This window comes from Pseudochaenichthys georgianus, chromosome 17 (genome assembly GCF_902827115.2).
Source record: "Pseudochaenichthys georgianus chromosome 17, fPseGeo1.2, whole genome shotgun sequence".
Taxonomy (NCBI): Eukaryota; Metazoa; Chordata; class Actinopteri; order Perciformes; family Channichthyidae; genus Pseudochaenichthys; species Pseudochaenichthys georgianus.
In genome coordinates this window covers 41,966,282-42,110,460 of record NC_047519.1, presented here as the reverse complement: position 1 = coordinate 42,110,460, position 144,179 = coordinate 41,966,282, and the positions used below count along the sequence as shown (strand labels likewise).

General features: G+C 40.2%; 5 protein-coding genes across 8 annotated transcripts in view; 3 read left to right on the top strand and 2 right to left on the bottom strand.

Moving 5' to 3' along the window:
• LOC139435632 (protein starmaker-like) overlaps nucleotides 1-30,822 on the bottom strand; it is a 31,515-nt gene extending 693 nt beyond the window's left edge. Inside the window, exons 1-3 of the mRNA XM_071206365.1 lie at nucleotides 30,743-30,822; nucleotides 5,749-5,898; nucleotides 4,129-4,422 (exon numbers count right to left, since the gene is read on the bottom strand). Of these exons, the coding sequence (XP_071062466.1) occupies nucleotides 4,129-4,422; nucleotides 5,749-5,878 (424 nt within the window). The 5' untranslated portion in view covers nucleotides 5,879-5,898; nucleotides 30,743-30,822. The remainder of the gene's footprint in view (nucleotides 1-4,128; nucleotides 4,423-5,748; nucleotides 5,899-30,742) is intronic.
• A 1,608-nt stretch (nucleotides 30,823-32,430) lies between these two features.
• Nucleotides 32,431-44,003, top strand: LOC117461890 (GTPase IMAP family member 9-like). The gene is made up of 2 exons (XM_034103886.1): nucleotides 32,431-32,516; nucleotides 42,522-44,003. Exons 1-2 carry the CDS (start codon nucleotides 32,492-32,494, stop codon nucleotides 43,607-43,609), a joined length of 1,113 nt encoding a protein of 370 aa, XP_033959777.1. The 5' UTR covers nucleotides 32,431-32,491; the 3' UTR covers nucleotides 43,610-44,003.
• Nucleotides 44,004-59,705: 15,702 nt separating this feature from the next.
• On the bottom strand, nucleotides 59,706-91,572 carry retreg1 (reticulophagy regulator 1). Its single transcript, XM_034103885.1, has 9 exons — nucleotides 91,320-91,572; nucleotides 89,366-89,472; nucleotides 87,239-87,269; nucleotides 64,806-64,923; nucleotides 64,242-64,326; nucleotides 63,897-64,019; nucleotides 63,481-63,551; nucleotides 62,443-62,566; nucleotides 59,706-61,754 (listed from the first exon to the last, which is right to left on the bottom strand). Exons 1-9 carry the CDS (start codon nucleotides 91,514-91,516, stop codon nucleotides 61,240-61,242), a joined length of 1,371 nt encoding a protein of 456 aa, XP_033959776.1. The 5' UTR covers nucleotides 91,517-91,572; the 3' UTR covers nucleotides 59,706-61,239.
• Nucleotides 91,573-94,884: 3,312 nt separating this feature from the next.
• rnf182 (ring finger protein 182) lies at nucleotides 94,885-96,103 on the top strand. Its single transcript, XM_034103888.2, has one exon. The coding sequence runs from the start codon at nucleotides 94,986-94,988 to the stop codon at nucleotides 95,859-95,861; it is 876 nt and encodes a 291-aa protein (XP_033959779.1). The 5' UTR covers nucleotides 94,885-94,985; the 3' UTR covers nucleotides 95,862-96,103.
• A 16,092-nt stretch (nucleotides 96,104-112,195) lies between these two features.
• Nucleotides 112,196-143,366, top strand: ranbp9 (RAN binding protein 9). 4 transcript variants are annotated; one of them, XM_034103884.2, is made up of 14 exons: nucleotides 112,196-112,956; nucleotides 119,074-119,185; nucleotides 119,860-119,912; nucleotides 122,209-122,376; nucleotides 124,288-124,310; nucleotides 126,851-127,035; nucleotides 130,373-130,485; nucleotides 130,959-131,067; nucleotides 132,741-132,883; nucleotides 134,758-134,905; nucleotides 136,296-136,411; nucleotides 137,452-137,603; nucleotides 139,284-139,395; nucleotides 139,704-143,366. In XM_034103884.2, exons 1-14 carry the CDS (start codon nucleotides 112,737-112,739, stop codon nucleotides 139,832-139,834), a joined length of 1,785 nt encoding a protein of 594 aa, XP_033959775.1. In that variant the 5' UTR covers nucleotides 112,196-112,736; the 3' UTR covers nucleotides 139,835-143,366. The 4 variants fall into 4 exon arrangements, with proteins under 4 accessions (XP_033959775.1, XP_033959773.1, XP_033959774.1 ...); XM_034103882.2 differs by having other exon boundaries at nucleotides 136,293-136,411; XM_034103883.2 differs by having other exon boundaries at nucleotides 126,848-127,035.
• Nucleotides 143,367-144,179: the final 813 nt, after the last annotated feature.

Below are 144,179 nucleotides of genomic sequence, written 5' to 3'. Positions count from 1 at the left end.
TTGATAAAAAAACATATTGGTGGTAAAAACTGGTGAGAACATTATTTATATTTCATTATTCATTCCAGGTTCAGCTCAAACAGCCATAGTAGATGAGCATTAGAGGTGTGGACATTTATCGATTTATAAAATGCATCGCGATGTACGATTCTGCATCGATGCAGTGACGGAACATCATCGGGAGTTTGGTTTCATATCATCTTAGTGAGAGTCTTACTGCGTTCTGCTGTTCCTCCTCTCTGATCTCTGTTTCAACGAGGGCAGAGCTTTACACTTTGAATGCCGCCTCTCACCTCCGCACACACGGGGTGTCTGTGTGTGCGGAGGTGAGAGGCGGCATTCAAACGATCTGCAGTCCACTAACTTGTTGCTCTCACTACCAATAACAGCTGCTCTGTTATGCCAAATTCACATCAGGCAGCAGCGAAGTGCAGATCGCCACAATGACGACATGTTTCTGAGGCGTGTTCATGTGTTTCAGGCGACAAGAAATTCTTTATAACATAGATCAACATGTCAGGACTCTGTTTACTGATTGGCTGCGGGTACTCTCTGGCTGCGCTTCGCCACTAAAAGTTTAAATATCCCCAACTTTTTGTTTGGTTGCACTTCCTCGCAGAATCAAACGTCCGCTGTGCTCTCATAGATATCCAACCCAGTCTCACGGCATTTCGTGTTCACCAACACGATTTTTAATCTATTGATTCGTGTTCGCCATCACGATTTGCCCCTTTTTTTCGTGTTGCACAGCACGATTTTAAAAGCAATGTATTTCTACTGGTAACGTGTTTCGTGCCTGCAGGCTGCAGCACGTCTTTTTCTCCGGTCGGGTCGTGGAAGACCGGAAGCTGTGTGGTTCATAAAAACATGTTCTTACTCAATATCAAGCCACAATTATTGCTTTTATTTTAAATCGTATAATTTCGGACTTTTGTTGCCGTCTGTGAGGAAAATAAATGGGGCTCAGAGCCTCAGGATACTGAAATCTGTATTTTTAAATATTTGTTATTCTTTTCAAAATAACACACTGTTATTTACTCACCAATAACACACAATTATCCTTGCTTTTATTTATTGGTTTAATTCCATAATCTCGGGCTTTTTTGGTGTCCGTCAGGAACTGAATTTCAAAATAAAAATAACCGGAAACAGACGTAGGCCTGGCTATTGTGTTTCGCAAAATGTTCTATGGGACGTCTCTACTGAACGTTTTCGTGTTTCCCACAATTAGAGGTTGCCATTATTAAACACATTGCTGTTATCAAATGTAAAACATATAATTAATAAATGGGTGAAAATCACTTGTGTCCATAATGCGCAGCATTATATTTATGCCGTATACCCACATGACAGCTCATTGCTACTTTGTAATTCTACTCCACTACAATTCAGAGGTGAACCTGGTATTTTTACTCCACTGCATTTATTTGAGTTACTTTGCAGATTCTGATTAATTATGTGAAATATAAACAACCCTTAAATCAGACTTTAGTTACACCTGAGTAAAATTCAGGTAAGGTGATTGTCAAGTGCCAACAATCAGGAGAGATATTTGATAGTTGGTGCTTGAGAAGACTAAACATGTATCTGCAATTGACATGAATGGAAACAAGTAATAAAGTATATTAATTACTCGTTATTCTCTACTAATAGTTAATTAAAGACTGTATATTATGGCTATTTTGCACATCCCTTTCAAGATTTTCAAAGGTTTATTGACATATCATACACAACTACGGTGTAGTTATGCAATGAATGAAAAACTTGGGTCACAGGTTCCTCAACAGTGCATTACAAGACATCTATCAATATGTGTGTACCTCCACCATTAAACTGTCATATTCTGCACATTTCTTATTCTATCTACATACATAAGAGTATAATTAATGTGTATAATATCAGTTAAAATAAGTGCTTCAACATAGTTAACATTGCAGGAAAGCAATATATTAGACGTTAATTACTTTGTCAGGTTTAATATTTAATATTTAATGTTTAAATCAAGGTTTTTCTGTTTTGCACCTCCTCCTATTAATATCTGTGTACATCCTGCACTAAACTGTTTTATTGTAGAGATCACTTATAGTATCTTCTTGATTTTTTATATTCAATATTTCTATATTTATACTTTCCCCCTATGAAAGTAGTACTCTTAATATTTTTGTAATCAAATATTCACATAAAAACAATAATTCAATAACGTGCTTTAACCACTAGGAGGTGCACACAAGGTGCACACAGCCATAATAACTTTGTATTATTAGTGTGTATGTACAACATCTGAAGATGTATAGTTTTATGCATGCTTTCACATCATTTTACAGCATATTGCTATACTATTTCAGACTCAGTATTTACATTCTTACATTCAAAGAAAATCAGTAATATCTTTGAAAACTACAGTCCTTTTCTATCAGCTGTGCACCGTTATGGTGTAAATATAACCTATCTATGAATTAGATCAAATGTAAAAGTCAGCCGAATTAGTGTTGATACTGCAAGGAGACGTATTGTGTGAAGAGAAATTGAAGATGTTGTTTAATTGTTGATATATTTATGATCCACGTCAAGTATTCAGTTTCGGCGCCATTTCTTCCAGTTTTTCCAAAGGTCTTCTCATCAGGGCGCTATAAATAAAGAACTACGGCAGATCTGTAATATGTAATGCAGCCGAACCGTGTATTACAATGCCGTTATGTGATGACTTTCAAAGAGAAAAGCAAGAGCACTCGGAATTAAGTATTATTTTATACTTTTAAAATGTTTTCCGGATTTCATATAATATAAACACCAAATCCCAGCATGCATTGCGGCTAACACATCCAATCAGCGAGCTTAAAACCATAGCTGAGGATCTTGGGTAATCGCTCGAAATGCCTACGTCTGTTACCGGTTATATTTATTTTGAAATTCAGTTCCTGACGGACGCCAAAAAAGCCCGAGATTATGGAATTAAACCAATAAATAAAAGCAAGGATAACTGTGTGTTATTGGTGAGTAAATAACAGTGTGTTATTTTGAAAAGAATAACAAATTAGAAGGAAAAAAATATTTAAAAAATACAGATTTCAGTATCCTGAGGCTCTGAGCCCCATTTATTTTCCTCACAGACGGCAACAAAAGTCCGAAATTATACGATTTAAAATAAAAGCAATAACTGTGGCTTGATATTGAGTAAGAACATGTTTTTATGAACCACACTGCTTCCGGTCTTCCACGACCTGACCGGAGAAAAAGACGTGCTGCAGCCTGCAGGCACGAAACACGTTACCAGTAGAAATACATTGCTTTTAAAATCATGCTGTGCAACACGAAAAAAAGGCGTGATGGTGAACACGAATCAATAGATTAAAAATCGTGTTGGTGAACACGAAATGCCGTGAGACTGGGTTGAGATATCGCATCGTAGAAGAACTATGAGTACGGGAAGGTCCGTAGCTGCTCGGCAGTGTAAATGCCATCGGCTTTGTGCTGCATTCACATGATGTCGGAATAATCTGAAAAGTTATCTCCCTGCCCATTCGCACCCCCAAAGCAGTCAGCCTAGGGAAACACTGAGCTGCTATGTGAAAAACTTATTTTTGTAGATTACTACACACTTGTAATGCACTGCAGAATTATTTAAGTTTTGTTTTTATTAAGTTTATGTGAGGTGGCTCACACAGATACTGGTATTGAAAAGAAGCTTTTATATTAAAGTCTGTACAGTCAGACCTTTGAAAGCACTTTCTAAATAAAAAAGGAAGTTCAGAATTATCTGACTGCTTGTATTAATTGATAACATGTTTTGCTATGTGCAGTAATATAGAAAATTGAGGATGCAATACATTGAGATGCATCGAGGATCGTTGGGAATTTGAATCGTTGACAGGTGAATCGTATTCAAATCGAATCGTGAGGCCAGTGAAGATTCACACCTCTAGTAAGCATGTGGTGTGTCTCTATTTTAGTTCATTCAACCAAGACCCCAAACACTCCGGCACGAGTACATTGGTGATAAGAGTGATGATGATTGGTCAATGGGATTGTATGCCCCAACCCAAACCCAGTATAAAGCACTAAGCTCACAATAATAACCTAATTACCTAATACCTAAATACATTCAGCAGGTGTCTTAGTTTATTATACCTCGCTCTCCTTTTCCTTTTGACGTCTTCGCCTTTTTGTTTTCCTTCTTCCCTTTTTTGCTTCTCTTCTTGCCATTCTTCTTCTGCTTCTTTTTCTTCTTTCTCTCATCAGAAGAGTCAGAGCTTGAGTCAGAGCTTGAGTCAGAGCTTGAGTCAGAGCTTGAGTCAGAGCTTGAGTCAGAGCTTGAGTCAGAGCTTGAGTCAGAGCTTGAGTCAGAGCTGGAGTCCGTGCTGGAGTCCAACCTCATGGCCTGCGGCTCCTTATCTCCAGTGGCCATTACTTCCAAGTTCCCATCTGTTGATGAACGATGACGAACAGAAATAAACTTTAAGTTGAGTCCCCACAAAGGATTTGCCTAAAGCCCAGAGGAGTCTGCTTTTATCACAATATACAACATTACAGAATTACATTGGTGTGACTGAGCTAGAGCAACTGATAACCCAAGGTGGTTTGAGGTACATGAACTGAATTGCATACTAATTGATGCGGTGGAGGTTAGATTGGGTATGAAGAAACATTGCAGAAGTACAAATAATGTGCACAAAACTTTAGATGGGATGTCTTATGTTTTATATATACAAAAAGGAGTTGTGTATGAGAACATGCATTAGTCTGCTACTTTCAAACTGCATTGTGTAGAATGTTTCTATCACTATTAGTGTATTTCCATGAATTCCAATCAATTAGTGCTCATGTGGTCTAAGCCAATTCATTTTTAAATGGAGAGCCAATATGCTATGACAAGGCAGCAGTCAACAGCCTATACACAAGTGAAGTTAATTAAATTCCTAAAGGAATTCCTTAAAAATGACAACAATAGCTGAAATATTGTAAATAGTATAGCCCAAATAAGATACATGAATTCCCTGGGAATTTTTATTTTCTCTGTTAAATTGTTTTTATATTTTTGTTGAACATTTCAAGAGTTTGATTTATAACGCAAAATACATTTGCAGTACTCTGCCTGAATATCAAGAACAAACTACAAACCCCTTTGTATAACACTGAGCAGAGACCTGTACATGTAGAAAGTACATGTCCAGGGACTACGGATGAAAAATAGCCTCTTGGCTAACTCTGGCATATTTACAGTAATGTTTATCAATGTGCACTGTCCCTGATAAATAAATGAATAAATAAAAAAATAGATGGCTTGGCAGCCATTTTTGTTTGCAATTCAAAAGATGCACATAAAGCAGCAGCCAATAGGAGGCTATACAGTTTTAAATGCAATTGATAGTAGCCCAAATAGGTAAAAGCAAAGGGGCGATGATATGCTGTCAAGATACTGTCATAAAAACAAACCCATGTGCAGTGGTAGCACTTTGATGAAGTGCTCCCAAGCGCCCTGCCAGCAGTTTTCTTTCATTGAAAAACGCTATATGGACACACGCCATTAGTGACCCTACACATTGTCCAGCTAAATATCTACATGCACTAAATGTAAAAATATAAGGCCAAATCAAAAATAGTTACTTGAGAAAAAATAATATTGAAAGGCTGGCAATAATATTCAATAATAGCTGAAATACTGTTGTGGTATACTGCGCCATAAATATTTTTGAAGCCACACAGGTTCTGGAGAGCCCTAATGTAAAACGTTGCTCCACCTGTACAAACCTTGCTCTTGTATAGAGTGCTTGTCCTCCAGCGGCTGCTTGAGTATGCCATTTTCCTCCTCTAGCTCATCCACCCGAGACTGGAGCATCTCAGCCTTCTTTCTCCATGCAATATGCTGCTTGACAGGCATACTACGTTCCACGTTACCAGCTGCAAAATAGGACATGACAAATTAGGAATACATGTCAGAAGGCTAAGGCGATGATTTGGTATGAAAAACGTTTCACGTGTTTGAGTACTTCTGTTCTGGAACTGCTCAGAAACCCCCTTATTGTCAAATATACCTAGGAAAGCTACACATTCTCTAAATGTCTCTAGTTTGTGGTTGAACAGTTTCATGAGGCTGTGATTATCCTAGATGTCACAACATCTCATTTTATACATTGATGTCAAGTTTCAAAACATGGTCTCACTATGAAATGACTACTATGGGGACTAACATCATCATGTGTATGGACAAAATGAAGATATCAAGGCCTCTAGATGTACAGTTGTGTTCTCTCTCCCTCAGCTACCCATGGAGGCAAGATACAATTTAGACAAGTAGCCAGCTAGCTAATGTTACAACATATATATTTCAGTGTATAGTATTAGATAATGACACTGACATGAACTAGGCTTACTTGCATAAACAGCATGGTTTTTACATCAGCTGCTGTTATTTGAATACATTATATAACCAACTTAGTGTGTGTATGTGTGCGTAACACACACATAGAAAATGTTCAGTTTATCATACAATTTGATGTCCTGCAATTTACAGGGAATGCCGACGTAAAAGATGTGGACATTTGAGGAGAAGTGTTAGGACAAAGTCACTTTTCTCACAATCACACTGCAGTTTATTCGCATGGATGAAGTACATCCATAGGTAAGCAATGCAAAGGTATTATCTTATTACAGTATTTGATAGATTGCTGTTATCATAATTTATGGTGGCATGGATTTATGGTCAATCTGAAAGAATATTACAAAAGCATATCCTGTCATATAACCTGCCTTGATTGGCCAGATATGTTACAGTAACAAAAAAACTCTCTGACGTTACTTTTGGCTCTTGCTAATTTCATCATGTTGTAAGTTGACCATATTTAGTTTTTCTGCTCTTAAAGGTGGGGTAGGTAAGTTTGAGAAACCGGCTCGAGATCGCTAGAATTTGAAAATACACAACCGGAGAAAATCTGCCACTTCCTTATAGAGCCCCTCCTCCAACACACACAAACACGCACATGACCAATGAGGGCACGGGATAAGTTTGTGCCCCGATGGAAGGCTGACAGGCAGGTAGGCCGTCCAATCCGTGCCGGCTAAACGGATTGGATGTAGAGCAGGTGGAACCAGGCCTCAGCTACAGCAGCACAGCAGAGCAGAGCAGGTGGAACCAGGCCTCAGCTACAGCAGCACAGCAGAACAGAGCAGGTGGAACCAGGCCTCAGCTACATCAGCACAGCAGAGCAGAGAAGGTGGAACCAGGAAGCCTTTCACAAGTCCAAAGCCCTGTCGCTACCTCCTCACCGAGATATTGACTGTCCCATTGATCTCTTACTGGGAGCCACCATTCCCAAGGGGAGCTCCTCGCTCCTCCGGCAGAAATAAGGCCATTGGGACGCTACTCAAGATGGCGCAGACAAATCAACTTCCGGTGAGACAGAGACCGAGGAGCGAGGAAATTAAAAATAAGAGAAGTGAGAAAGGGCCCTGGGCCAAGCCCCCAGGAAGTGCGCCGGACTCAGATGAAAATATTCGTGGTGGCAAAACGGCAGTACTGCACATCCGTTTGGTTGCCAGGCCCGGAAACACTTTTTCCCATTGACTTACATTGGGAACGAGTGGTCTGTAAATCGTTGGATAATTTTTTTTAAACTTAATTAACTACCCAGTATGAACACTTGTATAGCCCTTATTAAAAACATTCGTTCCTCAAGTTGTACAAATTGCATGTGTTTATCTTTACCCATGGATGCACAACAACGGACCCATATCGTCTTACTGCCATCCCACGGAGCTGTAATAATGAATATATTGCACGTTTGCTGTAATTCATTATCATACTACATGGGCTGTATGATTAAATCTTGTACCGTAAATGTTGTATTAAATAAAGTTAATATTACTTATTATTATAAGTATATATATATATATATATATATATATATATATATGCAGTGCAATAATTATTTCGTGCTAAATGAAGCTCTGTTGGATATCACTAGATTCTGTTACACCGTAATATAAGTACATAACGATTGATGTGCACATTCGCATTATTACTAGCTAGCCGCTAGCTGCTAACTGCCGCCTCGTTAATATCAAATCCATCATAATAACAAATCATTACCATGCTGTCATGAACGTGCGGTGCTGTTACGTGTACGCAAATTGACGTGCTTGATGTGAACGAGCAGTTTGGTTAAAGTTGCGCATGCGATATGAGCGCACATACGGGTACTTCTCAGGCATGCTGGGTAATCTGTGACGTTTCACTCTCTCAAAAGTTGGGCCATTTTATCATCATGTGCTAATGAGCAACTCTCATAAGAATGAATGAGGCCCCGCCTCCCATGCTGTATCCAGTTCTTATTATACATCCATGACCTGGGCTGACGGGAGATGAGGAGAGCACCTCCTTTTGCAATTTCATTTGTACACCACCGCATCTTTTGTGTAATTAAATGCTGTTAACTTTTATAAGCTTCCCTTGACTCTTTTCAGTCTCTCCTGCCTTCAGGGAGGTTTTAGATGGTTTAGAACAAAAAGGAGAATATATTTAAGTGCTAGTTTTAACCGGACTTGAACCGAAACTTTTTACAAGTCCAGTACCGGTTCGATGTACCGGTACGCAGCACTAACCCTGTCCACCTCCCATTTGTCCGAAACCAGGGTTCACTTCTAGCTTAAACCACTCCTCTTCAGACCGACCTCCATCAATCCCTTCATGCCTTCACCACCACCAGTGTCTAGACCCTGGGGAGGGGGATTAATTAAATATATATATTATATCTTATCCTAATTTAACTAGATATATTGGCACAACCCTTGGCGTTGTCCCAATACAAGAAAAAGACTACCAGACTGTTGATCAGTTGGACATATATCATATTAATTGTTCCTGGTCTGATTACATTTTTTGCTGGGTTATTTTATATTCCCAAACGCTGCCTTGAGAATGTTGGGTTATTTTGTTGGGTTGAATCCACACTGATGGGTAGTTTTGATTCTGTCATAAAAAATCTTCCTAAAAAATAGGTCCTCTACATACAGCAGAGGGAGCTAGTTTCTTAAATTAAATAAAGGTGTGTATCTACTTCTGTTTCTAGCAAGTGACAATGTAGAGACAGAAATATTGCTCTATTGTAATACAAATATATAGTAAATTAGTGATGAGTTTTTTCTTTAACGTTAGCTTGTGTTAGCTTGTGACTGTCATTCAACATCCATTAGCTGATGTTAGTTTTTGACTTGACCTAACAGTCAGCTTGTGAGTATCACTTAACGTTCATTAGATACAGTTAGTTCTAGAACAAGCGCTTCAAGATTTGTCTTGGCAGATGAGATGCGATATATAAATTAAATGTATTATTATTAACATTCTACTACAGACGGAGATCAAGCAGTTTTAATGTGATGTGGATTTCTCTGTATTAATACTTGAGGTTGGCCATCATGTATGGACATCTTTATCACAGACACATTATCTTTATGGCAGCATTGTTTTTTAACTGACAGAAAGTCTTACTAGAAACCCTCATAGTTTGGGGTTGGCTGACCAGGCCTTGATATTGGCACAAAATGCATTTGAGAAGGAAGTGTTTAAAACATTCTGTGCCAGCAGCAGAAGGGAAAGACCCATATTTGGTTTTTGTGTCTTTATTTACGTCCTCCTTCCTTCCTTGAGTTGTTTTTGTCATGGTCCTCTGCAGCAGCTCTGCAGGTATGCTGTTTAGCTAAACAAGGCCAACTGTCGTCTGAAGGAAGTCATTTCATTTCATTTCAATCCTTTATTTAACCAGATTGGTCCCATTGAGATCATAGATCTCTTTTTCAAGGGAGACCTGCAGCAGATAGGTTCCACATGAAACATAAAACAATAAAGGACATCACACTTTATATTTACAGGATACATAGTTATAGACATTTACAAGTGCCCATTGTATCAGCAAGCATTTCATTTAGCCTAGCTTTAAAAACATGCAGAGGAATGAGATTGCTCAGTTTCAATTCTTGCTGAAGATTGTTCCAAGCAAGTGGAGCTGCGCACATAAAAGCTGTCGTACCTCAGACAGTCCTTGTCCTTGTCATCTAACAAGACTACATCATGTGACCTCAGACAATAGCTGCTTGCAACTCTCTGTGTTATCAGAGAGCAGATATAATACGGGAGTTTACCCAACAAAGCTTTATAGATAAACGTGTACCAATGACTGAGCCTCCGTACAGAGAGTGATGGTAAACCTGCCTTGGTATACAGGGTACAGTGATGTGTAAGCGCTTTACAATTTGTGACAAATCTCAGAGCACTGTGATACGCAGCATCCAATTTGCTCAGGTAATTGTGTTGAAAGTGTTGAAACTATTCTGTGCCAGCAGCAAAAGAACAAGGTCCTTCTTTGTTTGCTGTAATGTAAACAATTTACGAAGGAACAGAGTTATTCACATCATGCTGTTGTCACAGAAAATATAAACTAAATATATAGCTTAACAAATAAATAAATACATTGAAATAACCTTAATAAAAAAATTCTGTGAGATTACGAATATTTATGAAATATGCTTTATCTACTATTACAGTTGCAATATTGGGGTGGGATTACAAATGCTACATTAATTTTAGAGTGAAGCTATTTATGTAAAACGTATGAATGCTGATCTGTAATATATCTTCTTTGATGATCTGCAGTTTGAGAAGTTACTCGGAAGAAAAAATGATTTAAAAAAAGAACTATGTATTTGTTTCCCAGAAACGGTCTGCATGTCTTTGTTCCAGCTGCATGTGTTTCTGCCTCCCTCTGAAGCAGCTCTGTAGGTATGCTGCATTCCTAACAACGCACGCCTGGTGTAAATTACCTTGTGTCAGCATCAGAAGGGAAAGGCCCTTCTTTGTTTTCTGTCCTTGTTCACTTCCTCCTTCCTTGTTCCTTGAGTTTGTTTTTGACCTTTAATTTAATGTTTAGATAAAATGAGGGAACACGTTAATCTAGTGCATTCACACATTGGTTGGTCAAGTGTAATAAAATTCTCCAACAAACATGAATTTATTCATCAGATTTGCATTATAAGACATTGCAGTGTGGATTTCGATTGCATGGCCTTGGCTCGGATCTGACATACCTGCTCTGCCCCGATCTACTACTAGCTGTTAACTAGCTAGCAACCATATCGTCTAACTTTTTGTGTTCTTATTGAAAGCACCATCCAAGTGCTTAAAGTGCATTGTGCGATACATAACATGGGGAAGCACTGATAAACAGCACCTAATTCTGATTCTTACCACCAATGGTATGTCTGAAAGGCCTGCCAGCTTCACAATCGGCCTCATTGGCTTGATTGTGTTGAAATGTAACTGTAATTCAGAAATAACCAGTCAACCAGTTTTCTGCTTTTTCAGGTTCAGGTGTAGAGTGTATTGCCAGGGCCAGCATGACGTCCAGTCGTCCACTCATCTGTAGGGGGTTCACCGTGTCTAGAACCTCAGCGTTATTGAATTGGAGAACAATTGCGTGCTAATGTCGTCCACTGACATTTGCATGAATGTACAGTAAAGGTGATGCAGCAAGCAGTGGGGACAATTAAGGTGAAGCAGACCTTGCAATAAGTTGCATTAAATACAAAGATTGTTAGGGATTGAAAATATATAATGAAAACACTTCCTCTCCGAGACTCGAACCCGGCCCTCACAGATATTTGACCCACACTTGGATTGTTACTCTACAAGCAGGATATGAACGGATAGAAGTTAAATAATATATCTCTGGACTACTGACATATTCCAGAAGCCGTTGGTACCAACACACTCTCACTCCCTAAGCGTCCAATAGCGACGTTTGGTCAGTGTCCGTGGCGTCCAATTGTGACGCTCCTAGGCTCCTTCAGCGTCATAAAGGGACGCAAATAGCTTTCAACTGATTGCAATGTATTCCCATCTGCGTCGGGATTTGACGCTCATGGAAGCACAGCATTCGTTTATGCCGGCTGCCCTTAAAGGCAATGTGAGCATCCATTCCCATTGGATAACGGAGAATTTTACACCCGGAAGTAAGTACTCCTCTTACTGTCGATTGATTTTACAGTGATATCTGCACTACTCATCGACTAAAAAACACCAGATTATCCTTGTTAATTACACAACTATGATTGGTTTAAATTGTGTGCAATGCTTTTGTATTTTCCCCCTTCGATTCGGAGAAACAAATATGTTTTCTGAGTAAAGGATGGCAGAAGACACTACACTACCCAGAATCCCCAGCTATCGTTTGGCCTACACCATGTGCTCTGTTTGACAAACCCCGTTTTTTTCACCATTCATTCCGATGGCTGGCATCTATGTCACGTGATCTTCAAATTTCTCCCTGCAGAAAAAGAAAACATGGCCGAAATTCGTTTTATTCTCGGTAGAAAATGCCTATTTTAAAGTTAGTTTGGCCATTAAAATGCGTTTGATGTCATTTGATGCGAGAAATATGAGTTGTTATTTCAGATTATGTGTGCAGTGGATGTACATGATCTTTAGTTTGCTAGTTATTACGAAGATTACTTCAGGAAATCGCGACGTTTTCATTGTTACCAAGGTGGTTGCTAGGGACGCTGCTATCGATATTATTTCTGTTATGTTGTGTAACTGTTTAATGGTGTTATCTTTATTGCTACCCCCTTCGCCGTCAATGTATAGTGTTGGTCCACAGCCTAAACATATTAGTTTAACAAAATCCGCATCTAAAGATAGCCTACGTTATTTCCCCCCTGTGCAATTCCAGTCTCACATCTCACAGCACATCGTCATTAACAAATACCGGAAACAGACCAAAATAATAATAATACCTTATTCCGAGTGTGCTTGCTTTTCTCTTTGAAAGTCATCACATAACGGCATTGTAATACACGGTTCGGCTGCATTACATATTACATATCTGCCGTAGTTCTGTATTTATAGAGCCCTGATGAGAAGACAAACATGAGGAACTGAAAACGTGACGTGGATCATAAATATATCAGCCATTAAACAACATCTTACATTTCTTTTCACACAATACGTCTCCTTGCAGTATCAACACTAATTCGGCTCACTTTTATATTTGATCCAATTGGTAGATAGGCTGTATTTACACCATAAAGGTGCACAGCTGATATAAAGGGACACCTGGTGGTTAAAGCATGTTATTGAATTTCAATATTTTTATTATTAGATATTAATACGATCCCTATAAAGTATATTCATTACTCGTTCTCTACTAATTGTTAATTAAAGACTGTATGTAATGACTATTTTGCACATCCCTTTCAAGATTTCAAGATTTTCTAAGGTTTATTGACATATCATATAGGCCTACACAACTGTGGTGTAGTTCTGCACTGAATGAAAAACTTGGGTTGCAGGTTCCTCAATAGTGCATTACAAGACATCTATCAATATGTGTGCATACCTCCAGCAATGTTAACTATGTTGAAGCACTTATTTTAACTGATATTATACATAATGTATTATACTCTTATAAGATGTATGTAGATATTTCATCTCCGGCCTTGTCAGGTATTGAACAATCAATAAATAAAGAACACAGAATTGTTGAATATAAAACACAGAATTTATGTGATTATACTAAATGATTTTCAAATAAACACAACTGCATATTTAACTGTTACACATGCTGATGTAACGCAAATGTTCCAACTTGGGATCAATAAAGTATATTTTATCTTAAGCTGATCGATGGCTACTGCCATATTTGCAAAATGTGCCTCTGAACCTTGACAAGTGCATGTTTCAGGCTTATCAATTAATGTAATGTAATGTTATCTCAGGGGTCACACACATAAGACCAGCTGTTAAATAAAGCTCTTCTGACCTTAGCTGGCATGTGGGTATATATATTAATACTGCCCATAATGGGCACAAGCCATTTTCACCCATTTATTAATTATATGTTTTAAATGTGAGTGTTTCCTGTCCCCTAAACCTCCAGGGATGTACACAGTTTAATACTGGCAACTTCTTATTATGGGAAATACGAAAACGTCTTTTAAAACTACAACTCCCAGTAGAGACGTGCCATAGAGAGCATGTTGCGAAACAGAATAGCCAGCATGTGTAGTTCTGGGGACGGGGTGGGGGAGGGGGGGCGCAGTGGACCCGTTCAAATCCAGTTTTGGACAGTCTGCCGTGGTTCCATCCCATTTAAAGTGCTGTTCGAGAATCGGCTTAACCCTCGGAGCACACTCTCCAATCACAGAGCTTGAGGACTATCACGGGGTTTGTCAAGAGCACATGGTGTAGTCCAAACGATAGCTGGGGATTCTGGGTAGTGTAGTGTCTTCTGCCATCCTTTACTCCTGGGAATGGATGCTCACATTACCTTTAAGGGCAGCCGACATAAACGAATGCCGTGCTTCCATGAGCGTCAAATCCCGACGCAGATGGGAATACATTGCAATCAGTTGAAAGCTATTTGCGTCCCTTTATGACGCAGAAGGAGCCTAGGAGCGTCACAATTGGACGCCACGGACACTGACCAAACGTCGCTATTGGACGCTTAGGGAGTGAGAGTGTGTTGTTGGTACTTCCTTGTGATGTGTTCAAAGGAGATGAAACGATTGTGGTTAAACAAGTTTAGATGCCACTGAGCTGTGTTCGAAACTGTTAAAAAGATTCCAGTTGAAATAAAATTCCTCATGTAGTATATTGCAGAAGATACTCAAAGTTAGATTTTATTGGTCCTGTTTTATCCATAGAGGTCCATGTGTAAATTAGCGTTAGCTAGTAACAGCAAATATGCTCCATACAAGTTAACCGTTGTAATAATTTAACGTTGAGTTGCATACTGAGGGAGATGGAGCCATTTTGCATTAGCATGAAACTCTTTGGAGTTGATGGAGGCATGATCACTTGGAACTATTACTATTATATCCTTGTTCTTGAACCTTTGAGAACGAATTCCACACACGGAAAGCTACAAGGAAACATAACGCTCTAAAATACTGCAGGGTGAAATATGTTCTTTCCTTCATATCTATGTGACAGGTGCTTTATCTGTACTCACACATTTTTTAATGGTGAGTCATGTTGGTTATCAGCACACTATGAATGTCTTTCACTTTTTACTTTCTTCCTCATACTCAGGAACGACCATTACATAATAACCTGTATTGTGAAGGTTTGCATTCAGCTACGTCCTAACGTTGACAGTATTGCCTTTTTCTGACTCTCAAACACAGAGTTGATATTATCTATTAATCTTTAATGTTACAGTAAAAGTATTGGGTGTTATACATATATACACTGGCCCAATCTGAGTGGAAGACGCTCACAGCTCTGGGAATAGCAGGTATGGAGTGCAAAACAGCTGCTCGTAGGTTGGGGGATGCAGCTGTAAGAGCCTCTTGTTGGCTCTGGAACAGGAAGCAAGTATTCTGCTGGAAACCAGGGGAGGATGGGCAGTGACTGGCCATCACTGCCGACCCAATGGCAGTGCATTAAAGTGAACATGTGCATGAAACAAAAGCACTCCATACGGGAGAAATCGCTATAAAATATAACAGTCATGCTCACGTCAGGCATCCGCGACACTCGGACTATGTGTTAAGGAGTATAAAGTTCTAAGTGTCCACCATGTTATAAAACAGGTCCACTCTGCATGAATGGAAGAACAAGCCAACAACCCGAATATTCAGACGCCTGCTGTAGTTTTCAGCCAAATCGAAGCTCTCCGTTAGAGCGCTGACCTTCTTCTCAAGTTCGCCAATCCCAGGTTCTTGCACTGTGGCAGAGTTTTTTACCGCCTGATCCTGGTCTCTGCTTCATCTCGCCGGCTGCTAGCAGACTGGAGCTCCGCAGAATGCTTATTAATACACTCGACCAGAGATCTGAGTTTTCATCAATTACTTTTATAATATCAGCAGTCATCAAGTTTAGGGCTTTAGCGAGGGCTAGAGTTAGTATTTGTTTATTTGTCCAAAATCACTCGACCTGGCAAGAGTAGGTGAGGCTTCCAAACGTCCTAACGTTATCAGCATTGGGTTTTTCTAACTCTCAAACACAGAGTTGATACTGTCTGTTAATCTGTAATGTTTCAGTAAATGCATTGGTTGTAATATATTACGGTGTTATAGTAATGTCATATACTATTGTAGGACATATCAGCTCCCTTCGTTCCTGCAAGGTCTTAACCTACATTCAAATACCTTGAACCACTTGCAAGAAGTTTTAGTTTTGGTTATGTGGTTTACTGGTTTTGAGTTCTTCTAAATCATCTTTAAATGTAAATGATACAGTACCCTTAATGTAGAGCAGGGGTGGGGAACCTCCGGCCTCCGGGCCGTATACGGCCCGCGAGACAATTTGGTACGGCCCTCGAGGTAATTTATAAACACACGCAAAAAATATAAAATGAAAGAAATCTAGATCGCAAAAAAATTAAACATGCGAGTGCCTGTTTTTCCTGGCCAAGGTCAGAGTCCTTGAACACAACACGAGCCTAACGTGTCATCACGTGGTATATGTCTCGACTGACAGGGGTGCAGTTCTGACGGAGAGCACCAGAACACCACTCCAGCACTTCAGAAATTGCAGTACCGATAAGTCCATACACATGCCGCAGTTTCTGCGTGTCTGTGTCTTTAGTTGAAAGCCCAGTGGCGATCTGCTCATCTGTCATACTGATCAGACAGTCAATAACTGTGTTGTTATCATTAGCATCTGGTTAGCTAGCTATGCTAACGAATATAAGAAGCTTTTTCTACAACCAGTGAGGTAAAGGCACATCTTTATATGATCATTATAGTTATAAAAAAAATAAGAGAATAAAGTAAACAGGTATAAAATACTGTATGACAGTTATTAATAAAGAAGAATACAGTTTGAAAGGGGAGTGATTTGTCAAATATCCATAAATTAAAAGAAAATCTGCTTACAGTTGTGTTTGGGTGTTGAGAGATGTGTCCATAGATCTCTTCATGTTGCTCTCAAAGTGCACCAGATTGATGCTTTTAACTTCAACATTTAAAAAAAAATCTTCCCAGGGGAGCATGCCCCCCGGACCCCCGTAGAGGAGGTTAGGTCCCCCCCCCACTTAAATCATCGGAAACTAAATACATTTGCACACATCTTGTGTCCATATCTTTCTGTTTTGGTGGTCACGCCACACCCTGCACGTGCATGCATACGCGAGTCATGGTGAGATATCTGGATTAAGAGGTTGCTTTTTCTTTGCACAGAATGAAATGAATGGGCTGTGATTTTAGTTTTTTTAAGCAGAGCTCAATAACTTGTACGGCCCTCTGAGGATATTGTAAAAATTGAAATGGCCCTTGAGAGGAAAAAGGTTCCCCACCCCTGATGTAGAGGGTTACTCCCTCCAAAATACAATGGAAAAACAGACGTTTCTCCAGATAGCACAGCTTTCTTCTGACAGTTTCTTTTAATTCCTGCTGCAGCCTTCAATGGGGTTGAACCACCGTGTGGTCTTTCAATCAATGGAATGCAATGTTTCACTAAAATATAAGGTCGTAGAATGCAGAGTTCAAGACGTTTTTTATTGTGCCAACCTGTCACAGTTTCTGGAACATTTTCAATTCCCCTGCTTTGATTTATCACCCTGTCTACTGACATATTTCAGAAGCCGTTGGTACTTCCTTGTGATGTGTTCAAAGGAGATGAAACGATTGTGGTTAAACAAGTTTAGATGCCACTGAGCTGTGTTCGAAACTGTTAAAAAGATTCCAGTTGAAATAAAATTCCTCATGTAGTATATTGCAGAAGATACTCAAAGTTAGATTTTATTGGTCCTGTTTTATCCATAGAGGTCCATGTGTAAATTAGCGTTAGCTAGTAACAGCAAATATGCTCCATACAAGTTAACCGTTGTAATAATTTAACGTTGAGTTGCATACTGAGGGAGATGGAGCCATTTTGCATTAGCATGAAACTCTTTGGAGTTGATGGAGGCATGATCACTTGGAACTATTACTATTATATCCTTGTTCTTGAACCTTTGAGAAAGAATTCCACACACAGAAAGCTACAAGGAAACATAACACTCTAAAATACTGCAGGGTGAAATATGTTCTTTCCTTCATATCTATGTGACAGGTGCTTTATCTGTACTCACACATTTTTTAATGGTGAGTCATGTTGGTTATCAGCACACTATGAATGTCTTTCACTTTTTACTTTCTTCCTCATACTCAGGAACGACCATTACATAATAACCTGTATTGTGAAGGTTTGCATTCAGCTACGTCCTAACGTTGACAGTATTGCCTTTTTCTGACTCTCAAACACAGAGTTGATATTATCTATTAATCTTTAATGTTACAGTAAAAGTATTGGGTGTTATACATATATACACTGGCCAAATCTGAGTGGAAGACGCTCACAGCTCTGGGAATAGCAGGTATGGAGTGCAAAACAGCTGCTCGTAGGTTGGGGGATGCAGCTGTAAGAGCCTCTTGTTGGCTCTGGAACAGGAAGCAAGTATTCTGCTGGAAACCAGGGGAGGATGGGCAGTGACTGGCCATCACTGCCGACCCAATGGCAGTGCATTAAAGTGAACATGTGCATGAAACAAAAGCACTCCATACGGGAGAAATCGCTATAAAATATAACAGTCATGCTCACGTCAGGCATCCGCGACACTCGGACTATGTGTTAAGGAGTATAAAGTTCTAAGTGTCCACCATGTTATAAAACAGGTCCACTCTGCATGAATGGAAGAACAAGCCAACAACCCGAATATTCAGACGCCTGCTGTAGTTTTCAGCCAAATCGAAGCTCTCCGTTAGAGCGCTGACCTTCTTCTCAAGTTCGCCAATCCCAGGTTCTTGCACTGTGGCAGAGTTTTTTACCGCCTGATCCTGGTCTCTGCTTCATCTCGCCGGCTGCTAGCAGACTGGAGCTCCGCAGAATGCTTATTAATACACTCGACCAGAGATCTGAGTTTTCATCAATTACTTTTATAATATCAGCAGTCATCAAGTTTAGGGCTTTAGCGAGGGCTAGAGTTAGTATTTGTTTATTTGTCCAAAATCACTCGACCTGGCAAGAGTAGGTGAGGCTTCCAAACGTCCTAACGTTATCAGCATTGGGTTTTTCTAACTCTCAAACACAGAGTTGATACTGTCTGTTAATCTGTAATGTTTCAGTAAATGCATTGGTTGTAATATATTACGGTGTTATAGTAATGTCATATACTATTGTAGGACATATCAGCTCCCTTCGTTCCTGCAAGGTCTTAACCTACATTCAAATACCTTGAACCACTTGCAAGAAGTTTTAGTTTTGGTTATGTGGTTTACTGGTTTTGAGTTCTTCTAAATCATCTTTAAATGTAAATGATACAGTACCCTTAATGTAGAGCAGGGGTGGGGAACCTCCGGCCTCCGGGCCGTATACGGCCCGCGAGACAATTTGGTACGGCCCTCGAGGTAATTTATAAACACACGCAAAAAATATAAAATGAAAGAAATCTAGATCGCAAAAAAATTAAACATGCGAGTGCCTGTTTTTCCTGGCCAAGGTCAGAGTCCTTGAACACAACACGAGCCTAACGTGTCATCACGTGGTATATGTCTCGACTGACAGGGGTGCAGTTCTGACGGAGAGCACCAGAACACCACTCCAGCACTTCAGAAATTGCAGTACCGATAAGTCCATACACATGCCGCAGTTTCTGCGTGTCTGTGTCTTTAGTTGAAAGCCCAGTGGCGATCTGCTCATCTGTCATACTGATCAGACAGTCAATAACTGTGTTGTTATCATTAGCATCTGGTTAGCTAGCTATGCTAACGAATATAAGAAGCTTTTTCTACAACCAGTGAGGTAAAGGCACATCTTTATATGATCATTATAGTTATAAAAAAAATAAGAGAATAAAGTAAACAGGTATAAAATACTGTATGACAGTTATTAATAAAGAAGAATACAGTTTGAAAGGGGAGTGATTTGTCAAATATCCATAAATTAAAAGAAAATCTGCTTACAGTTGTGTTTGGGTGTTGAGAGATGTGTCCATAGATCTCTTCATGTTGCTCTCAAAGTGCACCAGATTGATGCTTTTAACTTCAACATTTAAAAAAAAATCTTCCCAGGGGAGCATGCCCCCCGGACCCCCGTAGAGGAGGTTAGGTCCCCCCCCCACTTAAATCATCGGAAACTAAATACATTTGCACACATCTTGTGTCCATATCTTTCTGTTTTGGTGGTCACGCCACACCCTGCACGTGCATGCATACGCGAGTCATGGTGAGATATCTGGATTAAGAGGTTGCTTTTTCTTTGCACAGAATGAAATGAATGGGCTGTGATTTTAGTTTTTTTAAGCAGAGCTCAATAACTTGTACGGCCCTCTGAGGATATTGTAAAAATTGAAATGGCCCTTGAGAGGAAAAAGGTTCCCCACCCCTGATGTAGAGGGTTACTCCCTCCAAAATACAATGGAAAAACAGACGTTTCTCCAGATAGCACAGCTTTCTTCTGACAGTTTCTTTTAATTCCTGCTGCAGCCTTCAATGGGGTTGAACCACCGTGTGGTCTTTCAATCAATGGAATGCAATGTTTCACTAAAATATAAGGTCGTAGAATGCAGAGTTCAAGACGTTTTTTATTGTGCCAACCTGTCACAGTTTCTGGAACATTTTCAATTCCCCTGCTTTGATTTATCACCCTGTCTACTGACATATTTCAGAAGCCGTTGGTACTTCCTTGTGATGTGTTCAAAGGAGATGAAACGATTGTGGTTAAACAAGTTTAGATGCCACTGAGCTGTGTTCGAAACTGTTAAAAAGATTCCAGTTGAAATAAAATTCCTCATGTAGTATATTGCAGAAGATACTCAAAGTTAGATTTTATTGGTCCTGTTTTATCCATAGAGGTCCATGTGTAAATTAGCGTTAGCTAGTAACAGCAAATATGCTCCATACAAGTTAACCGTTGTAATAATTTAACGTTGAGTTGCATACTGAGGGAGATGGAGCCATTTTGCATTAGCATGAAACTCTTTGGAGTTGATGGAGGCATGATCACTTGGAACTATTACTATTATATCCTTGTTCTTGAACCTTTGAGAAAGAATTCCACACACAGAAAGCTACAAGGAAACATAACACTCTAAAATACTGCAGGGTGAAATATGTTCTTTCCTTCATATCTATGTGACAGGTGCTTTATCTGTACTCACACATTTTTTAATGGTGAGTCATGTTGGTTATCAGCACACTATGAATGTCTTTCACTTTTTACTTTCTTCCTCATACTCAGGAACGACCATTACATAATAACCTGTATTGTGAAGGTTTGCATTCAGCTACGTCCTAACGTTGACAGTATTGCCTTTTTCTGACTCTCAAACACAGAGTTGATATTATCTATTAATCTTTAATGTTACAGTAAAAGTATTGGGTGTTATACATATATACACTGGCCAAATCTGAGTGGAAGACGCTCACAGCTCTGGGAATAGCAGGTATGGAGTGCAAAACAGCTGCTCGTAGGTTGGGGGATGCAGCTGTAAGAGCCTCTTGTTGGCTCTGGAACAGGAAGCAAGTATTCTGCTGGAAACCAGGGGAGGATGGGCAGTGACTGGCCATCACTGCCGACCCAATGGCAGTGCATTAAAGTGAACATGTGCATGAAACAAAAGCACTCCATACGGGAGAAATCGCTATAAAATATAACAGTCATGCTCACGTCAGGCATCCGCGACACTCGGACTATGTGTTAAGGAGTATAAAGTTCTAAGTGTCCACCATGTTATAAAACAGGTCCACTCTGCATGAATGGAAGAACAAGCCAACAACCCGAATATTCAGACGCCTGCTGTAGTTTTCAGCCAAATCGAAGCTCTCCGTTAGAGCGCTGACCTTCTTCTCAAGTTCGCCAATCCCAGGTTCTTGCACTGTGGCAGAGTTTTTTACCGCCTGATCCTGGTCTCTGCTTCATCTCGCCGGCTGCTAGCAGACTGGAGCTCCGCAGAATGCTTATTAATACACTCGACCAGAGATCTGAGTTTTCATCAATTACTTTTATAATATCAGCAGTCATCAAGTTTAGGGCTTTAGCGAGGGCTAGAGTTAGTATTTGTTTATTTGTCCAAAATCACTCGACCTGGCAAGAGTAGGTGAGGCTTCCAAACGTCCTAACGTTATCAGCATTGGGTTTTTCTAACTCTCAAACACAGAGTTGATACTGTCTGTTAATCTGTAATGTTTCAGTAAATGCATTGGTTGTAATATATTACGGTGTTATAGTAATGTCATATACTATTGTAGGACATATCAGCTCCCTTCGTTCCTGCAAGGTCTTAACCTACATTCAAATACCTTGAACCACTTGCAAGAAGTTTTAGTTTTGGTTATGTGGTTTACTGGTTTTGAGTTCTTCTAAATCATCTTTAAATGTAAATGATACAGTACCCTTAATGTAGAGCAGGGGTGGGGAACCTCCGGCCTCCGGGCCGTATACGGCCCGCGAGACAATTTGGTACGGCCCTCGAGGTAATTTATAAACACACGCAAAAAATATAAAATGAAAGAAATCTAGATCGCAAAAAAATTAAACATGCGAGTGCCTGTTTTTCCTGGCCAAGGTCAGAGTCCTTGAACACAACACGAGCCTAACGTGTCATCACGTGGTATATGTCTCGACTGACAGGGGTGCAGTTCTGACGGAGAGCACCAGAACACCACTCCAGCACTTCAGAAATTGCAGTACCGATAAGTCCATACACATGCCGCAGTTTCTGCGTGTCTGTGTCTTTAGTTGAAAGCCCAGTGGCGATCTGCTCATCTGTCATACTGATCAGACAGTCAATAACTGTGTTGTTATCATTAGCATCTGGTTAGCTAGCTATGCTAACGAATATAAGAAGCTTTTTCTACAACCAGTGAGGTAAAGGCACATCTTTATATGATCATTATAGTTATAAAAAAAATAAGAGAATAAAGTAAACAGGTATAAAATACTGTATGACAGTTATTAATAAAGAAGAATACAGTTTGAAAGGGGAGTGATTTGTCAAATATCCATAAATTAAAAGAAAATCTGCTTACAGTTGTGTTTGGGTGTTGAGAGATGTGTCCATAGATCTCTTCATGTTGCTCTCAAAGTGCACCAGATTGATGCTTTTAACTTCAACATTTAAAAAAAAATCTTCCCAGGGGAGCATGCCCCCCGGACCCCCGTAGAGGAGGTTAGGTCCCCCCCCCACTTAAATCATCGGAAACTAAATACATTTGCACACATCTTGTGTCCATATCTTTCTGTTTTGGTGGTCACGCCACACCCTGCACGTGCATGCATACGCGAGTCATGGTGAGATATCTGGATTAAGAGGTTGCTTTTTCTTTGCACAGAATGAAATGAATGGGCTGTGATTTTAGTTTTTTTAAGCAGAGCTCAATAACTTGTACGGCCCTCTGAGGATATTGTAAAAATTGAAATGGCCCTTGAGAGGAAAAAGGTTCCCCACCCCTGATGTAGAGGGTTACTCCCTCCAAAATACAATGGAAAAACAGACGTTTCTCCAGATAGCACAGCTTTCTTCTGACAGTTTCTTTTAATTCCTGCTGCAGCCTTCAATGGGGTTGAACCACCGTGTGGTCTTTCAATCAATGGAATGCAATGTTTCACTAAAATATAAGGTCGTAGAATGCAGAGTTCAAGACGTTTTTTATTGTGCCAACCTGTCACAGTTTCTGGAACATTTTCAATTCCCCTGCTTTGATTTATCACCCTGTCTACTGACATATTTCAGAAGCCGTTGGTACTTCCTTGTGATGTGTTCAAAGGAGATGAAACGATTGTGGTTAAACAAGTTTAGATGCCACTGAGCTGTGTTCGAAACTGTTAAAAAGATTCCAGTTGAAATAAAATTCCTCATGTAGTATATTGCAGAAGATACTCAAAGTTAGATTTTATTGGTCCTGTTTTATCCATAGAGGTCCATGTGTAAATTAGCGTTAGCTAGTAACAGCAAATATGCTCCATACAAGTTAACCGTTGTAATAATTTAACGTTGAGTTGCATACTGAGGGAGATGGAGCCATTTTGCATTAGCATGAAACTCTTTGGAGTTGATGGAGGCATGATCACTTGGAACTATTACTATTATATCCTTGTTCTTGAACCTTTGAGAAAGAATTCCACACACAGAAAGCTACAAGGAAACATAACACTCTAAAATACTGCAGGGTGAAATATGTTATTTCCTTCATATCTATGTATCTATGTGACAGGTGCTTTATCTGTACTCACACATTTTTTAATGGTGAGTCATGTCGGTTATCAGCACACTATGAATGTCTTTCACTTTTTACTTTCTTCCTCATACTCAGGAACGACCATTACATAATAACCTGTACTGTGAAGGTTTGCATTCAGCTACGTCCTAACGTTGACACTATTGCCTTTTTCTGACTCTCAAACAGAGTTGATATTGTCTATTAATCTTTAATGTTACAGTAAGTATTGGGTGTTATATATATATAAAGTGGCCCAATCTGAGTGGAAGACGCTCACAGCTCTGGGAATAGCAGGTATGGAGTGCAAAACAGCTGCTCGTAGGTTGGGGGATGCAGCTGTAAGAGCCTCTTGTTGGCTCTGGAACAGGAAGCAAGTATTCTGCTGGACACCAGGGGAGGATGGGCAGTGACTGGCCATCACTACCGACCAAATGGCAGTGCATTAAAGTGAACATTTGCATGAAACAAAAGCACTCCATACGGGAGAAATCGCTATAAAATATAACAGTAATGCTCACGTCAGGCATCCGCGACACTCGGACTATGTGTTAAGGCTAGATAAATAAAGGTTTGCATTCAGCTACGTCCTAACGTTGACACTATTGCCTTTTTCTGACTCTCAAACACAGAGTTGATATTGTCTATTAATCTTTAATGTTACAGTAAGTATTGGGTGTTATATATATATAAAGTGGCCCAATCTGAGTGGAAGACGCTCACAGCTCTGGGAATAGCAGGTATGGAGTGCAAAACAGCTGCTCGTAGGTTGGGGGATGCAGCTGTAAGAGCCTCTTGTTGGCTCTGGAACAGGAAGCAAGTATTCTGCTGGACACCAGGGGAGGATGGGCAGTGACTGGCCATCACTACCGACCAAATGGCAGTGCATTAAAGTGAACATTTGCATGAAACAAAAGCACTCCATACGGGAGAAATCGCTATAAAATATAACAGTAATGCTCACGTCAGGCATCCGCGACACTCGGACTATGTGTTAAGGCTAGATAAATAAAGGTTTGCATTCAGCTACGTCCTAACATTGACACTATTGCCTTTTTCTGACTCTCAAACACAGAGTTGATATTGTCTATTAATCTTTAATGTTACAGTAAGTATTGGGTGTTATATATATATAAAGTGGCCCAATCTGAGTGGAAGACGCTCACAGCTCTGGGAATAGCAGGTATGGAGTGCAAAACAGCTGCTCGTAGGTTGGGGGATGCAGCTGTAAGAGCCTCTTGTTGGCTCTGGAACAGGAAGCAAGTATTCTGCTGGACACCAGGGGAGGATGGGCAGTGACTGGCCATCACTACCGACCAAATGGCAGTGCATTAAAGTGAACATTTGCATGAAACAAAAGCACTCCATACGGGAGAAATCGCTATAAAATATAACAGTAATGCTCACGTCAGGCATCCGCGACACTCGGACTATGTGTTAAGGCTAGATAAATAAAGGTTTGCATTCAGCTACGTCCTAACGTTGACACTATTGCCTTTTTCTGACTCTCAAACACAGAGTTGATATTGTCTATTAATCTTTAATGTTACAGTAAGTATTGGGTGTTATATATATATAAAGTGGCCCAATCTGAGTGGAAGACGCTCACAGCTCTGGGAATAGCAGGTATGGAGTGCAAAACAGCTGCTCGTAGGTTGGGGGATGCAGCTGTAAGAGCCTCTTGTTGGCTCTGGAACAGGAAGCAAGTATTCTGCTGGACACCAGGGGAGGATGGGCAGTGACTGGCCATCACTACCGACCAAATGGCAGTGCATTAAAGTGAACATTTGCATGAAACAAAAGCACTCCATACGGGAGAAATCGCTATAAAATATAACAGTAATGCTCACGTCAGGCATCCGCGACACTCGGACTATGTGTTAAGGCTAGATAAATAAAGGTTTGCATTCAGCTACGTCCTAACGTTGACACTATTGCCTTTTTCTGACTCTCAAACACAGAGTTGATATTGTCTATTAATCTTTAATGTTACAGTAAGTATTGGGTGTTATATATATATAAAGTGGCCCAATCTGAGTGGAAGACGCTCACAGCTCTGGGAATAGCAGGTATGGAGTGCAAAACAGCTGCTCGTAGGTTGGGGGATGCAGCTGTAAGAGCCTCTTGTTGGCTCTGGAACAGGAAGCAAGTATTCTGCTGGACACCAGGGGAGGATGGGCAGTGACTGGCCATCACTACCGACCAAATGGCAGTGCATTAAAGTGAACATTTGCATGAAACAAAAGCACTCCATACGGGAGAAATCGCTATAAAATATAACAGTAATGCTCACGTCAGGCATCCGCGACACTCGGACTATGTGTTAAGGCTAGATAAATCCATTTTGGCCTCTGACATAAATGGTTACAGTTTATATCGTACTAGATCGTAAAACCTGTATCGTAAAACCTGTGTACCTCTTTGAATTTTACCCAGATTATAGACAGTCCTACTCGCCCAAATATTAAGTCCCCAAATAAATCCTCCTTAATTGACCTAATTTTAACAAATGTTCCACATAAATACTCATCTGTGGGAGTATTTGCTAATTATGTGAGTCCACTGTGTTGTAGCCACAATTAGGGACACTAAGGTCCATAAGGTTAAACCACGTGTCATCACAAAGAGAGACAAAAAACACTTTGTGGAGCAGGGTTTTTTACATGATCTGTTTGATTTTGATTGGGGTAAAATCAATCTGTGTGCTGATGTAGAAACTGCATGGTCTTATTTTTATCTTGGTTTTATGAAAATTATAGATAGACATGCACCTCTGCGTAAATTTAGAGTGAAGGGACGAAACAATCCCTGGTTTTCTGCTGAGCTGTCCAGTCTCCTTCATGAGAGAAATAATGCTTGGACTAAGGCTAGGAAATCAGGCTCAGAGGTAGAATGGCTGCATTTTAGGCAGCTAAGAAATAGCTTCACATCTCAAATAAAAAGTGGTAAATCAAAGTACTATTTGTCGGTTACCACAGAAAACCTGAATAATCCTAGGAAATGTTGGAAAGCCATAAAATCGATTTCCACTGGTGATATCCTAAATGAGCTACCTCCGTGCCTTACCACAGCATCTGGCTCTATATCAGACAGGGCCACTATGCTAAATTGCTTTAATAAGCATTTTGTGTCTTGTGGCTCTCTGTTTGATTCTGTCACTGACTGTACTTCTGCTTCTGTGAACACTCCAATCCTTGACTCTGAATAATGTGGTCTGGAAAACCCTTTCAGTTTTACTCCTTTAACTATTGGTATTGTTCATGAAGCACTATCCAAGTTAGATCCTAGGAAACCGGCTGGCCCGGACAACTAAGAAACTACTTTTATTGTAAAAACAGTCAGCTGATGGGATGCATCTATTTCCACATCTACACATCCACATCTACACTCCATCAGCTGATTATTTCTATTTGCCTCGCTTTATGAGCTTCACATCACTTGTGCCTTGTACCGCAGAGTTTGCAACATCACAAATAAATAAATCTTCAGTCAGATGTGAATGTGTGATCTAACATTTTCAGTAAGAATAATGGACGAAAGGATACAAATACAAATTATTGAAATGTGAACCAAAACTTAATCAAACATGTTTTAAATAAAAAGCACATACAGTATGGACAGAAGGTGTAAACCTATTAAATGTATAAGTAAACACATTTAGTCAAATAAAGTGACAGACTAGGCCTGTGCAGTTGGTATCAGCTTTGCCCAGCATGGGCTCCTCCATCAGACCTGGTCCTCCTCCATCAGGCCTGGTCCTCCTCGCAGAGGAAAGACCCTCAGTCCTCTCCAAACCAACAGACAGGACGTCCATCACACGGAGGTTTCTCCCTGAAGTCTCAGCAGCTCTCTGGACACCACGCTATCTCAATCCGTCCACACTGAATATGAGAGGGGGGAAATGAAAATAATAAATGATTAGACAATAAGAAATATAAAGTTGACTGTTGAGTTGCTCAGTTTTTTTAGATTGTCAATACTATTACTGTATAACTAATATCCCAGGTTAAGAGGCACATTCAAATAAAGATTGGTCTTTAAATACATGTTGTCTTTTGAATTGTTTGTCTAAAGTCAAGGATCTAGAACTGGTACTTAGTTGTAATGATACAGTCTGGTTATTATGCTGTTTGGAGGAGGCCTCACAGGTAAGAGCACTAACTAGCTACCATCATATGTACCTTAGCTTGACTTAAATGTATTAAACGTATAGTTAAGTGATATAAAAATATAAATAACTAATGTCATGCAAACATATTAATATTTGCTTGATTCCAGTGTTGAATTTAGCACAATTGCATAAAACGTTAAGGGATTTTAAGATTCTGAAGTATTATGCTAAAAACTCAATAACTTAGATTATTATTTATAGTTTTGCTGAATAGTTTCATGTCCGCTTACCTTACAAACGTAAAATGCGATGGCAGTGTGCAGATGGGGAGCATGTTAGCTTAGCTTGGTAGCTTCAGCTAGCTCCAGCTCGGTGGCAGGAGGTCCCGCATCTTTGCCCTTATTTGGAGCAGGCGGGAGTTGAACTCTGACGTCACTGTCGAGCCGTTAGTGGCCAACTCCGCCTACTAAGGGCTTCACGGCAACTCTGCAGAATCCTATGGGTGACGTCCATGTATATATACAGTCTATGGTTATAACCTGCTTTAGCTTAGGTAACATTGGACCTTGCTTTACGAAAGGAAAGGAGAAAATGCTGCCCCACAATGCCTTGCGGCCGTAATTTCCCGTGACACAACATTCGGCCGTTCCCGGAAACAACCGATTATGACCGAGAAATGATATCATGAAAGTTACGGTGCTTATTAAGCATTTTAAAAGGTAGGTGGCAACTTGCCAAAGTGCTTTGTTTTGAAAGGTCATCAGTTTTATAATCAAAAAGAGAAATATGAACGTTAGTTTTTACTGAAATGATCAAATAAAGTCAACATTTCACAGTCTTTACTGAGCTTTGTGGGGTTTGTTCAACTTTTAAAACATGTTTAATGGTTATTTACACAGTGATAGATGTTAAGGACTAACGTTTATAATAAATACATTTGTATTTATTTAAAGATCTTTTCATAACATCATACATATTGGGATCATTTGTATTAATGTGGACCAAAGGGTGAGGATGACGAGCCACTTTCCTTTTTTATTTCAATTACAACCTCGTTCATGAAAAATATTTGTCTCTCTGTTGTCCACGTTCATAAAGCATAAAAGAACAGCATCAGAGCACGGTGCAAAGTCTCTAGATGTGTTTACAGTAGTCCGTCGTTCTTATTATACATCCATGTGGTCCGCTGTATGAAAAAAGAGTTTCCCCACAGCAGCAGACGCACATTCATGACGTCCGCTGGCGCATCATAAATACGTCGTATATTGAAAGTGCAGTCGGATTCTCAAAGCACCGCAGTCTCTTCTCCTAAATCGTTTTGAATTCTCCTATCCACTATTCCTTAACCCCGTGACGTTTCACACAGAGGTCAAGGAATAGACGATAGGGGCAGATTTTTTGACTATTTGACTCTAGCCAGCCTTTCCATTTTCTTTTAAAACCACTTTGACAAAGATCAGGCTGTTGTAAAAGTGTGGATCAGTCAATTAAAAGTAGCTTCTGAAATTGCATTAACCTGGAATATGTGTCTGAACATAAATCCTACTTTTGCATTGAAATTTCAAAAATTCCAATTTTTATAAATAGTTTATCTTTTCAACCTTCTCGTCAGATAACAGATACGTAGAATGGTGAAGTGCTCCGGATGTGATGGTGGGGAAGACTGAAGCTAGTAAGAGCTCCACTTGAGCTGCAATTCAAAGTGCTGACTACAGTCTGCACATTTTTGTTGCATTTAGAAGAACAGGGGGCATTTCTTGTAAATGCTGAAGGGAAGGGGGAGCAGGGTTTACTGAGGGCAGTTATCTAAAAGTGAAAGGAAAATACATTCTAATGGGAAATGTAAGGGTGTCAATCATTTGAGTCCCTAAATAAGAGGTTGAATAAAATCATATCACATGAACGTGATAGCCTAGAGGGGAAAGACATCCAAGTACATAAATGAAGATGGTCAGTTTAATCTCAATTATGCTCAGTGGCGTAACTATCGACGGTGCAACGCACCGGAGCCCAGAGACGGCCAGGGGCCCATGCCCCAATGGCATTGACCGGTTCACGCAGTCTTCAAAGTAACCAAGCAACCTAAATTAATTTGTAATTTGTCTGTCCAATGAACTTGCTCCCTTTCATGTCATGTGATACCTTGCGTGACGAGCGAACCGTTTAATCAACCAGTACTGTACTGTAGCTAGCAGCAGCAAGTTCGGCAGCATTATAAAATATTATATTAAATCTAATAGCTTGCATTCATAATGTACAGAAAACCAAAGCACAAGAGCGGCGCTCAAAAGAGAAAGAAAACGAGAGAACAAGGAGATGTAACAGCTAAACAGACAAAATTAGACCGTTTTTTGTGTCATATATCGTCCTCGAAATCGAGCGCTATCATTAGCAATGCTGACGTGCAGCGGCAGCCGGTGCCGGAGGCAAAGGATAGCTCACCTGCCTCACCACCATCATTGCCATCTAGCTCCACAAGTGAAGCTGTATCCGTGGCCGTGGCTGTGCGACCTTCTTCTCCAGCCAGTCAGTAGGAGAGGCTGGATTTGGCTGTACCCGGTGGTGGTCCAACAGTTCCCCCAAGGGCCCCAACCGATAGGGGACTCTATGGCGCTATTGAGACCCCCTGACGTCAAGATCAAAAGCTATATTATAGCAACTGGTCTATGTAGGCCTACCGGCCCATTCCCCAGAGACCAACATCAAGGAAACAGGGGGAATCCTCTTCTTAGTTCGCTGTGCCATTGTCAGTCTGTGGTGGTCTGAGGCCAGGGCAGGCTGTTGTTGATAGCCTACATGTGGTGCTTCTGAGTGGTTGTGTATGTCCGTGCGTGTGTGAGCGCATCAGCGTGCGCTTATATCTGGGGTGATGGGCCCCAAAACAATATTATCACTGGGGCCAATCACAACCTTGTTACGCCACTGATTATGCTATATCCTGAATCAGACTGTGTGTCAGTGTCTGAAAATAAATCCCATTTGTGCATTGACATTTCTAATATCAAAAACAATCATGAGGTGCTCAGGATTGTGATGTAGGGGAAGACTGAAGCTGGGAAGAACTCCACTTGAACCACCATTGCGAGAATGGGGGAAGTTTGTATGAGGATTCAACGGTGTACATTCCAAAGGAAGTGAAACACAACTTGTTTATTTCAAAGCCCTGCTGAAGGTTTTGAAAGTTTCCAAGATTGTGATTGCAGCATAATATGACATTCTGTCATGAACAGAGACTGAAAGCTACAGTTCAAAGTGCTGACTACAGTCTGCAGGTTGTTGTGGGATTTAGAAGAACAGAGGGCATTTATTGTAAATGTTGAAGGGAGGGAGAGCAGGGTTAACTGAGGGCAGTTATCTAAAAGTGAAAGGAAAATACATTCTAATGGGAAATATAACGGTGTCAATCATTTGAGACCCTGAATAAGAAGTGCAATAAAATCATATCACATGAACGTGAAAACCTAACGGGGAAAGAGATGGCAGTTTAAACACATCCATGCCCCTTCCCACCAAACCAGTTCTAGCTCCGTGCTTTTCTGGTTCTGAACTGGTTCTCCTTTTTAGTCCCAGTTGTGTTCCCAGCCGCTCACAACCACAACAATGGCGGACTGCGTCGGGTTGATGCTCGTGTTGCTTTTAATAATATGAAGCCAGATTAGATTAAATCACGATTATGCCGAATGCTGAAGCCAACTGTCCATGTTTCTTTAAAAACACTTTGAGAGCTGCAGACTGTTGGAGGTGCAGTCAAACTGTAAATAAAATGCAGCTCTACATGTCCATGTGACCTTGGGCAAGATACTTAACCACACATTGGTATATCCAACGTGTGTGAGTGTGTGTGGATGTTAGTCTCCCTGAGCACCTTGCATGTCAGCATCTGCCTCTATGAATATGTGTGAATGGCTGAATGTTGATATGTAAAGAGCATTGAGGGCTTACATCTAAAATATATAATCTGTTCAATTTTAAATCTGATACATGAGGCTGTATTTCCCCTTGTTCTGTTTATTAAGGGAAGGATCTTATACTTTTTAATCTATGAATCATCCCACTGTAGCTGAAATCAGACTGTGATGTCAGCAGTGTGTGGGTGTGGTTTGCTGCATGCAGTCTGTATTTAAGGAAGTGTTGTTGCAGACTAACTTCACTTCCTCAGCTCAGCAGCAGACCAGCTCCTCCTAACGAACTATGGCCAGCAAATTTGCCCAAAATGGTAAGTGAATAAACTTCATTGTTAATGATGATTGCAACTTATCTAAATAGATATTCATAGATTGTCACGATCTTGGTGTTTTGTCACGGTTTTAGTTTTGTGTGTCTGGTAATGGGCTTTGTTTTGCTGTTCCTTTCTCCCTGTCTCATGTTTTCCTCTTTGTCTCTTAGCCTCATCCCAATACCCCTCCTCGACTCCTCCTTTCCCTCACTCGCGTCCCTTCCTTGCGTCTTTGCTCCGCCTCCGTAAGATGCGAGCGAGAGACACAAGGAGGTGACGCGAGGACAGAGGAGTCCTCAGGTATTAATTGGGATGTCCTCGTTCACTCAAACGTCACTTTTAAACGATGTCTGTTAATGATGACATGTGCACAGCTGTCTCCCTCTCATCGGGCTTAACTGAATAACCCCTTAGAACCGGCCCATTTCTGGTTAATTATTTATTTAAATGAATGAATCTTTCTCTTGTTAGTCAAGGAATTCAATGTATGGTCCTGCTTTTGTGTTCCATTTTGGTGTAAAATGTAGACTACATTTAAATACAAATATAATGATAGTAATGTGAAAGCCTTTACTCTGAACATGTGTGTCCTGTCGATCCCCACATTCACCACAAACCCACATTCAGGACTGTGAATTTTAAATAATTTAACTCCTGAATATCTTAACACAAAACAATACAAATAATTGTTATTTATCAAGATCTAGCCATTTATGGAATAGCTTTCTTAATAGCTATGTTTTAGTCAGGGTCGGCGTCATGGGGGGGTTATTCGCGGGCCATGCCCCCCCCAAATGAGTCACTATGCTCCCCAATGCAGGGTGGGCAAGCCTTGCCACTTTGTCGTTTTTTTTTAATCATATAAATTAAAATGTTTCCACTAAAAGTTTTTGTGTGAAATAAATCAGAAATAAAGACTATAAATATAAAACACAGCCTGATGTGTGCTCACTGCAGCTCTCTGATTGGTGTGTTGCTTGAACAATGACCCCCAACCTTTGTTTTGTTATCATTACGTGGCTGTGTGTTTAGATGAGAGCCCAGTGGCGATCTGTTCATCTGTTGCACTGATTATACAGTAAAGCCATAAAAAAAAATATGATATACAGTACAGTATAAGTACTTCTGGGTCTCTATGTTTCATTCAAGCTCGGCTCTGTGTGTGTGTGGCACGAGCGCATGTTGTTGTTAGCATCTGATTAGCTAGCTATGCTAACGGATATAAAGAGCTGTTTCTACACTAAGGTATTTGCGAGGAACACCTTTTTATGATCATTATAGTTATTAAAGAATAGATAAAAAACGGCTATGAAATACTATAGGACAGTAACACGAGAATACAGTTTAAAAGGGGAGTGATTAGTAAAATATCCATAAAGAAAAAGTAAATCTGTGTAGGCCTACAGTTCTGTTTCATATGGATGCTGAGAGATATAGGCTAGCTTCATGTTGATCTCAAAGTGCACCAAATTGATGCTTTTAACTTCAATATTTAAAAAAAAATCTTCCCGTGGGAGCATGCCCCCAGACCCCCCTACACTGAAAAAATGGATACTTTGGACTAAGTTGAAAAAATTGCGCTAATTTGTTACAGTTAATTTTTCTTGTTTATTCCAACTTGATTTTTCAACCTAAAAAAATTAAGTTAAGTTAAGTGAAAAATATTGCTTCTGTCTAAGATATATATTTACATTCACACAAAGTAATAAGATGATTCATTCTGAAGACCGCACAACATTTATTACTTTGTTATAACTTAATTTTTCCTTTTGGACTAACCTCATATTTATATTAGATCTAAGTAGAGTTTTTAAGTTTGTGAATTTTTTTTAAAAAAAATACTTCATTTTGTTGCAGGTAATATTTTTTATTTTAGCTTAAAATATTTTCTTTTATTATAAAGCAAACACTTTAATGTACATCAATACAATAGTGTGTTTTGTTTACTGTAAACAAATTACATTTGACTTATAACACTTGTTTAGCTCAGTTCACATAAAGACAGGAATATTCTCTTCAAAAGACCTTAACATTTATTGGGATGTCTTTAAAATATGCATCACCTATTCTGTTTTATAAAATACAATATTTTTTGAATTAAAAATAAATACATCAACACATTAATACAATTGATTGAGTACATTATGCAACCAATTTGCACGTATGTAAAAAATAAATAAAAGTTTTTTTTACAAAACTCTCCTGTAGCCTTAACCAAATACATCACAAATATGCATATGAACATGTTAAACTAGCTTGCATATCTCTCCTTTAAAATGTAAATATGTAATGCGTTTAAACCTGGCTGCCTTTTAATTAAAGACTAGAATGTATGCATGACATCTTGTTTTTCTTTACATTTTTAAACACTTCAACAATATTTTCTGCAGCTCTTAATTACAACTTCAGATAAACATGTATTAGCCATTAAGAAGGGTTTAAGTACCATTACCAGAATCTGTGAAGTCACATTATTTTTTTAACTTCAAATGAAACATACAGAGGCCAAAGCAATTAAGCAACGAAAAATGCAGTTCAATCCCTAGCATTGCAATCTTTGAACAAGGTTGGCCTTTTGTGTCAGTTCAATAATTTCAACCAGATACGAGTTCACAGATGGTAAAGTTGTATTCTTGGACACCATCATCAGGTATTGGGATCATACTTGCCAACCCTCCCGATTTTCGCGGGAGACTCCCGATTTCATAGCCCTCTCCCGGTTTCCTCCCGGGGTCATATTTCTCCCGATTTCTGACAAAATCAGATTTACACACGACTGTTTCCACTCGGACTTTATTACAGCTACACCATTGTTTGGTTTCCATGGAAGCGCGTCTATTTAGTAGCGTGCGCAACTAGATAGTCACAGAAAAACAGAACAAGAATGGACAAGTCAGCATTTTACCACTTCCGGTTCCTTCGACAAAAAAAACAAAACAATTTCTCCATAGGATTTTGGAAAATAGCTGGAAATAAGGTCTGTGGTTGAAACACATTTAAGAGACGGATCACGTTTTGTTCAGCCGGATAATATCCACATGTCTACCCTACTCTGGAATTCCATTAGGCAGAAGTAGCTTCCTGGTGTCATCGGGATTCAGAAGAATTTGTAACTTGGCTGGCGTTTTCACGGTCATGTCAGGCAACCCAAAATAAATTAGAAAAAACAAGAACATAAACAATGATATCAGTAATAGTGCAATGATACACTGACGACTGAATGTCAGTGGATGTCTCACAACAGTGACATGCCTGGAATGACAGAGCAAATGATTGCCACCAGTAGCTCTCAATAAACATACAGAAGTGAGGATTGACTTTACATGCAACAACATTAATGAAGTGCAGTCTTGTATTTTTTATTTACTTGTACAATACATACTTTTTCTCATTTAACTTTAATATTTTAAATTACCTTACTTAACATTTGATTACCTAACTAGATATATTATCACTTGAGATTAGAGTAGAGTAACGCAGCGTCCACACGGCAGCGTGCGTTGAAGCTAAATTCAATCACATCGATCTCCTGCCCGGACACACAAGCACGTGGTTTGATCGGCTAGAGCTGGTACTGGCACATAATTTGATTTGATTTTGATGTCTCAGTGCTCACAGCTCCGTGGGAATTATTATGTGCAATTCATTTCTTAAGGTTATACTAACAATTTAAGTCATGTTTAATGATCTTGAATGTCACTAAAACATAGCTACTAAGAAAGCTATTTCATAAATGGCTAGATCTTGATAAATAACAATTATTTGTATTTTTTTGTGTTAAAATATTCAGGAGTTAAATTATTTAAAATTCATAGTCCTGAATGTGGGTTTGTGGTGAATGTGGGGATCTACAGGACACACATTTTCAGAGTAAAGGCTTTCGCATTACTATCATTATATTTGTATTTAAATCTAGGCTACATTTTACACCAAAACGGAACACAAAAGCAGGACCAACCATCATACTTTGAATTCCTTGACTAACAAGAGAAAGATTCATGCATTTAAATAAATATTTAACATCAAATGGGCCGGTTCTAAGGGGTTCTTCAGTTAAGCCCGACGAGAGGGGATACAGCTGTGCACATGCAACACACTCTCACTCCCTAAGCTTCCAATAGCGACGTTTGGTAAGTGTCCGTGGCGTCCAATTGTGACGCTCCTAGGCTCCTTCAGCGTCATAAAGGGACGCAAATAGCTTTCAACTGATTGCAATGTATTCCCATCTGCGTCGGGATTTGACGCTCATGGAAGCACGGCATTCGTTTATGTCGGCTGCCCTTAAAGGCAATGTGAGCGTCCATTCCCATTGGATAACGGAGAATTGTACACCCGGAAGTAAGTATTCCTCTTACTGTCGATTGATTTTACAGTGATATCTGCACTACTCATCGACTAAAAAACACCAGATTATCCTTGTTAATTACACAACATTGATTGGTTTAAAGAGCCTGTGACACGGTTTTCCCCCATCATCCAAACCCATCAATTTGAGTACATATTGTCCCCTTGAAAACCGTTACTGAACTGATTTTGGATATTTGTACTTTGATAACCATTAATCTGCCTTCAATGTTGACAATTTTCTGGATCTTCTCGCGGATTCTTCAAGTCCCGCCAAATGATGGGTGACGTCATTGCGGGCACAGCGCTCCAGCTGCACCGTCCAGGATCCCAGCATCTGCATGTAAACCTTTATATATATACAGTCAGATGTAAACGCACGACGGCGCACACAGCAGCAAGCTCAGATAGCGATGACAGGTTAATGTTGAACGTGTCTGAGAGCTCATATGAGGCTGAAGGATCGGTTTATGTTGTATCTGTTAGAAGTTTAGGAATGAGGTGCGTCAATATGGGCGATCATATGGTCATGTAGCCAGTGGTGGAATGGGACTACAAATCATCCCGGGACTCTCGACCGGCCCACTTCGGTACCGCTAGTAAATTGTCAACGGGGGGAGTGGGGGATGTCAGGGTGCTGTAGATAGTAAATGTAAATATGTAAATATTTGTGTCACTGCATCCTGGTAAAATACAAATATAATGTATAATGTCTGTGTCTTTGACATTAGCGCTGCTCGCCACCTGTGCCCTGTACTACGAAGCCAGTTCAACAGACCCTGGATATGTTTGAGTAACAAACAAACTAACAACAACAAACTAACAAACGAGATCTCGCTAAGCGGTCCTACGACGCTGGTTATCAACTCGGTAAATCAAGCCAGGGTTTCTCTCTCCAGCTGAGAGCGCGTTCACGTCTAAGACACGCGTGGATCTGACTTTAATTACATTTGTCTCGAGTGTTTCGTCAACATAATGTGTTAAATAATACTTCTGCATCCAGTCTGTGACACTGTGAGTGTTGCACGGCCAGATGAGGCTGGAGAAGCTGACTCAGATAAGGAAATATATGATATATTATGATATTATATGATCGATGATCTGATTGATGATGTAATATGAATGATAAGTGCGACACGTCGGCGTCTTCTTTGCATACGGCAGTTTAAACTGTATTTTCTTTATCCTGTAAAATGACTTGAGAGATTTAAACTCCGCACACTGAGTTGATTTCTTTTCTATAGACGCCGGAGGCGGGCAGCGTCAGGTAAAATAAGTTATTTAGCCTTCTCAAACCTGAGCCTCACGCGCCGCCTATGGGGGATGTGCTAGTTACTTATCCGACCGGCCCACTTCGGTACCGGCCCATCGGGATTCGTCCCGATGGCCAGTGCGCCACTGCACCCAGCCCACGTAAACTGTCAACGGGGGGGCCTCTCTGCGGGGAAACGGTGGACCTAGTGTCCCGATCGGAGTGGGAATAATAATAATAATCCGTGCATTTTATCCATTAATTTCCCCAACATTGTGGTAAAAAAACCACACGTTTAATCCATGTTGTTGGTGTACTACAACTACAAAAAGCATCGGTTTGTTTTCTCATCAGGAAATGCAGACCGGCTCAAACAAACGATTTTTAATCATCATCCTCACTCATCATTTAATGTATCATATGTTCGCCGAATTGACATGAAAGCACTAATAAACTTTATATATATTTATATATATATATAGTTTCATCCACTTGAGTTTACAACCACAAAAATAATCGATTTGTTTTTATATCACATCCGACGGGAGGAAATTCAGCAGCTCTCACTCCCGATTTTTAATCCTAATGTAATCATCATCTTCACCACGATCATTTATGTTTATGTCGCCGAATTGACATGACAGCACTGACAAATATGAATATACTGTAGTCAACTTCATTAAAACGTTATTAACGTGCCTAATCTCAGTAATTCACCATTTCTACGCATGACAACACACTTTGTCCGTGTTTGGCTCTCGAAGCGTTCCCGCATTGACGTCACTTCCGGCTTCCCCCAAAACTTCAAAATGAGTCAAGGAATTTCCCCGCGATGTTCGAAATTATTGATATTTAACGGAACGGTATCGCTTTTTCTTTTTTAAACTGATGGTTCGAGATTACTAGTAGCCCAATATTTCATTGCACAACAGTTGTTGGGATGGTGTCACAGGCTCTTTAAATTGTGTGCAATGCTTTTGTATTTTTCTCCTTCGATTCGGAGAAACACATTTTTTTTCTGAGTAAAGGATGGCAGAAGACACTACACTACCCAGAATCCCCAGCTATCGTTTGGACTACACCATGTGCTCTGTTTGACAAACCCCGTTTTTTTCACCATTCATTCCGATGGCTGGCGTCTATGTCACATGATCTTCAAATTTCTCCCTGCAGAAAAAGAAAACATGGCCGAACTTCGTTTTATTCTCGGTGGAAAATGCCTATTTTAAAGTTAGTTTGGCCATTAAAATGCGTTTTGATGTCATTTGATGCGAGAAATATGAGTTGTTATTTCAGATTATGTGTGCAGTGGATGTACATGATCTTTAGTTTGCTAGTTATTACGAAGATTACTTCAGGAAATCGCGACGTTTTCATTGTTACCAAGGTGGTTGCTAGGGACGCTGCTATCGATATTATTTCTGTTATGTTGTGTAACTGTTTAATGGTGTTATCTTTATTTCTACCCCCTTCCCCGTCAATGTATAGTGTTGGTCCACAGCGCAAACATATTAGTTTAACAAAATCCGCATCTAAAGATACGTTATTTTCCCCTGTGCAATTCCAGTCTCACATCTCAGAGCACATCGTCATTAACAAATACCGGAAACAGACTGAAAACATTTAAAAAGAAAAATAATAATAATACTTTATTCCGAGTGTGCTTGCTTTTCTCTTTGAAAGTCATCACATAACGGCATTGTAATACACGGTTCGGCTGCATTAAATATTACATATCTACCGTAGTTCTGTATTTATAGAGCCCTGATGAGAAGACTTCTAGACAAACATGAGGAACTGAAAACGTGACGTGGATCATAAATATATCAGCCATTAAACAACATCTTACATTTCTTTTCACACAATACGTCTCCTTGCAGTATCAACACTAATTCGGCTCACTTTTATATTTGATCCAATTGGTAGATAGGCTGTATTTACACCATAAAGGTGCACAGCTGATATAAAGGGTGGTTAAAGCATGTTATTGAATTTAATTATTTTTATTATTATATATTAATACGATCCCTATAAAGTATATTCATTACTCGTTATTCTCTACTAATAGTTAATTAAAGACTGTATATAATAACTATTTTGCACATCCCTTCCAAGATTTCAAGATTGTCTAAGGTTTATTGACATATCATATAGGCCTACACAACTATGGTGTAGTTCTGCACTGAATGAAAAACTTGGGTCGCAGGTTCCTCAACAGTGCATTACAAGACATCTATCAATATGTGTGCATACCTCCAGCAATGTTAACTATGTTGAAGCACTTATTTTAACTGATATTATACATAATGTATTATACTCTTATAGATGTATGCAGATATTTCATCTCCGGCCTTGTCAGGTATTGAACAATCAATAAATAAAGAACACAGAATTGTTGAATATAAAACACAGAATTTGTGTGATTATACTAAATGATTTTCAAATAAACACAACTGCATATTTAACTGTTACACATGCTGATGTAACGCAAATGTTCCAACTTGGGATCAATAAAGTATATCTTATCTTAAGCTGATCGATGGCTACTGCCATATTTGCAAAATGTGCCTCTGAACCTTGACAAGTGCATGTTTCAGGCTTATCAATTAATGTAATGTAATGTAATGTTATCACAGGGGTCACAAACATAAGACCAGCTGTTAAATAAAGCTCTTATGACCTTAGCTGGCATGTGGGTATATATATTAATACTGCTCATAATGGGCACAAGCAATTTTCACCCATTTATTAATTATATGTTTTAAATGTGAGTGTTTCCTGTCCCCTACACCTCCAGGGATGTACACAGTTTAATACTGGCAACTTCTTATTATGGGAAATACGAAAACGTCTTTTAAAACTAAAACTCCCAGTAGAGACGTGCCAAAGAGCAGTGCTTCTCAAAGTGTGGTCCGTGGACCACTGGTGGTCCGTGAGCGCCCCCTAGTGGTCCGTGAGTATATTGGTAAAATTTCACATTTGAAATAAATACATTTATTTAAGTTGTTCGCACTCTCGCGGGAATATCTCCGCAATGGAACGAGCTTAAGTTTCACTTTTGATTGCATGATATAGCCCAGATAAGCACCTTCATCACACATATTGCCACTTGTTTGTACAATTTTCAGGCGATTTGTAAAAAACTATGTGTTTTTGGATATTTGTGGAGTTAGGTGGTCCGCGAGTGTTTTTTTATTGGTTAAGTGGTCCTTGGTATGAAAAAGTTTGAGAAACACTGCCATAGAGAACATGTTGCGAAACAGAATAGCCAGCATGTGTAGTTCTGGGGACGGGGTGGGGGAGGGGGGGACGCGGTGGACCCGTTCAAATCCAGTTTTGGACAGTCTGCCGTGGTTCCATCCCATTTCAAGTGCTGTTCGAGAATCGGCTTAACCCTCGGAGCACACTCTCCAATCACAGAGCTTGAGGACTATCACGGGGTTTGTCAAACAGAGCACGTGGTGTAGTCCAAACGATAGCTGGGGATTCTGGGTAGTGTAGTGTCTTCTGCAATCCTTTACTCAGAACAAATATTTGGTTCTCCGAATCGAAGGGGAAAAATACAAAAGCATTGCACACAATTTAAGCCAATCAATGTTGTGTAATTAACAAGGATACTCTGGTGTTTTTTAGTCAATGAGTAGTGCAGATATCACTGTGACATCAATCGACAGTAAGAGGAATACTTACATCCGGGTGTACAATTCTCCGTTATCCAATGGGAATGGACGCTCACATTACCTTTAAGGGCAGCCGACACAAACGAATGCCGTGCTTCCATGAGCGTCAAATCCCGCCGCAGATGGGAATACATTGCAATCAGTTGAAAGCTATTTGCGTCCCTTTATGACGCTGAAGGAGCCTAGGAGCGTCACAATTGGACGCCACGGACACTGACCAAACGTCGCTATTGGACGCTTAGGGAGTGAGAGTGTGTTGGCACATGTCATCATTAACAGACGTTGTTTAAGAGTGACGTTTTTAATGAACGAGGACAACCTGAGGATTAATACCTGAGGACTCCTCTGTCCTCGCGTCACCTCCTCGTGTCTCTCGCTCGCATCTTACGGAGGCGGAGCTAAGACGCAAGGAAGGGACGCGAGTGAGGGAAAGGAGGAGTCGAGGAGGGGTATTGGGATGAGGCTAAGGTATCTTCAGGGTGCATGACTTGACATTGACAGACCCTCTACCTTTTTCACCAAACCTGCCATTCAGCTAATACATGCTTTCGATGTTGCGAATAGCATCTAATAAATGAAAAACATCAATTGAATGACATAGCTTCCACACATGTTCTAGATTATTCAAACCATCTTAAGCCCACCCCCTTCACTGTATACATTGTTCATTTGGTAGTTGAACCATTTTATAAATACCTAGATTGCTAAATATTTCTTCATTTGTTTCAGCCCTCCGATCAGAATCAAACATATACAATAACGAGGAATTCCGGATTGTGATGGTGGGGAAGACCGGAGCTGGGAAGAGCGCCACAGGAAACACCATTCTGGGAAAAGAGTTATTTCCATCAAAGTTCTCTGCTAAATCCATGACTGTAAACTGTGCGAAGGCCTTTGGGGAAGTTGATGGACAAAGAGTTAAGGTTATTGACACTCCTGGTCTGTTTGACACCAAGATTGAAGAAGAGAAGACCAGAAAAAATGTTGGCCAGAGCATTTCGTATGCTTCTCCTGGACCCCATGTCTTCCTGGTCATCATCAAACTGGACAGATTCACAGAGGAAGAAAAGCAGACTGTGCAGAAGATTCAGGAAATCTTTGGAGAGCAAGCAGACAGATACAGCATGGTTCTCTTTACTCACGGTGATCTGCTCAAAGGAACACCTATCGAAGACTTCATCGAGGAAAGTGAAGATCTGACGGAACTTGTGGCCAGATGTAACGGCCAGTACCACGTCTTCAATAATGAGGTGAAGGATCGTTCTCAGGTCAGAGAGCTGCTCGACAAGATCAGAAACATAGCAGAGAAGAACGGAGGAAGCCATTACACCAATGAAATGTTCCAGAAGGCAGAGAGGGAGCTAGAAGAGGAAAAACAGAGAATCCTTAAAGAGAAAGAAGAGGAAATACGCAAACAGGAAGAGGAAATGGAAAAGAGATTAGAGAAAAAGTATGAGGAACAATTTAAGAAAATCAAAGAGGATGGTGAGAGGTTAGCAAGGCAGATAGAAACTCATGAAAGACAAATGGAGGAGGAGATGAGGAGAATGAAAGAAGAGGAGGAAAGGCTAAAATCAGCTGGCAAAAGAGAAATGGAGGAGGGGATGAGAAGAATGAGAGAAGAGCAGGAAAGCCTAAAAGCAGCTGGCAAAAAAGAAATGGAGGAGGAGATGAGGAGAATAAGAGAAGAGGAGAGAAGCCTAAAAGCAGCTGGCAAAAAAGAAATGGAGGAGGAAAGGAGGAGAATAAGAGAAGAGGAGGGAAGGAAGGCCAGACAGGCAGCTGAGAAAAATAAATCTAGCTGTACAATTTTATAGATTCCTTTTTTAGATAATACCTAACAACTGAGATGTGTAGCATGAGAGAGTCTGACCTTCTGACGCTGGACTGCAGCAGATTTACCAAACCTCCTTGCTCATCTTCAGTCCACTTTCTGATGTATTGGTTTGGTGTGATTTATAGTTATATCAGTTATTTCTAGGATTGTGTGTTTTGACCAAAAACTAAACAAATGTCACTCATTGTCCAGAACTAAGATCTCTGATTTGTTCTTTGATTGCTATTGCTTTTACAAGAACAAATCAAAACGTTCAAATCTTTATATGTAATGAATTTTGAAATCAAAAATGAAAAGGTTGGAACACACCTTAATGTGTAAAGACAAACATCAGGTGATCAATAATGTGCCATAATAAAAGACGGTTGACTTCACATTGAGTGTGCTATGTGCTTTTGTTGTTTAATTAAAGAGGGTTTTAAGGGTCTATCTTAATAGAAATCACATTATTATTTACAACTGGATCTAAATAATTTGTTTTCATGTCATTATAGAAAATAAGAAATAATGCCTGAACCCATTAAAAGCAAACATGAATGTGTGCTAAATCTAAGCGTTTTAAATTGTGGTACCTTTAAGGACTTTCCATTATTGACCATTATATCCAGAAAATACCTTAAACTCATTAATAATCTCAATAATAGCTGAACTTTTTAAGTGGTTTGGACAACCAATCACTACAGCTTTGATGAGGAACTTTAAGGAAAATCTGGTTTACATCGTCTAGTATCAAGAATAATTTACCTACTTTTGATAGATTTTGCTAACTTATAACTTAACTTTTGAAGCTGTATATCTCACCTCCAGAGAGAGGCTCAGCTCTTGGTAGGTTGTATTTGTACGTGGCTCTCAGTGGAAAACAATGTGAACTCCCCTGATCAAGATATGACACAATATAATGAGTACTCTACATTACTGTCTCACTAGGCCACAGGAATATATAGGAAGTATACTAGAGACATAGAATGCCAGTGGATTTAATATACATTATAATTATGCAAACTGTTCTGGGTTATAGAATATGATACACTTAATAAGCTCTGGAGCAGGGAGTCCTCGACCAATCAGAGGGAAGGTGTTGATCAATATATATTTATTTTACACAAGATCACATTACAAACCTTTAAAAACAAAATTCTGTAAATGGTGTTGATTTAGTTCAGATAAAATGCATACTTACATTACACAAACATACATACGCTAAAATTATAACAACAAATAGACTTTTGAAGCTAATATTTTAAGACGTTTTAGTGCTGATCAGAAGGAATGCTCGGATATTAAAACATAAGAACATCTTTTATTTTTACGGAGCCCTGGAGGGTTCAAAGAGAGACAAATAAATAAAACGAGGCCACGCTTTATTAACTTGTGCGCACAATATACTTTCTCGTTCGCACAAGATACTTTCTTATGATAAAACTAGGGCCGAGACTTTAAAGAGTTAATTAAGATTAATTAATTACACAAAAATTAACGCGTTAAAAAAATTAACGCATTTTAATCGCACTTTAATCGCACTTATTTTTGCACAGCGGAACGTTTCTGACTGGATGAGTTTCAGGCGTACCGATTATACTGGAGCACCAACTAACGTTCATGACTTCAGCATGGGACTTCAAACAACAACAAACCACAGTGAACAATAGTCAAACATGAACGAACAAGCTGATGAGACCGCTTTGGTCGGCCCCGTGGATGGGAAATGTTGTTTTAAAAAACGGACGGATGGAAGCGTCGATAAGAGCACGGTTGTGTGCAAATTATGCAAAAAAGAATTTGCATATCACCGCAGCACATCAAGCCTAAAGTATCACCTAAATGCAAAGCATGTAGCAGCTAGCGTGGACGTTAGCCCGACTCCGAGTGCAAGGAACCACACCCTGACCCAACCCACACTCAACCAGACGACTGGTTTCAGGGCCAGGATAAGTAAGTCCACGTCTGAGAAAATAACCAGCTCCCTGGCTCACTGGATTGCACTCGACTGTAGACCACTGGGAGTAAAATCCATGTGAAAACTGCTTCTCACTGTTCTCAGGTCAAATATGTATATTTGATTAAAAATGCGATTAATTTCGATTAATTAATTACAAAGCCTCTAATTAATTAGATTAATTTTTTTAATCGAGTCCCGGTTCTAGATAAAACACATCGAACTGCCCGATTATTACACCATATTATTAGTTTTGTGAAGAATATGTCCGGTCGCCAGGGCGTGTGTGTGTGTGTGTGTGTGTGTGTGTGTGTGTGTGTGTGTGTGTGTGTGTGTGTGTGTGTGTGTGTGTGTGTGTGTGTGTGTGTGTGTGTGTGTGTGTGTGTGTGTGTGTGTGTGTGTGTGTGTGTGTGTGTGTGTGTGTGTGTGTGTGTGTGTGTGTGGGCGAGCATTTGTTTATGATAGTATCATTCGTTCCGGTGCACTCCGGCAGGACTATAGCACGCATTGAGATTAATATTAAACGCATTTCTTTCACTTGGGAATACACATATAACTATGGAGAACCAGATTTGTGTAAATTACTGTTCGTGGTAATTTGAAAACAAATGCTGGTGGTGTCGGACACACACAAACACACCGAACACAAAATGATGATGCATACGATCAAGCTTAGAAGCTCTCCTATCTTCTTCTGTACGCAACTGCAGTAAGAAGTCTGAAAAGTCAGGTGGTGTTGCAGAGTTAATTTCTTGCTGTAATGCTAGAAGAAGTGACTGATCCCAACATCCACGACGAAATTGTCTCAACAAGTGTCCGTTTGCTTCTGCATTTAAAATGCCACGTCTCTGTATAGCTGTGTTCAGCAATGCTTGCAGTCGCTGCAGAAACTCAGAGGCTTTCTCTCCTGTGTGCCAAGAAACCTTGCAAAGATCTCTTCCCCATCCTCAACTAACCCATATGCTGAGTCGAGAAGTTTGACATAATCACGGGGAGTTGCATGTGGACCTAGCTGTCTTACTAAGCTAGAAGCGGGTGGAAGCAGGCTCTCCAAGATCTTACGTCGCTGGATATCAACAGTGGGGTTATCATGCATCATAAGCTCCACATGGAGAGACCATGTCTCAAAGTCCACTTCATTTGGGGGCTTAGGATCTCTTCATGAGAAAGGACGAAGCCATTTGGATCCTGGATTTGATGCATTGGGGCCATCATTCTTAATAACATGCTCTACGATGATCCTTTGAATCTCAGGGGGATTGACAATGCTGTTGTCTGATGCTGTTTTGTTGAATGGATGAGCTTGCTGCAATGATGTTGTCCTACCTCTAGCTTTGGAGGCAAGTTCTGGAGAAGCACCTTGAGTAAGCTTGGTGTGTCTGCGTATCAAAGGAGTACTACTGTCATCAGAGTCGGCATCACTCTCAGAGACTGAGCTGTCATTCTGATGCAAGAGTTCTGCACGCACTGTGCATTTGGTTTTCCTAGGGGTCTGTGACGTTTTGTAAGCTCTATCTACACGCCACATAATCTCAGGGTCTGCTATACTTGGGAAACACTGTGGAAGGCTATGTGCTAGGTCTAGAAAAGATTCCTCAGACTCAAATTCCACTAAAGCTTTAACACCACTGCCTCACCCTTAGCACTTTGTTAACAGGCCCAAAGGGTAAATAGAATTCAGCAATCTGGTCATCAGTATCTGTTGCTGTAATACCTTCAATATACACAGACTTCTTAACATCAACACCATATGCTTGCTCAGAAGTCATAGTTAAATGAATTGATAAACAGTTTCTACACAAATGAGAAATTTGAATAACAGATTAAGAAAAGAGAAATGATTGTATGAATTAACATATCTACCAGCAAAAAATGTAAAATGTTTTTCCAATTATTCAATTAAAACTACTCCTCCTGGCTAGCTCGCCAAATAATGTAACACTCCTATGTACTAGGCTGCTTTCAATGAGGAGTAGAAGATTATATAAATAGAAAAAACAATATCAAATTAATATAGCCGGCATTTTATTAAACATTCATACAACACTTTCACAAACCCCTCATCCACCCCAGTGAAACCCAATCTGCTATCATGGACAAAACAACAATAATCCAATCCGGGTAGTCTGTCGTTTCTACCGCGGTGAATTTAGGTTTAGGTTGGATATTCGATGGACATTAGCGGACCCGCCAGCAGCGTCAGTTTCCCCTGCTGCTGGCTGTATTACGACGGGGAGATCCTCTCCGCGAAATGAGGCTTTCACTTAGGGACCAACAAATGACTTTTCAATTACACAAGAAAATGTTTCTTTTTAATAAATCGACAGCTTCCCGATCGAGTGAATGTGAAGCAAATCCACGCTAGAGCATGCATTTGTTAAACAAACCTCTTTTTATTGCATTGTAATACTTTAAATACGTTTTATTATTATTTTTGATGGAAAAATTAGCTTATTTCTTCAATACCTTCCAGGTCATGTGACCGATTCGCTCAAAATCAATGCTGGGTCAAAGAACTACACTGGCAGAATAGGACACACCTCTTTTTATTGCATTTTAATTAGGGCCGGGACTTTAACGCGTTAATTAAGATTAACACGTTAAAAAAATTAACGCATTTTAATCGCACTTTAATCGCACTTATTTTTGCACAGCGGAATGTTTCTCACTGGATGAGTTTCAGGCGTACCGATTATACTGGAGCACCAACTAACGTTTATGACTTCAGCATGGGACTTCAAACAACAACAAACCACGGTGAACAATAGTCAAACATGAACGAACAAGCTGATGAGACCGCTTTGGTCGGCCCCGTGGATGGGAAATTTTGTTTTAAAAAACGGACGGATGGAAGCGTCGATAAGAGCACGGTTGTGTGCAAATTATGCAAAAAAGAATTTGCATATCACCGCAGGACATCAAGCCTAAAGTATCACCTAAATGCAAAGCATGTAGCAGCTAGCGTGGACGTTAGGCCCGACTCCGAGTGCAAGGAACCACACCCTGACCCAACCCACACTCAACCAGATGACTGGTTTCAGGGCCAGGATAAGTAAGTCCACGTCTGAGAAAATAACCAACTCCCTGGCTCACTGGATTGCACTCCACTTGGAGTAAAATCCATGTGAAAATTGCTTCTCACTGTTCTCAGGTCAAATATGCATATTTGATTAAAAATGCGATTAATTTTGATTAATTAATTACAAAGCCTCTAATTAATTAGATTATTTTTTTTAATCGAGTCCCGGCTCTAATTTTAATACTTTAAATATTTTATATTAATAATTTGATGGAAAAATTAGCTTATTTCTTCAATAACTTCCAGGTCATGTGACCTAATCACTCAAAATCAGTGATGGATCAAAGAACTACATTGGCTGCATAGGACATACCTCTTTTTATTGCATATTAACACTCTAAATATTTTATATTAATATTTTGATGGAAAAATGTGCTTATTTCTTCAATACCTTCCAGGTCATGTGACCGATTCACTCAAAATCAATGCTGGGTCAAAGAACTACACTGGCTGAATAGGACACACCTCTTTTTATTGCATTTTAAAACTTGAAATATTTTATATTAATATTTAGATGGAAAAATGTGCCAATTTATTCAATACCTTCCAGGTCATGTGACCTAATCACTCAAAATCAGTGATGGATCAAAGAACTACATTGGCTGCATAGGACATACCTCTTTATATTGCATATTAACACTCTAAATATTTTATATTAATATTTTGATGGAAAAATGAGCCTATTTCTTCAATAACTTCCAGGTCATGTGACCTAATCACTCAAAAGCAGGGCTGGGTCAAATAACTACACTGGCTGAATAGGACACACCTCTTTTTATTGCATATTAACACTCTAAATATTTTATATTAATATTTTGATGGAAGAATTAGCTTATTTCTTCAATAACTTCCAGGTCATGTGATCTAATCACTCAAAATCAGGGCTGGGTCAAATAACTACATTGGCTGCATAGGACTTACCTCCTTTTATTGCATATTAACACTCTAAATATTTTTATATTAATATTTAGATTGAAAAATGAGCCTATTTCTTTAATACCTTCCAGGTCATGTGACCTAATCACTCAAAATCAATGCTGGGTCAAAGAACTACACTGGCTGAATAGGACACACCTCTTTTTATTGCATATTAACACTCTAAATATTTTTATATTAATATTTTGATGGAAGAATTAGCTTATTTCTTCAATAACTTCCAGGTCATGTGACCTAATCACTCAAAATCAGGGCTGGGTCAAAGAACTACACTGGCTGAATAGTACACACCTCTTTTTATTGCATATTAACACTCTAAATATTTTATATTAATATTTTGATGGAAAAATGAGCCTATTTCTTCAATACCTTCCAGGTCATGTGACCTAATCACTCAAAATCAGTGATGGATCAAAGAACTACACTGGCTGAATAGTACACACCTCTTTTTATTGCATTTTAACACTCTAAATATTTTATATTAATATTTTGATGGAAAAATGAGCCTATTTCTTCAATACCTTCCAGGTCATGTGACCTAATCACTCAAAATCAGTGATGGATCAAAGAACTACACTGGCTGCATAGTACACACCTCTTTTTATTGCATATTAACACTCTAAATATTTTATATTAATATTTTGATGGAAGAATTAGCTTATTTCTTCAATACCTTCCAGGTCATGTGACCGATTCGCTCAAAATCAATGTTGGGTTAGGGTTAGGGTTAGGGTTACACAATAAGAGGAACAATACACAAGAAGAGGAACAATTTCCAAAGCCTTAACCAGTGGTGTCAGCAATTATTATTACACTATGTTAAGACAGACACCAGTAGAGGAAATAATGGCTGGTAACATAAGCAGAAGCCTCACCAAAGACGTGTTAAAGAAAATATCCTCTGAAGTGAAGAAAAGTGCAAGGCTCCACGATGACATGATGCTTGAACTCATGTTGAATCAAAAAATAATCAAAGAGAGCAGCAGTCATGCATCATCAAAAGGCTATCTTCAGCACCTACAAATTGATCCGTTTGCTGTACAAGGCACAGCAGAGACTGTTTTTCCTTCCACAAAAACTGCTGGTAAACTTCTATCGGTCGACCATTGAAAGCACCCTGTCCAGCTGAATAACTGTGTGGTACACCAGCTGCACAGCCGCAGAGTGGAAGGACCTGCAACGGGTGGTGAAGGCTGCTCAGCGCATCGTTGGGACTGAGCTGCCCAACCTTGATAACATCTACAAAAGTCAACTGCAGAAGAAAGCCAGCAGTATCATCAGAGACATCACACACCCCGGCCACTCACTGTTCGAACCGCTGCCATCCAGCAGACGGTTCAGGTCAATAAAAGCACACACCAACAGACTGAAGAACAGCTTCTTTCCCAGAGCTGTGGCCTCCATCACTCCCATCCCTGTCCAACCACAAAACGCACTATAACATGCACACATACAAACACACTACTTCCCATCAAAGACTGCAGCCTAAAATACCATGTTATTTATTTGTATATTTATTAAGTATCAACTGATATTTTTTAGTAACTATTTATATTTAAACATTGTAGCTTTATATATTTTAACATTCTGGTAAAGTGCATATGATGACCCTGATTATTATTGCTACTATCTCTGCTTTATCACTGTTTTTATGGATGTGTTCTTATTTATGTTATGTTGCATTGAGAGATGCCAACTGAATTTCGTTGCACTGATGTGTGATGAAAATAAAGATATATTCTATTCTATTCTATTCTATTTATACACAGATGCTGGAATAAAGATATTGACTGAGCACTTGAAAAAGCCAACACCTACCACTCTCTACCTTGATGCCACAAAATAAGCGGGTCTTGTATTATGCTTTGGTTTTGCCCGGAATGGGTAAGGATAAGCCTCCCTTGCCCGTCACAGCACTGATCACCAACAGCCATTCCATTCAATCTATTTCCCATTGGCTCATGGAATTTAAAAGAAAGTTGTCTTACATAACAAAAAGAAAGATAGCACAGGTTGAGACAGATTATAGTTGGGCTCTGATAAACAGTGTGCTTCTGTCTTTTAACAGGGAAAATATGTCAGTGTACCTTGACAGAGCATTTGAGATAGTGTCTGGATAAACTGAACTGATTCCTAACTTCACTGTGCTGCATCTGTGCTCTGCTCATATCATGAAGGCTGTGTCACAAGCATTTGGAAAAAAACTGTAGACAGAGGCACACAGGAATATGCAACATTCTGTTTTGCGTACATCCTGAACTGCACAAGTATGCAGGAAGCCCTTGATGTTTTTTTATCATATGTGTGTGTTTTTTGATGCAGAGGAGTACACTCATTCGGTGAAACAGAGCAAAATGTACCTCGACGAGTGCATTTTGCAAACTCGGGACTTTAAACTGGAGGAAAGTGGACATGTAATGGGAGAGGAGGAAAGCAAAATGGAAACAAATGCTCATAGCATTATTGGAAAGTCCCCTTTTACAGAAGCTTTTCAAGTCAGGCGGGACCAAGCAGAGAGTGACATTCTCTCTGACGATGCTGTTCATGTAAAAAACCACTACCTCTGTCCTGGTGTCATTGATGCACTGTTAAAAAACTACATGGGGATCTTCCCTTTGTGGAGTGGTTTGTTGCTTGGGGATCTGTCGCGACATAGAAAAGGTACCTCTAAAAAGATGGAAGTCATAAAACCAGGGATACCAACTGCCATGTTGAGCTCTGGTTTGGGTTGGTCAAACACTCCATCCTTTTTAAAAAAAAGTACCTGAGACCAGCTGAGTTCGTCTCCAAAATGTATGCCTCAATACAAGGAAGATATATGGAAGATATATCTGCCAATGCATATTCTGGACAAAAACTTTGGACAAACTAGCAGGCCAGATGATGACCACGAGGAACAGTGGAACAAGCGGGAAAGTTCTGCTGGTCACACCAAGTCCAAGTCCAAGTACTTCAATCCACCAAAAACACTACCCAACCCCAAGAGCCCACCTGCCACAAAGGTGAAGAAAAGAAAAGTGGACCAACAGGAAAAAGACGTAGGGGAAATGTGAGTTTCTCCAAGACTTACTATGTTCAAAGTGTGTAAATTGTTCTCCAGCATTTTAATTGTAACAATGGAATAAGTAAATAATATTGTCAGAAAGTAAAGCATGGACTAAATTGGTAAAGAGTGAAGTGAAGGACAAAGGACATGAAGTATTATTACATTACATTACATTACATTACATTACATTGCATTTAGCTGACGCTTTTATCCAAAGCGACTTACAATAAGTACATTCGACCAGGAAGACACAAACTTGAAGAAAACAGAATCATAAAGTATCAGGTTTCAAAGAGCCAATCGTTTCAAGTGCTACTCAACTGGCTTTAGATAAGCCAGTCCTTTATTAGTATATAAGTGCTCTGTTAGCAGTTCTTTGTTAGTCATTCTATCGCTCGAAGTGGAGTCGAAAGAGATGAGTTTTCAGTCTGCGCCGGAAGGTGTGTAAGCTTTCTGCGGTCCTGATTTCAATGGGGAGCTCATTCCACCATTTTGGAGCCAGGATAGCAAACCCACGTGTTTTTGCTGATGGGAACTTGGGTCCCCCTCGCAGCGAGGGTGCAGCGAGTCGTTTGGCTGATGCAGAGCGAAGTGCAAACGATAACCCAAGATGATTAGGTGCATGTTGTAGGGGGAGAATATGAAGATGAAAAATGTAAATACAGCTTGCAAACTTATGACAGAAACTATATTTCCAAATCAGACTTTAAACTGCAATTACAGTTTCTGTTCCTGAGCAGCCTGTTTAATGTCATTTAGTGAAAACTCTAAAAGGGACTGAGGTTAAATGCATAAATGTGTGTAAATATTTAGAGTGTCAAAATGCAATAAAAAGATGTGTGTCCTATGCAGCCAGTGTAGTTATTTGACCCAACATTGATTTTGAGCGAATCAGTCACATGAATTGTAAGGTATTGAAGAAATAAGCACATTTTTCCATCAAATATTAATATAAAATATTTAGAGTGTTAAAATGTAATAAAAAGATGTGTGTCCTATGCAGCCAGTGTAGTTCTTTGACCCAGCATTGATTTTGAGTGAATCGGTCACATGATCTGGAAGGTATTGAAGAAATAAGCTAATTTTTCCATCAAAATATTAATATAAAATATTTAAAGTATTAAAATGCAATAAAAAGAGGTGTGTCCTATGCAGCCAGTGTAGTTCTTTGACCCAACATTGATTTTGAGTGAATCAGTCACATGACCTTGAAGGTATTGAAGAAATAAGCACATTTTTCCATCAAAATATTAATATAAAATATTTAAAGTATTAAAATGCAATAAAAAGAGGTGTGTCCTATGCAGCCAGTGTAGTTCTTTGACCCAACATTGATTTTGAGTGAATCGGTCACATGACCTGGAAGGTATTGAAGAAATAAGCTAATTTTTCCATCAAAATATTAATATAAAATATTTAGGATGTTCAAATGTGATAAAAAGAGGTGTGTCCTATTCAGCCAGTGTAGTTATTTGACCCAACATTGATTTTGAGCGAATCGGTCACATGACCTAGAAGGTAGGTAGACCTCTGAGGCAGGTTGTACGGTAGTAGGCTACGTTAAGTGACCATCTTGATTGTTAAAGATATATTATAATATTGTCTGTGGGACTGCAGTGTTTTCCCTAAAAAATGGTGTATGTATCTGCTTAACACATTATAGGTCTCATTTTTCATGCAGATTTTATCATTTTCTAAATAAAAAAAAATAATTTGCCTACATCTACCTTAACCTACCATTTAATTGTGTCACTTTAGGGTTACAGCAAACAAAGAATATTTTAAGGCCAGCCAAAGTTTTCTGTGGTTCCATTCATGAACCAGAGCCCACAAATTCATTATGTAAGCTTTCCATGACATGCATGATAAAGTTACAATAATGTGCAATCACTTTGTGATACAGAAAAGTTCAATCAAAATCTATTCAACTCTTACATTTTTAAGACTGCCCTAAGCTATGTGTGAGAGTGGTGAACTGCTGAAAGATGTTATCCAAACATTAATGCTCGGAACTAGTCAATCTTTTCATACATGCCTTCTACCATAAAAGAATCAACCAGTTTTGATTCCTTTATGCTTCTACACAATGAAGTACCTTGTACTGTTAGTAGTGTCATCACAATCTTCAGTTAATGGCAGCCCCCATAGAATTGGTAACATTAAACTAAAAATCACTTATCAAATTGTTTTATCTAACAATGTTTTTGCAAAACCTTCAGAATATCTATTGTTAGGCATAATATACATGTATCTGCAGAATGATTTCTGTAATTTATATCAATGAGTGGCACTGTACAATTGATTTTTCCCCTAAAAATGTCACAAAATATTCAGAGCATGGGCATTTAGGTAGAGTTTTATTTTCTAAAACGGGTATTCTGGAGTGTTGCATTTACGGCTTCACTCTTCTCAGGTTTCTCAATATCAAACATGTTTTGATTAACTTCTGGAAGCTGAACATGAGACTTCTCCAAGCCATGGGTACGCATGAGGACCACATCCCTCATCATATCTTCACGATAGCAGTGTTCTTTTGGATCTCCAAATCTCCAGACTTACCATTTGTTGACACTGGATTTGCATGCTTGCAACATTTACAATGTGCCTCTGGTGGTCCCTCTGGCATGTATGGCACTGCAGCTTGGCCAGGGTTTGACACTGTAGCAGTCGGTGCATTGTCACTTTTAGGTGTGAGCAAGGTTTCTAACAGCTGAAATGAAAAGTATAAAACCTTGTAGGGATGTTGTATCCAAAATGTCTCTCATTTTTACAAGAACATACATGAATGCCAGAATGGGCCGGGGGAGGGGGGGGCTAAAGGCGAAATGGAAAAGGGAAGCTTGTCTCACTAGTCATCAGGCCTAAATGATGACAATACTGACATTCCTGTCTGCTAATGTATTGTCAGGGCCCCAGCAAACATTTTAGAACATTTACTGATTTAAGCTAGAGAATTAAAGCAGTCTGGACAGTCTGAGAAACGTCGCTGGACAATTACAAAGACTAGATAATTCCAAAAGATCCCTATCTACAAAACTTCAAATTCAAATATTTTATTAATTAAAAGGCCAACTACAGGCAAACAATACAATTGTGTATATCATGTACTGCCCAAATAATATAAAATAAAGTTTTCTAAAAAGGCAAACAATACAACCCCAATCTAGGCCTACTTAGTAGATACAATGATTTTGATTACTAGATATGTATGCTTGCCGGTACTATGCTATATGGAAAGGCCACCAAAAACTAGCCTGGCCTGGCCGCTTAAGGACGCTAAAGGACGTTTAAACGGGGCTACCCGCAGCAATGGAAATGCGCCATAACATACCTTATTCGTACTCCTAGCACTATTTCTGGTCCTCCGTCGCTTCACACTTGCAGAGGGCGATTTCTCAACTGGCCGAACTGGTGTCCTGGTCGGTGATGACACCAGAAAGACCGATGGCACTGCATCTCCATTAAGTAATGGTTGTTTAATAAATCCCATTTTATGTTTTATCATACTCTCAGAGTAGTCGTCCGGAAACTTGAAATGTTCGCTGCATACATGCGCCTGTGGATCTTTCGGTTCGGGCTGAGCACATTTCGCTAGCCACTGCCTCCAAACGTACTTCTTACGCTTACTTTTTGGCAACAGATGGAACCGAGCATTCCGTGGATTGTTCCTATCCGAATTGTGGCAATGTTTGGCGATACAATGAGGCATATTTCTATAGAATTGAGAGAGTAACTAGAGTAAACAACATGAACATCAATTTGTCCTCGACACCAAACGCATAGTTTACGTCACTTCCGGTAAAATGGCGCTGCCCACAGGGTTGATGTTATTTAGGTAATTAATCAGTTTAAAATCACTGATAACGTCATCGGATTAAAAAAAAAAAAAAAGAAAGACTGGCAGAGACTGGTCTGTTTTATCGGATGATAATTATTTAAAAATGCATGTCATGAGGATTGCCTCCCTTTAAACAGAGACTTCATGCAGCAAACCACACCCACACACTGCTGACATCACAGTCTGAAGTTCAGCTCCAGTGGGAGGATTCATAGATTAAAAAGTATACATCCTTCCCTTAATAAACAGAACAAGGGGAAATACAGCCTCATGTGTTCAGATTTGTTTTTATTGAACAGATTATATATTTTAGATATAAGCCCTCAATGCTCTTTACATTTCAACATTCACCCATTCACACACATTCATAGAGGCAGACGCTGCCATGCAAGGTGCTCAGGGAGACTAACATTCACACTCAAACACAAACTTCCCCCGTTCCCACAATGGTGTTTCAAGTGGAGCTCTTCCCAGCTTCAGTCTTCCCCTCCATCACAATCCTGAGCGCCTCATCATTGTTTTTGATATCAGAAATGTCAATGCACAAATGGGATTTATTTTCAGACACTGACACACAGTCCAGATGAATGCGATTTTAGATGCTACTTTTATTGACAATTTATAGTTTGACTGAACTTTGGCAAAGTGTTTTCAAAAGAAACATTGACAGGCTGATTCAGCATACAACATAATAGTGATTCAACTGACCATGTTCATTTATTTACTTCCTTTTCTTTCCCCTCTAGGCTTTCACATGATATGATTTTATTCAACCTCTTATTCAGGGACTGAAATGATTCTTCATCATCATCATCATCATCATCATCATCATCATCATCATCATCATCATCATCATCATCACCATCATCGTCATCATCATCATCATCATCATCATCATCATCATCATCATCATCATCATCATCATCATCATCATCATCTTTATTTAAAGAGACTCTTGGTCCATTATTACAAAACATACAACACTCAAATATAAATTAAAAAAGGCAGTAACACCAATGTTTCCACAGAGGTGACTGGTATCGTATCGCACTGAGACACGGATTTGAAAGCAGCATAATGACAGAGTTATGAGAAACATTCAATCGACAGATGAATTTGTACATCAGATTTCTCAAAAGAGCATGGAACGTGTTGACTCGTGCATTACAGAACATTTCACCTGCACTGCACCACCTGGGTTTTCTAAGCAGTATACGCAAACAGTCATTATAAGCAACCTGGTGCTTCCGGAGGCTCGCCTTCTTATACTTGACCCACAAGGGGGCAGTATAGAGAGGAGTGCAATACGCTCTAAAGAGGTTCACCTTAACCTCATCTGAACACCAAGAGAATTTTCTAGCCAACATGTTGGCTTGTATATATAAGACACGCCGCTGTCTATACATGTCATCATCATCAGCCATTTCATCTGTGATGATGTGTCCCAGATACTTCGTGTTACAGCAAACAGACAGCACCTGTCCTGACAGGTAGCATGTTGGAAAACAAAGGTTATCCCATTTTGCTCTGCAGATCATTACAGCGCTATTCTTAGCATTGTATTTAACGTCAAATTTGACTCCGTAATCAGAACAAACATTTAGCAACTGTTGAAAACCAGCACTGCTAGGAGAAACAATAGCCAGATCATCAGCATACATAAGATGGTTTACAATCACATTACCAATCACACACCCTGTTTTACAGACACTTAATCATCTGATAGATCATTCATATAGATATTAAAAAGGCACGGTGAGAGGAGCCCCCCCTGGCGGACTCCATTACCAACACCAAATGGCGCCGAGACTGCATTCCCCCATTTGATCCGCATGCTCTGGTTGGCATACCAATAAGCCAGGATCCTAATTATACTGTTAGGCACACCTCTTTGTCTCAATTTTAAAAACAGTTTATGATGGTTAACTCGGTCAAAAGCCTTAGAGGCATCAATGAAACCAATCAGAACAGTGGAACTCTGTCTTCTATATGTTTCTACCATTTCCTTCAAAGCATAGATGCATAGCTCAGTGCCATGCTTAGCCTTGAAGCCAAACTGGTTATCTGAGGTACATAAATAAGAACATAGTCTATCTAACAAAATTCTTTCCAGGACTTTGGATAACACACCGGCTAGAGCAATTGGTCTATAGTTATCCAAGCTCCCTACCTTGCCCGCTTTGTCCTTAATGACAGGCACCAAAGTAACAGTCAACATGGAGTCTGGCAACATACCATGAGTCATGAGGCCGGTAAAACAAATGGCAAGAAGAATTCCAACCTTCGGGCTTGCCAGTTTAAGCTGATTGACACCCTTAATGTCCCGAATGTATTTTCCTTTCACTTTTAGATAACTGCCCTCAGTAAACCCTGCTCCCCCCTCCCAAATAAAACTCTTCCCTCTGCCACCTCTCCACTACTGCATGTGATCCTGTTTATGTATGTGATCATATCAACTATGTTTGCATAACGTACAAATAACACCAGAATGAAATAAGTTATTTCCCCTTGGGGATTAATAAAGTATCTCTTCTTCATGACCGGAATAACGAGATTGTGGATACAGGCGGACGAATGGTGGGGAGATGGAGGGATAATCTCCACGCTGACCAGGGAGTGCCTTGAAATCACCCTGTCAGAGCTGGTTTGTGAAGTATTGAGAGAACAATGTTGTATATTTTTCACTCATTCTACTGGTTTAGTGTTAAAAACTGCAGCAGTTTATCAAATGACAAAGGTATGAATATTTTGAAAAGGATCACTGATGACTGAGATGTCGTATGTGAGTTGAAATGTGTGAGCTAATTTAGGCCAGGTGCTGTGAAACAGAGAAAGATCAACTTTCATTTAAAACCTTGAAATACAGCACCCCCATGTGGCTGGTAAACAGTGGTTGAAGAAGAAAGGGAAACTAATATTCTAAGGTCTACATTCATCATTTTTATTCAATAAATATTACAATACCATTACATGAAGTACCAAACATTAGCCCATTAGATGACATAAGACCCCATCTGTTATATATATATGTTTGTTATTGTTTGCTAGTAGTATGAGTAGTAGTATTAGTAGAAATAGCATCGTAATGCTGCCAATGATTTACATTGTAAAGATTAAAATTGTGCCCCCAAAGAAAAGGCCAGTTCCCGCAAGTGACTGCATACTCATGGGTCCCACAACATGCATAATACAGGAACACACACACACACACACACTGATTTTAAATAAATGAAGCCACAGATTGAGTTACAACATTTTATTGACATTCTTGAGTTTAATTACATAAAAGTACATTTTGTTAATGCATTTTGGTTCTGACATGTTTTTGAACAAAGTTTAACTATGTTTGAACTTTTAGTTAAATGCATCAAAGCCACTGTGATACAATATAAATGAAAAACACTAGTATTTTGATCAGTTTATCAAATATTTTAAAAAGATATTTGAGATAATGAAGCGTGAACCTGCCTGAACTCTTATTCAGAGTGTTGCACATCTCTTTTTCGTATACAGCTATCACATGTGAGCTAGAAATTAACTGCAGCCACTACAAAGTCCTCTTAGGCACTGAGAAACAAACATGTCTATAGTCAAATTATGCTAATACAAGGCATTACATGAATCATTCAAGAGGATACATTATACATTGCTGTGTGTCTTTATTATGAAATCAATGTATTTAAATGTACAAGGCATGTTAAAGAAACAGTTTTTTGTCTTTTGATGCTCAATACAGAAGACTGCCCTACGTACAGTAGGTGCATCATTAAATAATACTTAAGGTGCAAATACAAATAATCCATCTTAAAATATTTTACTTTCAGTTCACTAAAACTACATTTATGTGTCTAATTTTGGATCATCCTATGATGTGAGAACTTTTCATTGGTGAGCCAAGACTTTTGATTCCTGCTGTAGGATTTTACAAAATAAAAGTTGCTTGACTACTTTTCTTAAATGAAGAAAAAAACGTACATATAAAATAAAAAAAGTTTCACAATAAAATGTTTCCTGGTTTTTAATCCTCCTCAACTTGAGCATTAAAGGTGTTTTGATATTGATTGATTGTACGTCTATGGAATTCTGGGTAGTTTAGTTTGATTAATCAGCTGACTTAACTAGAGGGAGAAAGTAGGAACCTAACCTTAAACCACCAACAATCTTTGATACAAATCCAAAAGTAGTTAATTAACCTCCACTAACTTCTATGCCGGGATCAGACTACACTATATCTTTGTATTTACTAATGGTCATGAACTATTAGCATGATGAACCAGTCGGCTGATCAAATTCGCTCTGAGCTGGCTCCTGGGAAAATCGGACAAAAACTCTAGGGGTATATAATAAGACACCAAAATAATGTTTAAAAAGATAAATAAATAAATAGATAACTATGCAGTTGCACGTGCAGATTGCACAGTCAACAGCACCCCAGTTGTATTGTGTTTTTTAAGTGTTTCCTTCTGCTCACACTTGATCGCACACATTGTAGGTGATGTCAAACACCCATTATCTTCCCCACATCTGTCGGATTGGGTCTTTTTCTGGCTGATATTGTGTAGTCTGATCTCGGCACTAAACTAAAATTAATCTGTTTAAAGTGACCTCCATTTTTTACAAACTAAACCGCTTTGAAATGTTAGCTCTATAGGAAAATTAAACTTGGAAACATTCTCACAACCCCTAACAGTCCTCAGTGACCACACCACCCCCGCCTCCCCGCCACATGTCCTCTGTAACCTGTTCTCCTCCCCTGTTCATCGTATTTTCATCAATCAGTGGCGTCTCAGGAGTTTGGAGAAGAATCCAGTAGAACCTTGCTGATCACTCTGGGCCTTCTCCTTCTCTTTGGCTTTGACCTTCTCATCTCCCAGCCCAAGCTCCCCTTCCAGTTGCTCCAGCTCTGATTGGTCCAGCAGCTCAAAGTCCTCCACGTCGCTGTCCGACTCCTCGTCCAGCTCCAGCGGCCTGGTGCATTCTGGGAGTCTGGACCGCTCTGAGGCTGAGCTCAGCGCTGTGAACCCGACCGCTGCTTCTATCCTCTCCTGCATGGCGGCTGTGACGGCGGCGGTGATGAAGTCGCTCGCCATCTGATTTACTATTTCAAGGGCGTTGTCGGTGGGTTGGTCTTTGTGAGGAAAGGGTGTTTGCTTGGATTTGTTCGGCAGCTGAGGTGGAGGCGAGGGAAGGCCGAGGCTATCGTCATCGTCGTCGCCATTGGTCGTTGCGCCGTTGTCAAGTGAGGGGAATTCTAGGAGGCCTACAGTGAACACTTCTTCTCTGTCGAGGTCTGTGAGATGAAAAAGTAAATGATTGTTTGAAAAATAATGGTAAAACAAGAAAGGGGATTAGGGCCACATGTGGAAAAATGTATCGAGATCTGATTAATCTCTTCTAAATCTAATGTTCTTCAGAATTCAGACTACGATCTCCTAATTGAGATTTTTTCCAGAATTCGGACGTAAATCTAATAATTCTGACTTTTTTCAGAGAATTCTGACTTTAATCGCAAAATTAAATATTTGTTTTACCTTTTGTCAAAACTTATTCTGTAGTAAGAAGAATTTGACGACCATTTGCCAATATATTCACATTAGGCTAGGAGACATTTCATATTAGCTAAGTCCCTTTACTTTGATCACTATCTAATATTTGATCAGTAAGCTCATTATTATTTACAGAAAATGCATATGGTAACAAGGACAACAACAGTAAGAAGAGACTGGAATGTGTCAGTGTAGTATTCATATAATGTATATACAGTATGTTTATAGGAAGTACGATAGATCTTTTTGATTGACAAAAAAATACCTATGAAAGAATCATTAAGATAACTCAACATCTACTGTTTAAGTACCCATCAAACGACAACGTTGGTTCAGTTCTGTTGCAGCTGTTTAATCAGATGTGCCTCTGTGTTTCTGTTTTTAATCTGAACCATATCCATCTATAGGACATAGGGTATAGAGGTGACGTACCCTCTGAGTTCTCAGTCTGTGGTGTGTGTCCTTCTGACAGGTTGAAAGTACCGTTGTCCGTCCACGTCATATCCGACACCTCTGTGTCCGATACCGACATTTCCTTACAAACTGTGGAGTCGAGCTGCAGGGAAACACACACATCATCAAACTCACACCTGAGAGGGTTAGGGTTATGTGTGGAGTTATTGACAAAAAAAGTATTTTCTGGTGTGTAAAGAAAAACTAACCCTAACCCTTTTTCCAAATCACTGTGTTAATGTGCTCATGAAAAAGGAACTGATTACGAATAGAAAGAGGCCTAAATTATGACACTAACTAGAGGGAATTATTACTTTTAGATCTAATCTTGTTGCAACATTACTGATGGGAAAGAGGAACACAATATAAAGCAGTCTGCTATATTATATATATACTTGCTACAACAATAACAGGATACAGAAAGAATGCACAGGAAGTGGTCATGTCATGGAACTTAACCAAGAAGTAGAACTTTGGTTTAACTTTGTTAATTATGCAAAGAAGCATTTTGTCAACTCTGGGTTTGACCATAGACTGTATATATAAAGGGGTTGACACATTGGGCCTACATACAGGATAGTGTCCAGAATTAGTTTGTTCAGTTATGGTCAAACTCTATCTGCACAATTATGCTGAAAACTCCCGAAAGTCAACTTGAGTCTCACTTAAATCTGAATTACAGCAGTCAAATTCAAATCCAGTCTTTTTGTTTGTAGCAGAAACCTGACTTTAATCCATGTTTTCTATTCCCAACCAAAGTCCTGCTAGTGTGGCGACTCATCCCTCTGCATTACATCCAATGTTTTCAGTAAATGTTGATAGAAAGGGTCTTTAGTTAAGACTTCTGATGGACTTTACTCAGTGAATGTAATCTGTAGCCTGATGATATTTTGGCAGTCACTTTGGCACAGGCCTTGATGCTGATGCAGATCATGTGTACTGGATTTTAATTAACTTTAACTGGATCCTGTCAGTCAACAGAGGCATCATTCGATTGAGAAAATATAATAAGCCAACCTTGGGAAACATGGAGGAGAGGTCCGACTCGATGCCCTCTTTCTCAGCCTGAGACTGCATGATTCTCTTCTCTGAAAGTAAGAAAACAATAATTCAAATAATTAATTTAAGATTCCTGGACGCCATTTATTAAGATTTCTGCTTTACTATCGAATATAAAAAGTAAAGGATAAGCTGTACATTAATGTATATGTGTAGGTATTTAGGCTTTGATTTTGGTATATCCTCATGAGCCAAGAAAGTGACTTTACATGCATTATAAAAACAATTAGATTTAAATATGTGTATTGCTAATATTGCGAATCCATCCAGTTAATAAAAGGGGTTTCCATCTGCTGTGTCATTGTTCTTTTATAAAAGCCAAGTGTTTGTAACGACGAAACACATTGACATACTTTGTAAAAATGTATGATTACCATGATTTTCTTTGATTTTCTGAATAAACTCTCCGAGGCCAAAGTCCAGCTTCTGCAGAACTGGCTTTAGCCACAAACCAATCTCATGAGATGAAATCAGAGGCCACAGGAAAATGCCCAACACTGCAGGGAAAGGTACAAAAACAAGGCAAAAGAAGACATTGTTGTCAGAGAAAATAAAAACAAACAATAAGTAACTGTAAATTTATTTGCAGATGTTGCAAACCATTTTTGATGCTTTTGATGATACCTTACTAATAAGTTCAGAGGGGGGCCAAATAACTCATTTGCATTTCTAGCATTATAGAAATGGTCTAATCACGTGCAAAACTGAAGTGTACTCACCTAGAATATAAGAAATAACAATTCCTGGAATGTAGCGTCCTACGACAGCGACGAAGGTGCACAAACTGCAAACCAGCAGGCAAAACTAGAAGAGATTGGAAGCAAACACAACGACAATGACACCAAAACACATGTATCTACCGTCAGTAAGTTCGTATAGGAAAGGTCAAACATTTTGGAAACACCATGAATTTAGATTCCTTATATATGAAAGATATTGTTTGTTTAGAAGCTTACACAAATAATTTAGTATAATCAATGAGTTCATTATCTGATAAGCTCTTACAGGTGATCAATTGTTATAAAAAAGTATTTGAAGAATTTTAGAATATAACAAAACAGTAATTTGATGAAATAAAAAATTAAAACCGATTTTCTGATTATTTGTTGTTGTGATAAAGTGTTACATCATTTGACTCTTCCCATTACCGTTTGCAGACTTACCGCCTGACAAAACTCATAAAGTATGACAACGACATGGCTCTCTGCTCTACTTTGGTATCTCAGAATAGAGTTTAGTCTGGGGTCTTTCAGACTCTGCCTTAGTCTGCAACACTACCTTACCTTGCCGGGGTGTTGCTGTTTGAAAGCAGATGTCTCCTGGAGGAAGAGTTTGAGGGAGTTGCTGAGCTGAGGTCCAGTCCCAGACCGGCCGTCCTGACCGGAGTCAATTATCTCCCAGCTATAAGATAACACCAACAGAAGCAATGTTAGTGATCTTTCATAAAACTCACCTTGGCAGTGCCACTTAAAGCATCAGGAGGAAGACAGTTGGATAGTTGGGCATTGAGAGTGTCTGGAGGAGATTTTCCTGTTTTGTTCTACGACTAAGCGACTAAATTAATTATTAAACCTCATCACGCTGACAAGTCACCCATTTGCATAGCGGTGAGGATGCACATCCGTTTGACCGTGATGTAGTTTGTTGATAGCCTAACGTTAGAATTGTGTTTGTGTAAACAATTGTTGGCCACAAAGCTTTTTTTCTGCAATATTCCGAAATCCAATGGGGGCAATCTCATTGCTTTTTGTTGAAGGACCCCTTGTGATGCTAACGTCTGGGTCGGCCTACAAACATATGCATTAATTAACTAATTAATCAATAGGTAGTGGTGTAAAGGTTTTAAATGAAATGAAAATGTAAGAAGAATGTAATTGGTTTACTGCTATGCTGATGACACCCATGTATCTGCTGCTAAACCCAATACTACTTCTAGAACTTGTACGCTTGTAAAAAGTGCATTGACAGAGTTGGTCAGTGTTATAATAATAATGTTTGGAAGAAAATGTTGTCTTCCTACCACCTATCTCTATCTCCTATCCTATCATGTTACATTACATGTTGCTTGTTAGACGCTTTTATCCAAAGCGACTTACATACTCAATACTGTGGGCAATCCCGACAGGAGCACTTTGGGGTGATGTGTCTCAGGGACACAACGACATGCTGACTGCAGTGGGGTTTGAACCTGTGCTCCCCTTATCCGAACACCAACGCACTAACCACTGTGCCACACACCTCCCTATGTTCTATCGCCTCTTCCAGGACTCTAATAGTGCTTTTCCACTGCAGGGCCTCGCACAGTTTAAGCGTGCCGTGCCAAACCCGGCCCGCTTTTTTTTGCTTTTCCACTAGGGCTAGTTCCGGCTCAGGGCTACTTTTTCACCTTTTTTCTGTCGCTCCAAAATCGAGGTTCTTGCCGGGCCGACAACCGGACTGAATATGCTAAACTAGTGACGTAAACACTCTCGACTGCTGATTGGTCAGAGAGAATCGCTGGCAAGGGAGCTACAACTACAACAAGATGAACCTATTTGACCGTGATTTAATTGTAATACACGTTTCAAAATGATGCCAAAATAACAACACACTGATACCGGTGTAAGAACCATGAATTAATGCTTTGACAAGTCTGCAGACAGACGGCAGGCGAAAAACCTTTTAAAATGCGTGTTTTCTGAACGGAGATCGGAACGATCAGGCATAAATAAAGCAGCGACTGTGTTCGCCATGACAAAGACAGTCTGTGGTTTGTACTTGTTTAACTTTTGTCTAGTTTCTGAACAGATATGAGGAGCTGTGAGCTCTGAGTGCTAACAGCTAATGGCTGATGTTTTGTGGTTCGGATTGAAGATGACGTCACGGCTCCGCCTACACTGCGTTACTATAGTTACTGCCCCAGCTACTAAACTGTAATGGAAACACAGCATAAAGTGAGCCTGTCCTACCAAGGCCTAACTATACCGTACTGAGCCGAGCGAGGCCCTGCAGTGGAAAAGCGCCATAAGATCATCTGCTCTAAAAAAACGTTCTTTTTTATACAACTTTGAACAGCACTCAGATAAACTTGTGTCCTTTGCATTTGCTTTACAGATACATAGGATTGGCTTGTTGATATGTGTACATGGTCATCATGTAATTTCTGACACGGTATATACTATTAAAAATAGTATCAACACTTGACTTTCCAGATGCAGGGATTGAATAGGTTTATTTGCGGGCTTATAATGTTATTGGTCAAGGGTCATTTATAGAGTTTAGTCCAAGGGAAAAGCCCGTCCAATACAAATGCCATCGTCTAAATTAAGAAGCCGACAATAAAACTGGCGAGATGACTAAATAGACAGGTGGCAGATTGGAAAAGGAACATGCTTTCCATGCTGTTACTGCCGAGCCACCTAGCGAGGTATGAAACTTTCCCCTGAACCTCGAGGTCTTCCAAAAAGCATCTCCTGTTAAAGCACTATTAACAGCCCTATCACATCACATTAAACTGCTATAAAAAGGCACACATGTGGCTCATGTGTAGGTCATGTGCGATAAATAGATAAGGCTATGAGGCAGCCAAAGTCCTGCTTCTTATTAGCTTTTGTTCCACTAGCTTAAACTAGCCAATAGGTTTTGATTAATCATTTCATAGTTGATTTAATATTCCTAACATTTTCACAGGACTGTTCATATAAAGGCTCTGAGATAGACATATGGGATGATTTGGTAGGTTGAATCTTGATTAATGCTAATGTTACTTGTAGTGAACCCTCAGATAAGATAGAGAACATTTTGTCAGGAAAATATTGAGTATTATCACCATATATTAGCAGTAAAGGAGACAGCATTATATGTTTACAACATGTTTGCCCTGTATTCAAATGTTTTATGTAATTGCAAAATGCTGGCAAATCATACCTTGATAACAAATATTAATTATAATCAGAGGTGGGAAGTAGTGGAGCACAAATACTTTGTTACTGTACATAAGTAAATGTTTCTGGTAAAAGTAATTTACTCCGCTACTACTACGACTTTTTACTTTTACTTCTTACATTTTGAACTCAAATACCTGTACTTTCTACTTCTTACATGTTGAACACAAATACCTGTACTTTCTACTTCTTACATGTTGAACACAAATACCTGTACTTTCTACTTCTTACATGTTGAACACAAATACCTGTACTTTCTACTTCTTACATTTTGAACACAAATACCTGTATGTTCTACTTCTTACATTCTGAACTCAAATACCTGTACTTTCTACTTCTTACATTTTGAACACAAATACCTGTACTTTCTACTTCTTACACTTTGAACTCAAATACCTGTACTTTCTACTTCTTGCATGTTGAACACAAATACCTGTATGTTCTACTTCTTACATTCTGAACTCAAATACCTGTACTTTCTACTTCTTACATTTTGAACACAAATACCTGTACTTTCTACTTCTTACACTTTGAACTCAAATACCTGTACTTTCTACTTCTTACATTCTGAACTCAAATACCTGTACTTTCTACTTCTTGCATGTTGAACACAAATACCTGTACTTTCTACTTATTGCATGTTGAACACAAATACCTGTACTTTCTACTTCTTGCATGTTGAACACAAATACCTGTACTTTCTACTTCTCACATGTTGAACTCAAATACCTGTACTTTCTACTTCTTACATGTTGAACCCAAATACCTGTACTTTCTACTTCTTACATGTTGAACACAAATACCTGCACTTTCTACTTCTTGCATGTTGAACACAAATACCTGTACTTTCTACTTCTTACATGTTGAACACAAATACTTGTACTTTCTACTTCTTACATTTTGAACACAAATACCTGTACTTTCTACTTCTTACATGTTGAACTCAAATACCTGTACTTTCTACTTCTTACATGTTGAACTCAAATACCTGTACTTTCTACTTCTTGCATGTTGAACACAAATACCTGTACTTTCTACTTCTTACATGTTGAACACAAATACTTGTACTTTCTACTTCTTACATTTTGAACACAAATACCTGTACTTTCTACTTCTCACATGTTGAACTCAAATACCTGTACTTTCTACTTCTCACATTTTCCAAACAGCTGGTTCCTTTAGTCTGAATGTGTGTCTGGTGGCGTGATCATTATTCTTTAGAGTCACTGCGTGCCTATTGGTTGGAACACGATCCGTGTATCCATCACTTCCTGGTCTTCTCTAAAGAAGAGGGACCAATAAAAACGTTGTCATGTTGCCGTTGTTCAGCATGGAAACATTCATTAGCTAACAATGACATTATTGTTCTATTAATATAAAGGGAGGTCAGGTACTCTTTAAAACAGCTGCTAGTTCTGGGTACTTTTTACTTAAGTACATTTCAAAGCCCATACTTCTTTACTTTTACTTGAGTAAAGGATGTGTGCATCTCTGATTATAATACATTTTATTTGGATGCGCCTTAAACGACACCCAATGACACCGTACGTAATTCATAAATACTTATGAAGTTTATGATTAAATATTTGTGGGCATTCCTACATTGCATTCATAGCAATGTTTAAAAAAAACCTATGTTATCCAATATAAATATTTATGTATGTGTACTATAGGATAAGTGACTTGAACTGTTGTCTGGGGGACCTGGGGCAATTTTCCCAACACCATTTGGGAAATGTTGTAATGAAGTTGAAACATGTTGCAGACACCTGTTAAGCCCCAAGCCTGTTTTTCAGGTCTCAGGCTCGAAAATGACGTTCCCAGAACAAATCACCATATCTTCCCTTCTAAAAGGGTTACATTAAAAATTTCTTTTCTCAAAGCAAGGTTACATCTGTGAGTTGGACGTAGAAGTGTCAGAATCAATATAGATGTTTTTATTTTAAAGTAAATTCAGAGTGAACACAGTACAAACATTTAAATGATTGTTACTTATAGTGAAAACTAGCCTTGAATGATGGGATGGTAGACTAAAAGCTTTAGGAATCCAAACTACAACATATAATAAGTACCCTGTATCAAGATTGATGCAAAACAAGTGAAATTTGACCTTTTTAGACAGATTTAGCACAGAAAAAACACTTCTGGGGTCATTTGGGTGGATTTGACCTACCCATTGGTCAATTTTGATGGTTGACATCTCTTTCTACCCGTCAGAGCCAATGGAATCGAAGGGAACTCCCACATACACACACACATGACCAAATAAGGAGTGAGAGTGACGCATAGCCAACACCGGAAGCTGCGATAACTCTGGTGGCTATCATTAGCAGCTAACTTTTACGCTCCGATTTTTACATTAAAATGGAATTATGGATTATAAATAATTTTTTCAAAGCCACAGACACATTATCAACCTATGGATCAACCGATTCAGCCTCGTTTTTTCTCGTTTTAATGCCATTGAACACGACTTTTGATCAGATTGACCACGGTGAGACGATCTCCCTAGAAGCTCCGTAAAGGTACGTGTTGTGATGTCTGTGTTTGCTTTCCGTGTCGCGAGTTTGGATCGCTCAGTGATGATACTATGCTTATATAATCTGTGGAACCTCAGCTTTAATAGGATATCTTGTATGTGCAGCTACGATAAGTAATAAGGGTATCTTTATCTTGAGTTCTGTGCCAAAGTGCGTTAGCATTTTTCGCTCAGGGGTCATTTAGATGCTTCTTATGAGACTTGTGTTTTGTTTTGGTAAAAATTGTTTGTATCGTCAGTTAGCTGAGATTATTCCCGTTAATCTGGTATAACACATTAATAGGTTCTTAAATATTAAGATGCCCTGAAACCAGTGTTGGGACTAACACGTTACTAGTTACCTATTCCCATTCAGTAACGCCGTTATAGTTACTGTGATTTAAATGGGTGCGTTACTGCGTTACATGATCCAACTGAACCGAAGTAATCTCCCTGTGGATGTAACTTACAGGCGAATACAGCGATATCCTCTCACTGTACCATGGACAAGTGAAAGTGACCAGAGAGGAGTGATGATTGGTTAATGCGGGGTAACATTTCAGGGTAAGCCAATCAGAGACAGAGTTGGGCGGGTCTTGCCTTATGGGGAAAATACACAGACACACAAACACTTGCTAACACATACACGGCAATGCCCACCACCAGCACACACACACAATGGCAGATGCAAGTATCAGCGAGAGCAGCAGCGCATTTACAACTTGGAGATGTAACCACTATTTTCAATTTGTGGGGATAAAGGACGCAACAAATATTACGGTCAAATGTAAACTGTGTGCAGGACAGAAAGCATCGAATAACAGCAATGCCAATCTCCTGGAGCACCTAACTAATGTACATGGGGCTATAAAACTAGTCGCCAAAGACCCCACCGTCTCAACCACCGGCAGTGACCCAGATGGAGCAACGCCATCTAAACAGCCAAAAAACGATTTTTTTAAAATGGCCACATGTCACCCAGAGTCAACTAAACAGATTGATTGCCAGGTATGTTGTTGAGGACATGCTGCCCATCGCAACGGTCGAGTCTGTTGCCTTCAGAGAACTAGTCAGCAAAAAACAACACAAAAACTTGTATTTTTATTGTTATTATTTTAAGTAAAGTAAAGTAACTTGTTACTTTTATAATTTAGTAACTAGTTACTTTTTTACTATAACTATTACTAGTTACTTTTTTAAAGTAACTTGCCCAACACTGCCACACTGACACAGTGTCGTGAAGAGAAAAAAAAGATCCGCCGAAGGGGTCTTTGGGGCTTAGCAGTAAGCTAGTTAAATGTATGATATATCAAGCAAAGATCCTCTTTTTAGCATTCAAGAGCTATATATACACCTTTATGTTTTTGAACGTACCAATGGTTGACATGACATTTTGCTTTGCTTCAAACCACTCTAGCCTAACCAAATTAACAAAACTGTAGGTCTAACAAGGGCAAGGTAAGTGCCTCAACATGTTTAATCAGATTAAGTAACAATGTACTAAATTTAAATCCAACAAACGATGGATTACATACACCTTCTGTGAAAGCTTCTGTCTCCATGAAGATCTTGTTACAGCAACAGCTAAGCAGGTTCCCGCCAGTTTATACAGCTGTTAGGTTCCTGTGCTAATTAGAAGATGTGGTCTTTAAAGGGCTTTATGTTTGTATGAGTAACAAGCATGAGAGGCCTCGAGAAGATAAAGTATCCCATAAACACCCGCCCACACACCCAGCCTTGACACATAACCCTGATGATGTAAGGTCAACCGGTTGCCCCCCTCTCACTTTCCAGGAACACTCCTTCAAAAGGAGGCTGATTTCCGGGGAATCATGATGGGTTAAACATGTGACAGTGATAATGAGAAGCACTAATAGCAGTGGGGGATGGAAAGGATCAGTATTGCAACGTTCCACGAAATAAAGACTTGTACCTGGAAAGAGTCTTCCTGGATGAAGTACTGTAAAGTTTCACCATGTCACAGATCTGGCTGTCGACGAATACCAGAACAGTGTTATAGGAGCTAGTTTTGCACTTGCCAGAGTGCAAAATTCAGTTGGACTTCAGTAATGGCGCGTTTCCACTGCAGGCCTCGCTCGGTTTGGTTAGGCCTTATTAGGCCCGGCTCACTTTAATGCTGCGCTTCCATTACAGTTTAGGAACTGGGGCGGTTACTATAGTAACGCAGTGTAGGCGAAGCCATGACGTCATCTTCAATGAGCCCCCAGAAAAACAACACAGCCGTTAGCCGTTAGCCCTCAGAGCTCACAGCTCCTCATATCTGTTCAGAAACTAGACACAAGTTAAACAAGTACAAACCACAGACTGCCTGTGTCATGGAGGATACAGTCGCTGGTTTATTTATGTCTGTAGGCCGTTGCTGTGAGTGTGGACGGTCGGAGCATTTACAACGTTAGCTTAGCCGATCTCCATTCAGAAAGCACGCATTTTAAAGGTTGTTCGCTGCCGTCTGTCTGCAGACTCAAAGCATTAACTCATGGTTTTTACTAACCGGTATCAGTATGTTGTTACTTCGGCATTATTTTGAAACGTGTATTACAATTAAATCACGGTCACATATGTTCATCTTGTTGTAGTCGTAGCCCCCTTGCCAGCGATTCTCTCTCTAGTTTAGCATGCTCATCCCGACTCAGCCCAGTTGTTCCTGGCCCTAGAACCTCGGTTTTATGGTGATTTTATAGCCGGTACTAGGCCAAGTGGAAACGCAACCAAAAACGGGCCCCGCACGGCTCGGCACGCTTAAAGCGAGCTACCCGCTGCAGTGGAAACGCGCCATAAGACGCCATGAAGGGTGGATTTATATTCCCATCCGTGTCTCTGACTGACTCTGCCCCCAGTGAATTACATTTAGCCATTTTAATCCAGAAGCATTTGCACAACTTGAGGAGAATAACAGTCGTCCTAACACACATGGGCTGCAAATCCTGACATGTTTTAGCCCTCGTGTCACATGCTGTCTGAGCTCCATAAACATTTTGTATACCAACAACTGTTTCAATGCTCCAGATATTTACAAACCACCACCCACTGATCTGTCAATCAATGCGGACAAGAAGAAGTGTCAGACACCATAGTCTGACGACGTCACTCCGGGCAGATAAATGTCCAACTTTCAGCAGAGAACTTGTCACGTCAGAGGCGTCCCAGGTGGAAGAGCAGGGCAGCGGCAACACATGAGCAGATGTCACTTTTTACCCAACCTCTGATCTCTGAAACAACACAGGAAGCAGCGTGTCTGAGCCTCCAACAAGCCCGGTGACGGTGCTTTAAAAATAGAGCGAGACAAACAATGTGAGGAATGGCGACAAAAACATCCAAGCTCTTCACTCGTGATTAGGAAGAGGTCTAAATATGTTTACCCCGACTCTGATGCAACTAATACCTGTTTATGTTCCATGTACAGCCACATATACAGCTGGCCTAAGCAGGTTGAGGTTACGGTTTGCAAAAGGCCCGTCTGGCCATGACATGAATCCAACAGGAGCAGGTAATATAAGACGACGGTGTTATGGAAGGAAGGGGAGAGATGCCGCAGCGATGTGTGCCGCTTTCCAAGTAGATCCATGCTCTGCTGTTCATGTTACTGACCTATTTAAATTGAAAGTAAGAGTAGAATGTGCCAAACATGTGAGCCAACTTTCCTCCTCATGAGAAAAGGTGAAAAAATAGCCTGTGTACGTTAAACTTGGACTACCTATGTTGCAAATGTATTATCTTTTCAATTTACACACGGCATCTATTGCACGTCTGTCCGTCCTGGGAGAGGGATCCCTCCTCTGTTGCTCTCCCTGAGGTTTCTCCCATTTTTCCCTTTAAACTGTGGGTTTTCTCTGGAAGTTTTTCCTTGTACGATGTGAGGGTCTAAGGGCAGAGGGTCTGAGGACAGAGGGTCTGAGGACAGAGGGTCTAAGGACAGAGGGTCTAAGGACAGAGGGTCTAAGGACAGAGGGTCTAAGGACAGAGGGTCTGAGGACAGAGGGTCTGAGGACAGAGGGTCTGAGGACAGAGGGTCTAAGGACAGAGGGTCTAAGGACAGAGGGTCTAAGGACAGAGGGTCTAAGGACGGAGGGTCTAAGGACAGAGGGTGTCGTATTGTCATACTGATATTCTGTACACACTGTGAAGACCACTGAGACAAATATAACATTTGTGATATTGGGCTATAAATAAACATTGATTGATTGATTGATTGATAAACACTGATTGCACAATCCAAACACCGACAAGAACAAGACTGCAGTTCTCTAAGTGTGGACACGTATTAAGTATTCAAAGGTCTTAAAGGTTTACCAAAATCACCAAATTAAGACAACAAAATAATAATGATCAGAGCTTTATCCTAAGTAAAACGAAACTAGGTTCACTGTGCCATTGATTATGAAAAACATATATATATCTTTAATAACCAGAAACACTTTTCCATTTATCTCCATGAAATCTGTGAGGCTTTCATCTAAAAACCTATATTTCAAAAACTAAATCAGCATGGCAAGAGGTTAGTGAGAAAATAAAAACTGAAATGTTATTTGGGGTGAAAAGACCCTTTAAACTATTGTTTACTTTCTTCACTAGATCACAACAAACTCCAGACATACCTCAGTCCTGCCCCACAATCTTCAGAAGACATCTCAAGAGCTGCAGGTGCCTTCAGAAGGTTTGAATTTTCTTTTAAAAGCAGCCAAACCCTGGATATTCAAGACGATGGAGAGAGCTACAACTTATCTTTGCAGTTCAAAAAAATGCCAGCGAAAATTAAGGGTCGAGCCAACTTTGTTTTTAAGTGCCACACGGCGCGAGAGCAGCTTGTGTTTATCCTCAATGAAGCCCCGGTGGGAGTATTTCAAGCGGCATCGTCTAAAAATACCCAGGTCACACTACATTCCTACTGGCAGCCATCAGGAGGACAGAGGGATGGGGTTAAGGGGTGTAGAAACAGCAACACCCTCCACCACCAACACCAACGAGACATCAACCCAGACACGCCATTAGAGGGGTCATGTGACTGTTGATGAAGGGGTTTCCTGAACACCTGGGAAATGAACTTTCTTGCCGAGAGTCGGATGAGAAGATGTCAGTGAATATCAGTATGAGGGTAATGAAGCTATACTGCCATTAACTGCCTGATTTAGCTTAGCATAACAACTGTCCAAAGGTTACAAAACCAACCACACCAAACCTCCAGAAAGAGCATTGGGCGTTGAAGCAAATGTGCGTAGTGGCCGAGTGGTGGTACAACAACTTTAGGGGCAGTTTGTGATGTCATTAGGCCCAAAAAGACTTTTCCCATTTACTTACATTCGAAAGGGAGATGTCTGTAAATCAGCGTATCGTTTTTTTTTTTTACAAAACCAACTACCCAGCACGAACACTTTCACTTCCATTGGTAGAAGTCGTTTTAAGTTTTGCATACACACATCCGAGTCCAATCGATGGTCTCAACTCTTAACTTACAAGTGAAAAGGTTAACGGAAAAGGTTACGGGAAAAGAAAGGGTAATATAATTTAATATAATACAGTATATCGTTTTTGAGGTCTACATGATGGAGTAGTACACACTTTTGTTTATGTGAAGAATCTACCAGTGCCTGACTGGTCCCCAAAGTGAGGCAGTGAAACTTGATTATCATGAACATTTTAAACATCTTGCCATGTTGTATTGTGGGGAACTGGACCATAAACTGATCCACAATTAAGTGTTGGCTGATATTTCGATATGTCTTTATACTAAACTATGATTGACATATTTAATGTACATCATCTATGCATCCTTCAAATGTTATTATGCAGCTTGGATCCAAAGAAATAGATACTTGTATAGCTTAGCTTAATTTTGAAACTGACTTCAAAGTGATCCAAATATATGTATATTATTCAACACAAATATTTATGGGTAATAAATACACAAATATTACGACACCATGACTCTTGGTTATATATGACTTGATCATTTGACTGTGATGAAACTCTCGTGTCTGGTTTGTTGTTTTGTTTTCTACCAGTCGGCCTCTTTCCAATCAGACGCTTCACTCTGAAGCACACCCCCTCTGTGGCAAGTGATCTGATTGGCTCGACCGCCTCAAGTCACACCTCTGACACAGCTCAGACAGTGGAGAAACAGCTGAGTCACACACACACACACACACACACACACACACACACACACACACACACACACACACACACACACACACACACACACACACACACACACACACACACACACACACACACACACACACACACACACACACACACACACACACACTGCGCTCAGGTTTCACAACTCTTAAGACACTTGTGTTTGTTGTGGGAACAAAAAGCAGCACAGCAAGTGTTTCCTAGAAACAACAAAAACAACATCCAGCTAATGGTCATGTGACGTTTGTCCACATGCTGAACTTACACACACACACACACACACACACACACACACACACACACACACACACACACACACACACACACACACACACACACACACACACACACACACACACACACACACACACACACACACACACACACACACACACACACACACACACACACACAAGATGATGGTCATGCTTTATGTGTGTCATCCATGATGCAGGTATATTATAATTAGAGATCTTACTTTCCTCAAATGTAAGAAAATCATTCAGAATCCCACAACTTGCTCGCATGCTCTTTGTTTCTAATAATGCAGGAAAAATATTCGTTATAAAATAATTCAGGATCCTCTTTCCTGAAATGTAGAAAAATCACTCAAACCGTAAATATATCTGTGTTTATATTTTATTGAATGTATTATTTTTCTGTTTTGTTTTATGTATATGTGTACAATTGTGAGTTTGTACTATGAGCGAAGTGCGATTGGTGAGTTGCAAGTAATTGCAAAAGTAAATCCTAAAATAATTACAGATAGGGTTAAAGAATTTTAAAGTGATTTAAATGCCACCTCTATATATAAGGTTTAGTTGTCAGAAACTAGACGAAACAAACGTTATATTTTATTTAATATAATTCAGGAATCCTTTTTCCTGAAATGTAGAAAAATCACTCGAAACCTTGATAATAATAAATAAAATAAATTTGTGTTTGTATATTTATATCAATTTATTTTATTTTTCTGTTTTATTTTATGTAAAAAGTATAAAGTATGTAATATCATGAGTCTGTATGTGCGGAATGCGATCTGTGAACATAGTTGATAAATAAGTTATTAATTGTTACTAACTAAAGACTAAAATATGTCAAAATAGAAAAAAGGAATGAATATTTTCTGATACCAAAACCACTACAGATAGGGTTAGGGTTAAATAATGTAAAGTAATTTAAATGCCACCTCTATATATAAGGTTTAGTTGTCAGAAACTATAAGAAACCAACTTTAACTCTTGGTAGGAAACACTTTGTTGAGCCATTAAAAAGAAACAAATACATAAGTTGGTCCCAATATGTTTTGGACTACATCCACAGCTCAAACAGCCCAGCTGTCAGCTCACATTTGGAGTCAGCGGCTAATCTCCCACAAGCCTTTGCATGAGACTCGCTCTGAGCCTGATCTGATGTACAACTACCCACAATCCTCTCTGACAGACAGCAGCAGGTGACAACAACACAATCCAAAACGCCCTGCTGCTGGCCAAATGTCACAGAGAGAGGAAGCTAAGAGGGTAGAGTGGAACTAGATATGTAAATTAGAATAGAAGGAGCATGTCGTGAATCCAACTGCTAACAGTCGAACTTCAGATAAATGAAAGATACGTTTATACGGTACAGGATAAACTTTAATGCACATTATAGGCTTCATATAAGTAGACTTTACAGCAGCGCAGTTGCATTTGATTGCATAAAGGCTTTTACATGCTTTCTATTTTGCAGTTTTTATATATAATGTACTGTTGCATAAAGTACTTAAATGGATAACAAACATTTATTTGAACCTAAAGCACAATGTTGTCCTTATCCTCACCAAAATGTTATATTTGTGCATTGAAATGTATGAACAACTTTATGAAGGTAACAGGTGCAAACTGGGGTGCAAACATGATGAACAGGTAATGTGAAGTATCATAGTTTGAAGCGTAAAGTCAATAACAAATCTGACGTATTTGACGAGTTGGGTTTGAAATCTGATGTGCAAATTATTCAAGATGATCATATTCATGTATTTGCCTTTTTATCTGCACGGTCCACTTTGCTGTAAATATCCCCACTGTAGGACAATAAAGGATTTCTGGGAGTTTCCCTACAAATGAGTTAGCAATAACTTCAGTAACCCTCTTTCTCCCCGAAGACTTCATCAACACGGAAGAGATATTCAGCTCAATTGTCCTGATTGTATTCAGTCTTTTTAACTTCTATTGTTATAATTCCGATATGGAATCCCAGCACGTGTTTTTATACCCAAACTCGACCCTGACCAGGCTTCACCCGGCTTTATGTATGTTACATAACTCAGATGTGTTGCATCCAGCCTGGCGCCCACAAATCCCTCTCACCTCCTCTCAATCCCACCGAGCCTTTAGCGCTGGCTTCGAGTAACAAACATAAACACATTCCTTCAAAATAAGGGCACGAGAATAAACCTGGTGACATATATTAATATTGTTTCTTCTAAATTTGACTACATGTTGTTATAATGAGAAGGGGTTAGGGATTTGGGTTAGGGTAATTTCCATCTGCAGTCTCTGGGCATGTACAAACATATCAACAAACATTAAAAACCTTTAATAATACCGTAAAAAACTAACATAAGGCTATAGAGGAACTACAGCACGGTCACATGACTTCACGTCACCACCGCTAAGCTAAAGGAGGCTAATGTTGGGCTATAAAGGAACTACAGCACGGTCACTTGACTTCACGTCACCACCGCTAAGCTAAAGGAGGCTAATGTTGGACTATAAAGGAACTACAGCACGGTCACATGACTTCACGCAACCACCGCTAAGCTAAAGGAGGCTAATGTTGGGCTATAAAGGAACTACAGCACGGTCACATGACTTCAGGTCACCACCGCTAAGCTAAAGGAGGCTAATGTTGGGCTATAAAGGAACTACAGCACGGTCACATGACTTCACGTAACCACCGCTAAGCTAAAGGCAGCTAATGTTGGGCTATAAAGGAACTACAGCACGGTCACATGACTTCACGTAACCACCGCTAAGCTAAAGGAGGCTAATGTTGGGCTATAAAGGAACTACAGCATGGTCACATGACTTCACGTCACCACTGCTAAGCTAAAGGAGGCTAATGTTGGGCTATAAAGGAACTACAGTACGGTCACATGACTTCACGTAACCACCGCTAAGCTAAAGGTGGCTAATGTTGGGCTATAAAGGAACTACATTACGGTCACATGACTTCACGTTACCACCGCTAAGCTAAAGGCGGCTAATGTTGGGCTATAAAGGAACTACAGCACGGTCACATGACTTCACGTCACCACCGCTAAGCTAAAGGCAGCTAATGTTGGGCTATAAAGTAGGGTGACCAGACGTCCCTGTTTGTATTGGCCTGTCCCCGGTTGAAACTGTCCCCGGAAATGTCCCCGTTTTTTTAATATACGTTAAAAACACATAGCTAGCAAGGTGAAATAAAACGTTTCATGTCAGGAAACACTGGGTAACAGACTGTGGTCAAGCCAGCCTCCACTTTGGAAAACACAGTCAAAAGCAAGTTGTATTGCGGTGCGCGAATATGCATTACGGTAGAGGCCTGTAAAAACTGCCTTCAAAATAAAAGCGTTTACTCAGTCAATAACAAATATACCTAAAAAACACACCAAACATATTCATATATACTGGAGCTTAAATTAAGAAAGATGTACTATATAATGTGATCAATAATCATTTAAAACAAACTACGTATAACTACCACTTTATAACTGAGTGAATGTCAAATGTAAGGATACAGTTATGAAGACATATCTGACATTTCCACTGGGTAACTAATTTCAATTGATGTTGACACCATCTCACACCACTCCTAAAATAACATTACTATCTGAAGCACAATTTAAAATGTATGCTGTTTAAAATCTCAAATTAGATCTATTGTCCATCTATATTTTGATTATTATTTAATGGAAACCGTCCATAATCAAAGAGTCATTCGAAGTCAATCAAATACTTATTTCACTCCAGGGTGATAGCAGGACACCTCAATCTGATGAAGAATTTCAAAATAAAATACTTTTGAAATCTCATATGAGCTATCGTCCTTCTGTTTTTACAAGAATAAATAAAAAACTGTCAAATTATCAAAGACTTATTTCACTCCAGAGTGATAGCAGGACACCCCATCTAGTCACTCAGAGAGCATCAGGACAATCTGATGAAGAATTTCAAAATAAAATACTTTTGAAATCTCATATATGGGCTATCGTCCTTCTGTTGTTATACAAGAATAAATTAAAAAACTGTCAAATTATCAAAGACTTATTTCACTCCAGGGTGAAAGCAGGACACCCCATCTAGTAACTCGGAGAGAATCAGGACAATCTGATGTAGAGTTTCAAAATAAAAGACCTTTGTAGTCTCATATATGGGCTATCGTCCTTCTGTTTGTATCCAACAGTTCAAATGTTCGAATTACATTGAACCAGAATTGTCCCCCTTTTTTCTTTAACAGTGAAGGCAATTGGATATGTTGATGAGATATTGACCGCAAAACTGAAAATGTCCTCGGTTTTCATTTAGAAAATCTGGTCACCTTAATATAAAGGAACTACAGCACGGTCACATGACTTCACGTTAACACCGCTAAGCTAAAGGAGGCTTATGTTGGGCGTGATGACGTTTAGTCATCTCCTTTAGACACTTGTTAGCAACCTCCGTTTTAAATGCACCAGTGGGGTATTTACTGACGTATTTTATGTCCTAGAACAAACGTCTCTTCAGCTTGTGTTACCACAGACCTTATTTCAACCAAAACCTTGACTTCAAGATGATGGAACTCATAATTCCTGGGATGCTACAGTAACCCTTTTCTCGGTTTAGGACTTTTTACTGCACCACTCTCAACATGTAGACATTGTTTTATTTTACTAATATTTGAAAAAAGCTAAGTACAAAAATATTTCTTAACAACAAAGTCCCAAACAGAGCTGAGAGCATATCACTGAATAAGATTCTATCCTGCACAGAAACATGCTGTGTGACAGGTCGTCTGCCTTTCATATCGTTTTCAGTCATAAAACCCAAACATGTCTTCCCTACAGTGTCCCCCCTCTCGACAAATGTCTCATGCTAACACTTTATCACAAGGTGAGTCAGTGATTTGTGAGGTGAAACTGAGCCGTCACATGGTCAGTCGGAGAGGATGAGATCAGAGTCATGCGTGAGCTGCAGCTTCTCCACAGTGCAGATAAGAGAGGAGTGTTTCCCACAGGATTATACATGTAATGTTATGGTGGACACACCTCTGCAGGTCTAGGGGTGAAGCTCATATTCTACATTTTCAAATTTAAATGTTCAGGTGTATATCAGTATGTAGTGTCTCTACTTTAAAGAGTCCTCTCCTGCTGATGTTCAGGTGTATATCAGTATGTAGTGTCTCTACTTTAAAGAGTCCTCTCCTGCTGATGTTCAGGTGTATATCAGTATGTAGTGGCTCTACTTTAAAGAGTCCTCTCCAGCTGATGTTCAGGTGTATATCAGTATGTAGTGTCTCTACTTTAAAGAGTCCTCTCCTGCTGATGTTCAGGTGTATATCAGTATGTAGTGTCTCTACTTTAAAGAGTCCTCTCCTGCTGATGTTCAGGTGTATATCAGTATGTAGTGTCTCTACTTTAAAGAGTCCTCTCCTGCTGATGTTCTGGTGTATATCAGTATGTAGTGTCTCTACTTTAAAGAGTCCTCTCCTGCTGATGTTCAGGTGTATATCAGTATGTAGCATCTCTACTTTAAAGAGTCCTCTCCTGCTGATGTTCAGGTGTATATCAGTATGTAGTGTCTCTACTTTAAAGAGTCCTCTCCTGCTGATGTTCTGGTGTATATCAGTATGTAGTGTCTCTACTTTAAAGAGTCCTCTCCTGCTGACGTTCAGGTGTATATCAGTATGTAGTGTCTCTACTTTAAAGAGTCCTCTCCTGCTGATGTTCAGGTGTATATCAGTATGTAGTGTCTCTACTTCAAAGAGTCCTCTCCTGCTCATGTTCAGGTGTATATCAGTATGTAGTGTCTCTACTTTAAAGAGTCCTCTCCTGCTGATGTTCAGGTGTATATCAGTATGTAGTGTCTCTACTTCAAAGAGTCCCTCCTGCTAATGTTCAGGTGTATATCAGTATGTAGTGTCTCTACTTTAAAGAGTCCTCTCCTGCTGATGTTCAGGTGTATATCAGTATGTAGTGTCTCTACTTTAAAGAGTCCTCTCCTGCTGATGTTCAGGTGTATATCAGTATGTAGTGTCTCTACTTCAAAGAGTCCTCTCCTGCTCATGTTCAGGTGTATATCAGTACGTAGTGTCTCTACTTTAAAGAGTCCTCTCCTGCTGATGTTCAGGTGTATATGTAGTGTCTCTACTTTAAAGAGTCTTCTCCTGCTGATGTTCAGGTGTATATCAGTATGTAGTGTCTCTACTTTAAAGAGTCCTCTCCTGCTGATGTTCAGGTGTATATCAGTATGTAGTGTCTCTACTTTAAAGAGCCCTCTCCTGCTGATGTTCAGGTGTATATCAGTATGTAGCATCTCTACTTTAAAGAGTCCTCTCCTGCTGATGTTCAGGTGTATATCAGTATGTAGTGTCTCTACTTTAAAGAGTCCTCTCCTGCTGATGTTCTGGTGTATATCAGTATGTAGTGTCTCTACTTTAAAGAGTCCTCTCCTGCTGACGTTCAGGTGTATATCAGTATGTAGTGTCTCTACTTTAAAGAGTCCTCTCCTGCTGATGTTCAGGTGTATATCAGTATGTAGTGTCTCTACTTCAAAGAGTCCTCTCCTGCTCATGTTCAGGTGTATATCAGTATGTAGTGTCTCTACTTTAAAGAGTCCTCTCCTGCTGATGTTCAGGTGTATATCAGTATGTAGTGTCTCTACTTTAAAGAGTCCTCTCCTGCTGATGTTCAGGTGTATATCAGTGTGTCGTGTCTCTACTTTAAAGAGTCCTCTCCTGCTGATGTTCAGGTGTATATCAGTATGTAGTGTCTCTACTTTAAAGAGTCCTCTCCTGCTGATGTTCAGGTGTATATCAGTATGTAGTGTCTCTACTTCAAAGAGTCCTCTCCTGCTCATGTTCAGGTGTATATCAGTATGTAGTGTCTCTACTTTAAAGAGTCCTCTCCTGCTGATGTTCAGGTGTATATGTAGTGTCTCTACTTTAAAGAGTCTTCTCCTGCTGATGTTCAGGTGTATATCAGTATGTAGTGTCTCTACTTTAAAGAGTCCTCTCCTGCTGATGTTCAGGTGTATATCAGTATGTAGTGTCTCTACTTTAAAGAGTCCTCTCCTGCTGATGTTCAGGTATATATCAGTATGTAGTGTCTCTACTTTAAAGAGTCCTCTCCTGCTGATGTTCAGGTGTACATCAGTATGTGGTGTCTCTACTTTAAAGAGTCCTGTCCTGCTGATGTTCAGGTGTATATCAGTATGTAGTGTCTCTACTTTAAAGAGTCCTCTCCTGCTGATGTTCAGGTGTATATCAGTATGTAGTGTCTCTACTTTAAAGAGTCCTCTCCTGCTGATGTTCTGGTGTATATCAGTATGTAGTGTCTCTACTTTAAAGAGTCCTCTCCTGCTGACGTTTAGGTGTATATCAGTATGTAGTGTCTCTACTTTAAAGAGTCCTCTCCTGCTGATGTTCAGGTGTATATCAGTATGTAGTGTCTCTACTTTAAAGAGTCCTCTCCTGCTGATGCTCAGGTGTATATCAGTATGTAGTGTCTCTACTTTAAAGAGTCCTCTCCTGCTGATGTTCAGGTGTATATCAGTATGTAGTGTCTCTACTTTAAAGAGTCCCTCCTGCTGATGTTCAGGTGTATATCAGCATGTAGTGTCTCTACTTTAAAGAGTCCTCTCCTGCTGATGTTCAGGTGTATATCAGTATGTAGTGTCTCTACTTTAAAGAGTCCTCTCCTGCTGATGTTCAGGTGTATATCAGTATGTAGCATCTCTACTTTAAAGAGTCCTCTCCTGCTGATGTTCAGGTGTATATCAGTATGTAGTGTCTCTACTTTAAAGAGTCCTCTCCTGCTGATGTTCTGGTGTATATCAGTATGTAGTGTCTCTACTTTAAAGAGTCCTCTCCTGCTGACGTTCAGGTGTATATCAGTATGTAGTGTCTCTACTTTAAAGAGTCCTCTCCTGCTGATGTTCAGGTGTATATCAGTATGTAGTGTCTCTACTTCAAAGAGTCCTCTCCTGCTCATGTTCAGGTGTATATCAGTATGTAGTGTCTCTACTTTAAAGAGTCCTCTCCTGCTGATGTTCAGGTGTATATCAGTATGTAGTGTCTCTACTTCAAAGAGTCCCTCCTGCTAATGTTCAGGTGTATATCAGTATGTAGTGTCTCTACTTTAAAGAGTCCTCTCCTGCTGATGTTCAGGTGTATATCAGTATGTAGTGTCTCTACTTTAAAGAGTCCTCTCCTGCTGATGTTCAGGTGTATATCAGTATGTAGTGTCTCTACTTCAAAGAGTCCTCTCCTGCTCATGTTCAGGTGTATATCAGTACGTAGTGTCTCTACTTTAAAGAGTCCTCTCCTGCTGATGTTCAGGTGTATATGTAGTGTCTCTACTTTAAAGAGTCTTCTCCTGCTGATGTTCAGGTGTATATCAGTATGTAGTGTCTCTACTTTAAAGAGTCCTCTCCTGCTGATGTTCAGGTGTATATCAGTATGTAGTGTCTCTACTTTAAAGAGTCCTCTCCTGCTGATGTTCAGGTGTATATCAGTATGTAGCATCTCTACTTTAAAGAGTCCTCTCCTGCTGATGTTCAGGTGTATATCAGTATGTAGTGTCTCTACTTTAAAGAGTCCTCTCCTGCTGATGTTCTGGTGTATATCAGTATGTAGTGTCTCTACTTTAAAGAGTCCTCTCCTGCTGACGTTCAGGTGTATATCAGTATGTAGTGTCTCTACTTTAAAGAGTCCTCTCCTGCTGATGTTCAGGTGTATATCAGTATGTAGTGTCTCTACTTCAAAGAGTCCTCTCCTGCTCATGTTCAGGTGTATATCAGTATGTAGTGTCTCTACTTTAAAGAGTCCTCTCCTGCTGATGTTCAGGTGTATATCAGTATGTAGTGTCTCTACTTTAAAGAGTCCTCTCCTGCTGATGTTCAGGTGTATATCAGTGTGTCGTGTCTCTACTTTAAAGAGTCCTCTCCTGCTGATGTTCAGGTGTATATCAGTATGTAGTGTCTCTACTTTAAAGAGTCCCTCCTGCTAATGTTCAGGTGTATATCAGTATGTAGTGTCTCTACTTTAAAGAGTCCTCTCCTGCTGATGTTCAGGTGTATATCAGTATGTAGTGTCTCTACTTTAAAGAGTCCTCTCCTGCTGATGTTCAGGTGTATATCAGTATGTAGTGTCTCTACTTCAAAGAGTCCTCTCCTGCTCATGTTCAGGTGTATATCAGTATGTAGTGTCTCTACTTTAAAGAGTCCTCTCCTGCTGATGTTCAGGTGTATATGTAGTGTCTCTACTTTAAAGAGTCTTCTCCTGCTGATGTTCAGGTGTATATCAGTATGTAGTGTCTCTACTTTAAAGAGTCCTCTCCTGCTGATGTTCAGGTGTATATCAGTATGTAGTGTCTCTACTTTAAAGAGTCCTCTCCTGCTGATGTTCAGGTATATATCAGTATGTAGTGTCTCTACTTTAAAGAGTCCTCTCCTGCTGATGTTCAGGTGTACATCAGTATGTGGTGTCTCTACTTTAAAGAGTCCTCTCCTGCTGATGTTCAGGTGTATATCAGTATGTAGTGTCTCTACTTTAAAGAGTCCTCTCCTGCTGATGTTCAGGTGTATATCAGTATGTAGTGTCTCTACTTTAAAGAGTCCTCTCCTGCTGATGTTCTGGTGTATATCAGTATGTAGTGTCTCTACTTTAAAGAGTCCTCTCCTGCTGACGTTTAGGTGTATATCAGTATGTAGTGTCTCTACTTTAAAGAGTCCTCTCCTGCTGATGTTCAGGTGTATATCAGTATGTAGTGTCTCTACTTTAAAGAGTCCTCTCCTGCTGATGCTCAGGTGTATATCAGTATGTAGTGTCTCTACTTTAAAGAGTCCTCTCCTGCTGATGTTCAGGTGTATATCAGTATGTAGTGTCTCTACTTTAAAGAGTCCTCTCCTGCTGATGTTCTGGTGTATATCAGTATGTAGTGTCTCTACTTTAAAGAGTCCTCTCCTGCTGATGTTCAGGTGTATATCAGTATGTAGTGTCTCTACTTTAAAGAGTCCCTCCTGCTGATGTTCAGGTGTATATCAGCATGTAGTGTCTCTACTTTAAAGAGTCCTCTCCTGCTGATGTTCAGGTGTATATCAGTATGTAGTGTCTCTACTTTAAAGAGTCCTCTCCTGCTGATGTTCAGGTGTATATCAGTATGTAGTGTCTCTACTTCAAAGAGTCCTCTCCTGCTCATGTTCAGGTGTATATCAGTATGTAGTGTCTCTACTTTAAAGAGTCCTCTCCTGCTGATGTTCAGGTGTATATCAGTATGTAGTGCCTCTACTTTAAAGAGTCCTCTCCTGCTGATGTTCAGGTGTATATCAGTATGTAGTGTCTCTACTTCAAAGAGTCCTCTCCTGCTGATGTTCAGGTGTATATCAGTGTGTAGTGTCTCTACTTTAAAGAGTCCTCTCCTGCTGATGTTCAGGTGTATATCAGTGTGTAGTGTCTCTACTTTAAAGAGTCCTCTCCTGCTGATGTTCAGGTGTATATCAGTATGTAGTGCCTCTACTTTAAAGAGTCCTCTCCTGCTGATGTTCAGGTGTATATCAGTGTGTAGTGTCTCTACTTTAAAGAGTCCTCTCCTGCTGATGTTCAGGTGTATATCAGTGTGTAGTGTCTCTACTTTAAAGAGTCCTCTCCTGCTGATGTTCAGGTGTCCCAAATCTATAGAACACACTACAGGTGAGGGAAAATAAAAAGCAGAATAGTTTTTTTTAAAATCCATTTTAAAAAACAGCCACATTCTGGACATTCTATTTATTTTGCCATTATTTTTCCTTTGTATAAGATTGTTCTAACCGTTAAAATCAAAAACCCATGACACACCTCAAGCTTTGCCACGCCCAAAACACACACACACACACACACACACACACACACCTACCTTGTCGTCATGCTGCGCCATAAGTGAGCTCCTGTGGGAGAGAAGAGATCCATTATTCATCACCTCACTGGAAAATGACTGATACAAAAATAGGATACTGTTCAAACCGATATTGGTTGCCTTTATAGAAAAGGCAGTTCTAACAACATGGAATATTTCTTTCTGAAGGTTAGAATTCTTGACAAATACCGTGCTCTGAAACACTCGTTGTGGCTGTCGAGCTAATTCAAACTATTTTGCTTTTAAATCGCTGACCTCTACTGGTTTAATTTGCAACGTTTTTGTTGTCGAGTGAGCAAGCTGGGTTTTCTATTTATATTGCTATCGGACATTTTGCACTTTCCATCACAGCCAGATGGTTTTATGGAGAAGTAACTCATGCGCCTAAAGGACAACATGTGAGATGTAGGTGCATAGACGCTGCAGATTACAAACACTGACGAAGTACCTCACTTCAAAACATCCAATCTATCCCTTTAAAGTGCACGGTCTCTTTCATTGGTGTCCATTTACAATAAACACATATTAAGTGCACGAGAGTCAGAGCCACAGAGCTAAGATGTGAAAAATGAAGATCTGTTGTTATGTTTCTTTGGATAATAGAAACCTAATGTGTTTATAGAGACATCAATGATATGAGGAATACACGCGTCTAGGTAGAAGTGCAATAGTTCACGTTCAGGCCGAGGAGTCAGACTCGTCCTCTCTCATCAGGCTAACGAGTCAGGGGGAAATCATCAGGACCAACATCAAGCATCGTAAAGAAACTGCTGCCGTTGTTATTCAGTTAGCACTCGTCTCTGATTTGGGCTTTACATAACATTACATTTCAGTGTCTAACAAGTACATTAGCTTTCAAATAAGCCAAACTTATTTTAAGTTGGCATGCAGTCAACACAGATGGGTTTTCAGTCTGTGACAAAGATGTGTAAGTATCTAATAAAACACTGTTAATAGGACTTATTAAACATGTGTAGTAGCTGCTTCCTCCAAGATGTTGTCCTCCAATGTCTTCGGTTAAAGTGCATCGTGATGCACCCTTACCGTGTTGGCTACGGAGTCACCTGAAACACGTCTATTTAATAAGCATGGAAGCAGCATAAAGAGTAGGGGTGGGGGAAGTAATCGATACACAGACGCCAAGTATCGATATTTGATTATATAAACCCTTTTATTTATTTTTCATATAAACGGTAGCATATCCCTCCGAAAGATGGCCGTGTATAAAACAGGAAGTCACGTTAAGACATGAATACAATTGCAATGAAAGTAAGAAAAACAATGCCATCTGCTTTTCAGGTTCAAAGAACACACATTGGGTTATAGGGAAAGTTCTGTACCTGTATGTTTCTTGGTTGTTTCTTTGCCATGTGATATGTGACCTCTGTTCTGGGTCTATGACTGATTGACCTGAATGTTTTATGTGTGTTATCTCGATGCCCAAGACAAATGTCTCCTTATCTTATCTATTCATATTGCAAATACATGTTTTAACCAGGAAGGGACGACGGACATGGATATTACCCACGTGATTTGCAATATCGCAATATACCGTATCGCAATACTTAGCATATCGTAGAATCGCAATACTATCGTATCGTGGGGAGCCTGGTGATTCCCGCCCCTAATAAAGAGTGCAACTAAATACTGCTAATTCATTGTAAGAGACTTTCTGAATCTCAATTGAGAAAATCCACGTAAAATAAATTAAAGAGAAATTAAAAATTAAAAAAAGGAAACTAGTTTTGAATGTTTCTTGATTCATTTTGCAGCTAAAGTCACTTATTAATTGTTTAGTCTTAAATCTGTATTTCATTCATGTCATAAAGTCTTCTTTCTCTGACCAACAGCCTTAAACTGCAAATCATTTTATATACATGGCAAGAAAGAGAAGCTGCTTTTAACAATTGAGGAGTATAAACCACTTTTAAGTACAAACCAATATTAGGATTTATACAAAAATAGCCCATAGGGTGGAACATTCATGTATTTGGAATGTATGTACTTGCGTCCTCCCTTTGTGTTTTCTGATATAAATAGATATGTTTACCCAGGATATAAATCAGGTGTGGAATTGATTTGTGTTTTCTGAGAGATATTTGCACCCTGGTGGTGTGTTGTTGTTACCTGTGGATCTGGACCGAGCGATGTCTCTGACGGTCACCGTGACGACCAGCAGGGCCAGCAGGAGGAAGAGGAGGCTGAATCCTCGGAGAGAGGTGAAGGCCACAAACCTAAAGGAAATACAAGTTTCACCAACATCACAAAACAGTTGCATCAGTGCATGGCTGGTGTTTAAGGGTTTATGCAGAAGGGTAATCATGTTTTGCTTTAAAATGTTGAAGTTTTTCATCTTTGCTGTTGGATTCTAGTTGCTGTACTAATGGACCTTCGCTGTTGAATACCATTACCATTACTGGTGATGGAATATATACAATGTTTAACACAACTGTACCATATTTTATACCATAATCGGCTGATTCCAGTGTCCACGATTTTGGCATTTTCCCACCAATATTTCATTTTGTCTCACCGCAGAAATGTAAACTAAATATAGAGGCTATGTGGGGAAATATCTTCTAAGGCCCATAACCCAGCTTATCAGTTCAAACTGTCCTGACTGAGCACAGGCACCTGTAGCCTTGGCTGCTGGGCTCTCAGTGTTGTGTCTCTGCTCCTGCCTGCTGGCGTCAGCTGATAGAGGTGTTATGGTTCTATCTTGTTGTGCAGCGTGTGGATGATTCTCTCTGAACTAGCTACACACACGGGTCTGGGGTAGAGTTCTTCAGAATTGGTTGGGCATCTCAACCGTTGACAACTTGTGGCTCTTGACCTGTCTTGTGAATTCTCCGGCCGAAGCTCCAAATAAACCACCAGTGTTTGCCATCAAAGCTCCAGCTCTCCTCGTCTCTCTGAGTCCTGACTCCCATTGCTTCAGACGTTTCCCCCACAGGCTATAGACTCCATTGGGATATCATTTTTAAAATATACGTAATGACAAGAAATGTAATTACTTAATAATTAGGAACTAACAGGATACATCGTGTCAAATATTAAGAAACATCTGATATGTTTAAAGTTATAGGCCCAATTAAGTGGCACCATAAAGAAAGAATAACATTTATTTTGGTCGATATTAAAGGAACTGAAAAAGGAAACCCATTGTAACCATTGAAAACATTATTATGGGAGGAAAAAACAAGATCTGTAGACTTCATTTAAAATAATAAACACTTTGCATTAACGTTAAATACAAACCACTGAAAACCATGTACATTTCTCATATATGTTGCACATGTGTGTCCTATTCTACCTCCACTTTAAATTCAGAAATTCTGGACATATTTATCAGGGTGATTTCTCATATTCTTATTTCTTTATTTTAACCATTTCTTTTTTAAATGGTATAATAGTTGTTCTTTTATTACCACCTCATTTCTTACTGTGTTCATGTATGCACCATTATACACCAAAGCCAATTCCGTGCATGTGCAATAAAACTGTTTCTGATTTTTAATATTATGATATTTTCCTGAGGTTTGGGGTTATTTTCGGATGTGTAATTAGGTAGATCATTTGTTTATATATCATTTGTAAGTCAATAATATTGTTGTTTATCAATTTTATACTGCTTGAGTTTGTACAGTATCATAATTCTCATTTAATTATTATTATTTATTATTTTTATGTGCAATATGTACAATATTATATTTGTATATATGCCGTTAATAACTGTGTATATATACGTGGCTGCTAATTCCTCAGGACTGTTACAGGATGTGTTTTTTGTATATTGTGTAACTTTTTTATATATTTTTCTCATCTTTAATAATTTTGTATGCTTGCTTCTTAGGTAACATTAAGCTGTCTTTGGCTCTTTTCTGCTGTAACAATGTAAATGTCCCCTCTGTGAGACTAATAATATATTCTGATTCTGTATCATAATTCTCATGTCATTGTTATTATTAATTTTTGTATTATTATTGTTTTACACGTTAGAAATAAATCCAAATCAAATCAAATTATAATTTCCCCTGCAGTCCTAGTGTTGTGAGGAATATCCCTGCGTCATGGTTCCTACCAGATCACCGCGTTGGCTGCAGCGAGCAGAGCTGAGGTCCTGCACGGTCTCTGCCTCCAGTTCACCAGGCCGGAGAGACGACTTCCTCCGCGGCCGGACAGAGGCTCCTCGCCTCGCTCTCCCCGGATCATAGGCACCACCGGCCGGGCAGATGCCTCCCCGCAGCCCGCTGTTCCTGGTTCCCGGTTCCCCAGCATCGGAAGACTCCCCGGGGCCCCTCGCTCTCTGCCGCTCCTCCAGCAGAGAACCGGTGTCAAGCTCACAGCAGGGGGTATCATAGCAGTTCTGGTGCTGGATTTTCAAAATAAAAGGCACACAATTGAAACAACAATTAAAATGTACTGTTGTTTATTAGTGTTGGGAAGCGGCAGAGGTGGGAGAAGTACTTGAGTAAAAGTAGAAGTACTCAGATCTTGTACTTGAGTAAAAGTAGAAGTACTCAGATCTTGTACTTGAGTAAAGTAGAAGTACTCAGATATTGTACTTGAGTAAAAGTAGAAGTACTCAGATCTTGTACTTGAGTAAAGTAGAAGTACTCAGATATTGTACTTGAGTAAAAGTAGAAGTACTCAGATATTGTACTTGAGTAAAGTAGAAGTACTCAGATATTGTACTTGAGTAAAAGTAGAAGTACTCAGATCTTGTACTTGAGTAAAAGGAGAAGTCCTCAGATCTTGGACTTGAGTAAAAGTAGAAGTACTCAGATAATGTACTTGAGTAAAGTAGAAGTACTCAGATATTGTACTTGAGTAAAAGTAGAAGTACTCAGATCTTGTACTTGAGTAAAGTAGAAGTACTCAGATATTGTACTTGAGTAAAAGTAGAAGTATCAGAGTGGAATACTCTGTTAAAGTACTGCATTCGAAATGTTACTCAAGTAAAAGTAGAAAAGTATTATCTTGAAAACATAGTTAAAGTACCGACAGTAAAAGTAGTCAAGGTGCAGATTGGTCCATTTCAGAATAATATATCTGATATGTTTTATAATTATTGATTATTGAGTGTTATCAAAGCTGTAGAGGTGCAGCTAGTTGTAATCACGTCTGAACACTGTAAAGTATTTCACTAAAACATGTTTTAAAATGACAATAAAGGCTCCTTGACAAACCCACACCCCTCAAAAGGATAATTAGATACAATATAATTGATAGGATAAGACGGGATAAAAACACAATACCTTCCAAAAAACAATTAAAAAATCTATCTTTGACACAAGTTAGTTGTTGGTTTTCTCTCAAATGACCATAGACAAAGTAAACACCTACATTAGAATAATAATTGTAGTAAATTGCATTTCAGAGACTGTAATGGTAGTTTTCCATTTTATATGATGTGTTTTATTTTGAAATTCAGATTAGCCACATATCCTCTCTTGTTGTGTCCAATTCTTTCTGACTTGAAGCCTTCAGCTGATTATTGACTGTGTGTGTGTGTGTGTGTGTGTGTGTGTGTGTGTGTGTGTGTGTGTGTGTGTGTGTGTGTGTGTGTGTGTGTGTGTGTGTGTGTGTGCGCGCGCGTGTGTGTGCGCGCGTGCGTGTGTGTCTTTGTGTGTCTTTGTGTGTGTTTAATGGAATGTGACGTAATTTGTTTTGTGCCATTACCAACCATGAGTTAAGATGTTGGTTTTTGTTGGTTAAAGTGTATTATTGATGTATTATTTCAGTGATATTTCCTGACCAAGAACTAGCTAACTTGTTTCTTTTCTTTTGTACTATCTGGAGCTTTATACCATTATCATGAACTCTGAGAGAACTGATATGAATCCTCTGTTATCTGGAGAAGCAACAACAAACCTGCATCCCTCACTTCTTTAAGATCAAGACTGAAGACTTGTCTGTTTGCTGCTGCATTTTATTAAATCAAATAACTATTATCTACCAGTTGTATTCTTGTATGTAATGCATGTCTTACTCTATGGTTGTTTTGATGGTATTTTTTTGACTGTTTTTAAATGTATATAACGGCAATCTTAATGTGTTTGCATTGTGTTGAAATGTGCTGTGTAAATAAAGTTGCATTGCCTTGAATAATTTTCTGGTTGGAGCCAAACATTTCAGTTAGTTCTTGATTTCTCAAACTCGAGTGTGTTGTCAGGCAGGAGTAGTTGGAGAAGGCCGAGGTAACGTTTTGACTGGTCAGATATTGCAATTATTAAGCCAAATACTTCAGTACGCAGATTTCTGGTCACGATCCTGGACTTTGCCTTTTGCCATTTTTACATTACATGACACTTGGCTTGTTTCCAAAGCGACTCCAACCAAAGTGCAATAAACTATGAAGATACAAACTCAGAACAACAATGCAGATATATTCGCTTCAAATTAGCCAAACCACTGTCAGTGCATACGATTCAGCTACAGGCTTGACTCTTAAGTGCAGTTTTTTGCTTTTTTAGTTTGCCAAACGCAATGGTCGCACAATGAACAAAAACACGTCTGCAGAAATGGGAACCAGACGATGTTTGGCTCGTAATGAACTCTTTGAAGATGGACTTCATTCCAGATAGGATGAAAGCTAGATATGAAGCCTGTTGCAGAGGCGGTGTAGAAAGACTCCAAGAAGAAGAGTACAAGGAACCGGTCTTGGGAAGTTACGGCAAAAACAAGGAACTGTTTTTGTTTTTTATCAAGATCTGAGCTAAGTGCCAAATTGTGCACACACACACACACACACACACACACACACACACACACACACACACACACACACACACACACACACACACACACACACACACACACACACACACACACACACTTAAACATTATCATGCACTCATTCTTGTTTTGTTGAACATACCGTTACATCTATGTGTGTGTGTGTGTGTGTGTGTGTGTGTGTGTGTGTGTGTGTGTGTGTGTGTGTGTGTGTGTGTGTGTGTGTGTGTGTGTGTGTGTGTGTGTGTGTGTGTGTGTGTGTGTGTGTGTGTGTGTGTGTGTGTGTGTGTGTGTGTGTGTGTGTGTGTGTGTGTGTGTGTGTGTGTGTGTGTGTGTGAGCCACTAATTGGACTGAATTTCACTGAGCAACAAAAGATCAGGCTCGAAAATTCCAGCTCTGGTTTGTACAGGCTTTGCTTTGTTGTCCCTTGGCTTTCTATCTCTTCTAATGCTGTGTTAACAGTTATCTCTCTCTCTCACTCTCTCACACTCTCTCTCTCTCTCTTTTTATTTTTCTTTCACGCGGCCCATGAAAGGTTTTTTTTTTGTTGCCCCAAACGAAGCACCGTTACCCAAACTGCTCAGAGGCCAGAACTCACGAGGGACTTCCCTCACCAACTCCCGAATATCTCTCCCACACACACACACACACACACACACACACACACACACACACACACACACACACACACACACACACACACACACACACACACACACACACACACACACACACACACACACACATACACACACACACACACACACACACACACACACACACACACACACACACACACACACACACACACACACACATTAACACACACACACATTTCAGGAGCCTGTTGGACGGCCACAATGAACCCCGGACCTTCATTGGAGTGGACCGTTGCCACCGTCTCCATCTATGGGAAACTCTCTGTGTCGCTCGGTGCTGATCCTGGACCGGAGCTTCCTGTTGGGTCTTTCTGTTGATGTTGAGGACGGATAGATCTCGGAGGAAAGGATGATGATTGAGCTGCAAAGCCCGGATGATAGAGGAGGAAGAGGAGGAGGAGGAGGAGGCGTTGGGTACTTGGACATACTGAGCACAGAGGAGCTTGAGTGTAAGATCTGCTACTGCGCCTACAATCTGAACAGCCGCCGTCCGAAAGTGCTCGATTGCTGCCACCGTCTTTGCGCCAAATGTCTCACCAAGATCCTTGACCTTGGTGAGTCGCCTCCGAACGTCGTGGTGTGTCCGTTCTGCCGATACGTCACCAGACTACCTGGGCAGGAAGTGAGCAGCCTGCCAGATGATTGCAACCTGTTGGTGGCGCTGTCCCACCGAAGCAGGAATCAGAGGAACCTCCACTTCCACCAGGAGGCGACGACAGAACTGCTCCTCAACCCCCGGCGCCTCAACTCTCTGATGGGAAGTAATCTACCCATGACATCCCCTTTCTCCTCCTCCTCTTTGTCCTCGTCTTCTTCCTCTTCCTCCTCCACCACTTACTCCTCCATACGAGGGTCCTCTAACTTTGTGGTGATCACCATCATGGAGCCGCCGCCGCCAATACCCACATCCAACCGAGGAGAAGTCCACCATCACGGATCGGACTACCGCTCCTCCAGCGTGGACTCCATGGCGTCCATCACTCAGAGGTGGACGATGTGGAATTGTGCCGCCCTGCTTTGTCAAACCTCCGCCCGAGCGCTGGTGTGGGTTTTGGGGTTGCTGTACTTCAGCTCGCTGCCCATGGGGGTCTACCTGCTCATCATGCAGAAGACCACGGTCGGAGTCCTGCTGGTGAGCCTGGTTCCCGCCAGCCTGCTCATAATCATGGTCTACGGACTGTGCCAGTGTATCTGCCACGAGCTGTGGGACTGCATGCCTCCATAATGGGCAGCACATGAATGAAGGGGGTTCAATGGGTTTGTGTTAGAAAAATGTCACTCGTCACCGGCTTGAGCTTCAATCTCAGGATCCATGTATCTGGGATCCTCTCCAGAGGGGAAGGAGTCATCACATACAGAGCATCAACTAGTTCCTGAGCAGTGTCCTTCACATGCTGATATCCAAGAGAGGGAGTCACACAGTCACAAGATGGAGGAATGCCGGTTCTTCTAGGTAATCATACATCCTGTCACGTTCAAAATACTGAGTTTTTTCTGAAAATGTTGGCTTTTTTCTGAAAATCTCAACATTCTGACCTTTTCTCGAAATTCTGACCTTTTCTCAAAATCATGTATTTTTTTAAAAATTTCAAAATTCGGACTTTTTCTCAAAATCTCAAAATTCTGACTTTTTCTTAATACTTAAAATGTTAATAATCACTCGTCACCGGCTTGAGCTTCAACCTCAGGATCCATGTATCTGGGATCCTCTCCATAAAGGAAGCAGTCATCACATACAGAGCATCAACTAGTTCCTGAGCAGTGTCCTTCACATGCTGATATCCAAGAGAGGGAGTCACACAGTCACAAGATGGAGGAATAGAAAGCAGTATTCAATGTTTACTTCAGATTAGCTCCACGTCAGAAATGAGCATGCTTGATGTCTCTCTCCATAGAGGCTGAATCATCATGTTAACCACATAGCTATCATCTGCCTCAAACAGTCCTGATGCTCTTCTAGGTCATCTCACATCCTGTCATGTTCACAGCTACAGTTGGCATACCTTTGTTATCATGTGTACTCTGATATTGGAAGAGGACATTCACTATTTTTTGCTTAGCTAGACAATGGGTCTCCAGAGTTCATTAATGGGGACGTTACCGTGTAACTGACCATGCAAACACTTCAATAGCAGAACAAAAAAAATGCTCCTTTTCTTTATGGGAGATTATGTACATTACAAATGGAGCTTAGAGCGTTTTCATTGTTATACATGTTCATTTGTGCTAATATGTTTAGCTTGGTAGCCAATTAATCTGCTACGTGCACAGTCACTTTCGCATTCTGTGTAATACTGCTCGTCTGTTTCCGGTTAAAACATGATAACCTTTTATATCCGCTTGAAAACCTCTTGAAAATGAACATTTCAGACGTTCATCGGATTTGCCTGACGACTAAATATACTGATGATATACTGCATCGTGTATACACAACCAGAGTTGTGTGTAACGCGGTAGTTTGTCGGTAACGGAGTAGTGTAACGCGTTACTTTTATAATCCAGTAATCACACTACAGTTACTAACATTGCCCCGACACGCGTTACTTCGTTACTTTCTAAAATCAGTCATAATCAAACCTCAACAAACACCTGCAAAGAACACATGCTAGGTGAAGCTAACGCACATAGCTGCTGTTTATTTATATCACACACGTAGTCTGTTCTTCTTCTCTGTTTTCCGGTTGTTGCCTGTTTTGAATGACGAATACACACTACCGCCGCCTGCTGGTAAGGGGAGTTATTGCCACTCACGCATGCGCAGTTCGTACGTGCTCGGTTGAAGTCTTTGCGGTGTCTGGTTCCAGTCTGGCTCCAGTGCAACACATGGCCAACACGCAGGAGAACACGCTGACGCAACAGCGTGAGCAGAGATAGACTGCACAGAATATACAGATAGCAGGAGACAGAGGACAGCCACGGTCAGATAGCAGGAGACAGAGGACAGCCACGGTCAGACAGCAGGAGACAGAGGACAGCCATGGTCAGATATGAAAACATTCAGGAGCTATCTGGATCAGTCTAATGCGACAATGGAAACTGAACTAAAGAGAACATTTAAAACTTTAGCAGTCTGCGTGATCTGCCTGTAGGGAGGGGCGGGCCGGCCTTGCGACTAAAGTAACGAGTAAAGTAACGAGTAAAGTAACGAATTACTTTATGTAGAGAGTAACGAAGTAGTGTAATATATTACTTTTTTTTAAAGTAATATGTAATATATTACTTTTTTTTAGTAACGACCCCATCTCTGTACACAACTATGAAGAACAGAAAACAACTATTTCCGGATCGAGCTAACGTCTAGAGTACTTTTTCTCCTGTCTTGGAAAATGTTCCGTCGCTTGTGTTAAAATAAGCTTTTAAACTAAATCACGGTCAGTTTAAAGGACAGTCTTCACTCTTCAGAGCAGTATTACGTTGTGACCGGAAGTACGTCAGAGACCCTCGTGCAAATAGCGTATAGAGAGGCGAAGTCCCTCCTCTTCCGGTGGACCTCCATGGGACCTTATTTCGGAAAAATTATGTATTGAAGTCAATGGAGAGAAAGATTATCTATCGATCCCGTTTGAATTATGCCACGAATTGCACATATGATGTTTGTCAATTTAAAAGATAATTTCGCAAGTAAAAAAAAAAAAAAGTGTCGTAAAACTGTGAAGTTACACATTTGTTTGTGTGAAACGCTCAATGAACTACATCTCTGGTCTCGCAGAACAACACACGTCACCAAGATGGCCGTCACTACTGTCTTGTCAACAAAAGGATTGACTACCCTCACTATCACCATGAAACACGTCCAGAAGAATGTCATGCAAAGCTGCCTGCCTGCCTTCCTTTGATTCTCTCTGAACGGCCTGGTCTTTTTAATGTTTAATGTCAACCATTTGTGCAGATAGCATGAAGTAGAAAAGATCGGCGATCGCTGATGCTAGCGTTAGCGTTAGCATTTATCCCCCGGCTTTAAATTGTGTATTATAGAATGATCACACCGGTGTGACAGTACTCTTCAAAGGGTTCACGAAATATGACTACTACTCTTACTGTTTAACATGTTGGGTTACTTAATGTTACTTCATATTAAGGCTAATAAAAATGACAAGGCTGTAATGCTAACTAACGTGCTAGCTAGGTAGCTAACTTGATCCAGCCACTCCTGGTCCTTTCATCAGACGGGAAGCGAAAGAACGAGCAAGACCCATTGCTGGTATGATAACAACCTGGTACTAAGCACACAGGCATCTTGTTAAAGTTATCTTATCTTAGCTGATCTTAGCTATCTCTTAGTGGAGGAAAACAGTTATGACATCACTTACGCAACTCTGGGATTTGTAGTCTTTCTAGTTGCGTATTTTTCATAGTCTTATGTTTCAACAGTTTTACGACAAACAAGTTTTTGCCATGGAAATTATTTTTTAAGATTGACAAACATCATATGTGTAATTCATGGCACAATTCAAACGGGATCGAAATATAGGTTCTCTCTCTTCATTGACTTCAATATATAATTTTTCCGAGATAAGGTCCCATGGACCGGAAGTAGATGGGCGTGACTTCGCCACTCTATTAAAGTTCGAAGTGTCAGATTTAGCTACGAGGTAACCTAGGGTAAAAATGTAACTAACAGATATCAACATGAAACTTTCCCAGTTGATTACCTACATAAGGAGAAAAAGTTTTTGTATTACAAGTTTTCTGAAATGTCATGTTTGAATATGCAAATGAGGGATTATCTAATTAAATGTGTGTTGATTTGCATCTCTTTACATTGTATTAAATCTGGGTTCAAAACTCTTGTTTAATTGTGTTGACATATGAGAGTAACGCAATGTTTTTGGAATAAAATCTTCAATAAATCCGGTTGTGTGACTTTTTTTGTAGAGGTTTGGTGAATGTATGTGCGTCTGAAGCAGAGATTAAGATTAATTAACATAAATATGCAAATGGTATAATTTAATGCTATTTTTGGTGAATTAAGGGAACATGCAAATAACGAAAGTTAGGGGGATAAACACCTAATTAAGTATAAGTTCGGGAGTAAAATAGCCACTGTTTGAATTTGAATTATTTCAGTTTCCAGACATTAAACCAGAACATGACGTTATAAATATCACCTTTTTAGCATCCACACTAGCAGCAAGTTTTAAGACTTAATTTTAAGATCTCATACATTAAGGCTTTCCATTATTGCTAAATGTATTATGCTGCATACTAAGATGGATCTCCATCCATCCATCTTCTCCCGCTTATCCGTGGTCGGATCGCGGGGGTAGCAGTTCCAGCAGAGAGCCCCAAACTAAGATGGATCTGTTTGAGGAAATCTGGCATTCTGACAAATATCCACCTAAACATTTTAATAGAGAATTTCTTGCCTTTATTTGACTTTTCTCTCCATTTCTCCAATCTTACGTGAATTGGTGAAATCAGTTTACTCAACATTTGTTATTATTTTATAGTATGTTGATTTTAATTTGCTGCTTTGTGTTAAGAACTTTGCAACCTGTGCTCTGATGAAAAATGACCAGAATTACCTGCCAAAGCGTCGATGTTTCGGTCTTGTTTTTATCATCCACTCACATTTATTTAGCAGATTTCACCAGAAATAGCAATTAAACGAGATAGCCCGAGCAAAAAAAATTGAGATAGTCCAATACATTTTTTTGTATCTGAATTTGCTTTAAGGACTTATTTATAGAAAGTTCATTTTGATGAAACACTACTTGTTTAGTACAGTCTATATTGAAGAGAATCCTCATATCTTGCTCTGTGATGAGTCTGAGCCTGAACCACCAGAGGGGGCTAATCTCCTCTGCCCCTCTACGTCTAAGAACATCGAAATCAAATCAAATCAGTGTTGATGGAGAACTCCAGACTTTACATGTCAGAAAAGACCCAACAAGCTTCAAGTCTCACACGATCCATTCAAATGATGGAAGTGTTTACACAAATCATTTGAAAGTCAAATTAAACTTTAATACACGACTTACTGGGAGAAACACATATCTGTGAGCACTTCTACCACTCACTGGGTTTGTAATAGTTGCTAATTGATAATTCATTAGTGGCAATTAGGCACACATTAATAAAGAGACCATGTTATTGCAAGAGAAACTATTATAATAAATGATTTAAATGTAGATGTTGTGCTTCAACATACCTTATAATAACAGAGTTTGCTTGTACAATAAACAACCTTTTCTACTAAGATATGCAAGTATGTAAAACTCGGGATAAATAAGAAGGCCCTTTATGCTTTAGGGTTGTTCCCTTATGTAGTGTGTTATAGGGTTGTGTGCATGTAAATGGTTTGCAAAGGCTTTAAGTCCAAAGTTCCCTCCAGAGGGAGTTTCTCTCCCTCACACTCCCTCCCCCTCTTCCTGAAACGCCTCCATTGGACTCCTTTTGTACTTCCTGAACATAGTGACATCGCTATTTAACACTCCGGCTCCTATTTGGCTAGTGCTCCAACGCATTGTTCGTGCTGAGGGGCGGGACATCTCTAAGCGGTTGACCAATCAGAACAGAGCCGGCCAGCTAACCAATCTGGTTTCAGACAGAGGGTGAAAATAGGTGCTGCAGCACAGACAGGATGAGAACAATAAAGAGCTTTTTGAACATTAAAGCATGGAGACATGTAGAGACACTACATACTGGTATACACCTGAACATCAGCAGGAGAGGACTCTTTAAAGTAGAGACACTACATACTGGTATACACCTGAACATGAGCAGGAGAGGACTCTTTAAAGTAGAGACACTACATACTGATATACACCTGAACATCAGCAGGAGAGGACTCTTTAAAGTAGAGACACTACATACTGATATACACGTGAACATCAGCAGGAGAGGACTCTTTAAAGTAGAGACACTACATACTGATATACACCTGAACATCAGCAGGAGAGGACTCTTTAAAGTAGAGACACTACATACTGATATACACCTGAACATCAGCAGGAGAGGACTCTTTAAATTCAGACACGACATACTGATATACACCTGAACATCAGCAGGAGAGGACTCTTTAAAGTAGAGCCACTACATACTGATATACACCTGGACATCAGCAGGAGAGGACTCATTAAAGTAGAGACCCTACATACTGATATACACCTGAACATTAGCAGACGAGGACTCTTTAAAGTAGAGACACTGCATACTGATATACACTTGAACATCAGCAGGAAAGGACTCTTTAAAGTAGAGACACTACATAGATATACACCTGCACATCAGCAGGAGAGGACTCTTTAAAGTAGAGACACTACATACTGATATACACCTGAACATCAGCAGGAGAGGACTCTTTAAAGTAGAGACACTACATACTGATATACACCTGAACATCAGCAGGAGAGGACTCTTTAAAGTAGAGACACTACATACTGATATACACCTGAACATCAGCAGGAGAGGACTCTTTAAAGTAGAGACACTACATACTGATATGCACCTGAACATCAGCAGGAGAGGACTCTTTAAAGTAGAGACACTACATTCTGATATACACCTGAACATCAGCAGGAGAGGACTCTTTAAAGTAGAGACACTACATACTGATATACACCTGAACATCAGCAGGAGAGGACTCTTTAAAGTAGAGACACTACATACTGATATACACCTGCACATCAGCAGCAGAGGACTCTTTAAAGTAGAGACACTACATACTGATATACACCTGAACATCAGCAGGAGAGGACTCTTTAAAGTAGAGACACTACATACTGATATACACCTGAACATCAGCAGGAGAGGACTCTTTAAAGTAGAGACACTACATACTGATATACACCTGAACATCAGCAGGAGAGGACTCTTTAAAGTTCAGACACTACATACTGATATACACCTGAACATCAGCAGGAGAGGACTCTTTAAAGTAGAGCCACTACATACTGATATACACCTGAACATCAGCAGGAGAGGACTCTTTAAAGTAGAGACACTACATACTGATATACACCTGAACATCAGCAGGAGAGGACTCTTTAAAGCAGAGAAACTACATACTGATATACACCTGAACATCAGCAGGAGAGGACTCATTAAAGTAGAGACCCTACATACTGATATACACCTGAACATCAGCAGACGAGGACTCTTTAAAGTAGAGACACTGCATACTGATATACACCTGAACATCAGCAGGAGAGGACTCTTTAAAGTAGAGACACTACATACTGATATACACCTGCACATCAGCAGGAGAGGACTCTTTAAAGTAGAGACACTACATACTGATATACACCTGAACATCAGCAGGAGAGGACTCTTTAAAGTAGAGACACTACATACTGGTATACACCTGAACATCAGCAGGAGAGGACTCTTTAAAGTAGAGACACTACATACTGATATACACCTGAACATCAGCAGGAGAGGACTCTTTAAAGTAGAGACACTACATACTGATATACACGTGAACATCAGCAGGAGAGGACTCTTTAAAGTAGAGACACTACATACTGATATACACCTGAACATCAGCAGGAGAGGACTCTTTAAAGTAGAGACACTGCATACTGATATACACCTGAACATCAGCAGGAGAGGACTCTTTAAAGTTCAGACACTACATACTGATATACACCTGAACATCAGCAGGAGAGGACTCTTTAAAGTAGAGCCACTACATACTGATATACACCTGAACATCAGCAGGAGAGGACTCTTTAAAGTAGAGACACTACATACTGATATACACCTGAACATCAGCAGGAGAGGACTCTTTAAAGTAGAGCCACTACATACTGATATACACCTGAACATCAGCAGGAGAGGACTCTTTAAAGCAGAGACACTACATACTGATATACACCTGAACATCAGCAGGAGAGGACTCATTAAAGTAGAGACCCTACATACTGATATACACCTGAACATTAGCAGACGAGGACTCTTTAAAGTAGAGACACTGCATACTGATATACACTTGAACATCAGCAGGAAGGACTCTTTAAAGTAGAGACACTACATACTGATATACACCTGCACATCAGCAGGAGAGGACTCTTTAAAGTAGAGACACTACATACTGATATACACCTGAACATCAGCAGGAGAGGACTCTTTAAAGTAGAGACACTACATACTGATATACACCTGAACATCAGCAGGAGAGGACTCTTTAAAGTAGAGACACTACATACTGATATACACCTGAACATCAGCAGGAGAGGACTCTTTAAAGTAGAGACACTACATACTGATATACACCTGAACATCAGCAGGAGAGGACTCTTTAAAGTAGAGACACTACATACTGATATACACCTGAACATCAGCAGGAGAGGACTCTTTAAAGTAGAGACACTACATACTGATATACACCTGAACATCAGCAGGAGAGGACTCTTTAAAGTAGAGACACTACATACTGATATACACCTGAACATCAGCAGGAGAGGACTCATTAAAGTAGAGACCCTACATACTGATATACACCTGAACATCAGCAGACGAGGACTCTTTAAAGTAGAGACACTGCATACTGATATACACTTGAACATCAGCAGGAGAGGACTCTTTAAAGTAGAGACACTACATACTGATATACACCTGAACATCAGCAGGAGAGGACTCTTTAAAGTAGAGACACTACATACTGATATACACCTGAACATCAGCAGGAGAGGACTCTTTAAAGTTCAGACACTACATACTGATATACACCTGAACATCAGCAGGAGAGGACTCTTTAAAGTAGAGCCACTACATACTGATATACACCTGAACATCAGCAGGAGAGGACTCTTTAAAGTAGAGACACTACATACTGATATACACCTGAACATCAGCAGGAGAGGACTCTTTAAAGCAGAGACACTACATACTGATATACACCTGAACATCAGCAGGAGAGGACTCATTAAAGTAGAGACCCTACATACTGATATACACCTGAACATCAGCAGACGAGGACTCTTTAAAGTAGAGACACTGCATACTGATATACACTTGAACATCAGCAGGAAAGGACTCTTTAAAGTAGAGACACTACATAGATATACACCTGCACATCAGCAGGAGAGGACTCTTTAAAGTAGAGACACTACATACTGATATACACCTGAACATCAGCAGGAGAGGACTCTTTAAAGTAGAGACACTACATACTGATATACACCTGAACATCAGCAGGAGAGGACTCTTTAAAGTAGAGACAGTACATACTGATATACACCTGAACATCAGTAGGAGAGGACTCTTTAAAGTAGAGACACTACATACTGATATGCACCTGAACATCAGCAGGAGAGGACTCTTTAAAGTAGAGACACTACATTCTGATATACACCTGAACATCAGCAGGAGAGGACTCTTTAAAGTAGAGACACTACATATTGATATACACCTGAACATCAGCAGGAGAAGACTCTTTAAAGTAGAGACACTACATACTGATATACACCTGAACATCAGCAGGAGAGGACTCTTTAAAGCAGAGACACTACATACTGATATACACCTGAACATCAGCAGGAGAGGACTCTTTAAAGTATAGACACTACATACTGATATACACCTGAACATCAGCAGGAGAGGACTCTTTAAAGTAGAGACACTACATACTGATATACACCTGAACATCAACAGGAGAGGACTCTTTAAAGTAGAGACACTACATTCTGATATACACCTGAACATCAGCAGGAGAGGACTCTTTAAAGTAGAGCCACTACATACTGATATACACCTGAACATCAGCAGGAGAGGACTCTTTAAAGTAGAGACACTACATACTGATATACACCTGAACATCAGCAGGAGAGGACTCTTTAAAGTAGAGACACTACATACTGATATACACCTGAACATCAGCAGGAGAGGACTCTTTAAAGTTCAGACACTACATACTGATATACACCTGAACATCAGCAGGAGAGGACTCTTTAAAGTAGAGCCACTACATACTGATATACACCTGAACATCAGCAGGAGAGGACTCTTTAAAGTAGAGACACTACATACTGATATACACCTGAACATCAGCAGGAGAGGACTCTTTAAAGCAGAGACACTACATACTGATATACACCTGAACATCAGCAGGAGAGGACTCTTTAAAGTAGAGACACTACATACTGATATACACCTGAACATCAGCAGGAGAGGACTCTTTAAAGTAGAGACAGTACATACTGATATACACCTGAACATCAGCAGGAGAGGACTCTTTAAAGTAGAGACACTACATACTGATATGCACCTGAACATCAGCAGGAGAGGACTCTTTAAAGTAGAGACACTACATTCTGATATACACCTGAACATCAGCAGGAGAGGACTCTTTAAAGTAGAGACACTACATACTGATATACACCTGAACATCAGCAGGAGAGGACTCTTTAAAGCAGAGACACTACATACTGATATACACCTGAACATCAGCAGGAGAGGACTCTTTAAAGTATAGACACTACATACTGATATACACCTGAACATCAGCAGGAGAGGACTCTTTAAAGTAGAGACACTACATACTGATATACACCTGCACATCAGCAGCAGAGGACTCTTTAAAGTAGAGACACTACATACTGATATACACCTGAACATCAGCAGGAGAGGACTCTTTAAAGTAGAGACACTACATACTGATATGCACCTGAACATCAGCAGGAGAGGACTCTTTAAAGTAGAGACACTACATTCTGATATACACCTGAACATCAGCAGGAGAGGACTCTTTAAAGTTCAGACACTACATACTGATATACACCTGAACATCAGCAGGAGAGGACTCTTTAAAGTAGAGACACTGCATACTGATATACACCTGAACATCAGCAGGAGACAGGCCCGGTTCCAGAACAAAATGACTAAGGGTGCATCTGAGATTAGAGAGGGTGCAGTGGTAAAGTGCTATTTTTATAAGTGGGGAGTGTACCTAACACCCTCTATGGAGGTCAACACCTCCTCTGGGGGGGTCCGGGGGCATGCTCCCCCGGGAAGATTTTTTTTTTAAATATTGAAGTTAAAACCATCAATCTGGTGCTTTTTGCTTGATTCATGCCTTCCCAGTCCCTTATCACGTAGCCTGTAAGAGCATGGCGCCAGTTGTTGTAGCCAGTTGTGGTGAAGGCATCTGACTTACTTGAACCGAAATGTCTACATGCATAGCAGAAGATGGCATCTTTTTTACAGGAATATTCAGCCAATCTCTGTTTTGAAACCATGAGCTGCAAAATGAGCGCCTTACCCCACTGTACAGGCGAGTTGGGTGCTTTTTTAAATATACCTGGGCAGGCTCTGTTTTGCAGAGGTCCTCTGGCACTTGCGGGCCGCCGAGGGGTGGCGGTGTTTGGGGTAACGAAGATGGCTGTGGCTGCTCCGCCTCTGTGGGCGAGGCGGGCAAAGCCGGCGAGTCGGGCAGGAGGACGTTCGTATCCACGACAGTAACGTAATGTCCCCATGATCTGAACTGTTATTACCTGCAGTAGATGCAGTGTATGCTGGCGATAAGGGCTGGTTGTTTTAACCATGTTCTGATCCATCATTGACTGCTGTGTCAGCACCTTGCAGATGATGAATGTGCAGCGGCACAGGTCACGCGCACCTGACATAATAACGTTACTTACCGTTTAAAAAAAAGACAATGCTATTCAACCACAATTACAATTTATTTTATTTCAACTATATTCTTCTTCTTCTTCTTCTTCTTATTATTATTATTATTATTACTACTATTGTTAGTAATAGTAGGCAAAATATAATATTTTTCACTTTTCATTTTTTTCACTTTAATTTTTTTATTTTTTTTACTTTTCATTTTTCAAATGAGGGTGCATAACGACTCAACTGAGGGTGCAATGCACCCTTATGCACCCCCGTAGAACCGGGCCTGGCAGGAGAGGACTCTTTAAAGTAGAGACTCTACATACTGATATACACCTGAACATCAGCAGGAGAGGACTCTTTAAAGTAGAGACACTACATACTGATATACACCTGAACATCAGCAGGAGAGGACTCTTTAAAGTAGAGACACTACATACTGATATACACCTGAACATCAGCAGCAGAGGACTCTTTAAAGTAGAGACACTACATACTGATATACACCTGAACATCAGCAGGAGAGGACTCTTTAAAGTAGAGACACTACATTCTGATATACACCTGAACATCAGCAGGAGAGGACTCTTTAAAGTAGAGACACTACATACTGATATACACCTGAACATCAGCAGGAGAGGACTCTTTAAAGCAGAGACACTACACACTGATATACACCTGAACATCAGCAGGAGAGGACTCTTTAAAGTAGAGACACTACATACTGATATACACCTGAACATCAGCAGGAGAGGACTCTTTAAAGTAGAGACACTACATACTGATATACACCTGAACATCAGCAGGAGAGGACTCTTTAAAGTGCAGACACTACATACTGATATACACCTGAACATCAGCAGGAGAGGACTCTTTAAAGTAGAGCCACTACATACTGATATACACCTGAACATCAGCAGGAGTGGACTCTTTAAAGTAGAGACACTACATACTGATATACACCTGAACATCAGCAAGAGAGGACTCTTTAAAGTAGAGCCACTACATACTGATATACACCTGAACATCAGCAGGAGAGGACTCTTTAAAGCAGAGACACTACATACTGATATACACCTGAACATCAGCAGGAGAGGACTCTTTAAAGTAGAGACACTACATACTGATATGCACCTGAACATCAGCAGGAGAGGACTCTTTAAAGTAGAGACACTACATTCTGATATACACCTGAACATCAGCAGGAGAGGACTCTTTAAAGTAGAGACACTACATACTGATATACACCTGAACATCAGCAGGAGAAGACTCTTTAAAGTAGAGACACTACATACTGATATACACCTGAACATCAGCAGGAGAGGACTCTTTAAAGTATAGACACTACATACTGATATACACCTGAACATCAGCAGGAGAGGACTCTTTAAAGTAGAGACACTACATACTGATATACACCTGAACATCAGCAGGAGAGGACTCTTTAAAGTAGAGACACTACATACTGATATACACCTGAACATCAGCAGGAGAGGACTCTTTAAAGTAGAGACACTACATACTGATATACACCTGCACATCAGCAGCAGAGGACTCTTTAAAGTAGAGACACTACATACTGATATACACCTGAACATCAGCAGGAGAGGACTCTTTAAAGTAGAGACACTACATACTGATATACACCTGAACATCAGCAGGAGATGACTCTTTAAAGTAGAGACACTACATACTGATATACACCTGAACATCAGCAGGAGAGGACTCTTTAAAGTTCAGACACTACATACTGATATACACCTGAACATCAGCAGGAGAGGACTCTTTAAAGTAGAGCCACTACATACTGATATACACCTGAACATCAGCATGAGAGGACTCTTTAAAGTAGAGACACTACATACTGATATACACCTGAACATCAGCAGGAGAGGACTTTTTAAAGCAGAGACACTACATACTGATATACACCTGAACATCAGCAGGAGAGGACTCTTTAAAGTAGAGACACTACATACTGATATACACCTGAACATCAGCAGGAGAGGACTCTTTAAAGTAGAGACACTACATACTGATATGCACCTGAACATCAGCAGGAGAGGACTCTTTAAAGTAGAGACACTACATTCTGATATACACCTGAACATCAGCAGGAGAGGACTCTTTAAAGTAGAGACACTACATACTGATATACACCTGAACATCAGCAGGAGAGGACTCTTTAAAGTATAGACACTACATACTGATATACACCTGAACATCAGCAGGAGAGGACTCTTTAAAGTAGAGACACTACATACTGATATACACCTGAACATCAACAGGAGATGACTCTTTAAAGTAGAGACACTACATTCTGATATACACCTGAACATCAGCAGGAGAGGACTCTTTAAAGTAGGGCCACTACATACTGATATACACCTGAACATCAGCAGGAGAGGACTCTTTAAAGCAGAGCCACTACATACTGATATACACCTGAACATCAGCAGGAGAGGACTCTTTAAAGTAGAGACACTGCATACTGATATACACTTGAACATCAGCAGGAAAGGACTCTTTAAAGTAGAGACACTACATAGATATACACCTGCACATCAGCAGGAGAGGACTCTTTAAAGTAGAGACACTACATACTGATATACACCTGAACATCAGCAGGAGAGGACTCTTTAAAGTAGAGACACTACATACTGATATACACCTGAACATCAGCAGCAGAGGACTCTTTAAAGTAGAGACACTGCATACTGATATACACTTGAACATCAGCAGGAAAGGACTCTTTAAAGTAGAGACACTAAATAGATATACACCTGAACATCAGCAGGAGAGGACTCTTTAAAGTATAGACACTACATTCTGATATACACCTGAACATCAGCAGGAGAGGACTCTTTAAAGTAGAGACACTACATACTGATATACACCTGAACATCAGCAGGAGAGGACTCTTTAAAGTAGAGCCACTACATACTGATATACACCTGAACATCAGCAGGAGAGGACTCTTTAAAGTAGAGACACTACATACACCTGAACATCAGCAGGAGAGGACTCTTTAAAGTAGAGACACTACATGAACCTGAAAATGAGTATGATATGTCCTATTTAAGTTATTACCTAATATTTTTGTACATGTTTTGAACTGTTTCCTCCATCTCTGTCATGGTGCTGTCCAAGCAGGATAGAAAACAAACAGCAAGGATGTTTTCCCAGAACACTTTGTCTTGCTTGGCTTCTCACACATTTGTCTTGCCGATGATAAACAGCCGTCTACCCTTTGTGTTTTCCAGAGGACTCGGAGTCTGAGCGAGTCTTCCCTACAGGGACAGCAACATCATTCCAGATTCTTCCTCAGTGATGCAATGAACATTCCCACATGTTGCTGTGCGGAACTTTCACAGGAAGTGCAGGCCAAACAAATACAACCTCCTCCAGTCTGTTAACACTGATCAGAGCTGTTGGAGACAAAAACAACATGCTGTTCTCAACCTGGGGTTTGGGACCCCCCAAGAGGGTCGCGAGAGAACTTCTGGGGGTTGCCAGATTATACTTGCCTATAGTGATGATATCATTTGTCTAAGAATATTGTATTTCAGAAACAAAAGCTCCTCTAATTATGCCCTACTCATCTAACAGTCACAGCAGTCCACTTGCTTTGCTACGGTTCTTACACTGAATATGTGGCAAAAATATTTAGATAAAGAACATTAAAAGACGTGCCATCCTTACCATGCATCTACTGCTAGTGATAACTTAATTTAAAGGGGGTTGCAATCACCAACCTGATTCTTTTTCTGTGACTTGAAAAGGTTGAGAAGGTTAATTTCAGCCACTGACAATCATAATATTATTTAATTAATAATAATAATAATAATTCCTTACATTTATTATAGCGCTTTTTCAATGACTCAAAGCGCTTTACATATACACACATTACACATATATCATACATGCAATGGTCAGAAACTGTGGACAATACCCACAGGAGCAGGTGAAGCGTCTTGCCCAAGGACACACCGGCTTTACAGACACAGCAGCGGCGGGTTTCACCCCTTGATCTGATGATCATTGCACAGCGCACTGCGCCACACCGTCCATCTTCACGCCTCGAGGTCATCGAGGCGCTTTTACAAGTATACATTAGTATTATACATGTACTGTGGACAATACCCACAGGAGCAAATCCGGGTGAAGTGTCTTGCCCAAGGACACAACGGCCTTACGCAGTGGCGGCAGGAGCGGGTTTCGAACTGGAGTTCCCCAGCACTCCCCCTTGATCTGATGATCAAATATTTGTTAAATGATGCTGTATTTATTGATGTAGCCTAGTAGGGCTGGATAATCAACCAACCATATCCTAAGATTCAGAGTGTTAATTAGTTTAAGGCTTATTTGATCAGTTGTCAATTAATATGGTAATTTTCTCAACAGCACTCTGGGTCCCGACCCATTAGTTATGCCAAAGCTTCATAGGGGGTCACGTAGCCTTGTTGATTTTAAGGGGTGCAAGAAAACATACATTTTATTTAATTAATGTTATTAATGTATCGTCCTTAGTTGCTATTCCAGAGGTTCTATATTCTCTTTCTGTTAAAGTGCTGAAGCAATTTTGTGCTTTGTGATATTCGGGCTTGAAAAATAGAGTTATATAATATTTTTAGCATGACAAATTGCTTGTCCTTGGATGTTAACATGTTGAGTTACTTGTACACAGTAATATGCTACTTGATGCAACAATGTTATCTAGAAAGTTCACCTATATAATAATAATTATATACACACACATAAAGACTATTTGTACTATTACTTGTAATACTTTAAGTACATTTAGCTGATAATACTCTTACTTAAGTAAGATTTTGCATGCAGGACTTCTTGCAATGAAGAATGTTGACAATAATGTATTGGTACTTTTACTAAAGTTAAGCAACTGAAACTTATTACACCATTGATTTTATATTATATTTCTTTATTTCACATTCCCCATAGGTAGTGAGAGCTGCTCTCAGCCAATCAGATTCGCGGATATCGCTCCGACAACAAACAAAAGATCGAGGCTAGCTGAGCTCATTACACTCGGTCCGTCTCTACGCAACATAACTGCTCTCCTACTTCCCTACGTCGACCAACTCTTCTGTATTTCATCCACTCTCAGTCTCCTTCTAGTGTCTATATATATGTGGCTTTGTGTCAGCTAATGTCAACCTGAGCCGAGCGCTTTGCCTTTTGCTGAACGGGTTAGCCACCAGGTTAGCTTCTCGGCTAACCAGGAGCTATTTAGCTGGGCATGCTAGGTAGCTTAGCCTGCTATTCAGCTTACCCCGTACAAACCAACAGAGACAGTTAGCTTAGCATGCTAGTTAGCATCTGCCCTACGAACCAGCGAAGCCAGTTAGCTTAACATGCTAGTTAGCTTAGCCTTCTAGTTAGCTTATCCCATACGAACCAGTGGAGCCAGTTAGCTTAGCTTTTGCTAAAAAAAAACTCCCTTTGAAAACACTCGACACTGACCGACACAAGTGGATTTGGCTTGTTTGCCGACAAGCCATTTAAAGAGTGAATCTTCGTGATGTCTGGACAGTCGTCGGGGGGCTGTGGGTTCCTGATGTCGGTTGTTGTCCACGGAGACTCTGCTCTGAACGACCAGGAGAAGGAGCTCAACCAGCGGCTCCGACGGCTCTACCCGGCCGTAAATGAGACGGAGACTCCGCTGCCCCGCTCCTGGAGCCCGAAGGACAAGTTCAGCTACATCGGGCTTTCACAGAACAACCTCCGTGTGCACTATAAAGGTAATGACACGAAGACAAACGCTGAGTTTAAAGCACTTTTATTATTATCCTCCCCTTCCTCCAATGCTAATGTTAGCTTAGCTTGACAGTTAGCGGACCAACCGTCAAAGCTAACCGTTGGGGCTAAAAACAAACTAGATCAGATAAGTTGGACCGTTATTAATTCCCGCATGGAAACTAACGTATCATAGCAGAAAAAATAATAAGAAGGAAACATACATAGTTCAAATGGAATATAACGCACTTTTATCCCCCCACCCCATTGCTAACGTTAGCTTAGCTTGACGTGGCTAAAAACAAAGTAGGCTAGTGGCTTCATCAACAACAAGGCAGAGGACATCTTGCAACCCGACCAGCTGGCGAGGTTTTATCCACAGCCTAAAACTGACCTACTAGCTCGTTAGCTTCCCCGCTACCTTGTTAATAAAGTTAGACTAAACCAGTCTGTCCTAAAATTAAATACAGAGCTAAATCCCAGATATAATGTACGCTAAAGGGTATTCGAGTTTCTATTCGGTGGTTGTGATGTTCTGCTAAATGTTTGTTTTCCTTGTGTCGTGTATGTGTCCTTGTTTGATGTTGCAAATGGAGCTGCTGTGATGCAAGTAAAAGGTTTGACAAATGACTGACAGTGAATTAGTATCGTATAAAGTGTCATCCTGAAGCTATAACGACGGATGTCAAACAAACAAACAAACACATAACATGTAGGTGTAGAAGCACCCATAAGTCACATAATCAAGCCGAAATGGACATGAGCTACACATCCCTTTTTGGTTGGCTAATGTAGCATTATTAGGTAATTACATGACAGGAAATACACAGTGTCGAATATCCCGAATGGCTTCAATTACTCCGATGAATTGCTAGGCTACCAGTGAAGTGGTTATAGATGACATGACAGGCAAAGATAGTCGTTTGCTGCTGAGGTTTTAATATCGAGTGACATCCGGGCTGATTAGCAAAGCTATCAAGAGGATTTTTGTTGCAGGCCTACAAGAAAAGGATAGAGTTAATACAAATCTGTGCTTCCTGGGTGTGTTCTACTGTTCTGGGTCTGACCAGGCCCACTACGCACACTCTTCCTTCTTGACGACTAGAATGTTCTGCCTCTATACAGCAGATGTATTTAATAGCAAGTACACAGGTGTTGTGTAACGTTAGCCTTCAAACCCTGCAAACTGTTAGGCATTCGTTGGAAGGACATCTGAGTCATTTTACTTAAATAAACAAAAAATACACCTGATTTATTTTTAGTACAAATAATCTTATAATACACCGATTTTAATGCATGAGGAACAGCAGGATTCAAATCACTGTGACATACATTATTAAGGAATTAGCTAACAGCTTGTTATCTAATACTCAAGATAATATTTGTATTGGATATTTTTAATGAAAACCAATAAGTAGTTTTATCATTTAAGTCTTTTGGTAACCAACAATAACAATCATTTCCTTGTGCTAGCTTCTCAAAAGTGATGAATTCTTGCTTTCTTTGGAAGTTGAATATCATCATGTTTTGAACTGTTTATCGGACATATCATTTATATTAAGACTTTCCTTTCTTAGTGGATTATGAGTTCTCATTTTTTGATTAATCTTAATTACATGAAATGGCAGTGACACTAACAATTACAAAGCTGCGATATACGTTTTGAATATTAGTTCTTTGTGTGTTATTGTACTGCTTGTGTTTTCCCTCAGCTACACACTGTATTAATATATCAAACACCTTCACTAAACACATGTAGAATAGGTTTTAGCTTTTATATTTTAGTTGATCAACATCAGTTCATATTTGAAAGTGTTCTGGGTATTCCCAAACATTCATTCACAAAACTCACAGTAGCCAGATTGAATTGAGACGTCCTCTGAAGGGACAATGGGAGGAACATATCTGACTATGATTTTCTTTTGTTTTTTTATTCCAAATGTGATTAAGATTATTGTTGTTGTCAAAGCATTTTTCTGTAGATTCATCTTCAGGCCTGTCTTGTAGTCATCGTATTATCCGGCAGGGGCTTGGACTGGGAGCTGTAGGGTCGCCGGTTCAAGTCCCCGACCAGACCTAAATATGGAGTGTGGACTGCTACTTGGAGAGGTCCCAGTTCACCTCCTTCCCTGCCGTGGTGCCCCCACCGGACACCCCTTCCCCCCCACTCCCATTGCTCCCTGGGCGCTGTACACTAGCTGCTCCTAGTGCTCGATTCCTGGTACTAGGATGGGTTAAAAGCAGAGAACATATTTCACTGTGTGCATGTGTGACTATTAAAGAGGGTTCTATTAAAGAGGGTTCTATTAAAAAAACAAAATATTTATATATACGAAAGTCATGACCTTAATTCTACTTAAACAAATCAGTAAAATAATGCAGTTGCTTGTTGTTATCCTTTCAGGGTTCTGTTTCTCCCAATCCACTTTTTCCATAGTAAAGAAAGCTTGTTTACTACACGTCTAGTAAGATATTACATTAGTGGTACACTAGGAGTAGTCAGTATTTCTTAGTATAATCATGCTATCATCATTGTATCAATGGCAGCGACTTAGTTATCCACATTTTGAAATAACTTAATCAAATTGTTGTTGTTCAAACATTTTTAGTAGTTTCATCTGTATTGTTGGCATCGTATTTAACAACATGTCTACAACAATTAGTGTGTGCAGTTTGTATTAAATAAGATATTACATTAGTGGTACATTTCAGTTTGTAGTATAATCATGACGTTTAATAGAGTATTAATAACCAGGCACATGTTATAACAACTTTAAGCAGCTGCCAAGTAGCGTCTTGCAGTGTAAATACTTCTGGTATTGACTGCTCATAAATCTGTTGACAGCTCTGTAGCTGTTGAGCAAACTTTAGCTTCAACAGGGTAATGGGATGAACTGCTTTTAAAACCCACGTCCAGATTCAAAAGTATTCAATGTTATAATCCTTCACAGATATTCATCGTATAAAGCCCATTTTTACTATTCTTTAACATCAAAAGTCCCTTATTTATATTGCACTCAAATTCCTAATCTGTGGAATTGCAATTCTACAAAATACTGCCAGTAGAAATGTACCTGGGAAGGTATTGGGACATTTCCCTTGAGGCCGGTTTTTGTTTGCACAGCAATTAGGCAATGCAAGGCAAGTTTATTTATATAGCACTTTTCAACATAAGGCAATTCAAAGTGCTTTACCAAAAAACGAAAGACATGAAGAAAATGGCATTTAAAATCAGTCATTAAAAAGAAAATGAGGTTGTCAAACTTTCTTTGTGTATAGTCTCTGCAGAAGCCGCATCTGATTTTAATCCAAGGACATGCAGTCCTGCCCTGTGCTTTGAATCTAAATGGATAATGAAAGGCCTAATCAATCAATCAATCAATCAATCAATCAATCAATCAATCAATCAATTAATCAATCAATTAATCAATCTGCTTAACCTTTGTGTTGTCCTCATGTCAGATGTTTGTGTTGTCCTCATGTCAGATGTTTGTGTTGTCCTCATTCCGGATGTTTGTGTTGTCCTCATTCCGGATGTTTGTGTTGTCCTCATTCCGGATGTTTGTGTTGTCCTCATGTCAGATATTTGTGTTGTCCTCATGTCAGATGTTTGTGTTGTCCTCATGTCAGATGTTTGTGTTGTCCTCATTCCGGATGTTTGTGTTGTCCTCATTCCGGATGTTTGTGTTGTCCTCATTCCGGATGTTTGTGTTGTCCTCATGTCAGATATTTGTGTTGTCCTCATGTCAGATGTTTGTGTTGTCCTCATGTCGGATGTTTGTGTTGTCCTCATGTCAGATGTTTGTGTTGTCCTCATGTCAGATGTTTGTGTTGTCCTCTTGTCAACTGTTTGTGTTGTCCTCATGTCAGATGTTTGTGTTGTCCTCTTGTCAGATGTTTGTGTTGTCCTCATGTCGGATGTTTGTGTTGTCCTCATGTCGGATGTTTGTGTTGTCCTCATGTCAACTGTTTGTGTTGTCCTCATGTCGGATGTTTGTGTTGTCCTCATGTCAACTGTTTGTGTTGTCCTCATGTCGGATGTTTGTGTTGTCCTCATGTCAACTGTTTGTGTTGTCCTCATGCCGGATGTTTGTGTTGTCCTCTTGTCAGATGTTTGTGTTGTCCTCATGTCAGATGTTTGTGTTGTCCTCATGTCAGATGTTTGGGTTGTCCTCATGTCAGATGTTTGTGTTGTCCTCATGTCAGATGTTTGTGTTGTCCTCATGTCAGATGTTTGGGTTATCCTCATGTCAGATGTTTGGGTTGTCCTCATGTCAGATGTTTGTGTTGTCCTCATGTCAGATGTTTGTGTTGTCCTCATGTCAGATGTTTGTGTTGTCCTCATGTCAGATGTTTGTGTTGTCCTCTTGTCGGATGTTTGGGTTGTCCTCATGTCGGATGTTTGTGTTGTCCTCATGCCAGATGTTTGTGTCACCAACTAATTGCCACACGTTGCACTTACATTTAATTATCAAAATACCTCGTATGCACAAATATAAAGCTATTTTTACAGAGCAAACAGTGTGAATCATTTTGACCCTAGTTATTACAGCTATACATGTCAAATAATATTTACTTTATTTAGGATCCTGTTTTGAAACTATTTGAAAGAGGACATATTCTGCTAATTGATGGGCTCATATTCGTGTTTTGTTCCTCGACTGTGACGTGTTTTTAATGTTAAGAAAGTGGGAGAGAAACTTCCTCTGGAGGGAACACAGGGATTTTAGCCTCTGCAGACCATTTACATGCACTAAAGCAGTGGTTCTCAACTGGTCAGGCCTCGGGCCCACTTTGTACTTGGTCAATACATCGCGACCCAACATTTTGAAGCAATCAAATCTATTCAACAAAAAAACTTGCTGTAATATATATATATATATACGCTTTTCAGCATACAATATTAATACAAGTGAAGTACAGTGCATACATCCCTTATATTCCTTCACAGAACTAAAGAATGCTTTTTAAAAAGGTTTAATGAGATGATGGAATCAAAGCTGAACTATATAAAAAGGCACACATGCTGAAAATCCAACCCCAGCAGGGGGTCTGGGGGATTCTCTCCCAGGATATTTTTAGAAATACTAACATAAACTATGCATTCTGGTACACTGAGAAGAAAATAAATCCATTACTACCCGACATATTAATGTTATGCCATGGTTTGTTTTTCACTTTGTTCTGACATCTTGCTACGAGAAGAGTAAAGAGGAGATAGTCTGTGTGACTTACTTTAAATTGTGGGTAAGGGGAGATATTTTATTTATAGAAGGACCATGCATACAAAAACATTAATCTCAGCAAAGAGAAGAGATGCAATATGCCAGATTATAGCTAATAACTAATTTCCATCTGTGGTCCTCCATTATAGCCCCCATTGCTCTGTGACCTGTCAATCATCAGACCTCATATTTCATTATGTGCTCATTTTTATCTGAAGTTGTACCCATGGATGTATAAAGAATAGTTCTACTGCAAAGTTATTCTCCGTGGGGACTTCCGGCAACAATCTTGATTCTGATTGGCCAGAAGACTTGAAAAAACTTCAGCAAAGATATTTTACGGAGAGGATGATCACTACGTGACAGAAGTTTTCAAAACCGTTTATGGTCTCCGGTACTTCCTGTCCAACGCCGACTGCATGCACAGCGTTGGAACATCGGGCCTTCAAAATAAAAGTTTGACTTTTCCCCCAAAAAAAGAATTCCAAATTATTATTTTTTCACTCACCACTAGAAATGGGTCCGCGGCCCACTTTTGGGTCGCGACCCACCAGTTGAGAACCACTGCACTAAAGGAAAGGGAAGACCCTCATAAAGCATAATGGGGCCTCTTGCATTATTTAATGGCACCAGATGCTATACATTTAAACAAAACACACACAAATCAATGAAAGTAATGAGTGTTCTTTGCGTAGAAACTAGTTTGAAACCGTCCATGTTTTTTTTGGCTATGAGATGAAATAAACTGTTATCCTGACAAACATATTTTAAAATCCAACCCAAGGACAACACAAAGGCTAAGTAGCATTGGAAAAGCTTCTGTCTTCGCACTCATGTCCATCCTTTGATTATAGCACGGTCTGTTTGTAATACCCGCTCTGTGTTTTTACCCTGAAGGTCACGGAAAGACCCCTAAAGATGCAGCGTCAGTGCGGGCCACACACCCCATCCCTGCCGCCTGCGGGGTCTACTACTTCGAGGTCAAGATCATCAGCAAAGGACGAGATGGGTGAGGACTCTGAACACAGAAAAACACTTTCACAACTCCTCATTGACTATATATTAACCTGTGTGTTAGGGCTGGACCTGAATATCAGAATATTCGTTCGTTGGAGTATTATTCGAGTTTCAATTTCGTTATTCGGTTTTTTTCCTCCGTTTCTTTTTCAAATTGAATTTATTGAAATCTCCAATATCAACGTAAGAGCGTGTGCCTCTTCGGGGGGTGCTAACACTTAACCATAAACGTTATTGTTTACTTTCTCCGTCTTTATATGTAGATATTACTTTTCTCCGTCACGTTGTTTCCAAAGCAACAACAACAACTTCCTGTCAACAGCGCTACCTCTCCTTCAAAATAAAAGCACACTTAAGACATATACAACTGCAACGAAAGTAACAAACACAATGTGATATCCTTTTCAATTTCATATCCCCCCCCCGCACGGGCCGAATATTCGCTGCGGATATCATTTTGATTAATTGTGCCCTGTCTCACAAACAAAGGGGCTTTGGCTCTTCGGTGGGGGCGGTCCTTGACTTGATAAACTCTTAGATGACTGACACACTTATGCAATCTGTTGATGTTTATCAGCAAGGCATAATTAATGGCAGGTCAGTAGGCGGGTCTTGCTCTTAAATCTCTTGACGTGTCTAAATAAACTCTTAAATCTCTCTCCACAGGTACATGGGCATCGGCCTGTCCGCTCAGGGTGTAAACATGAACAGACTCCCAGGTAAGACGACACTTTGTGTGCTTGCTTTCTCTCTTTGGGTGTGGTGAGATAAATGTCTGTTTCTACCACAGGGTTCCCGCGGGGTCTTAAAAAGTCTTACATTTGATAATCAGAATTCAAGGCCTTAAAAAGTCTTAAATATGATCAAAAACATAAGAAAGGTCTTACATTTCATTTAGAGCAGGGGTCTCCAACACGTCGATCGCGAGCTACCAGTAGCTCGCCAAGCAAATCCAAAAGGTAACATTTACAATACAAAAATAATCTACCCTATGCATAAACGAAACATCAATCATAGCGAACTCTATCTACAACTCTAACACCCATCCTCCGCCCACCCCCACAATGAATATCGACAAATCCCGTTCTTGCTTGATTTGCGGGACCAGCGTTGCAGTCTGGAAGAAAAGCAATGTGGAGCGGCAGCTCACCGCTTCATAAGGAGTTTGACCTTTCCTTCTGGCAGAATCTACACAACACATCAGCCCCACTGAACAGCCCATCATGCCAGCCTGTACAACACATGAGGGGCAGAGGTTTTCTCTGTGTGTTTCAACTTGTATATATATATATTGCACTTGACGCACACACACATACGCATGGCGTAATTTTCACTGGGGACATGCCCCCCCTGCACTTTTCAAAATCCCGTTTGTGTCCCCTCACTTTACAAATATGTTTTTTTTTTTTTTTAATGCAAGCCGTCATCGCCACGGAGGAGCACACAGCCTCTGTGAGCGAGCGGGAGAGCTAGTGAGAGCACACCTTTATCTATTTAATGTAGTTGTAAAAAAATAAAGCAAGAAATCATTCCAATGTGTGTTATAGGACAGTAAGAAACAGTTTAAAAAGGGGAGTGATTAGTAAAATATGCATAAATAAAAAGAAAGAATGCTAACTTGGTGACATAGTGTTGAGAGCTGTATCGATACATTCATGTTGTGCTCACAGTGCACCAGATTGATGCTTTTAACTTCAACATTTAAAAATAAACCTTCCCGGGGCTGCATGCCCCCAGACCCCCCTAGAGCATGTGAGGTCCACCCCCCAAATAAAGCAGGTTAAAATAATTAATTGCATACATTTTCTTTTAGTAAACACTGAAAATGGGTCCCACAGATCCAAACAGTACGTCAACCCTCAAAGCGGAGGTGCTGTGGACGCTAAATACCAATCCTACAACAGCAATGATGAAAGATTGTAGCCAAGGCAGCAGAGCTCTGAATATAGCTCTTGACACACACACACACACACACACACACACACACACACACACACACACACACACAGCTGTTATGTTCAGTCATCGTTCTTATGTTGAACATGAATACATTTACTTTGTAAGTAATTATGGGATTTATTTCTGCTTTCATAGCAGTTTTCCTTCATACTTTCTTGCTTTCTAGGTCTTCAATTCTATTCAAAGAGGTCTTAAAAAGTCTTACATTTCAGTTATATTGGTTGGTGTTAGGGATGCTCCGATCTCGATCGGTCACTGATCGAGATCGGCCGATACTCACTCTCTACCGATCGATCGGTGCTCTCTAAACATGCCGATCGCATGACGTAAAATACATGACACTTTTCTCTGTGTGCGGCAAAACAAGCTTGCCAGAATGGCTTCACCGGTCTGGCAATTATTTTAAGGTGTCCGAAAAAGACAGTAAAATAGTGGTATAGTGTGTGAAGCAGAAATCCTGCAGCTCCGCCCGCCGGACCGGTAAGCGGAGCGAAACACACCAAGAGTTAGACCTAACACACTTAGCTGTTTTATCTACCTCTGGAACTAGCTAAACTAGATATTATAAATATATTTATTCTTCACTGTCGGGTTACTGGATCAGTGAGCTGCTTGAGATACTGACAGGCTGTCAAGGGGGAGAGAGAGAGGGGGAGAGAGAGAGAGAGGGAGAGAGGAACAGAGAGCGCTTCCGCTCATTCTCCCGTGTTATTCTACAAAGTGAATGTAAACTTGAATAATGTACATAATTTGAATGTAATAATTAAGTTGATTGTTTGTGGAAGCTCCAGAGAATGAGCCCCATCAACTCAAATGTTTTTCAAAGCCAAGATTATGTCGAGCTTGAGTAACTTTAATGAGAACACAGATGTTCTTCCAGATAATTGAGTCCGTCTTATTGGTCCCAAATGTCGGGAGTTGTCGACACCTTTTCTCTGATTTATTTGTTATGCGTCTGTTTTAGTTTTAAATTCACTCTCAGATTGGACGATTTGTTGCATATTTCGCCCCTGCTTGCTCCGCGCTCTTATTCTTAAAAAAATTCTCCTCCCTCAGGTTGGGACAAGCACTCGTACGGTTACCACGGAGACGACGGTCACTCCTTCTGCTCGTCCGGCACCGGGCAGCCCTACGGACCCACGTTTACAACGGGCGACGTGATTGGCTGCTGCGTAAACCTCATCAACAACACCTGCTTCTACACAAAGAACGGACACAGCCTAGGTAAGGAGCACGGAAACAAAGTGCAGCAACTTCTGTTCCACTACAGTAATAATGTGATGTTTGTTAACATACGCAACAAATTAGCTTTCCTGCTAACGTCTCTTTCTAATCTCACGAAAGCTAACGATCATCACCTGGGAGATACTACTAAAGTGACTGTAGGCTAGTATCAGGTCTCCAGACTAACTTTCTATATTAGTTACCTTTTTGTGACCTTTTTACATTTTATTTACCATTCTGTTTCTTGAAGACATTGTGCTTATTTTTTCACGAAACTGTGTCTCAGGGCTTCTCAACATTTAACAACCTATTCATGTGTCATACCCACTTAACGGGAAGAAACTCAGCTAACTGACGATATGAAATTATTTTACAGAAACAAAACACAAGTCTCACAAGAAGCGTCTAAAATGAACCTCGACTTAGCACAGAACTCGAGTTGAAATCCCCTCATATCGGATCCGCACAAACATGATATCGAATAGCAAGCTGAGATTCTACAGGCATCATCACTGAGCGATCAGAACTGGCGGCGAAATGACAACAAACAACAACAACAAAAGTAGCTTTACGGGACCACATCGGACAATAAGTCTTACCCTTGCTGTGTTCTGATCAAAAGTCGTGTTCAATGGCGTTACAACGATGCAACGCTGCTGAAGGTTAATCCAATGTGTCCGTCACGTTGAAATGATTTCTGATAATCCATCCATGTCAAAAACGGAGATTTCATATTAGCTGCTATGAGAGCTACCAGAGTGGATGACAGCTTCCCGTTTTGGGCATGCTGGCTGCGCATCTCATTCACCAATGGGTAATGTTTAGTTGGATTTTAGGAACCTCCCCTCGATTCTATTGGCTGGTTCAAATAGAGGTGTCAATTATCAAAATCGACCAATGGGGGCCAGAGATATTGAAAATGGCCCCAGAAGTGTTTTTTTTGTTGCTAAATATCTCTAAAAAGGTCAAATGTCACTTGTTTTGCATCAATCTTGATACAGGGTACTTATTATATGTTATAGTTTAGATTCGTAACGCTTTTAGTCTACCATCCCATCATTCAAGGCTGGTTTTCACTTTAAGTAATGTTTCTTTTTTTGGACGGACACTATCATTTACATTACTGTGTTCAATCTGAATTTACTTTAAAATAAAAAAAATCTATTATGATTCTGATTTTTCTACATCCAACTCACAGGTTTATCATCGCTTTGAGAAAAAAGATTATTAATGTACCCCTTTTAGAAGATATGGTCATTTGTTCTGGAATGTCATTTTCGAGGCAGGCTCAGGGCTCAACAGGTGAACTGAGGTACCAACAGAAAAAGCACTGTTCCCAGGCAAGCTCCATTTGTATTGCACGAAGGGATAATCACCTTAGGGAAATATTGGTTAGGAAACAAGCAAAGGAACAAAACATAAGCAAATTGTGTTTTTAAAAGATCCTTTACATGTGCAGCAATGCATTCAGTTTTCTTCTTGTTCCATTTGTGACCAGTTGATTGGCTACTCAGCTGCAGCACATTAAACAGCACGTAAACACTCATATGTGGTCCAGTTAGATGCTCTTTTACTCTTTAATATCGCCGCTCACCGTCTGCCCTTAGCTTGTAGATACGGTGTGATAACGAACACTGAACGATGTCAATCCAACACACTCACACCTCCAGGCAGCATTTCATGATGACTGCAAAGACGGAAGACTACATGTGACGAATGGAAATAGACCTGTCTTGTTAACATGGTGTTGAAGCGGTCAGATTAATGCAGAAAGATGACAAGTAAACACACTGAGGCCTCCTGCTGTGTGTGTCTGTGACAGTGTGTGTCTGTGACGGTGTGTGTGTGTGACGGTGTGTGTGTGTGTGTGTGTCCTTCATGCTGACTCTCTCTCTCTCTCTTCCTCTGCAGGCATTGCCTTCACAGACCTACCAGTAAGTACCACATTATCTCCTCTCCTTAAGTTTCCATAATTAATCAGGACATGAGGCTATTTATAGAAATCAAGTGTGTGAGTCTCCGCAGAGTGTCCACTGCAGTCCGAATGTTTACACTGTGTGGAAAGCAGGCTGGAACGTGTCTGGGCTTTACATGCTGATTATTCAGGTAGTTGATGTTCTTACGAAGGGGAGAAACGAGCCTGGACACATTTCACACACCTGGAGCGCTTTATTGAGTAGTGTAAAAGCTATGTTCATGTATTACGACCGGTTTCCTTTCTGCTTCACGAAGACACTGTAGTGTCGGTATCTTTAGCTATACCCAGTCGAACACGAGCAAGAGTTTTTCCGGATTTTCATTTCAATTTCTTTCTTTTTTTAAACAAATTCCCTTAAATCTTTGCATGAAAGAAACGTTTGTGTTTTTTTTTTATTTATTAAGCTTCAGTATTTGTCATAACACCCTCTTTGGAGTGCTTAGGATTTATCATTGTCAACTAAACAAGCGATTTTAAACAAGGGATTTTAGGTCCAGAAAAAAAGGAAAACGGTTTAAAATGTGCTTTAATCTTCTTAAGATGCTGGCCATAAAAGTCCAATTATTTTACATATTATTAACTGAAGTAATGAAAGCCTATATATTTAATATGATGTTTTGTGTTGCAACAGGACACAACTTGTGTTGCTTTGTGCTGTTGTGGCTTGTCATCGGCTCCCATGCTTCATTATGAGAAACACTCCCACGCCAAAAGGAAATTCATTCTAATGGGATTCATGCATGCATTAACGGCGTCGAGATGTGAGAGGAGACGCTTGTTTTGTAAAGTTTATTTTCCTCCTCTCGTCTTGCAAATTAAAACGAGTCTGGGAAGAAGCAGAAAATAAGAGTCTTATCCACAACAATAATCCATTGAGCAGAAAACAGTGTTGGCAGCGGGCCAGACATTCATGCTTCTGCAGAGAAGTGCGTCACCGCCACACAGCTGACCTTTCTGGTTATTGAACCGGGACAAAGGCGACTCTAGAGACACACACAACTTTTGTACTTTTACAACTGTATTTATTTTTTATTGTATCTTTGTGGCTCAAATAAGCTTAACTGCTGCCCCAATCCACAGCAGTACAGCTGTTGTGACATGTTTGTTACATTTTTTAATATGTAGTGTCTCTACTTTAAAGAGTCCTCTCCTGCTGATGTTCAGGTGTATATCAGTATGTAGTGTCTCTACTTTAAAGAGTCCTCTCCTGCTGATGTTCAGGTGTATATCAGTGTGTAGTGTCTCTACTTTAAAGAGTCCTCTCCTGCTGATGTTCAGGTGTATATCAGTATGTAGTGTCTCTACTTTAAAGAGTCCTCTCCTGCTGATGTTCAGGTGTATATCAGTGTGTAGTGTCTCTACTTTAAAGAGTCCTCTCCTGCTGATGTTCAGGTGTATATCAGTGTGTAGTGTCTCTACTTTAAAGAGTCCTCTCCTGCTGATGTTCAGGTGTATATCAGTATGTAGTGTCTCTACTTTAAAGAGTCCTCTCCTGCTGATGTTCAGGTGTATATCAGTATGTAGTGTCTCTACTTTAAAGAGTCCTCTCCTGCTGATGTTCAGGTGTATATCAGTATGTAGTGTCTCTACTTTAAAGAGTCCTCTCCTGCTGATGTGCAGGTGTATATCAGTATGGAGTGTCTCTACTTTAAAGAGTCCTCTCCTGCTGACGTTCAGGTGTATATCAGTATGTAGTGTCTCTACTTTAAAGAGTCCTCTCCTGCTGACGTTCAGGTGTATATCAGTATGTAGTGTCTCTACTTTAAAGAGTCCTCTCCTGCTGATGTTCAGGTGTATATCAGTATGTAGTGTCTCTACTTTAAAGAGTCCTCTCCTGCTGATGTTCAGGTGTATATCAGTATGTAGTGTCTCTACTTTAAAGAGTCCTCTCCTGCTGATGTTCAGGTGTATATCAGTATGTAGTGTCTCTACTTTAAAGAGTCCTCTCCTGCTGATGTTCAGGTGTATATCTATGTAGTGTCTCTACTTTAAAGAGTCTCCATGCTTTAATGTTCAAAACGCTCTTATTTCTGAAACCAGAGCCCGGTCGTCTCTGATTGGTTAGCTGGCCGGCTCTGTTGTGATTGGTCAACCGCTTAGAGATGTCCTTCCCCTTAGCATCACGTACAATGCGTTGGAGCGTTAGCCAATAGAAGAGTGAGTGTTACATAGTGATGTCAGTGATGTTTACATGCACACAAACCTATAGAATACACAAAAGGAGACGGAAAATAAAAAGCAGGATGGGATTTCTCAAGTAAATCTAAAAAAAAGAACAGCCAGATTCTAGACATTCTATTTATTTTGCGATTATTTACCTTTACAGTTGTAGAAGGTTCTTCTTGGGCAGTTAAAATCAAAAGTACAATGTGTTTGAGCGCTAGCCAATAGAAGCGCGAGTGATCCACAGTGGTGTTACTATGTAAACAATGGAGTCCAATGGAGGTGTTTTCCAGATGGCTTAACCCTGTCCTCTCTCATTTGTCTCTGCTGCAGCCGAACTTGTACCCGACCGTGGGTCTCCAGACTCCAGGGGAGGTGGTGGACGCAAACTTCGGGCAGCACCCCTTTGTGTTCGACATCGAGGACTACATGCGCGAATGGAGGACGAAAATCCAGGCGCAGATCGACCGCTTCCCCATCGGAGAGCGAGAGGGCGAGTGGCAGTCCATGATCCAGAAGTAAGATGACTTAAAGTTAATTATTGTGGTGTAACCCGAAACACTTTTAGACCTCATTTCAGGTAAATGTCGTAGCAACTCGGGTCGCATCGAACCCTGGTTTGTTTGGATCGGTCTGCGGCCTCTGAAGTGAACTGAACAACCTAGAAGAGGTGGTCTCGGACCGCTTGCTAGTGAACTCTGGAGCGGTTCGAACGCAGTCCGCACCAAAACACGGGAAGCGTAGTATTTACGAGTCACAAGAACGTGGATGTCTTCAAAATCGTTAGCGAAAGAGTGAAGCCGAATGAAGTGTTGAACAGTGAAGTAAAAATTCTCCGTCAAGAGCCACCTGTCGTCGGGGAAGCCTCCTCCTGACTGCTGAACATCTCGTTGTGTGTTATAATGTTTTTTATTGCACGTCGTCCGATTATATAATCATATGCGCCGTCTGCTAGAGTCTGTTGCTCTCCAGATTCACAGCAACGTGAAAGTAACCTGCCGATGCTCCGTGGCGGAGGCTCCGCTAGAAATGGCCGGGGTTTGCGTTTTTACCCCCTTAATGTCTGACCAATGGTTGAGCAGCATTTCCGAGCACATGACTTGTGTTTAAAGTTTATAGTCCGCATGAGTTTTGTCCTGAACGCAAACCGAACCTTCTGAAAAATAAAACAATGTAACAAACTGTAGCGGACGATAAGGTGTGACCTTAAAATCAGCTGCTGTCTAGAGAAAATGATGAGTTAGGCAAAGAAACACTATCGATATAAAGTCTTTTATGATATTTTCTTTTAACACTTGCAAGCGTCATGACTAGGGTTGGGTATCGTTTGAATTTCCACGATTCCGATTCTACTTTTCGATTCCGGTTCTTAACGGTTCTCGATTCCGATTCTTTGAGGGGCAGGGTAAAAAAAAATGATTACATTCTTGTTGAGAAAAACAAGCATATCTGCCTCTCAGGCATACCGGGAAGAAATGTTTGAACATTTTAAAGCAAAATGCTTCAATCTGGTGCACTTTAAGCAGAATGACTAGAGACTAGATCTAGGGGATACAACTTTAAACACCCATATGAAAAAGATCGAAAACAAACGTCTTCCTTTCCTGTAGTCTCATAAAACCCTTCATCTTCCCCTCGTGAACACAGACCACATGTTCTCAGACATAAGGATTTAAAACACTTGAAAGGACACTACTTAGTTCAAAGTTACATTTCATTAGTGTTACACTGCATTAAGCTTTAATATCATGATTGCCATAACATTTAGAACCAAAAACACGTTCAGAAATCAGTGACCTCCACCCGAGGGAACAGGAAGGGCTAACATGCCGACTCATTCCTGCACCACTCTGTTTAGTAGGAGGTCTTGTAACGTGACGCCAACAGTAACGTTATGAAAACTGTAACAAAATGAGTTTTATTTCTATTTTAAAACCCATTTTAACCGACTACTACAGCAAACCTATAGTGGATTTACAATTTGAGCACTTACCATGACTTAAAACTGTATTCAGGGCAGTTCTACTAGCAATGCTGAATTTAATAATGACTAAAAAGGAAGTTGAGGACACTTGACGGGGAACCAGTGCTGATGGGGTGGAGTCGTGATCCAGAAGTGAAAGCTGTGGCACTCTGTCTCTCTTCATGCTGATGGGATTAGCCCTCTGTTGCTATGATGAATGGATTTAATCTCCGTTGGATGGGGATTGGAGGGTGGAGGGAGCCGTCGCCTTTTATCCTTACTGCGAGGGATTGAAAACAGGAAGTTGGCGGCGTGCTTGCGTCCCATTGGTTGGATGTGTTATTGTCTCTGCAGAAGTTTGGGGTCATCGTGTCCCTGCAGCTCTGTAAACACGTCACGAGAGGCGATTTTGAGAGGGAGAGAAAGTGCAAATATTACACTGGGTCTCGTCCTTTTTTAAAGCACTGTTGCATTGTGGGTCATCTTAGTACTGACGGAGGGGTGGCTTCATCATTTTCCCATGGAAAAGTCAGCATACTTGGACACATTAAACGGATATTTTACACACATTCTTGAAGCATGATTCTGGTTTCATCAACTTATCTTTCTTCTTTTAGTGACCTTCTATTTCTGTTATGAAAATGTTTCATAAAGTTAATTCCTCAAATTCATGCAATCAGAGAAATTGGAAACAAGCGACATTTTTGAAATGGACATAAAAAAACGTGAATTTAAAGACAAGTGATTACCAAATCTGTCCGTTGTTCAACTTGTGAACAAACAAACTTCCTGGTTGAACTCTTTGTAGTTGTGTGCAGACTTTTCTAAATAATGCAAAGAGTTTTTATCAGATATTTAATAAACAAACTGATTTAGATGGACTAACATGTTTGCTCCTCGTTGGTTAAAAGTGTCCTTGCTGGTTTTTTATTGTTTTTTTTCGCTTTTTTTTTAAGCAATGCAAATATAAGTCTCTGTCGATGTCACTTTAGAAATTATTCTTAGATCTTAAAAGGGAATCATTTCAGCAGTGGGTATTATATATATATATATATATATATATATATATATATACATTTAATAAAACAAAATACTAATACTTGGACTTTGTTGACAGAATTGGACATTTCCTGTACTTCCTTGAGTTCAGAGACAAGAATTGTTCATACATGAACGATTTGTTTTCTGTTCATGAAGTTAAATGACATCTGATCGTGTGATGAAAGTTAAAGGTGGGGAAGGTAATGGTAGCAGTAGCACTGTAAAAAGCACAAGGGCTGTACCCGAATATTCGGGTTTCAATTTCATTTTGTGTTTTTTTTTTTTTCAAATTGAATTTATTGAAGTCTCCAATATCAACGTAAGAGCTTGTGCCTTTTCGGGGGGTGCTAACATTTAACCATAAACGTTATCGTTTACTTTCTCCGTCTTTATATGTAGATATTACTTTTCTCCGTTAATCTCCGTCACGTTGTTTCCATAGCAACAACAACTTCCTGTCACCTGCGCTAACTCTCCTTCAAAATAAAAGCATGTCCATAAATAGGAAGCCGAGCCAAATTATACTTAAGACATATACAACTGCAACGAAAGTAACACACTGGATAACTGGACGGCCTACCTGCCTGTTAGCCTTCCATCTGGGCACAAACTGATCTCGTGCCCTCATTGGTCACGTGCGCGTTCATGTGTGTTGGAGGAGGGGCTCTGTGAGGAAGTCTGAAGGAAGGGGCAGATTATTTTCGGCTGCGTATTTTCACATTCTAGCCACTCAAGCTGCTTTCTCCATTCTTACCTACCCCACCTTTAATAAATGCTCGTATCTGTTGAGTGTAAACGCTCTTAATGATTCCTCCCTTGCTGTGTCTAATCCCTGAGTCTTGTCTCCTCAGGATGGTGGCTTCCTACCTGGTTCATCACAGCTACTGCGCCACGGCTGAAGCTTTCGCTAAATCCACAGACCAGGCCGTGCACGAGGAGCTGGCCTCCATCAAAAACAGACAGAGTGAGTCCTCGTGAATGATGCTTCCAACGGGTTGAACAAAGGAACCAGAAACATGTTGAAAGCTTGAACGCTAACGGTTACACGTGTCGTGTCAAATGATCATATAATCAATTAAAACATATAGTCTTGTACTCTGTTAAATTGTGTTGTAAGTGTTTAACAGAGACGGATGTTAAGGATTTACATTTCAGGAGAGCACAAGGAAGAATAAAGGGGGTTTTCTGGTTTGATGATGGGATGGAGCAGCCGTTTCCTCTCATGAATATATGGAGAGACTGTCAGCAGAACTTCTCTCCCCTCTGAGGAGGAAGCTGCTCTGTTCCTGCATTTCAGATCCATTTCACTTGAATATTGATGTTAGTTTTACGAAATGTTGAGAAATATCCTCATTAAATGAAAACATGTCTGCACAGCACACACAGTACAAGACAATGTTCTAAGTCTCACCTCTGATGCTCCCTGTCGCCGTGCAGAGATCCAGAAGCTGGTGTTGTCGGGCAGAATGGGCGAGGCCATCGAGACCACCACGCAGCTGTACCCCACCCTGCTGGAGAGGAACCCCGACCTGCTCTTCATGCTCAAGTACGACCCCCCGCTGACTCAAAATGTTTGATTGCACCAAATCACCGATTATATATTATATACGCCTGTTGTTACTGGAAGATCATCAGGAGCCGGTTATTACTTCAGACAAACTAAAATATTGACGGTTTTTCAACAAATTCCTGAAGATTATCGTTCAAAAAGTTAATGGTGCACTTCTTGTGGCATCTTTGGCTTTTATTGAAATTCTTGCTGCATTTAGCTGACGCTTTTATCCAAAGCGACTTACAATAAGTGCGTTCGACCAGGAAGACACAACCTTGAAGAAAACAGAATCATAAAGTGCATCAGGCTTCATAGAGCCAAACATTTCAAGTGCTACTCAACTGGCTTTAGAGGAGCCAGTCCTTTGTTAGTATATAAGTGCTTTGTTAGTAGTTCTATCCTCGAGGTGGAGTCGAGAGAGATGAGTTTTCAGTCTGGAAGGTGTGTGAGCTTTCTGCTGTCCTTATGTCAATGGGAGCTCATTCCACCATCTTGGAGCCAGGATAGCAAACCCACGTGTTTCTGCTGATGGGAACTTGAGTCCCCCTCGCAGTGCGGGTGCAGCGAGTCGTTTGGCTGATGCAGAGCGAAGTGCACGCGCTGGGGTGTACGGTTTAACCATGTCCTGGATGTAGGAAGGGCCAGATCCATTCGCAGCATGGTACGCAAGTACCATTGTCTTGAAGTGGATTCTAGCAGTTACCGGAAGCCAGTGGAGGGAGCGGAGGAGCGGAGTGGTGTGGGAACATTCAGGAAGGTTGAAGACCAGACGAGCCGCTGCATTCTGGATGAGCTGCAGAGGTCGGATGGCACATGCAGGTAGACCAGCCAGGAGGGAGTTGCAGTAGTCTAGGCGTGAGGTGACGAGAGCCTGGACCAGAACCTGCGTGGCTTTCTGGGTCAGCTGGTTTTTTAAGGCGGTGATTGTGATTTAAGCATCAACATTGAAAAGTGATATTTAAAGAAATGAGGAAAATAAAGTTAAAGGTGGGGTAGGTAATTTTGGAGAAACCAGCTCGAGTGCGCTAGAATTAGAAAATATACAACCGGAAAAGATCTGCCACCTCCTCACAGAGCCCCTCCCCCAACACACACGGACGCGCACATGACCAATGAGGGCAGAGATCAGTTTGTGCCCCGATGGAAGGCTGACAGGCAGGTAGGCCATCCAGTTACTTTAGCCGGCTCAGATGATTGGTCGTGCTTTTTACAGCGCCACGGCTTCCAGAGAGGACATGTTTTTATGGATTTGTTGTCAAAGCACTTCAGATATTCATTGCTATCGGGATGTTAAGAGCACCATGGAATACAACAAGTGTATCTCGAGCCGGTTTCTCAAACGTACCTACCCCACCTTTAAGTTAATGAATCTTGCAAGGGGAGATTAAGTTATTTTACCGCTGTTATATACCGTATTTAGTTTTTTCTATAACCTGACCGGTCTATAAACCATAATATTCAGATTATTTAATGACTTTCTTTTCCTGTTTTCTCTCCTTCCTTTCATTGTCTCCTTCCCATCTGTTGTCTTTTCTGTTTTTCCTGGTTCCTTTTCTCTCTCTCTCTCTCTCTCTCTCTCTCTCTCTTCCCTTCTCCCCCTCTTCCCTTCTCCCCCTCACTCTCTCTCTCTCTCTTCCCTTCTCCCCCTCTTCCCTTCTCCCCCTCAGAGTGAGACAGTTCATAGAGATGGTGAACGGTACGGACAGTGAGGTGAGATGTCTGGGGGGTCGCAGCCCAAAGTCTCAGGACATTTACCCCGCCTCCCCCCGGCCCTTCAGCCCGAGCCACAAAGCCAGCGGCTCCCTGCCAGGTACACGGATACATACATATATTCTTCTCCATGTTACACAGTGACAACGATGACCTTTTTACAGCCGAGTTTCTGTATCTGGAAAAATGTTTACCGTACTTCTCGGACTATAAAGTGCACCTGCATGTAAGCCGCAGCAGCTAAATTGTCCGTCTGTCTTGCTCTCGTTCTGTCTCTCGGTTCCACTTTTACTTTGGCGCGCTACCTGTCTCGCTCTTTTCCGGCCTCCAGCTTTTCCTGATGGAGCCCGCCGCTTAAAGGTGGCGGGCGCGGACCGGTCCTAGAGCCCGTAGTGTTAAAGGTGGTTAATTTTACCTGTAAAATCCATAGATGTAGGAGGTTCCCTAGTGGCCGTTAGCGGTACACACAAAATGGGGTAAAAAGTCGCGGCTTATAGTCCGAAAAGTACGGTAGTTTGAGCAGCTTGAACACTAATGCTATCTGTGCACTGCATGGAGAGTTATCTTCATGTGAATGCGCCAGATGTTTCCATGGCAGGTTGATGGCATTATAAGAAAAACAAATGAGAGCACATACGATAAGAGAAAAACAACAGTGACACAGATCAGTCCCTACAATGCAAGTAGCAACAACAATACTGTTGACTGTTATTATTTCCATGATTTTAGAAGTCAAGCACAATTTAATAATAAAGTTGAACCATAAATAAAAAAGCGTTACCAGTGTTTCACGGTTAGGCGTCAGAAATTAATTCTTTGCTGCTCGTAAATAGAGCTGCACCTTTTTTTAAATAGGAAACACATACCTCATTCACACCAACGGCGTTTCAGGGCCGGTTCGGAGCTGGAGCTTGAAAAGCACCGGGTTTTCCTGTTCACACCGCAGCGGAGCCGCCTCTTGGCTCCGGAATCCGGTTCGTTTCAAGCACCAAAAAATTGTCCGGCAAAAGCACCGCATACGCCACGCTTACGTCGAGGCGGGGGCAGGGGCGGGATCAACTCCTGAACAACAACAACAAGCCCGCGTTTTATCCAGTTTGTACACAACGCTGGAGAAACTTAACAAGAGTTTCAGTGTTTCTGCCATAGACTGAATATATAAAGGTTTCTGCTCACGGTGAAGCAACGTGTCTGCATGTTAAGGTGGAACCTGAGCATTCACGTTGATCACCTCTCATTATAAATCTATAAAACTATAAATATTAAACTTTACTTCACGTATTCATTTGAGAACAGCTGTTACATACCTGGGTGAAGGTTACAGTTCATTTCAATGAAAGATACAACGTTACTCCACACTCATGGTTCAGTCCGCCTTAAGAAATAAGACCGACCTCGGAAGCAGTTGTGTTTTTAAAAAAACGTTTATTGACACGAGTACACTTTTTTATAAGAATATAACTAACCCACAGAAATGACTCAGATAGAGCCGTAAGAAATGAAAGCAACTGATTTCATCCGCGCGGTTCGGCTTTATGAAGCACACGGTTACGCCATGACGCAAACGATGACGCAACGACGCAGCACCAGTCTGACTCTGGGCGGTGTGAAACGAGCCAGAGCTAAACCGAAGAACCGGTTCTGAACCTGAAAAGCTCTAGCACGGAGCTTGAACCGGAGTTGCGTTGGTGCGTTGCGTTTAGTTTAGACGGTCATTAGTGGAAGCAGTCTTCTTGAATCAAACTTTATTTATAGAGACCTTTCATACACAAGAAGGTGAGCGATGGCAGGCTCCAAAAACAGTCCATAGACAAAGCAACACGTGTCTTTTTAATACTTTTTTCATTTTTTCTTGTCTGCTTTTACTTTGTTACGTTTTGTCTAAAGTAAGTTTTGGTACTGTAACATTTTGTGATGATAAAAACCTACTTTTAATATTAAACATGTTTCCCTCTCTCCGCCCGTTGTGTTCAGGGTCCGACAGCACCTGCTGTAATGGAGTGACGTCCAATAAGAGCCACAGCACCCCCCCCCACAGTCACAAGCCCTGCCCCCCCGCCTCACCCCCCCCTCCGTCTGACGTCAGTCTCAACGGGAGCCACAGCCAGACGCCCCTCACCAGGTACCCCACACACACACACACACACACACACACACACACACACACACACACACACACACACACACACACACACACACACACACCCTCTTAATGTGCTTATTCATGCTCTATTGTAATTAAACCCCTCAGACACTGCAGCGCCCACACAGGAAACTTGAATCCGCATTCACTTCAAGGGTAATAAATCTACATAAATATATTACTGAGAAACAAGAATACTTTAAATCTGACTGACTTTAAACTCTGCAGATATTCCGAGAGGATAGACTCCTAAATATGATAATGTAGGAAAACTGCTGTAGTCTACAAGAGGTAGGTAGGTAGGTAGGTAGGTAGGTAGGTAGGTAGGTAGGTAGGTAGGTAGGTAGGTAGGTAGGTAGGTAGGTAGGTAGGTAGGTAGGTTGATTGATTGATTGATTGATTGATTGATTGATTGATTGATTGATTGATGGATGGATGGATGGATGGATGGATGGATGGATGGATGGATGGATTGATGGATAGGTAGGTAGGTAGGTATATTGATGGATGGATAGGTAGGTAGATTGATTGATAGGTAGGTAGGTAGATAGATAGGTAGGTAGGTAGGTAGGTATATAGATAGATAGGTAGGTAGGTAGGTAGATAGATAGGTAGGTAGGTAGGTAGGTAGGTATATAGATAGGTAGGTAGGTAGGTAGGTATATAGATAGATAGGTAGGTAGGTAGGTATATAGATAGATAGGTAGGTAGGTAGGTATATAGATAGATAGGTAGGTAGGTAGGTATATAGATTGATTGATGGATGTATAGATAGATAGGTAGGTAGGTAGCAGTACTGTATTGATCCCAATTTAGGAAATTATCCTGTTGGCAACAGCAGCAGGTTTTCGTGGCACGAAACAGAAAAAAGACACAGTAAATATATGGAAATCAACTATTTAAATGTATATCTATAGAATCTAAGATTACTCAATATCTCATGTTAGGAAATACGTTAGAATACATAATATAACGGCTAAAGCTTGAATACAAACAAAGGATACTGTATAAATGAGACTATTGTACAAAGCATGTCAATGCAAAGAGATAGCATGTGAGTTTAATACTGACCAAAGATCTCCTTCCAAACAACAGGCTTAAGTTGCACAGACAATATAACCATCCACCCGTTACCTTTTTACAGGTAAGTGAGAAGCTGCTTCATTAGGACATGTTGGGTAACTTAATACAACTATTTCTCAGTTAGTAATTCTTGAAATACTTGCATTCAACACAAAAAGGAACCCTAGGCGTGAGTTGTTGACTTCAAACATGTCCTCAGCGACGCTATGATATCCCACTCATCCTTCCTTTATTAGGGTTAGTAGTGATCTGTAGCCCATAGCAACCCTCTGTCTGTCCTCAGTAGCGATGTGGACATGGAGGTGGACCACGTCTCCAACGGAGTCACAGAGTCGTCCTCCAACGGGTTCCTCAACGGCTCCAAACACGTGACCGAGCCCGACGAGTGCGAGGCAGACATGGGTACGGAAAGTGTGTGTGTAGCACATTTTAGCCAATGCAACAACATTAAAAGCAATTGCTACGCTACTGTCTGTTACGGTTTGTGTTGTTGCTTTCTACTGTAAGACATGTGTTGTTTGTTTAGTAAATCTGATAACCAGCCCTCGCTGTTTTTGATTTATTCACCAACATCTTTTGCAAATCAGTCTCTCTTTCGCTTTGTCTCCCGGTTATTTCATCTGTTGTTACTTCCCTTTTACCCCATGACTATTAGGGAATGAGACGGCAATAGACACGGTGCACAAGAAACACAATTGAAATGGTCATTAAAAAGCTGCAAGAATACAAATTAAAACAAAAATAAACTGGTATAAATATAATTAGCCTCTTTTTTAGGCTTATTCTACTCGCTAGTAGGGATAGGTTATTACTTTTTTACTTTTGATGATCTGTAACAACAGTTATGTTTTGTTAAGTCTCTATAACATAATTTTAGGTATCTCTGAATCTCAACAGTACTTCTTTCAAAATGTATTTTAACACGTATTTAGACTCAAACAGATTTTGTGCTTCCTGCATTTTGGATATTGCACAGAACCATATTCACATGTGTATTAATCATGCAGCTTTATTACCCTCGCGCTCCAAGTGCCTGCGCCCTCTCTAAAGCATAGAAAGACATGGCAGTGTACGATACAAATTAAAAGACTAGAAAGAAACATTTAAACATCTCAATAGAAATAAAATAGCATTACAAAAGAAATGTATAAAATATACATGTGGTGTTTATATGCAGCCCTACTACCTTCCTGTCGTTACACATATAAGTAGAAGCGCTCCATCTAAATGACTGCTGGATATGTTCCCTGTCGAATGTCTCGATAGCTATTATTATTATTCATTACATTGTTTTGTTCTACCCCTGGAAGTAATTACTGCACTTTATTCTGACATAAGGGTGAATGCTGCTGCGTGTATTTGCTGTTGTGATGTTTTGATGTTTTGAAAGGGAGAAGCTTTCTTTGCTTTCATTAAGGACATGAAATGATTCTATTCTGCAGAGGTGGAGTCGGCTCAGTCGAAGAGGCAGCTGTGCGGCGGCAGCCAGGCGGCGATCGAGAGGATGATCCACTTCGGCCGCGAGCTGCAGAGCATGAGCGAACATCTGCGCCGCGAGTGTGGGAAGAACTCCACCAACAAGAAGATGCTGAAGGTAAAGGAATCGCTCAGTGCCACACGATCCGTTTGTGTCAGGACCGTCTTTAGCGTTTCATTGTACACTTTAAAACGGGTGCTTTTCTTACGGATACACGGCAAGCTATAATATGTTGAAAAGCATTTTGAAGAAACCTAAACAACCTTAACTGAAATAGAGGTACAGTGTCATTAGTATGACTTGATGCAGGTGGCAATAGCATGAATACAAACATTTATAAAAACTGAAGCAGCAGAGACTGAGACATTCGGACAAAATAAATTCTCATTTTTGTTCAATGCAACTTCAAAAAAATAATATTTGTATTTAAAGGTCACCTATCAGGCTATCTTCAGGCAATAGCACAGGTCTCAGATATATAAAAAACATGTCTATGAAGTGTTTTGCTCAAAATACCAAACAGATCATTCTAGCCATGCCTCATCTCCCTCTATTTCACTTCCTGTTTCTAAAGTGCTGATTTGGGGATAAAGCTTTAAAAAAATTAAAATTGATAACAAACAAAAAAAAGGAGCGTCTGAGCTCACGCGGGACCCGGCAGCTACCGTCTAAACTAAATGCTGCCGTGATGAAACTCCATATCATGGATTATCAAGGCTCTGAAACAGTCTGGAGCTCAAAGGCTTCCTCTCTCCCGGTTACACCACAAGGTGAGTTCCTTTCTACTTCCTGCTTCTTCACACACATGCTCTCCAGCACAGGTTAGCTCTGAGTGTTAGCCATGCTAATGTGAACACCGACCATATTACGTCCAAAACAGTCAGTCATTGTTTCTGATAGCAACGTTTCTGATTGGGCCGCGGGTCCACATTTCAGATATTACGTTATATCGGACGCAAATCTGGATCAGCTCCATTGTTCCCCGTTTTTACCCGTTTTTAGAGATTTGGGTACGGAGGAAAAGAGAGGGGTTTATTTCCTAACTCTGCGTGAGTTCCCCGACACACTGGGGACACACCGGGGACACATGGTGATGGAGAGAAGACATCAAAAAGTGCATTTTGCATGATAGGTCCCCTTTAAATACTTTTTGTAGAACATAATCTGGACATAATCCATCCTCAAACTGCGACTTGGCGCTTAAACGCCTCAGTTTTTGTACAAATGAAGCGTAAGTGATAAGATAAGATGGACCTTTATTAATCCCTGTGGGGAAATTCAGTAATTTGTCTACAAGTTAGTTTTAGAGGTGATGGCAGTAGCATTTTGGACTCCACAAGGCTCCCTGTTTTCCAGTCTCAATGCTAAGCTAACCAGCTGCTGATGGTAACTTCAAACTTGGTGTACAGACATGTGTTCGGGACAAACCCTCAAAAATATTTCAAAGCAAGAAAGTGCGTTTCCCCAAGATGTTGAACTGTTCTTTAAATTGTAACGCGCTATAACGACACATGATCTCACATGTTGACCTCCCTATATCTACTGATATCAGACTCGGGTTTATCACCAGGTCGGTTGACGCGTACGAGGAATTTGACTTGATGTCGTGATGCATACATAAACATGTAATTTAAAAAACACAGAACTATTTTAAGAACACTATAATAACATTACAAAAATAAGAAGAAATATAGTAAAAATTAAGCAGTAATTACATTGAAATAGAATGGAATAAAATATGTGTAGTAATAAAACAGATATCTTCAACATATCTGTATTTTGTGTGTCCTGCTGCAGGATGCCTTCAGCCTGCTGGCGTACTCGGACCCCTGGAGCAGCCCGGTGGGTTTCCAGCTGGACGCCATCCAGAGAGAGCCCGTCTGCTCCACCCTCAACAGTGCAATACTAGGTACGACGTAGCCATTAGCAAAGACCCCCATCACCCCAGCCACAAACTGTTCTGTGTGCTGCGTCAGGACTGTTGAACACATCTGTTTACAACTTACACATTATTTATCTAATATATCATATTCCAATCACTTGCGTATAGACTCTCCTTGCACTATTTCTATTCTGTTTTATTTGTATTGTATTTACTATTTTATCTGTGTTATTGTGTTGCTCTGTTGGAGCTGTAGTACCTTTACTTAAATAGAATATTTGAGTACTTCTTACCTTCAGTCCTGACGCTGTTGTTGTTCCCTCCTCTTCCTCCAGAGACTCACAACCTGCCGAAGCAGCCCCCCCTCGCCCAGGCGGTGGGTCAGGCGGCGCAGTGCCTCTCCATCATGGCACGCACCGGCACCGGATCCTGCGCCTTCGCCTCTGTGGACGATTACCTGCACTAGCCCCATGCTTAAACACAACACACACACACACACACACACACACACACACACACACACACACACACACACACACACACACACACACACACACACACACACACACACACACACACACACACACACACACACACACACACACACACACACACACACATTCTGAGGAACTGTCCAGAAACGCCTCCTTCCACCTCCTCCATCAGTGAAGTCGTATTAACGCTCCGATTTAAAAAAAGTAGGCGAAAGTTCACTCGCTTCTGCTCACCGCTGAGGACCAGGAGACGTTTCTGGGCAGGTGTTTTAGATTGCTAACACATCGTACATTTAAAAAACAAAAACATCCCTTTCCATCGTAACTATGAAAAAAACACCTCGCAAACAACCCCCTCGTTCCCCTCTTTCCCCTCTTTCCCCTCCTCCTCCGGTCCTGCAAGGCTGCGTCTTTCTGACTGACGGTGTGAAGACGCTATTCAAAGGGTAGCCGACTCTGTATACAAACCGACCGACTGACAAAAATAGAAACCCCTGGTCAAACATAAGTAGAAAAACAAGTAGAAAACCGACGAGTGGTCCCTGTAAACCAGGTACACACACACACACACACACACACACACACACACACATATAACACACACACGCTACAGGCTGATGCTGAAAACAGGACCGAAAATACATCTCCAATTTATCTCTGGTCAACTTAAGGCTCCATTAAGGATAGCCTAAATCCCCCCTTTCTCCCCCTTTCACACCTCCACTCACTTCAGGACATTATCGGAGATGTGTGTGGCGCATGTGGACTCGGGACTTTGAAGAAGCTGGAGAGAATCTGCAGTCTGAACTCCCTGTTTTTAATATTCTGTTTTGTTTTCATGAGCAAATTTGCGGGATGGGGGGGGGATGGTTACCTGGCTCTTGTTTTAGTTTTTCAGGTTTACGAGGCATCGGCACAGACTATTATTATTATTCTTAATTATCATTATATTAATTATTGTTACTTGCATTCACAGTATATTTGTTGAGCGCCAGCAAGAGCAAGTTCCAGTTACTATAATAAAGGTCCCGATCCCATCGATCACCAGTGTGTACATGTTAACGTTTATATATGAATTTAACAAATGGAATTATATCAATAGAGTGAGATATTTAGTTATCAAATGAAAGGAAATCGTTGAAAAAAAAAAACCCAATCCTTTAATGCTTTGTACCGACATCAGTGACTCCTGAAGCGTCGAGTTCTTATGTCGCCTGTTTTCTTTTGTCCAGGGCTCCTATGCAGGGAACGATTATACATCTGACCCGTTCAAGGTCTTTAAGACGATTACATGTTAGATAACGGAAAACAAACTTAAACTAAAGGATATCTGGAACTTTAATTTCACATATTTAGTTTCTAGCCGTAATATCTTTACCGCATCCTAGCTACATTTGGTAAAACCCTCTAAACTGTTCTGGGTTTTTCTCAGAAGTCGACCCTGTGCAGGAACCCTGCGATGACCTCTGACCCCGTTGAATCCCCCGCTGCACAGCAGGTTTGATGCAAACGTTGTTAATCTTTATTTTCGTATCGATGTCTATGCGAAACCCCTTATCCCACAAAGAACTCAGGAGCCATGTCCCTTTGTTCCTCCTCATGGTTTTAGAATCGGCCCTCGATTACAGGTGGACTCGTTTTATTTTGTATTAAAAAAACGCTTCAGACTCGAACGCGGGAAAAACAAGCGATGGCGAAGTGCGCCTCTCGATGAGCGTTGAGTCACTTTTACAGAGGGAAAGATAACGAGACTGCAGCGACGTTCACGCGACTTTATTTTACAAAAAAGGAAGTATTTTTGGGTTTATTTGTGGAAACCGTTTTAAGCGGAAAGAGTGGACTTTTTTAATGACAACAAAGAGACGTCATAGCAACTTCTGTGGTGCGAAGAGATCAAAACCCTGTAGAGTTAACGCCCCTAAATGTTTATACACGTTTATTTGTTCTCCCCGTTTCATCACGTGATCAAGCTGCGTTCCCCCTGTTGACATGTTGGGTGACTCGTTGCATTTGCACTCAAAAAGCGGAAGCTAGCAGGCTAGGCTAATTAGCCAAACCCCGAGGAACAGAGCCAGGCTTGAAGGCCGATTTCCGTAGTGGCCAAACCAGACCTACATCTGAGGAGACATCTTTTGAATCGACATATTAACACTCAAGTAGCCCTCATTTAAACCATAAGGTCCATACAAGTTTTTAAATCCAAGTCCGTTCTGTGTTCATTCAAACGAGGAGATGCTTGTGCGCCTGCGCTATGGGCCCATAGATGCGCCAATGAGCAACACCTCCAACACGGTATCCAGTTCTCTTTAGTTAATCGTGGCTAAAGCTAGTTAGCTCGCTGAAGTTAGCCGCCCCCACACATTCGATCTTTGTCCAGCCTTTTATGAAGGAGGACATCTTGTTTTTATCATCTATAAATTCAAATCAAACACCGAGGGGATATGTGCTGAGTCATTAGCCGACATTTCTGTTATTTCTGGTTTGGGTCAATGTTGGGTAGCAAAAGTAAAATGTCTTTGTTTTCAGTTTGTCAGATAATAAACCTCAACCTTGTTTGAATGCTAGTTTGATCTCTCGTAGCATTTTGCCGATAAACAAGTTATAATTTATATAGCTCCAGTTGAAATGGAGGGGTGCAGCAATTGAGATGTGTGTAAGTTAGCCTCTTCCTGTTTCCCTCCACAAAAAGCCAATGGGATTTCTCTATTGCAGAAAATAATATCTGCAGCATTTATGACAGTAAAAAGCTAACGTTAGGCTATAAAGGAACTACAGCACGGTCACATGACTTCACGTATCACCGCTACGCTAATGTTGGGCGTGATGACGTTAAGTCGTCTCATTTAGACACTTGTTAGAACCACCGTTTACGTATTTATTGTGGTCAAATCTAAATCCCTTCAGTTTGTGTTAACCCCAGCCCATTGACTTACAGAGGGAACAGGAAGTGCTAACATGCTAACTCATTCCTGCACCACTCTTTAGGAATGAAAGGCCCTAACGTTGGCTTATCGTCCCTCAGAGGAACGCTTCCTCTTCTCACTAGCTTTTCAGTTTTGTTACAGAGTCCTCCTTGTGTTTCTAAAAACATCGACGGGGGAAATAAAACAATAAAAAACCTTCAGTATTGTCAACACCACATTTACAAAAATAACGAACCAAATACTTCGGGAAGGGTGTCAGGAGGAACCGAGCTTTTCTGTCCCCTGGTTTCTCTTTGTTTTTCGAATCGCAAGCAGCCACGGCATCGTTTAGAAACTTCTTAGACAAAGTGTCTGTCGTCATTTTCTGAGTACGGTCTGAACCTATGCATGCCATAGTAAAGTGGTGGTAAGATCAAGTTAGATGTCTCTTATTTTATTCTTTTTTGTTTCTCCTCCTGTTAGCCGGTTGACGGTGTGTAAGGAAGATGTCCACTGCTGACTGTGTGTCCATTTGGAGAACAAAAAAGTGCTATTTGTGTGAGGGTGAAAAGATTTATATTAAAAAAATGACAAACGATGATTGACGAGTCTGGATGCTGCATGACGCCTGGAGAGGGAACGGGTTTAACACTTACCCACACACCACAACAACTCGACATCTTACCCAGTATATGTGTCTAATATCTGATATAAGACACAATCAGACCAACATCAGAAAACGGAACACTTTTGAGCATTTGCGGCTTATATTGTAACACAGCATTTCCTGATTCTGGTCAAATATAGTTAAATGAGTTCCCCAGATAATTACATGATGTGATTTATCTAAATATCCTTTCTTACTTCAAGGAATCCACCAAGCGAAGGTTCATTCGTTCTGTTGGCGGGTTTTTGTACTTATTTCAAGTGAAAACACCTTGTTTTCATTATTGTTTAACTTGTTTTGAAGCAGCATTTTTCCCAGTGCATATCAAAGGAAAAGTCCACCTACACAATCTGCACCCTCTGAAGAACTGACCAGACATATAGAAATAAGACTATCATTTAAATGAGTGGTTAATCTGTGAGTGTAATGGGGAAGAAAGAATCAGTTGTGACGTGAAAACCTGGATGATATTACATTCTTAAGCCGAAAACTAACATTTGAGAATCAAAAAACTACAAGCAACTTAAAATTAAATGAATAATAACTTTAATTTGCTTATTTTCAACAATGTATGCATTTTATGGGGCATGTTATTCGTGGACAATCTGGACCCTCTTAATAACTGACCAAACATAAATAAGCCTATAATTTAAATTAGTGGTTCATCTGAGAGTCTGTAATGGGGAAGAAACGTTGGCAGAATTAGTTGCGACTTGAAAAACTGGACAATATTACATTGTTAATGCC

Coding starts and splice junctions, on each gene's coding strand:
- LOC117461890 (XM_034103886.1), top strand. CDS start 32,492: ATGGCCAGCAAATTTGCCCAAAATG. Junction 32,517..42,521: donor CAGCAAATTTGCCCAAAATG/GTAAGTGAATAA, acceptor CATTTGTTTCAG/CCCTCCGATCAGAATCAAAC.
- retreg1 (XM_034103885.1), bottom strand. CDS start 91,516: ATGCTGGGGAACCGGGAACCAGGAACAGCGGGCTGCGGGGAGGCATCT. Junction 64,327..64,805: donor AACAGCAACACCCCGGCAAG/GTAAGGTAGTGT, acceptor AATCTCTTCTAG/TTTTGCCTGCTGGTTTGCAG. Junction 63,552..63,896: donor GAAAATCAAAGAAAATCATG/GTAATCATACAT, acceptor TCTTACTTTCAG/AGAAGAGAATCATGCAGTCT.
- rnf182 (XM_034103888.2), top strand. CDS start 94,986: ATGATGATTGAGCTGCAAAGCCCGGATGATAGAGGAGGAAGAGGAGGA.
- ranbp9 (XM_034103881.2), top strand. CDS start 112,737: ATGTCTGGACAGTCGTCGGGGGGCTGTGGGTTCCTGATGTCGGTTGTT. Junction 119,913..122,208: donor AAACATGAACAGACTCCCAG/GTAAGACGACAC, acceptor CTCCTCCCTCAG/GTTGGGACAAGCACTCGTAC. Junction 134,906..136,292: donor AGCCAGACGCCCCTCACCAG/GTACCCCACACA, acceptor GTCTGTCCTCAG/TAGCGATGTGGACATGGAGG.